Source organism: Canis lupus, chromosome 16, assembly GCF_048164855.1.
Source record: "Canis lupus baileyi chromosome 16, mCanLup2.hap1, whole genome shotgun sequence".
NCBI classification, from domain to species: Eukaryota; Metazoa; Chordata; class Mammalia; order Carnivora; family Canidae; genus Canis; species Canis lupus.
The window spans coordinates 37,858,533-37,966,235 of record NC_132853.1 but is presented as its reverse complement, the minus strand read 5'-3'; the positions used below and the strand labels follow the sequence as shown (position 1 = coordinate 37,966,235).

Below are 107,703 nucleotides of genomic sequence, written 5' to 3'. Positions count from 1 at the left end.
GAATAGGCACCCTGGAAAGGGCCTGCACCCCAATCCTCATGTGATCAGTTCTGACCCTCTCAATGGTGAAGATCCATCAAGCAGCCAGAAACTTTGAAAAGAGACAGGCAGATAAAGGTTTGTTTTATTGAATAACTGATCTGATTCATGCTGAGGCCACTATGTACAGACAAGAGAGAGGGAGTTTTATTTCTTGGTCTCTTCCTCCTTGGACAGAGTCTTGATGATTTCCTCCTTCTTGGCCTGGAGCCGCTCTTCACGGCGCTTGCGGGCCTCCTTGGTCTTAGATCTGCGGGCCTCAGCCTGGTCACTGGGTGATGGAAGAGGAAAGACAGGTCAGTCTGAGAATAAATGAGTTGCTGGGGAGACAGGAGCACATGCCCAGATCTCTCCCTTTGAGCCTAGTCAGCTTGAAGAATGAGTACCAGGGGCCACCAAAAGCTCTTGCTTCACAACTAAGCCACAGTCCCTGCCCCACAATGATGGCAGGTCTGGACAGAACAGGAGCACACATTTCTTACTCAATGGCTGTACTCTGGACACACTGTGTGCAAGTCAAAATTAGGCATTAGCATATTTTAAAGGTCTTAGAAGAACCCACCCCCACGACAGAGGCCAATTCCTAAAAAAACTTACGCCAGAAGCTTCTTGCGAGCCTTGTCTGCCTTCAGCTTGTGGATGTGTTCCATGAGAATCCGCTTGTTCTTGAACACGTTACCCTTCACTTTCAGGTACAGGCTATGATACCTGCAGGGTAGAAAGCAGAGGCTCTGGTCAGCCACGGAATCATCTACACAAAGTCCCTAAGTACACAGGGTTCCTTTCCTCTCTATTCCACAGGGACTGTCTCCCCCAAATCAAAACTTTTTGTGCAATTTCCAGACAGAAGAGCTTGCCTGGAAAGTTAGGTTCAATTCTAGGGCTATCTTGATGTTGTAGGGAGATGGGTACGGACACCAACACAACAGAACGGAAAACCTTTCTTAGAAAGGCCTAAGACATGTGGCTCCCTCTCCAAGGCCAACGAGACAGATTGTGGGCCTGAGCAGAGAGCAGAGAACAAGCTGTCAAAGCACTACATGGTTCTTAGTGGGCCTGAGAGGGCGTGCTTACATGTGGCGGTCAATCTTCTTAGATTCACGGTATCTTCTGAGCAGCCTGCGTAGAATTCTCATCCTCCTCATCCACGTTACCTTCTCAGGCATTCGAGCATTGGCAGTACCTTTTCTCTTACCTGCAGGGAAGGGGAGTTAAACCCACTGCAGTGCTCCTGGGTCTCAAGGCCCTTACTAGAGCCAGCTGCTTGGTCACAGCGATAGCTGCCGATTTCCAAAACACTTCACAATTCACTCAAGTCATCTGCCAAGCACTTCATCTCATTTTCACTTTACAGAAGACGACCCTATGCATTTTTCATTTATCCATGTTTAAGGAAGCACCAACAAGGCAATTACTCCCTTGAGTAATGTGTGCTCTACAGGGCATATGCAAAGGCAGTATGGTTAGCTGGAGGGGGCTTTAAAGGGGGTGTGACCTTCGTCTCCCTAAATCATCCTAACCCTAGAAAATGCTTTTAGGATTTACTGAATAACATTTTCAAGTACCCAGAAGAATCCGTGGCATAGTGTAGTTGATCAATAAATGTGACCTCTTTCTACCAACACCTTCAAATCCAACACTAGTGTCAACTTTCTGATTTGTACAGAGAAAACACAGCAGGTATCATGGAGTTAAGAAAAGGACTCGAGGGGAGACAAAATGGAAGTAAAAAAGATCCTGGATATAACCCAGTCTAGACTCAGGCAACTCTAATTTAAGTCTCAGAGAAAAGGGAAGAACACACTTACCAATGCCCATATGCCTGCCCTTCCGGCGGGCCAGAGTGTTTTTCCGGCACCGAGCTCGGGAATGGACAGTCACAGGCTTCCGGATTATCAGCCCATCTTTGATCAGTTTTCGTATCTGCTGACCTGGGAAAACAATGTAGCTAGTCAGTGAACTGGCCCCCCAAATACCAGTCACAACCCAGAGTCCAAACAGGACAGTGCAGACATCGCTTACATTCCTGGCCCAGTGGTCTCAAAATGATACAAATACTGGAACTTTCTGTTTATTTCTCTTTTGTAAAAAAAACAAAAAAACTGCACTTTTGTTCTATTTTTTTCTAAATGTTTTACAGCACACTCAAATTATATGTATTTGGGGATATGTGATCAACAGTGTACAGATACGGCCTGGTCCTTCAGATCCAGACTCCCCTATTAGCTACTGGGCTAAGACAAGATTAGGATATTCTGAACACATGTCACAATGCCATAAATTCAAACTGGTTAAGAAATTCCCTGGTACTGACCAACATTCTTTGCTTGACCAAACTTTCATCAGGGTCCTGGAACCACTTCCCAGGCCCGCCTGTGCACTTCCTTATAAATTCTGCATTTTGTAAGGTCATTGTTTAAGTCCATTTAAGCAGATAACCTTGAAACAAGATCAGGTTCTTCATCCACCAGCATTGCCCAGGTGAGGTCAGATCCCCCTGGCCTGTCTTTAGCAACAACCACTCCCTTACCATTAGTTTCCTCTTACTAATCTTCCACCCGCTGACACTCGTACCACTCTCCTTGGCCAAAAATTTCTACTTGGCTGTGCTATGTTCAGACTTGATTGCAACTTTCATCCCCCACTGTAAAATCCCACTGCAGCGGTCCCTACACTTGCAGCAATGGTCCTAAATAAAGCCTATCTTTAACGAAGATCACTGAACATATTTTTCTTTAACAGTACTACATGGAAGTAACAGGGCTATGTTGCTATCTGCATGACTGACACCTCTTTATCTCTGGCACCCTCATTTTTGAAGACTCCAGACTATGAGCTTTCCACAGTTTGTCAACAAAACCATGACATCTTGGGACACCTGGGTAGCTCAGTGGTTGAGCCTCTGCTTTTGGTTCTGGTTGTGATCTCAGGGTCCTAGGTCCCTCACTGGGCTCCCTGCAGGGAGCCTGCTTCTCCCTTTGCCTGTCTCTCATGAATAAATAAAATATTTTTAAAAAAATTGTGACAGCTTTCATTTCATGAAGGATGAGAGGAGCAGAGTGAAGATCCCAAGAACTCACGGGAGTTTGCATTGGCGATTTCATTGGTCTCATTGGGGTCCAACCAGACCTTCTTTTTGCCACAGCGGAGGACACTGGAGGCAAGCCTCTTCTGAAGCCTGAGCATACTGTGACAAACAGAAAACCTGATCAAGCCCCTGGAAGCCATTCCCTGGCAAAACCTGCCTTCCAATCTTTTAACGTCCTGAGGATAGGACACGGGAGGTGGATGTGTACAGGCATTCAGTATTTAAGACAACATCCCTCCCTCCACCCCCATATTAAGAAATCTTTCCCACAGCAAGATTTTTGGGCAGTGCATTCCTGCAGGGGCAACTGGCCGCCCTGGAACGAACACATAGACCAAGCTATGCCTTAACTCCTCTGCCTCGGTTTTCTCCTCTGGGAAAGGAAGTTTATGGATAAAAGTGGGATGAAGAGGGGGCTTATGCTCTTTCTGGTAATGAGCTCTGGAACAGGCGTTTAAGAACCCGAGGCTGGAGGGTCTGATTTGCTCGTCTAGCCCTTGGGTTAGTTTCCCTTGGGCCTGTTTCCCTCGTCTTATCACACTAATAAACTTACGTCCCGCTAGCCTAAGAGTTTTCTTATGAATCGCCCACGAGGTGGAAGGCATCGCCTCACTCTTAAGTAGTCTGAGGCCCGAGGCCTGGACGAGACCTGTCCTACGTCACATGGAAGCAGAGCTCGACCCGATCCCGGGCGCCCAACGAGTAAGGGGGCCACAGCCTAGTCCCTGCGGCGGCCCTTCCACTGTCCCGGCAAGCCGCTCGCAACCCACACGGGGTGCGAGGCCCACCCTTCCCGCGGCCTAGCGTTCTCGGGAAGCACCCCCCACCCCCACCCCCCGCCGGCCGAGGCCGGGGCCTAGTGCGCTCGGGCCAGCCCCAAGCTCCGGGACCGGCTGCTTCAGGGCTGTCTCCACTTCATCTCTCCCACCCGGGGCCAGGGGAGCAAACCCCGCCGCCCGCCGACACTTAGGATCAACCAAAATCAGGGCCCCGCGCGCCCTCACCTCATGGCTGCGGCCGCAGCGCCGAAAGGAAAGATCTCCCCCTGGCCGGGCTCCTCCCACTATCTGCGAGGGGGAGAGCCCATCCCCTGTTCCGCTTGAGCCCCTACTCCCCGCCGGTCCTCTCATCCTCTGACACTCTAAACTCAATCCTATCCTCTGTGAAGACCGAGACAGCAGAATCTAGTTTCGGGAGTCGGTTTTAAACTTAAAAACACAGAAAATGTATCCTTTCGGTGAGGCAAAGTGGTATAGTCCGACTTCCTAATAGGCATGCGCAGCAAGGGGGCCGGTCACGTGGGTACTGGAAGCCGGAAGTCACGGCTGGATGCCGCAGGCGGGACGTAGTTCTGCTAGAGCGGCCTATTTGCAGGCGTTCTGGGTTCTTTGGAATGATGTTTTCTTAGCGAAAAAAAAAAAAAAATAGTGGAGTGAGAGAAGATAACGAGGGGAGATATCAGTCAAGAGCAACCTTTTATTCATTCTTCCAGTACATTGGGAAACCCCTGCAGCACAGGATAGATCACCAAAGATATATATATGTACATATGTGTATATATGTATATATGTGTATATATATGTATATATATATATTTTAAAGATTTTACTTGTTCATGAGAGACACAGAAAGAGAGAGAGGCAGAGACACAGGCAGAGGGAGAAGCAGGCTCAGTGTGGAGAGCCCAATGTGGAACTCGATCCCAGGACCATGGGATCACGACCTGAGCCACACAGGCGCCCACCAAAGATATTTGTGTTTTTGCGCCACTCTGGTCCTTAATCTTATGGCGATTCAGTTTGTTCCTTTGTAAAGTGTACCTAATCCTCATATTTCTGTAATCCGTCGTGAAAACCACATGTATTAACTTGCAAAAGAGAGCATTAAGACAAGCTTCTAGGTGACAGGAACCAGTCTCGTTGGGCTCACATGGAGCTTTGCATATATAATAAACACTTGAGAAATAGTGCATTGGCCGAGTAAATGAATAGCTGTCAAAGTTAAACAAAACAAAAAGATGGAATGACAGGGTCATCCATAGTTCTTTTCTCCTACTCTGAAACACCCAATGCAAAAACCCAAAGAGAATATTCTAGGGTTCAAGAGACTTAGATCTGAGTTCTGGGTCTAACTGCTTGGCTCTAGCTGAGCACCCATCTCTATCATCTGAACTTTCTTGGGGGCTAAATGCAGCTGAGGAAAGAGAGGAAGGGAAGCAAAACTTGCCACTTTTTCAAAACTACAGTTAGTGTGATCCTCATTTTATAGCTGAGAGAGGTGGCAGAAGTTGAAATTCCAGGTCTTTCTGACTTCAATATCCATGACTTCTCTGTCGTACCAAGCTTTCTTGTGCCCAAGGGACAGATCAAAACCCCGCTCAGGATTGGATCTGTTCATAGAACAATGCTGATGTGCTTTATTCTTACTCTCCCTCAATGTGATCAGAGAAACAGCTTAAGCTGCCCATCCATTTGTAGAACCCAGGGTGAGGAAAAGGAGTCAGTGTATCCATCCCACAGTCTCTCCTCTAGCAGGAGGAGACAGGAGGCTGGCCTTTATATTAGGGTCACTGAACCTGGGCAAATCTTCATTTTACTTCTCACCTCCCGTTTGAGGAGCAGGGTAAGGGGTAGGGTAGAGAGATAACAATTCCTCCTGCCATGAGAGACCTCTGCTCAGCACCTTGCAGCATCTCCAAACACCTGAGCAGTCCATCATTTGATTTCATTCTCCCTCATCCCCCTAAGAATCCCAGGTGACAAAGACTACAGTATCGGCAACCCCATTTTATAGGAGTGTAGTGACTTGTCCAGGACCACGTGACCAGAAAGAGCCTGAACGAAATTGACACCAGAGTTCCTTTCTTTCTTTTTTTTTTTTTAAAGTTATCTCTGTATCCAGGGTGGGGCTCAAACTCACCACCCTGAGATCAAGAGCCACATGCTCTATGGACTGAGCCAGGCTGCCCCAATACCAGTTTTTTTTTTTTTTTAATTTTTATTTATTTATGATAGTCACAGAGAGAGAGAGAGAGAGGCAGAGACACAGGCAGAGGGAGAAGCAGGCTCCATGCACCGGGAGCCCGACGTGGGATTCGATCCCGGGTCTCCAGGATCGCGCCCTGGGCCAAAGGCAGGCGCCAAACCGCTGCGCCACCCAGGGATCCCCCAATACCAGTTTTTGACAGAATGCCCTACTTTTCTCTCCATAGGTTGTGGTGAGTGGAGTCCAGGCTTTGGATATTTGTCCCCAAATTAAGGATGAAGGGGGGGCAGTTCTAGATCAAAAGTCACTAGATCTGATTTTAGCCACTCTTTCATCTCCCACATTTCTTCTTCTTTCTTCTCTCTTCCAAGAAACAGGGACCTTGCCTTCTGGAAGTGCCTGGGGGGGATATGAGGGACAAAGGCAGAAGGACTCCTGGGTCCCTGGGATTTCTGGTTGCTGTCTGTGTTGGAACTGCCTTTGGACATTCTCATCACCCCAGCATCAGCGTGAGCTTCAGCCTCCGAAGGCAGCGTCCTGCGGGAGGGAGAGGGGCCTTTCTGTTTGGTTCAAGGCAGCCTGGGCCCACACCGGGGAGAAAGGAGTTAAAGCCGGGTCCCAGGATCAACGGGATTGGGAAGTTCCGGCGGCCCAAACTGGAGTGGAATGGGCCGACCTGTGAAGGGAGAGCGGTTTGGGACGGAACGGGGGGGGGGGGGGGGGGGCAATCCGCGCTTCACCTCCATCAGCGCTCAGCATCCACTGGTAAACCGCAGCCCCCGCCCCCAGCCCCAAGGCCGGGCTTCACTCCCCCCCCACGCCCCGCCGCAGGCGCTCTCGCCCGGGGCCAGTCCGAGGCCCGGCTCACCCCCTTCCAGGGCCGGGAGGGGCGTGCCTCCCTCCGGCCGCCCTCCCATTGTCTGCGCCGAGCGGGCGGAGGGGCTGCGAGGGGCGGGGCCACGGCGGCGGCGGGAGGGCGGGCGGAGGGCGGGGCAGGTGGGAGCGGAGGGGGCGGGGGAGATGCTGAGCCCTCAGGGGCGGAGGAGGCGGCGGCGGCAGCGGAGGGAGCCGGAGGAGGGACGGGAGGCAGCGAGAGGGCAGCCGGCCGCCGGGCCAGGTGTCTGGAGCGGGCGCCGGCTGCGCTGCGCGGCTCTCGGTCCCGACGGCCTCTCTCATGCGCTGAGGGCGCCCGGCCGGGCCGGGCCGGCGGCGGGAGGAGAGGCTCCTCTCCATGGTCCAGAAGACCAGCATGTCCCGGAGCCCTTACCCGCCCTCCCAGGAGATCCCCATGGAGGTCTTCGACCCCAGCCCGCAGGTGAGGTGTGGCGGCCGGGCCCGAGGGCAGGGGGCCGCTCCTGCGGACCCCGGGGGTCGGCTCGGGGACGCGGGCGAGAAGGAGTTATGCGCCCGGCGGCGAGGGGCGAGGGGCGCCTGCGCACCCCCGGCCCCTGCCGGTTAATGATTGATGGGCGCCTGGCCGGGAGTTGGGCTGCGGTTTCTCGGAGCGGGAGGGGGCGGTCGGGCCGCCTGTCACCACGCCTCGGCTCCCCCGCGGCAGGGTCCTCGCTGCTCGGGGTACCTGCTGCAGGGATTGAGAGTGGGGAATCCGGGGGCTGACGGAGGCTGGAGAGCGAGCTCGGGCAAAGGGGGCGACGCAGAGCACGCTCGGGGGCGCCAGGCGGGGGTGGGTGGGGCGGGGGTGGCCCTGGGAGCTGGCCGAGGCGGGGGTCAGGGCGGTGCCAGCAGGCCTTCGGAGCCGCAGACGCTGGCCTTCGAGGGTGGGGAAGGGGTCGGCCCCGGGCTAGGCCCCCATCCCGGCACCTCAGCTACATCCTGTTGGACCACCTTCCCTCTCCCAACACCCACGTTATCTTTCCCTCTCTCCCCCCCTCCCCTTCCCAGCCTTAGAAAACGCCTCCAAAGTTTGGAAAGTTGGATGGATGCCAACTCACTGTCTTGGAAGGGAGGAGGCTATGTTACCTGGGGTTTGGGGGGAGAGGGTGTCTGCCGCCCCACCCCCAGTCACACTTTTCCTGGAGTTATCCCCAGGAAGGGGCATTCTTGGGTATGGTGCATACCCACGGAGTGACAAGCAGAGTCTGGGGTGACTGGTCAGGGTCTGGGGTGGTCATGTCAAGGGATTTCTCTGGGACAAGGCCATTCTCCAATCTGGCAGCACCCCAAGGCTGGGATACCATTAACTCTTTTCTTGCTGTGACCAGCCTGGAGCAACTGTAACCACCATGATAATGTGGTTGATGAGCTTGGTGTGTGGGGGGGTCAGGTTAGACCTAAAAATACCTCCTTTCTCCACCCCAGGCCCCTTGGAGCCTGGGAGGCAGCTGACTGGGGCCTTCCTTTCAGCTGTCCCTTGTCTCTCTGGGTGCCACTCCCTTTTCCCATCCTGGGGGTGGTGGTGGTGGTGGTGGAGGATCCTTTTAAGTTTGTAGGGATCCTCAATCCTAGAGGTTGGAGATATGTCTGGTTTGAGAGAAGGGGGTGAGAGGGTGGATTTTTGAAGGGTTCCTGGGTACCTTTCTCTCCCATCTATCCATGCTCCTTGTATTCAGGTCTGAGGAACCAGAGTCCCCAGTCTGATCATGTCTTATCTAGCTTCTCTGGCAAAGAAACTCTAGGATTGAGTCTGGGGACAAGAGCGTGGAGGGCCTGAACCCTCATCTCCCACCCCATCTAGCTTCTCTGGCAGAGAAACTCTGGACTGGCCTGGGCCAAGTGTGTATGTGAGTTAGGGAGGGCGAGGAAGCAGTCCCCTTGATAGGTGGCCTGGGAACACCTGAATGTGTGGCTGCTCCAGAGGTCAGGTAGTGTTCACTCCACCCAAGCCAGGAGCCCAGTGTGACTGAGTGGGCCTACCCCAGGGACTTTGAGGGCTGTGTCCTAAGCTTCTCTTGGGGCAGGGCCAAGGGGTGTTATGACTGTTGCAGCTCGGTAGGTACCATGGGCACCAGGCATGCGCAGTGGCAGCTAAGGGTTAGAGAGTGGAAGCTTGATCCTTCTCCCCCTTTGGGGAGAGGTGTGACCACTGTGAGGATGAAGAGGGGGCTGAGAAACAGTCTTGCCAGGGTTGGGGGGCGGGGTGCTGTTAATTCCACCCCTCCCCCATGACACTAGGCTGGGTTGAGGTTAGATGTTTCCTTTCCAAATACAGTTCCATGCCCCCCCCCCCCCACAATCCCCTCCCCTGAAATGTAGTTTTGGGTCTCCCAAGAACTGAGAGCTGCCACTCCCCTCCCCACTCTGCGGAAAAATGAAGGCAAGATTCAGGCTCAGGGAAAGCCAAGCTGGGCTCGGGTTGGTGATTCCCCTTCACTCTGGGGGCCACAGGCACACTCAACCCCCCTCTGCTCCAGCTGATGGGGAGAAGGAGGGGTCTTTCCCCAGCTCCCTCTGCCGTCCTCACACTGCAGGCAGCCTCTCCCTTCCCCCGAGGCCTCTGCAGCCTGCCCGGCATCTTAATTAGCTTTGCTGCCTAATGAGCTTCCAGCTTCTCAGCGCCTCCCTGTTCCCAGACTCTCTGGCTTGGTTTGGGGGTTTCATGTGTGTTTCCTAAGACTCTCTCCCACTGTCCCCCACCCCAGGGCTGTGGTCTGGGCCCTTCCTCCCCCTCAGGCTGTACCATCTCTAGAAGAAGATGGGGGGTGGGGCTCTTCGGATCAGGGAATGATATTCCCAAAGCCTGGCTGTAGCTTGGGGCCTGATGGGATGAGGGTTGGGAACGGCCCTTTCTGATTCCACTCTTGTCCCTTTCTGGCCTCTCCAGGGCAAATACAGCAAGAGGAAAGGGCGGTTCAAAAGGTCAGATGGGAGCACGTCCTCGGATACGACATCCAACAGTTTTGTCCGCCAGGTAATGGAGAGGCTGGGCTGAGATGAAGGAGGTGGCTGGTTGGTGGAGACCAGCATTGGTAGCTGAGTCTGAGGCTTTCTCCAGGTACCCTCCCCTGTGTCATTTGCCCCCTGCCTGGAACCATCCCATCACCCTTAGCCCGTGACCTCTCCGGCACGTACTGTCAGCCTGCACCCACTCCCTCAGCCCCCGCCCTGCCCCTCCCCCAGCTTCAGGCACCAGCCCCTGCTGCCTGCCTGCCTGCGTCATCTCATTCAGGGACAGCCTGGCCTGCCTCCTCCTAGCTTGCTTCAGGCTGTCACCCACTCCCCCTGCCGGCTGTCTGCTTCCATGTCCTCCCCCAGAACCTGTGACAGCGTGGGGTAGAGGCAGAGCCTAAGAAATAAGGAACCAGGTCCTTTGGGTCCCTGGAGCTTTGGTGAGGTATGGGTCAGGGAAACACCCTCCTCACGTCCAGCTAACTGTTCTTAAATATGCTGAGAGAAGGTACGCTGGTTGGAGGAGGCCAGGGCAGGAGGAGGTTTTAGAGAGTAGCACCCCCGGCTGAAGGAGGCTGAATAGCTTTCTGGGGTCTTCTTTTCCCAGTCAGGAAGATGCCATTCTCCTCTCTGTTCTTAATGTCAACCCCAGGCCATCTCAGGCTCAGGGAGAGGCAGCCAGAGAGGCATGTGGTTGCTATGACTACAGAGCATCTCAACAAAACCTGGTACCCAAAAAAGGCGAGAGAGGCTTGGGATCAGACAAGGAAAGGGCGGATGCTGAAGAGGAAATGGGTAGGGCATATGAGAGCATAGGGCAGTAGGGAGGTCAGCCCCCCTTGGGCTGGAGAATGAGGGTGGTGCCCGGCAGATCCACGGCAGATTGTGGAGTGAGGCCCTTTTTGATTCTTCTATCTCCACAACACTTGGCATATGTGAGCCCAGGCCTGACTTGAGAGGGTCAGACAAGGGCCCTTCATCCCAGCATCTTCTAAGTACATAGACAGGAAGATCTTTCTTCAGTCTTTTCCTCATCCCTCCTGTTGCAGGGCTGGGCCAGGGCCAGTGCTGGGAGGAATGACGCTGTGCTCCGTGTAACTCCTCTTGACAGGAAAGAGCCTTGGTTCCTCCATTGTTTGCCACCCCAGGGGGTCAGACCCCAGCCTCCAGTCCTTCCTCCTCTCAGTTCTGAGTTCTGACCCCCGTAGGTGGCAGGGAGTGGGGGAGCAGGCCTTGCCACATCTCTGAGCTAAATATACCCTAGCAGTTTGCACATGTAGCAACTCTGCTTGTAACCTGAGCCCCCTGGGGGAACAGGCAGTTTGGGCCACCCCCTAGGCCAGCAGGGCCAGGCACTGAGGGCGCTGTGATGGAGGCGCCCAGCCGGACCCTCGTAGTGGTGAGCTAGGGATGGGGTGGGAGTTGGGGTGGGTGGGAGTAGCCCCAGAGGGAAAGCTGATGGGGGGGCCCTTACTCCAGCCTGTTTCTTTGCCTCCTCACTCTTTCCCTGCTCCTGCCATTTCTGATATGTCCATGTCTGTGCATGTCTGTGTGTATGTGCGCACACGCCTGTGAGTGCGTGCGCCCACGGGTCCGTAAGGATCAGTAAATGCCTCTCCGCCATTCTGTCTCTGGGTCTGTTTCTCTGGCTCTCTGGGCATCTGTCTTCCTGATTTTTAGTGTTCTCGTCAGGAGGAGTGGAGAGTAGTGAATTAGCTGGTTTTCACTCTCGTCTCTTTTCCATCTTCCATTAGTGATCCCACCCCTACCCCAGGCTTGCACCTTCACAAGCCTCCCATTTTTGTGATTTGGCTGGGAAAGGAGTGAGCAACCTCGCTAGCTAATGAGCTAGCTAATGACGGGGCCCTCTGGGGGAGGTGGGACTTTGTTTTCCCTCTTTTCCTAGGTCTTCTCCATACCAAGCTAATGGGCATTCCTGGCTAAGTGACCCTTGCAGGGCCTCAGGAAAGAACCCCCACATGTCTGTAGTCGTGCTCCTTCTCCCTATCATCTCCTGCCTTTATAGCAACACCACCACATTTGTGTAGTCACATAATTTCACACCTCCTGGCTTCTGCCCTCATGTGCCGCACATTGTCAGGAACACTGACACCGAGGGTGCCCCCCGTCTGTGCCTGTGTGCACCTTTATGCATGTAGTCATGCAAACCCAACACATACCAGAGAACACACCCTCCTATACTCACTTGAAGTTGCACATCCAAGCACGTCCGTGAATAAGCATGTTCATTGACACTTTGGATCTTACACATATGCCTGCATCCCTGAAGGAGTTCTTGTGCTCCGGGATGGTCAGTGTGGTCAAAGCCAGCTTCCTGGCATAGCCAGACTCCTGGGCCTGCTTAGACCCTCGCAGCCAGCAGCCCTGGTATGGAGAGAGCCCTGCCCCATGTCCTGCTCTTAACTTGCCTCTTTTGCCTGCACTACCCTAGGAATCTTATGTTCTCTTTAGGATCTTGTGAGAGCCTGAGGGTTGGGGCTCCTCTGATTCTGGCCAAGGAAGTAGTATTCTATCTTCCCTCACCTTTGAGCAAAAGATAGCAAAACTTTTGGTGGCCGCATCATGCAGAGCAGGCTGCCCACTGCCAACAGCACAGAGAACTCAGGCCTCTGCTGGTGACTGCCATCCCCGGAAGGACTCTGGGCTTCTTCCGAATCTATCTCAGCTGGTGCTGGGGGCAGGGAGGGAAGGAGGAACAGGGAGTGGAGCCTCGTCCCCTGGCACTCCTCCCCTGCGTTGTGCCCCTATCAGGTTCCCCCCCACACACACCCCTCCCTCGGGCCCCAGGCAGCTGTCCTTGGACCTGCTTTAACCCCCTGCTTGCTGCTGTCACCCTTCCTAGGGCCACAGTTTTCCCAGGGGCCTGCCAATCTCAGTCCCTGGCTCCTCTCATCTCATACCACCTTTTCCTAGCCTGTGTGGCATCACACTAGGCTGGCTGGAGCTCGAGACATCCATGATGGGTGGTACCTCTGTGCCTTCCGAGGCCCAGGAACTGAGAGGCAGTGCAGGCCCTGAGCCAGCCTGGTTCATTTTCAGGGCTCGGCGGAGTCCTACACCAGCCGACCATCGGACTCTGACGTGTCTCTGGAGGAGGACCGGGAAGCCCTAAGGAAAGAGGCAGAGCGCCAAGCATTAGCCCAGCTCGAGAAAGCTAAGGTGAGAAATAGAGAGTCGAGGGGCTGTGCTGGCACTATTTCCCCCCATTCCCAAGCCTTAGAGATGGCCTGGACAGACCCAGGGACTAGTCTTGACCCAGGCACTCCTCAGCTGGTGTACCCCAGGGCCTCGATGCGCCTCTGTCTTATAGCTGTAAAATGCGGGCTATACTATTTGCCTTCTTATATAGTGTAATAAGTACTTAATAGTGTTGCCACACATAATAGGAACTTGAGACTACTTCTTTCTGGAATCAGATGTCCTGGGCTGACCCTCATTAGCCGTCTGATTTCAGGCGAGCCACTTAACCTTTTTGAACTTTAGTCTCGTCATTCATTAAAATGAAGATAGTAATAGTAGTTAAATTTTTTTATTTTTTAAGATTTTAGTTAAAATTTTTTTTAAGTAATTGCTACACTCAACATGGGGCTTGAACTCCCAGCCCTGGGATCAAGAGTCGCATGCTCCACCAACTGATCGCGCCAGATGCCCCTAGTAGTTAACTTCCTAAGATTTTTGTGATAAATAAATGAGGTAATGTTTGTAAAATATGTCACATGGTACTTAGCACAGTAAACCATAGCTGCTGTTATTTTTTTTTTAAGATTATATTTATTTGAGACATAGCAAGAGAGAGAGAGAGCATGAGCAGGGGGAGAGGGAGAAGCAGACTCCCCACTGAGCAGGGAACCCCAAAATGAGGCTTGAACCCAGGACCCTGGGATCATGACCTGAGTCAAAGGCAGCACTTAACTGACTGAGCCACCCAGACGCTCTGCTGTCATTATTATTATTATTATTATTACTAATATTCTTTCTGGGTGTTACTCCAGGCTAATACTTACCATCCTCAGTGGCCCCCTCCATCTTGAGAAGGCTGAATTCTATTGTTTTTTATTTTATTTTATTTTATTTTTATTTTTTTTAATTTTATTTATTTATGATAGTCACAAAGAGAGAGAGAGAGGCAGAGACACAGGCAGAGGGAGAAGCAGGCTCCATGCACCGGGAGCCTGACGTGGGACTCGATCCCGGGTCTCCAGGATCGCGCCCTGGGCCAAAGGCAGGCGCCAAACCGCTGCGCCACCCAGGGATCCCCTCTATTGTTTTTTATTGTAAAATTTAATGCACATACAGGAAAACTACTTAAATCATTCAGTATACTTGTTAATGATCAACAAAACAAACCTTCACATCATCCTTACCCCAGGATGGTACATCTTGACTTAACCCTCTGGTTGTCATTCTCCCTGTTCACCTCTAGACCAAGCCGGTGGCATTTGCTGTGCGGACAAATGTCGGCTACAACCCATCTCCAGGGGATGAAGTGCCAGTGCAGGGAGTGGCCATCACCTTTGAGCCCAAGGACTTTCTGCACATCAAAGAGGTGGAGTGAGCGCTTCATATCTGGAAGGAGGGCAGGGTAGTGGGCATCAGGAGAGGGACAGCCAGAGCTCTAGTGGAAAAAGACTTCTGAACCCAACAGAGCTTGGCTGAATCTGCTGTATGACCTTAGACAAATCTCTACCTCCCTGAGCCTCTCTGATTTGCGTTGGTAAATGCGGTGGCAATGCCTAGGTCACACGGTTGTTGAGAGGGTTTGTGATGAGATGTGTCAGTGGAGCGGCAGTGTGTGGGCATATGTGGGTGTCAGCTTCCTTTCCTCTTGCTATCTTTCCAGAGGAGGGTGGGTGCATGGTGGGACAGGGATGTGCTGGGGCTGGGGTGGTCCATGGCCCAAGAGAACTCAGGTCATGAAGTTGTTCTGAGAACTGGGGGCTGTGCCAGGGGCTGGCTCTTTGAAGGTGCCACCCCCTGGGCAGCTTGGCAGGTCCCTGGTGGTTTCTCCCAAGGGCGGCTGCTGGCTTGCCCCTCCAACCTCTCTCTTGCTCTCTTCCACCTCACCTGCTATTGCTGTTTGCAGAAATATAATAATGACTGGTGGATTGGGCGACTGGTGAAGGAGGGCTGTGAGGTTGGCTTCATCCCCAGCCCTGTCAAGCTGGACAGCCTGCGCCTCCTGCAGGAACAGAAGCTGCGTCAGAATCGCCTCAGCTCCAGGTGTCTAGCTGGGGAACGCCGACAGACCATCTAGTTGGGACTGGGCCTCAAGGATTGACCCGTTCGTTGCCCTGAGGGCCCAGCCTCCTGTGATGTCACCAGTGGGGCTGGAGAATTTCCAGGAGAGTGGGGGGCAGGCAGCAAGTGAGAGAACAGGCTTCCCCCACCTCACGCCCACCCCTCTGCTCACAGCTCCATTTGCCTCTCTGCCCACACAGCAAATCAGGTGACAACTCCAGCTCCAGCCTAGGAGACGTGGTGACTGGCACCCGCCGCCCCACACCCCCTGCCAGTGGTAAGAGCTGCTGCCACCTTAGGGAACCGTGGGGTGGGGGTGGGGGGGTGGCTCCTGGGTGGGGTCGTCTCCCCACTGCCTGTCCCCTCCTTTCCCTGCAGTAGGGGGCACCCCAGTCCTGAGTCCTTCAAACACATCCAGCGGTACCCCCTCCGTGAAGAGTAGGATACCCCACAAGCTGGGCCTGTCAGCGCCCATTCTCTCATGTCTCTCCTTCCCGTTTCTTTGGTAGCTCCATCTCTCTGCCTGACTCCCCTGCCCCACCCCCATTCATTTCTCCTGGCTCTGTTCCATTCACCTCTTCTTCTTTCTTTTTCCCCCATCCCATCCCTGCCTTCTGTACTTGTGTCTCCATGTCCATCCCACTCCTCCCCACCTCGCCTCCCTCCTCTCTCCTGACTGCGGTCCAGGTAATGAGATGACTAACTTAGCCTTTGAACTAGACCCCCTAGAGCTAGACGACGAGGAGGCAGAGCTCGGGGAGCAGAGCGGCTCTGCCAAGACTAGTGTTAGCAGTGTCACCACCCCGCCACCCCATGGCAAACGCATCCCCTTCTTCAAGAAGGTAATTCTTGCTGGGCTCTGGCAAGAGGGCAGAGGGTCAGGGCCCAGCTTTTTGGCAGGGGGAGGGGCTGGAAAGGATTCGGATGCGGTACCGGCCAGATTCCATGGGGAGTAGGGCCTCCTGCCAAGGAGCGGGGAGGGTGGAATGGTAAGAATGGGCACATCCAGCTCCGCACACAGCCGTGCTCTGGCCCACCCCCAGGAAGGGATGTTTCTTGCAATCGAAGCACCCCTTCCCTTGGAAGGTCATACCCCCTTACCCCACCACCCCTGGAAGCAGGGTCTGGTGATGATGAAGCTGAGATAATCCATGTTTGCCCTCCACTCCTGCCTATGATGGGAAGAGTGGAATGGAGACCCTTCTTTGTCCTTCTTGGACTCCATGGGGCTAGGGTGGGCATGGGGTCTACTGGCTGCACTGTAGGACAGTGTAAGGAGCCCTTCAAACCAACAGGTTGGACTGCACTAGGGGCAGGAGATGGGCACCAAATTAGGGGCTGTCACCCTACTCAGATCTTTCTCAAGACCCAGAAAGGGGAAGGGTATGTCCAAATAGTCCCAAGTTCACTGGACTGACAGTCCTTCTCCCAGGCCTGGTCTAGGGCCATCTCTGGCTCCCCCTTGGCATGGGGTCCCGTCCCTTCTCTCTGGCTCTGTCTGTCACTAACACGCATGCCCTGTTATCTCTCCTCGTCCGTCCGCTCTCCCTCCCTCTCTTGTCCTGGCTCCTTCCTTGCCCTCTGCCCCTGCCTGGGTGCCCTTCCCTCTCTCCCCTGCCTCCCCACTCTTGGCAATCTCTGGACCCAGCCAAACAGAAGCAGAAGTCGGTGAGTATCACAGCTTTCTGTGTCCCCCTCTGCACCCCCTGGGATGAGCTAGTGGGACCTTCTAACACCCATTCTTGTGCCCTCCCCACCCATCCCCCACTTCCCTCACCCTTCCTGGTTCTCCTTGGCCATCCCTCCCCACCCTGACCTCGACCCCCACATCTGGGCTCTGGGAACAAGGGAGGAAAGGGTGCATGGGGGAGCCTGGAGGCTGCAGAAGAGGAGCTAATGCCATCTCCACTCTGGGGTTTCCCCTCCCTGCTTCCCCCTCAGACAGAGCATGTGCCCCCCTATGACGTGGTACCTTCCATGAGGCCCATCATCCTGGTGGGACCGTCGCTCAAGGGCTATGAGGTAGGAGCCCCTAGAGGGGAGTGGACCCAGAGGGGCCCAGGCCTCTAGACAGATGCTACGGAAAGTTTCAGACCCCAGGGAGATCTCCTGGAAGGGCCCAGATTCACAGAGTATCTCCCTAGAGGGCTGCAGACCTTCAGAGAAGCCCCCCAGAGGAGCCTGACCCACAGGGAGACTTACTCAGAAGGGTCCAGTCCCCCTCCCCCAAGATACCCCCAGAAGGGTCCTCCCAGAGAATCTATTTTTGGAATCAGAGACCCCATTGGAGGCTCCTCAGACCCAGAAGGAACACTGTACCTCTTCTAGGGGTCCATTTATCTCAGGAATTAAAGAAAATGGAATATAAGGATGTAAATACTTGGCAACCTACTCTTCTTGAGTGGCTTTAAATATCTGACCGTTCCCCCCCACCCCCTCCCCCACCCCTCAACCTCAGGTTACAGACATGATGCAGAAAGCTTTATTTGACTTCCTGAAGCATCGATTTGATGGCAGGTGAGACCTTGGGAGCTGGCTCCCCAATCCAACCGTGATCCTCTGCTGCTAGGGATGGGCTGGGTGGCCTGAATGATGATCCTGGGCCTCCATGGACCGAGGGCTAGGAGGCAGCCCTGGAGCCTGGGGAGTGGACAGAGCATTCAAGCCCACCCTGACCCCTCAATCCCCTTGCCCCATCCCTCAGGATTTCTATCACTCGTGTGACGGCAGACATTTCTCTGGCTAAGCGCTCAGTCCTCAATAACCCCAGCAAACACATCATCATTGAGCGCTCCAACACACGCTCCAGCCTAGGTGAGCCCACCCTTCATCCCCCCCACCCCCACCCCCACTTCTGGGCCCAGAAGTGTGTGTGTGTGTGTGTGTGTGTGTGTGTGTGTGTGTGTGTGTCTGGGGGGGTGGGGGGACGAACTCCAGAAGTGTGTGATTGTCCACTGCCTCTTGGGGAGACTCCCCACGTTCCCCCTTCCCCATGACTCCGTGTCCCCCAGCTGAGGTGCAGAGCGAGATTGAGCGAATCTTCGAGCTGGCCCGAACCCTTCAGTTGGTTGCCCTGGATGCTGACACCATCAACCACCCAGCCCAGCTCTCCAAGACCTCCCTGGCTCCCATCATTGTTTACATCAAGATCACCTCTCCAAAGGTGGGTGCAGGAGCCTGACCCTAGTGGGGACAGGAGTGCTGGAGTTGGGTGGCCTGTATTTAAATCTTAGCAACTGCTTATTAACTGTGTGACCGAATCTCCCTGAGTCTTATTTTCCTTCTCTGTAAAACTCTATCAAATGGACATTGTGAAGATTGAACCTAATGTGAATGCTTAGCACTTAGCCAAAGGTCTGGTATCATGTGCCTCATCATGTCTTAGCTAGTATAAATATCATTATTAGGGTCATGCAGGCCAGCCCCCTGGCTCCGCTCTGCTTGACCCTTGGTCCAGAAAAGAGAAATAATTCTGTGCTTTTTTTGTCGCAGTGTCACCCAACTACTTGGCAGTTGGGAGGTCTTTTCTGTCATTTGATTTTGTCCCTTTTTGCTGCACTGTCCTCGCTTGGACCTTGACAGAGACTAATCGGTAGGAAGACTGATTTACTTCTTTTTTACACACAGCTCTATGAGTTTTCCCTCCTTGACGTTAGTGGAGGTTTGAGGAATATGGAGGGAGAGTTTAGGGGAAGGATTTAAAGTGAGAAGACAGGGATCCCTGGGTGGCTCGGCAGTTTTGCGCCTGCCTTTGGCCCAGGGCGCAATCTTGGAGTCCCGGGATCGAGTCCCAAGTCGGGCTCCCAGCATGGAGCCTGCTTCTCCCTCCTCCTGTGTCTCTGCCTCTCTCTCTCTCTATGTCTATCATAAATAAATAAATCTTAAAAAAAATAAAAATAAAAAAATAAAGTGAGAAGACAGCCCTGGGTTCCAGCGTTTGCTTTGGTTGATTTAGTCATTCATTAAATTTTGTTTGATGGTGGTTTTGTTACTGAGCTTGGGATATTTGCAGGATTTATTTAGCCTCTGAGCCTCAATGTCTTCACCTATAAAATGGGCATCCAGGGGCACCTGTGGGTGGCTCAGAGGTTGAGCGTCTGCCTTTAGCTCAGGTCATGATCCCTGCAGGGAGCCTGCTTCTCCCTCTGCCTATGTCTCTGCCTCTTTCTCTGTGTCTCTCATGAATAAACAAACAAATAAATAAAATGGGCATCCAGATCCCTCCCTTGTTATTGTTGAAAGGATTTGAGGTAATGATGTAAAGAGCCCAGAGTTCTCTCTAATTCATGATGGACAACTGAGGGTGGTAACTGTTACCATTTCGTGGACATACCCTATGAGCGGAGCACCCAGTTACCCTAACGTTTCTGAGTCCTGAGTTTCTAATGAGTGGAAAGAGGATGATAGGATGGAAGTACTTCCTGGGGTGGTTGAAAGGATCAAAGGAGATAATGGATATGAAAACACTTTGTGAGCTGGAAAGTAACAGATACTTCTGTTTCTCCCAGGGGCACTGGCTGAGGTATGGGGTGGGGACTCTGAAGCTAGAGTGTCTGCAGAGTTAATGCAGCAGTCCTGCTACTCCCCAGCTCTGTGCTCCTTTGGCAAGTCACCTAACTCTTCTGTGCCCATTTCCAAACCTGCAAAATAGAGGTCCTCACATGGTGGTTGTGAGGGTTAAATAGATGAATTAATCGTGCAAAGTGCCTAGGACCTACTAAGCAATATAGACTTTTTTTTTTTTTTAAGATTTTTGTTTTGAAATAGTTCCAAATCTAGAGAAGAGTTCCCAGAATGGTACCAAGAACTGCCATTCTTTGAATGCCCTTCACTCAGATTCACTAAAATTTATTTATTTATTTATTTTAGAAGATTTTATTTATTTATTCATGAGAAACAGGAGAGAGAGAGAGGCAGAGACACAGGCAGAAGGAGAAGCAGGCTCCATGTAGGGAGCCTGACGCAGGACTCAATCTTGGGTCTCCAGGATTACATCCTGGGCGAAGGTGGCGTTAAACCGCTGAGCCACCGGGCTGCCCAGATTCACTAATTTTTAGCAGCTTTATTGAGATAATTCACACACCATTCAATACAGCCACTTAAAGTTTATTGTTCAGTTTTCTTCATTCACTAATTTTGAATATTTTGCCACATTTATTTTATCTTCATGTATTATGTATATGTGTATATGTACTTTTTTTTTCTGAATCATTTGAGAATAGGTTGTAGATATCATGTCTTGATTGCTAAATACTTCAACGTCTTAAGAACGAGGACGTTTAGCTATATAATGACCGTAGAGTTGCCAAACTCAGTAGTCCTTCATTTTTCATCAGTTGTCCCAATGATGGCCTTTATGGCAATTTCTCCCTCAATCCAGGATCAGTGTTACATTTAATTGCTTTATCTCTTTAGCATTCTTTTTTTTTTTTTTTAATATTTATTTGAGAGAGTATGTGTGAGCACATGAGTAGGGGGAGGGGCTGAGAGAGAGGGAGAAGCAGACTCCCTGCCGAGCAGGGAGCCTGGGGGGGGGGGGGGGGGGGCTCGTCCCAGGACCCTGAGATCATGACCTGAGCCCAAGGCAGACGCTTAACCGAGTGAGCCTCCCAGGTACCCTTCTTTTTAGGATTTTTATTTCTTTCTTGGATTTTTCTGACACTGATGTTTTTTAAGAGTACAGACCACTGATTTTGTAGACTGTTCCTCAAGCTGGGTTTGCTTGATATTTCCTTGTGTGAGGCTGAGGCTTTTTGTTGGTGGTAGAAATATCACCAAAGCGACGGTATCTTTCTGAGGGTGTTGTATCAGGAGACATGCGGTGTCTGTTGTGTTGTTGGTGATGTTACCTTTGATCACTTAGTTAAGGTCATGGCTTTCTGTTTAGCTATTATTACCATTGTCATTATTGCTATGGAGTTGAAAATAATAATAGTGGCGACCTCATGAGGTTATTGTCAGGACTAAATGATCTGATCATGTGGAAACCACAGAATAGTGGCTGTTGGCAGCAAGTGTCCTATCAAAGATGGCTGTCGCTGTTCATATGGGGCTGCCAGTCTGGAGAGTGAAGCCTTTAAAGAAGGTGAGAGGGATCAGGAAGGCAAATCACTGCTTTTCAAATAGCCACTTCACAGGAAAGGCTGGCATGAGTCTGGGAGAGAGCCTGAGCATTGTGGAAGGATGGACGCAGGACTGGTAGGTCATTTCAGAAGATGTGGCCGGGCCTGAGAGTCATCTGGCTCCAACCAGGCCCTACTTGTCTGACTTGGAACATGGCACAGCCCCTCCAGCTCCTCCCCTCTCCCCCCAAACTAGGTACTTCAGAGGCTCATCAAATCCCGAGGGAAGTCTCAGTCCAAACACCTCAACGTCCAAATAGCGGCCTCAGAGAAGCTGGCGCAGTGTCCCCCCGTGAGTGCTCAGACCCTGGGAAAGGGAGGAATTTTGGGTTCTCCTGTTTCCTCTGACTTGCATGAGAGACAGAGTGGCCAGGAGCACCGGGGTGGGGTCAATGGGTGCCAACTGTTCTTCTGGGAAAAGAGTCCCGGAAGGCCTGCTTCCCGGTGGGGAGTCAAGGCGGCCTCCAGCCCTGGAGACTCAGACTGTCTGGGTGCCAAGACCTTTTGTAGTTCTGCCAATGTACATATCTGAGAGTCCTCCTCTTTCTGGAAGTCTAGAGGTTTCTTTTTAACTTTGTCCTTCAACCCTTTGACTCCACCCACTGCACCCAGGCCACACCCTTACCCCCTTGATCACGCCCAGCTCATCCCAGCCCTGCCCCTAACCCCGCCTCCGCAGGAAATGTTTGACATCATTCTGGACGAGAACCAATTGGAGGATGCCTGCGAGCACTTGGCCGAATACTTGGAAGCCTATTGGAAGGCCACACACCCGCCCAGCAGCACTCCGCCCAATCCGCTGCTGAATCGTACCATGGCTACTGCAGCTTTGGCCTCCAGCCCTGCCCCTGTCTCCAACCTCCAGGTACAGGTGCTCACCTCCCTCAGGAGAAATCTCAGCTTCTGGGGCGGGCTGGAGGCCTCGCAGCGGGCCAGGTCCGTGCCCCAGCAGCAGGAGCACGCCATGTAGGTGTCCTACCTGTTTCCCCTCCTGCCCAAGGCTCGGAACTGGAGCTCAGGGAACACGGGGAAGGAAGGGAAGAGCTTTATTTTGTAAAAAATGTGGTGAGTGGCAGCTTCTGGTGTCTGTGGTTTTTGATGGGATTGGGGCTGGCTGGTGGTGCCTTCCTGGGCCTGGTCTCATAGGACTACACCTGCTGCCTTAGGGGCTTCTGGCTATGAGGCCTGATTCGGGCCTTATAAGACAAATAATTAGGAAGAAAACATAAGGAAGACTGATATTTTCATGCACTGGACTCCACACCCATTAATTTATTTACTTTTTTATGTTCATTTTTTTTTAAAGTAATCTCTATACCTGATGTGGGGCTGGAACTCGTGACCCCAGGATCAAGAGTTGCATGCTCTACCAACTGAGCCAGCCACGTGCCCCCTTACCCAATATTTTAGACTCAACAGAGCAAGGGCCGTCTGACCCAGGCAATCCCACAGAGCAGGGCCATTAAACCCAGAGAGACTGTCCCTTCTCTTAGAGCCCTAATCCTGGGAGTTTCCCTCAGAGGGTACCCAGGATGAAGCATCTTCTATGAATTGATGCCCTACCTTCCATCCCTCTCCCAGTGAAACAGATTCCAGGAAAGGCCCTTCTATGGGTGCCCTGCCCTGGCAGCTGCTTCCCATCTCTGAGTTCACACCATTAAGTATTTGGTTCTAGATAACAGCCGGGAGAAAGCCATGAAGTCATTCTAAGACCGTTGCTTTTCAGGTTTGTTTTCAGTAACAGAGCTCATTTGTTCATTGAAACCTCTAAGGAAGCCCAGTATATAAAGTGTCCTTGCTCTGCTCAGAGGGAGCTGGTGGCTTGGCTTCCATTTCACCTCCATAGGGACCCCTGAAGCACTTTTGTGCCCTTTCCGCGACCTCAGGTCTCCAGGGAACAGCTTGGAAACTGCTGGTTTAATCCTCATCATACCACCACAGAGAAACTGGGCCATAGAGAGGAGAGTCATTTGCTCAGGGTCAGACAGCTTGAAGTGGCAGGGGATGGGACTTGAACTCAGGCCTTCTGGCACCCCACCCAGCCTCCCCATGATGGCAGTGACCATCAGATCAGCTTTATGTGGCATTCGGTGCTGAGAATGTTGGGCCACCTCATTGTCTCTGGGGAGAGGGTGGTGGTGATGGGGGTGGAGACCCATCAGCTTTCCCCAGCCTGCTGCTTTGATTTTTTGCTGGGGGCAGGAGAGGAATCTTATCAACCTGGGGAATGGATGGGGGAAGTATGGGGCTCTGGAAACCTATGATAGGGTCTGGTTTGGGTTGAAGGAGTGGGGGTTAGTGAGCTCTAGGTGAAATCCCCCTAGTATATTTGGAAAACTGGGGCAGTGACTAACCCAATCAACCGCTAATGAAGTGTTAATGATGATAGTGCCCAAGACAGCATTAATGACGTGCATTGAGGAAGCAATGACTAATTATTCATGGGCTCTCTGCCATGATTACTGGAAGAGTTCATGCCTCCTCATGCCTTATGAAGGATGGGTGCCTCCTGTCCCAATAGAGGAGCAAATGCCCTGAGGTCTGTCCTCTGGCTGGGCCATAGAGCCATTTGGCAGGCTGCCCATCCCCTAGAGCCAGCACCCACCTCCTTTAGCCAGACTGGGTGTCTTGGTGCCATCACTAACCTGCCTTGCTTTGTTGTGTCTTTCTCACCCCTGCCTGACCTGCATGGTGTGTGCTGTCCATCTGCTAACCAGGGACCCTACCTTGCTTCCGGGGACCAGTCGCTGGAGCGGGCCACCGGGGAGCACGCCAGCGTGCACGAGTACCCCGGGGAGCTGGGCCAGCCCCCAGGCCTTTACCCCAGCAGCCACCCACCAGGCCGGGTGGGCACCCTGCGGGCACTGTCTCGCCAAGACACGTTTGATGCCGACACCCCTGGCAACCGAAACTCTGCCTACACGGAGCTGGGAGACTCATGTGTGGACATGGAAACTGACCCCTCCGAGGGGCCAGGGCTTGGAGACCCTGCAGGGGGCAGCACCCCACCCGCCCGACAGGGATCCTGGGAGGATGAGGAAGAAGACTACGAAGAAGAGCTGACCGACAACCGGAACCGTGGCCGGAATAAGGCCCGCTACTGCGCAGAGGGCGGGGGTCCAGTTTTGGGGCGCAACAAGAATGAGCTGGAAGGCTGGGGGCGAGGTGTCTATATCCGCTGAGAAGCAGGGTCCACGCAGTGGGGGGAAGGGCTCTGAGCCCTGGGAGGGGAGGGACCAAGGGGCTCACCACCAGGGATGTATCTTTCCTCCAGGGGGCACTGTCTCCCTCTCAGATGCCTTTGCTCGATGTTGGGGGGTTTCTTTGGTGGTAGCATCCCAGCTCTTGGGATTCCCTTAAGCCTCAGCTGTAGGTTTTCACTTAACCTGCTGTGGATGGATCGGGGGATGCCCACCTTTCTGCAGTGTCCCTTTCTCACACGTCAGGGGGCGCTCTCCCCTCACTCCCAGAGAAAAGGTGCACTTCCTTAACTCTTTCTACTTGGGGCTCTAAATAAGGGTCCTAAATGGGGTAGCCCTTTCTTTTCCCCACCTGGAGTATTTGGGAAGGGTGAGGGGGCTTTTCCTGGAGAGGGAGACCACAGACTTTCCCATGAGGGCTCTCTTCCCCAAACCCCAGATCCAGGCTCCTTCACCATGCCTATCCCTCTCCCAGCTTTCTGGCAGCATTGTCTGGTGGGTGAAAGGTGTAGACTGGAAGCCCCATGGGGATTGTCTTGGGGAGCAGTCTGAATGGACAGCGGCAGGCATCAAATGGAGTGCCTGCTCTCTGGAGGTACTGCTACCCACCTCACCACTTTCATGCCTCGGCCTTCGCCTACCCCAGGAATGAGCTTTGCCTATGATGTCCCTTGCCTACTGCCATCAGAAGAGGGGGCCCCTCTGTGTCTGAGCCCCCCACCCCTTTTCACTTGGGTGTGGCACCCATGGAACACTCTCCGCCTCATTTTGAAACCAAAAAACTGCCCCTTCACTGTCACCGGGAGGCCCCGGGGGAGAGGCCCTGCGGGTTGGTGCCCAAGAGGCGATCAACACCCCGGGGGGTTGCCTTGGGACCTCGGATCTCCCCTGGGGGGCTTGGCTGCTGCTGCTGCTCTGTATTTGCCTCTTGTGATCCCATCCTTTACCCCTGTCCACTTCCCCCAGGAGAGGCCTTGGTCCCTCCTCTGCCCACCTCCCTCCTGAGTGTTCCTCTGCCTAGCATCCTTACAGCCCAGCAGCCCTGCCCCTCCCCAGCACCCAGCTGGGCCAGAGAGAGCCGACTGTGCCAACGAGGACTGGGCCCTGCCCAGCTGCCCGCCTCAGGGACGGGCACCTCATGCCCGTCTCGCCACCTCCTGTGCCAATGTTGTCCCACCCCCCGCCGGGGGTGGGGTGCAGCTTCCACTTACCGGTTAGAAGACACCACTGCCCAACCTTTCCCCCTCCCTGTCTGGTGTCCTGTGCCCCTACCTGTCTGTCTGTCCGTCTGTACCCCCCTAGAAGTATTTTGCCACATATAAAACCGCCGTCCTGTCCTTTGCAGCCGCCTCCTGAGCCTGCTTCCTTGTTCCTGCCACCTGGTTGCCAGCCTGGGCATGTGGGAGCTGCCTACGTGTGGGGGAGTGTGAAGGGGTGGGTGCACAGAGAAGCTGGGTTCCAAGTTGTTTATTCAACAGGAGAAATAGTGCTTTGTTTTGCAGCTCTCTGATGCATTACGGTCAAGCTTGATGGGAGCTGTGTGGCCAGTTTCAGCTGCAGCTTCCCATTCAGCCCCAAGTCCTCCCCGTTTCCCCAGAGGTTAAGCCAGAAAAGATAGCCAACGTGGAGAAATGGGGTGTCAGAGGCATTATTCAGTGGGTGAGATCCAGACTCACTGGCACAATGTCTTAAAGACGTGTGCTTGTTTTTTGGCTCCTGTGGCCCCGCTCGTGCCTGATACCTCCTAAGAGAGTGGCTGAGCTCCTTCTGGCTCCTTCCATTGATGCCCCTGATAGCCAGCTTTATGGAACCCAAGAGGTCTACTAGGGGGATGGTCAGAGAATGTGGGATCCCTCAGCCCCAGCCTAAGAACATCAAGAGTGAGAAAGTCAGCCGGTGACTGTCAATTCCTGTCATCACTAGCTGGCAGGATGTGGACCCCTGGCAGTTGTCACTGTTGTCACCTCTATTGTGCCTCACAGGGCACTCAAACCATTACTCTCCTGGTTATTTCTGGGGTGGTGGACCTGGATGACTAGAGCTCCTGGGTCCCTCACCTGAATGCTTCTGCCAAAAAGGGTGTGGGTGTGGTGTGGTGTGTAAAGGGCAACAGACATCTAGACCTTCCAGGTGAGGGGTTAGCGGACCCAAGAAAAGGAACTAGGTAGGCCCAAGGCCTCAGGCATTTGATGGCAAAGACTACTGGAATTGGAGTCCAGTCTCTGCCTCCCAGTCTAGCATTCTTAGCCCACTGCCTTTCAGTAGAATGAACCCTTTAATCCCGTGTTTACTAGTTGAGCATTTATTGAGCACCTACCACGTACTAGGCATAAGTCCAAAAGGCAGCCACAGACAACTTAGGACAGCACAGAGACCTCTCTTGCTGTGAGCAGCCCTGGGTCCTGCAGGAACCTGGAAGAAGGGGAATTCCCTTAACCTGAGGAGGCCAGGAGAGGCTTCTTGGAGGAGGTGAGGTTTGAGTGGAGTCTAGAAGGCTGGTTAGTAGTTAACCTGGGGGGAAGTGTTGAAGACAAAGGAAGCAGGTGACATGCATGGCATGTTCCTGGCACTTCACCAGCAAAGTGTGCTCTCCAGGTGGTGGTCCGAGAAGGGTCGGCAAGAGCAGATCACTGTCGTGTTGAGTTTGGGCTTTGTCCTGAAGCTGGTGTGCAGAGACTGAAGGATTGTAAGCAGCAATGGCAATGTTGCTTCAGTTGCGGTTGGAAGCACAGATTGGGAGGGCTTAGCCTGGACCCAGCTGAAATACTTTGGGTAAAAAATAAGGGGGGCTTCACTAGGCCACAGCTGTGGGATGGGAAAGGAGGCAGTGGCTGCCAGAAACATTGAGCAGTTAGAATCCAGAGCTTTTGGAGAGCAATTGGAGGCGGTCAGTCAGTGAGAGACAGGGAGGTGTCTGGGGGTGGCTGTGGGTGATGGTCTTCCTGGACACAGAGGAAGCAGGTGGAAAAACCAGGTTAGAGGCAGAAACAATGTCTAGCTTTTGGACACGGCGTGTTTATGGTGCCTGTGGGAGGACACCCAAGAGAAGAGCAGAAGACAGCTGGGTGCTTGGTCTGGAGAATCAGGGAACTGCAGAGAGCTCCACTGGGGGTGGAGTCTGATATTTGGAATCAAAGGCAGGGATTATTAACTTCAGATAAAGCTCAGTGAGGCTAAGCAACTTGTCCATAGTTACATGGCTATGGAGCAAGGACCTGAACTCCAGTCTTTGGGGTTCAGGTTCTGTGGTGCCTGTGAGCCTCGGGTCTCGTGCTAATGGCCCTGCTGCAGCATCTGCAAGGGGAGGAGGCTTGGGGAGGAAGAAGCAGGTGTCTGAATATATGTTTGTCTCCTCTTCGTGTGCCTTCTGCCTGAAATTGCATTTGCCCGGAACTCGCAGGCGGGGGCATTTCTAGGTGGTTTGGAGATCTTGAGAGATGAAGCAAGAAGATTCTTGTCTTTTGGTAACCACAAGCCCTCAACTGATGTGCATTTAGCACGTTGGTGGTTGTCAGCATGTGAGGATTTTTTTTTTTTTTTTTTTAGATTTTATTTATTCATGAGAGACACTGAGAGAGGCAGAGGAAGAAGCAGGCTCCCCACGGGGTGCCCAATGTGGGACTTGCTCCTGGGACCCTGGGATCATGCCCTGAGCTGAGGGCAGATGCTCAACCACTGAGCCACCCAAGTGTCCCAGCATGTGAGGATTTCAACAACCTTGAAGTTGACTGGGATTAGGTCTGGAGAGGCTGGTACTACCATCAAAGCCACCTCAGGGAGTTGGGAACTGAGGCACCGGGGACCCCTCTTATCTGGGACCCCTCATCTCCTTCCTTGCCTAGTAGCTTCCGCCCAGCTTCTGAGCTGAGGTCTGAGAGGCCTCAGTCCTGGGTGTGACCTCTATAGCCCAGGAGGAATGGGTGTTCCAGCTGGTACCCTACAGAAAAATCTTGTCTTAGCTCCAATAATCACATCCTCAGAAAAATGTGCCTTGACTCCCTTCTAAATCAGGCCTTCCTACCTACTGTCTCTCAGGGGTTTGTTTTGGTTTTATTTTTTGACGTGTATATTTCTCTCTCCCACTAGACCGTAGGCTCCAAAAGACCCAGACTGGGTCTGTTTTGTCTCCTTGGCCTATTTCCTAACTCCTGACTCATATTTGTTAAATAAATGAATGAGTGCCCCCTAAGACCCAGGCACCAGGCCTGGCAGCAGAGGCAGCTCTTGTCTATTTACTGAATATGTTCCAGAAAGCAGAATGTCACTTTCAATTCTGCAATTGGTGGTGATAGTTCGGGGGAGGGGGGGGCAGGATGCACTAGGGGGTTCCTCCCCCCACCCCGGAAACAGATGGTAAAAGTGCTTAAAATATTGCTGCTTCCCCAGCACCCTTCTGTGCCCCCACACTATCGCACCCGGCACTCCTTCCCTGGGCTGAAATGGGCTCTGGTAGACAATTCTTCTTCCCTCTAACTCCAAGCACCAAGGCGGTTGGGATGAGAATTCCTTATTTAGCCAACTGTTTTCCCTCTTCTCTCCATTCACTTCCCAGCCTTCCTCATTCCTCTTCAACTTGCGCTCACACTTCTTTTTTAATGTTCCAAACACCACTTCTCAGGCTATGGCATAACTCCTTGTACTTCTCCCCAATAGCAACATGTTCCTACTGTGTGCCAGGCACTGGACCAGGCCAGGAGTGTGCAGGGGAGAACACAAGTGAACAAGACATGAACCCCACCCTCCAGGCCTCACAGCTGATTGGCCAAAGCAGGCCAGTCTACAATCTCAGGGTAGAGCGAAGCCCCACCTGTCTGGAGAACCAGGCCAGGGCTTGGGGAAGTGGGTGGCTTTTATGGCAGGCAGTTAAAGGCTTTTAGGAATCCTTTCTGAAAAGGTGAAAGACATTCAGGTGGAGGAAACACGGAAGCAAAAGCACCATTGGAAGGAGCTGGACGTCTGTGGGTAAGGACCAGTAGCTGCAGAATGTGGAAGATCACGTGTAAAGGCAGGTGGGGCTGTTCACCAACTCTTGAATGTCAAGGGTGTGTGTGTGGCTGATCTGAATCCAGTGGGCAATAGGGAACCATTGAAGGTTTGTGAGCTGTGGAGTGACAGACTGTGTTTTACAAAGGTGAATAGGGCTGTGCTGAGTCAGGGAGGCAGAAGCACGGAGATGAGTAGGTGTTGTTCCCTTGGTGGAGAGGAGCGCAGTAGGTGGGCCATGGCAGTGGGGCAGAAGGAGTTGATTGTTCCATGTGATAACTGGCTTCTCCTAAACTGCCCCTTCAGCCTGAGGTTGGTTTGCCTTTTCACTTCTCTTTTCGTTTTCTGTTTTTTTCCTAGTTTAAGCAAAGAAGGAAATTCACAAGAGTCCCCTCCTCCAGCCTGGCTCTCTCTTGGCTCATGTTCTCTTCTGCTGGCTCATGGCATCCGGTACTCCCTCTGTAGGGTCTCTAGTTGAGATCTCTCTTTTGGCTGGATCCCTACCTTCAGTTGCCCGTCCCCGGGGTCTGGGAGCTGTGCCTGAGCAGTCGGTTTGCCAATGAGTCATAGAAGCAGTACTGATTTATTCCTAGGAGTTGCCTGTCACCAAGGGACCTACCAGACGAAGGGAGACCCTGCCCTTCCCTAAGGGAACTCACCTTGAGTGAAGTGGCCTACAAGATCCATACTAGTGAAACCACTAGAGACCTGTTGAGGGTAGGAGCATTCTCTCAGTTCAGAGAGGATCAGTGAGCCGTCTACTCCGCACAGCTGGCAAGTGCAGAAGGTAGAGTTTTGCTTCAGTCTAGTGCCTCAGACATGACACTAGGAGAAGGGAGAGCTGGGCCCTGGGAGTGGGTCGTTGTGCTAGGCCTCCTTGATGGGGGGTAATGGGGTGGGAGCAGTTCACCCAGAGAACCTCTGGAGTTTTCTCCAAGCAAAGAGATGTGGAGTCTGGACCCCATTTTCCATGCACCTCCAGGCCTCTAGACAAATAGCCAGTTCGTTGTCATTGTGACATTCATAGCACTCGCGAGGGGCCAGGGTCCCAGGGGATTCCCAGGTTCCGCAGGTGACTCGCTGAGCTTCTGTGAACTCGCTCGGCCCTCCCCGGGGGCGGGGTTCCAAGCACCCTGGCTCGAGCGGGGTCCCCCCAGGGTCGCTGAGTCTTTCCCTTCTCTGGCCTGAGACGCACCATGGGACAACTGATCGCCAAGTTGATGGGCATCTTCGGGAACCAGGGTAAAGGGCGCACAGTGCGTTCAAGCGACCGCTTTCATCCGGCTGCCACCTGGGGCTCCCCGGATCTGGGGTTGGGGCGGATGCGCTGGGGGACCTCGGGCTCCGAGGGTCCTGCGTGGACATTCCTTGCAGACTCCGCGGTCTCCTCTGCCCCTCGCCTGCCCCCCTCCCCGTCCACTCCTCGCCGGCTCCTCGCGGTGGCGCGCTTCGGGGCACCCCGGGGCGCAGGGCTGGGCGAGCCTCCGTCCTCCTGGCTGCAAGCTGCGGCCGGTTTCCTGCGATTGCGACCTCGTGCTCGGCTCTTCCTCCAGGGCCCCTTCTCTTGGCAAGCCCAGCGCGCCCCGGATCTTTCGGACAGCCGCTTTTCTGGAAATGTGGAGCGAGGGAGGCGGGGCGCAGCTCTCATTTCCACTGTCCGGGAGTAGCGCGGGCGTCCGGGGCCCCCGGGGAAGGAAACCTGTCCTGGTGGAGTTTTGTCGGGGAGGGGTGCAGGGCAGCAGATGTGGTCCAGTGGGCAGAGGTCTCCTAGCTCTCTGGAAACACCCATCTCCTTCCTGGGAAGCCCGGTGGGGCACTCAGTCCCTTGGTCACTGAGTTTGGCCCTGACCCTGCCCTTCCGCCCTGGATGCCTCCAGAACACAAGGTTATCATCGTGGGACTGGACAATGCAGGAAAGACCACCATTCTCTACCAGTTGTAAGTGACTCTGATGGAAGGGGTGGGGTGGGGGGCGTCGGTTGGATGTTCCCACCAGACTGACAGACATTTGGACCAATCACTGGAGCCCTTCCCTGGGCTCCCTGGTTTTCCAGTAGCCAGGAGTAGTGATGGGGGTGGAAAGCTGGTGTGATCTTCCTGGCATAGAGGTCCTTCAGTTCTGTGGCCCCTCGCCTGGCATTCGAATCCTGTTCGGTATGGGCAACCCCAATACTCCCTGTCATCCACCCTACACCACCCCGGACCCTTTCCGACCCGGTTGCAGGCCAAGCTTTCAGAAACGGACTTCTCTTCCTGCCTCCCTGCTCTTGGCTCCCTCTAGCGGCAGGTCCCTCCCTTCTGACTCCTGCACCCCACCTTTGCCTCTTAACTTTCTCCCTTTCTTCAAACCCAAAGGGGAGGGCCAGTTTTGAGTCTGGCTGAGCTCTGTAGCTCCCAATAGCAGAATCTGGCTGAGTAATTATCCATCGGAGTTTTTCTCAATATCCACTCTCTGGATGGCATCTCTCCCCCCTTGGAGCTTCCAGAAAGTGATGACTTAGGAAAATCTTCTCCTGAAAAAGAAATATATGTAAATGTTTATTTTAAACCAGAAAAGCAGAGAACATTGGACATTACAGGCACATACAGTGAAAAGTTTCCCGCCCACCCCCTGACGCCCAGGTCTCCCAGAGGCACTCCCTACATATAAATATGTGAGTGCTTTCCCTTTTAAAGAAAGCACCTCTCCAATAACCTTCGCTTGTATCCGCCTTCTTTTCCCAATCTTTTGCTACTCAAGCATGGTCCACAGACCAACAGCACTTGGCATCATCCAGAAGCTTGTAGGAAAGGCAGGACACTGGGCCCCAGCCTAGACTCACTAGATCCAAATCTGCATTTTAACAAGACTCCCAGGGGATTCAACTGCATTTGAAAGTTTGAGGACACTTGCTCTAATGTGACTCCCCTCTGGGGGGTGGGTTTCCACACCAGGCTAGGACTTGGTCTCACTCCTGCCTGCATTTCCCTGTGCCCAGAGCCTTGGCCAACCTTGGCCGAGTTGTTCTGAGTTAGAGGCAGCCTGAATCTCAAGAGCATAGGGGTGAGGGGCCAGAGCTGGGAGCTGGGTGGGCTGAGCGTTTGGTGTCTTCTCCCCCATCCCAGCCTGATGAATGAAGTGATCCATACATCTCCCACCATCGGTAGCAACGTGGAGGAGATTGTTCTGCAAAAGACACACTTCCTCATGTGGGACATAGGGGGACAGGAGGCTCTGCGCTCTACCTGGAACTCATACTACTCCAACACGGAGGTGAGTGCAGCACTGGGGCCAGAGGGGCCTCAAGGGTAGCTGTGTGGCATGAGCCAATCACTTAACCTCTCTGAGCCTTGGTTCTCCCACTATGTGAGGTAGAGACTCTAAGAGTGACTTCCCTGAACTGTTGTGAATATTAAATAATAAAACAATAGCTAATGCATATGTTTCAAGTACTTAACGCAGCACAATGTTTTGTTAAAATTTTTGAATACCTCTTGGCAGCGTTGTCTGCTTGCTGGCAGCTTTCTGTGTGATGTGCTGCATGGAGTAGGTCCTGGGTCTCCAGGGCAGCAGTAGATTGCAGTGGTTTTCTTCCTAGAGTGAGATGGAGATTGAGTGTGAATTCCAGCACTGCCACTCACCACCTGTGTGTCCTAGAGCGAGATCTATCATCTTGCTGAATCCATCTCCTTATAGGTGTTTTATTTTTATTTTTTTTAAGATTTTATTTATTTGAGAGAGAGATCACTAGCAGGAGGAAGGTTGGAAGGAGAACAGACTTCCCACTAAGCAGGGAGCCTGACACACGGGACTTGATCCCAGGACCCTGGTCTTATGGTGATGCCAGGACCCTGGTCTCATAACCTGAGCTGAAGGCAGACACTTAACTGAGGGAGCCACACAGCCCCGCACCCCTGTCTCCTTATTTATAAATGGGGTTAACACTGGTCCCAGTTGCACAAGGTTGTGGTGGGACCTGAATGCAGTCATGAACACCCAGGGCTTAGCGTACATGATCTGAGTTGTTCTATGTTCCCCCACTGTCTGGATGGAAGAAGTAATTAACATGAGAGGTCAGGGATCACAGTGAGCTGGAGACCCTTTCATCTGAGAGAAAGCCCACCACTCACTCACAGTTCCCTTCTGCTGGCTAGTTCATCATCCTTGTGATTGACAGCACGGACCGGGACCGGCTGCTGACCACTCGAGAGGAGCTGCATAAGATGCTGGCCCATGAGGTAAGGCCCCTGAGGTTGGGAGAGAGCCTGGTGACTAGCCGTGTGACCTCAGCCTACTCACTTGGCCTCTCTGAGGTTCCTTCCTGATCCCCCAGTGTCTGTGAGCTGCTACCCCAGCTAGTTTATCCTAGATGAAGGGCCATAATGCCCTCAGCACAGTTGATTGCAGAAGCCAGAACTGCTGGTTCAGGTGTGATCCCACTTCTCACCCACCCTGGGGCCCCCAGACAAGTCCCTTCACTTCTCTCAGTTTCCCCAAGTATAACATGGGGAGGATCACCAAATTCCTGCCTCATAGGACTGTTGTAAGGATCACATGAGCTGGTGGGGAGGCATTCCATGAGGTGTTGATGTTGGTGGATGTGGTTGCCCCATCCCGCTCCCACCTGGACATGGGCCTCTCTTGCAGAGACAGCAGAGGAGCTAGGGAGGACTCATGGGGGGAGGCGGAGGGAGGCTAGGCCTGGCAGGCTGACCAGGGCTGGGCTCCTCTGTCCACAGGCTCTGCGAGACGCTTCCGTCCTGATCTTTGCCAACAAGCAGGATATGAAGAACTCCATGACCACCGTGGAGATCTCTCAATTCCTCACTCTTAGCGCCATCAAAGACCACCCATGGCACATACAGGGCTGCTGTGCCCTCACCGGGGAAGGGTTAGTGGCTGCCCCACCTGGACCTCCAGGGTCTGGCCCAACCAATGAACAGCTGACCATCAGAACCTTCTCCTGTTTCTCTCCTGTCAGAATCTGGCTCACTGTTAGCTCCTGGGCCAAGTCAGTTGAGCACTCACTTAACAGCTGAGGTGCTGTGGGTAAGCGGTGAGCGAGATAGCGTGGCTGCTCTCAGGAGGCTTATTCTAGTAGGGGGAGAGTCACCTCTCTCTAAGCACAAACATTTTAGGTACTGAGAGGTGCCATGAAGGAAGTGAGATTGGATTAAAAGTGATAGATGGGGCAGGATTGGGTCTGATTTAGCCCTGGTGGTCAAGGACAACCTCTATTAGGAGGTGACCTTTGGGCCAAGACCAGAATGGAGAGGAGCGGTCATGGGAAGACCTGAAGGACAAGTCTTCCAGACAGAAGTCACTGATTCTTTCCAACCTTGAGTTTTCTCATCTGTAAGGAGGAAGATGATTATCCTACTCCCTCTTCGAGTTTCTGTAGAGAGCAAATGGTATCATTTATTCAACATGTATCAAGCACCAAATTTGTGCTAAGAACTTTTCTAGGCACTGGAGAAACAGCAGCAAACAAAACACAAACCTCCCTGCCCTCATGGAGCTTACTCGCCAGTGGGAGGGAGCAGACAATAAACAATTAAGAAGAATTGATAGCAAGTTAAAAAGTGGTGAGGCTTGGAAAAGATCCAGTAGGAAAGGGAGATTGAAAGTATGTGGACAAATGTTGCAATTTTAGATAAGGTACCAGGAAGGGGCCACCAAGAAAGTAGCTGCTGAAGGACGTGATGGAATGAGGTCACGAGGTCACGATCACGTAGAAAGAGCTTCGAATCAGGCCTGGAAAAAAAAAAAAAAATCTCTTTCCTCTTCTCTCTCAAGTGGGATCACAGCAGGCTGGGGACCTAGGTGTCTGGAGACTTTAGGCAGGTCTGCCCAAGGACCCACACATTTCTTGTAGTGTCCTTGCCATTCCCTGCCCCAACCCATATCCATCTCCTCTGCTAGACTGTAAGCCCCAGAGGGTATGTCTGTGTTTTCACCAGTAACCCCAGCTCCTAGCATAGGACCTGATGCATAGTGGGTACTCAGTCGGTTTATATTTGTTGATTGGGAGATTGGGTGAAACTTTGGTGGTCCCCTCGATCAGCTCTGAGTTGGGGCTGGGGCCTTGGAGGCTGTCATCCTCACAGGATATATTGATCCTTGCCGTGTTCCCTCCTCTCTGCAGGCTGCCTGCGGGGCTCCAGTGGATGCACTCTCAGGCCACCGCCAACTGATGTCCTGACCTGAGGCTAACCAAAAACTTTGGGGGTTTTGCTTGGCCTTCATGGGTGGAAAACCCAAGTGACTATTATTTTTCTACGATTCTCTGATGGCCACTGGGACAGCAATGGATAGTGAGATTGCCACAGTCCAACCAACCCTGCCACTGAGTGGCTAGGCTGCCCACCCTGAATTGCTGCAGATGGGACAGCAGAAGAGCTGCCCTTCACTCAGTGGAAGCAGGTGTCCTTGGAGGCACAGGCAAGCTGTTGGGCACATCAAGGGATCGGGAAGTGGAGCCCCATCCCCTCAGCCCACAACCCCAAGGAAAAAAATGGGTGACAGAGTTAAGAGACCCCTGGAATTGGTCTTTATTTCCTAGGACCACCCCCTGCCATCCCTTGATTCCTGCCCCAGCTTTCTGGCCCCTTAGCCATCTTTGAGCAAAGGAGATTCCAGAAAGGTGAAAGGACAGGCTCAGGGGAAGGAGGGGAGAGCCAAACACTGGTGGGAAGGGAGAAGGAGAAGAATGGGACATCCCAGGCGGAATAGTCCCTTGCACTGTGGGGAGTTCCACTCTTCCTTGCCTTTCTGTTCCCTCTGAGGTGCTGGCTCTGACCACAGCTTTTGAGTGGTGAGCCGTCCCATCCTAGGCCCTCCAGTCCTTCCAGTGTGAATCTCACGCCTCCCAAATGTCTTCAATTTCCACAGTGTGCCTGTCTCGATGGTCTTTTGTAATGATTTTTTCATTGTTTTAGAGTTTTTTTAATACAAGTGTAATAAATGCCATTGAAAACTGTTCACTTCTTATTTCTGCCTGCTTCTTCTATCTGTGCTTCAAACTGGCTTTTGGTTTTTGTACAGGGCTCTCAGGTAAGGGGAAATCCTCCTTGGAAATGGAGGGGGTAGGGCCTCAAGAGTCCATCTGGCCAGGGGATTGGCTGGCTCTTCGGTCCTGGGCTTTACCACCCTCTGCCAGGTAATTGACTCCTGGTTTGCCAGGGCTGGGATCTTTTGGCTCCACCTGGGTCCAAGGGTGCGAGTGGTTTGATGAGGACTCCTGGAGGAGGGGAGGAGGAGCCCTTAGGGATTAGAGACCCAGGAGTCCAATCTAGGTAGAGCTGGAGACAGGATGGAAACCCAGGCTGTCCATCTGTACACACGGAGCAGTGCTGTTACCCCATTAGACCTGAGATGGTCCTGGAGTCCGTGGGTTTCTCTCTTTCCCAAGTCAGGCAGTAGATATCTTGGGGACAGTCTGGACACGGTTGTAGAAGGCCCAGGATTTCTCAATCCTGTGGTTTTCCTGAAGCATCAGGGTGGAGAAAAAACTCTGCGATTCTAGCCATTTCTATTCAGATTCTTGGTTCTTTTCATTAGGTCGCTTTGATACTGACCTCAGATAAAAATGCAATTTAATATTCCCTTACACTACAGAAATTCATTGTAATAAGGAGCAGCTGGCGTGCTGGGGGTATAGCTCAGTGGTAGAGCATTTGACTGCAGATCAAGAGGTCCCCGGTTCAAATCCGGGTGCCCCCTCTCGTCGTCAGCCTTTTCCTGTTTTTCTTTGTCCTTCGGTCCATCTCTCAAAGTGCCCTGGCAGGGACGAGGGGGTGTCACCTAGGGCCCTGCTACCCCCTTTTGCAGACAGGCGAGGATGGAGTCTTGGCCCCGCAGAACCACGCGCTCAGCCCGCGTGTGGGTTTACAGGTGGGAAGCAGCGCGAGAGCGAGGAGCTCCGGGTTAAGCCCAGGTGGACTCCGGCAGCGCTGGGGCCGAGGGCCGGGGAAGGAAGGCGCAGAGAAGCCTGCCTGAGAGTGCAGGACGGAGAGAGGGGCGCCAAGAAGCAATACAGGGGCTCCGACGGGGCAGGGGAGGGGGACCTCGGCACAGGGAATGTCCCCGAGACCAGGGATCGCGAAGGATCTCGAGGGATTTCCCCTCCCACATTTCCAAACTGCATTTTGCTCACACCGTCAGTAGAGATCTGTAGTCCAGAGCTTCGGGAAACAAGTTCTGTGTCCCGGCGAGTAATGTTTTGAGATTCATGTAATTTCCAGCTTTTGTAAACATCGGACCCTACTTTTGAGAAGCTCGGCACGGCGCCTGCGCGCTATAGCACTAAGAAGCTACTACAGCCCAACGTCAGCGGAGGGGGTATAGCTCAGTGGTAGAGCATTTGACTGCAGATCAAGAGGTCCCCGGTTCAAATCCGGGTGCCCCCTTGGCAAGAATTTTTCGGTTTTCCCTGGGCTACACGTTCTTTGTCTCCGTGTTATTTCCCTCCCTCCAATACTTTATGTAGACGCTGCCATCGCCACCTCTCTTTTGGGCAGACGACAACTGGTGCACGAAAGACGAGAGTGCAAGAAGCAGGAATTCTCAAGCAATGGCTCTTGAAAAGTGATCCCAGGACGAGCACCACCACCTGGGAACGTGTTAGAAATGCAGATTCTCGGCTTCTTCCTAGAAGTACTGAATCAGAGACTCGGGGGGCGACGCCTAGAAATGTGTATAAGCCATCCAGGTGATTCTGATGTACACTCAAGTTCTAGAGGCTCACATAAAAAAAAAAAAATTTACACGTCACTCTTCGAATTATTTCCAAGCTGTTGTTTTCGATCTGAGCCCTTAAAGAGACCTTGCACACCAGCCCGCGGCTCGCCACGTGGCCGCTAGAGGGCAGCAAGAAGCCGCAGCTGGAGGCGGAGGCCTCTTCCCAGTAGAGAGTCGGCAAAATCGGGATTTGAATTAGACACCAGGAAGAACTTACAGACCGGCCTTGCCTTGTCCCGTTGTAAAGGACTTAGCGTTTAGGGCTGGAGGATGTCGTTTCTGGGACCCTGGATCTAGAGGAAGGAGGAACTGGGATTCTGAGAGATTGAGGAGTCTTCTCAGGTCCTGTCTTTGTCCCCAGTGTCAGGGAACTCCCCCCACCCCACCCCACCCAGCCCACACTGTTCCTTCTTCTGTACCCTCCCGGGTCCTTCTTCCTGGGGAATTCCCTCAAGGGCTCTCAGCGTTCATCCGCTACCTGCCTGCAACTGTCCAGTCCTTAGGCCCCAGCCCCTGAGAAACCAAGTGCCCCTCACCCCTCACACTCCCACCCTCCAGGGCTCCCAGCTCCTTGTCATCGCACGAAGTAGGTCGGGGGCGGGAGGGGGGGGGGTGGTGGGGAGCGGCGGGGAACAGGCACCTCTGTGTCCTGACCTGATTCCCTGCCGTCTATTAAATCTAAATTGCGGGTATTTTTATTCTGTCCTGGAAGAAAAGGGAAAAAAAAAAAAAAAAAAGGTGATCTCTCCCCAGAGTCTGTCATAAGGTGGTGGCAGGTGGGGGTGAGACGGCTTCTTGTTCTGCAGCTGGTTTTGAGGATTGATTGGGACCCTGAGCAGGCCTGGGGTCCCCAGAGAGAAGGGTGGTCTCCGTTACCTTCTGGGGGTGAGGGGAGGTCCGGGCTGTTTTAAAGTAGGGGTAAGCCCCCCCCGCCCCCCCCGTTAGGCTGGTGGGCAAGATGGTGCTGGAAACGGGGGGTGGGGGGCTGGGGGGGCGTGACGGGGAAAAAGGGAGAAGAGTCCTGGGGAGGAGAGTGGAATTCGGGCCTCTGTCGGCGAGAGAAGCTGGGCGGTGGTGGGGTGTCTCTGCTGCTAGGGGACGTTCCTGGGGTGAGGATGGGCATCACAAGCCCCCGGAACTCTGAGGAACAGCCCAGGAAGGCGGGAAGCCCGGGAGACCCGGGGGGCAGGGGGGCAGGGGGCAGGGGGCGGGAGTCCAGCGCCCGGGCAAGGGCGCCTGCCTGGACCGGGGGAGGCTCTCCCCTCCCACCCGCGTCTCGAGTCCGCGGTCTCCCGGGGGGTGGGGGAGGGGAAGGGAGGCAGGAGCTGAGGTGCGGGGTGGGGGGTGGGGGCCACCCGCCCGCTGCCCTACTCCGCCCCCAGCCCCCCCGCACCACTCCCGCCGGGGGGAGCGCTCCGGGAGGGCTGGGAGGGCCGGGGAAGACTCGGGGAGCGCTCGGGAGGCGCCGCGCCCCCCGCCCCGCCCCCTCCCGGTCCCCGTCCCCGTCCCCGTCCCCGTCCCCGTCCCCGTCCGCGCTCCGGGAGGCCGCCGCTCCGCTCGCTCGCCGCCTCCTCGCCGCCCAGCCCTCGGCGCGCCAGCCCCGGGGACCGCGCCGCCCGAGCCGGGCGCCTGCCTGGCGGGGGCCGGGGCCGGGGCCGGGGCCGGGCCGGGGCCGCAGCGGCCGGGGCGTCCTGGCGCCCACCATGCGGGCAGAGCTGTGGCTCGCGGTGCTGGTGCTCAGGGAGGCGGCCCGGGCGCTGAGCCCCCCGCCCGGAGCAGGTAGGACCGGCCGGGTGGGTCGGGGCGGGCGGGGGCGGGCGTGGGCACGGGGCGAGTCCCCGCGGGCTGGCGATGTCCGGCCGGGTGGGTGGCCGCGGGGACTCCGCCGAGGGCCAGGAGCTCCGTGGGCTGTGGCAGGTGGACAGGGACCCACTTTCTTAAACACATGGGGTGTGCGAGTGAGGCTGGAGGCATGGGTCCCTGACGCCCCCCACTCCTCCTTTCCTCCTGGAAGGACACTGGAGGGACCCCAGTAGAGGGGGCTACATATGGCAGTGGGCTCTGGCTCCCAACAGGACGGTGGGGGAGTCATAGGGACCCTTGGCCGCACTGAGGGAGGCTGAATTCTGATGAGATGGGGAATCTGGGGTGCCCCCTGCCCCAGCTTTGCCTCCTCTTCCCTTCCATCCGGCTCTCCACCCCTGCCCCAAGCTGACCCAGGTTGGATCTGAGTCCCTTTCTGATCTGAGGGTTGGTGGAGATCCAGCATCCAGCATCTCTCCCAGAGCAGCCGTCCTACTGCCTTCCTCTCCCTGTTTGGAGCCTGGAGAATAGTCCTGGGCTCAGGAAGAAGCAACTTGCCGCTCCCCCATTCCCCAGTCTCCAGGATCCTCCTGTCACTCCTGCTCTGCTCTCCTGGTGGACTTTGGCCGTTAGCTGCTCTGGTTCTGGAAAGCGGAGGGCTCCTATTTGCACACTCCTCTCCCCTATACCTGTTCACAGTCATCTCTCCTGCCTGGAAGTCCTTTCTTAGGTCTACCTTGAGTCTCTCATAAAAGAACCATTTTTCAGCATGCAATTTTGCATTCCCTTCCTTTCTCCTCAAACACCCAGACCTTCTCGGGTTGGAGAGGTGGGTAATTTGCAGTCTAGCCTCTTGACAGAATTGGGAAGATAGAGCATTATGCCTCACTGACATAAGTGTCCTTTAAATGGGATAGAGCAGGGGCACGGGGTTGTTCAGGGAGATGCTGTAGTTGGGCTGCTGTGTCTCTGGGGTGTGCTAGCATCAGACACAGCATCAGTGACAGCGTTCTTGACTTTAATGGTCCATGGATGCAGCTGAGACAGGCCTGAGTCCCTGTCGAGGAGAGGGTAGGGAAGAGTGCGGAGGGTGGAAATGTGGACAGAGAGCAATGGAAGTTGGTGTGGCAAGAGGCTGCTGGTACAGAAGCACCAGTTTTCAGGTAGACCACACAGAGAAGGGTCGGAGACTTAGCTTCCTGTCCCGGCATCTCACTTGCTGTGTGACCTTGAGCAAGTTACTTTCCTTCTCTGGGCCTATTTCTCTACTTAGAAAGTGAGGCTGTGAGCAAAATCTTTGACTCTTGGTGGTGAGATTATGAGAGATTTTTTTGTTGTCTTTCCTTTTCAGATTTGTGTTAATATATGTGGGTAACTGGTCATTCAAAAAAATATATATATATAAAGGAAGAGGTGGGACAGGTCAGTTTTTGAGGTCCTTTGCAGCCCCAAACCTGGTGAGATCTTTTGAACTCACAATGTGACTGGGATGATGAGGGAGGGCTCTGGGCCCCAGACTGAATTGGAAGAACCACGGAGAGGTTTGGGGAAGGGGAATTGGGAGGTCAGGAGCCTGTGTCCATGGGGGTGGGTGGGTGGCCAGCCTGGGGCCTGGCTTAGGACTGCCTCTTCAGAATTAGGTTGGGGTAGTAGACACCTGGTGAGGCCAGAAAGTGAAGGGGCAGGCAGAGACTTGAATCAAATCTCTAAGTAGAGGACACCGTGTCTTCTCAGCTTTGCCAGAGACTCAGCCAGGAAAAAAAGGACTTTCTCTGCAGCAGGAGAGATGGGTTGGACTTAGGGAAGCTCTAGGAAGCCGGGGGTGGGGGGTGGAGGGGGCAGCTGCTAACTCTCAGTCCAGTGGTGTTTTTCACCAGGCCTGGCTGGTTTGGAGGAAGAGTGTGTGTGGAGGGGGGAGGTGGGGGGGGGACGGAGGCAGGGGTGGGGTGGGGGGGGCAAGGGGGTGTCTTCTGGGAAGAGATGGGGGAGTAGGACATTCTGGGGGAGGCCATTAAGGAGGGACAGCCTGGCTCAGATCAGTGGTGGAGCCCTTGAGCCTGGTGGTGAAAGCGCAGCGGGGAGCAGGATGTGACGGGGTGCCATCCAACCCCAAGGCTCCAAGCTCTCTGGGCTGCAGGGCCTCAGGATCCGAACTGAGGCCTCCCCTCCCCCTTGATGGGTTGGTTGGTTTGGTGGAGCCTTGTAACTTCATCCATCTTTAGAATGGAAGCAGGAGAAAGATGAATGACCCAAAGATACCATCGAGAGGTGAGGACAGGCCACTGAGAGGCTGACAAGTAGACACACAGGAAGTTGGCCTTAGGATGCACAGGGTATGGCAGGGGCAGCAGGGTCTGGCCCGAGAGGAACCAGGGCTGCCTGGAACAGACAGAAAGAGGCAGCTGGAGGCCATGTCTTTGGTCTGGGAGGCAGGAGATCAGGCCCACCACTAATCCCTGGTGACCCTGGCAGCTTCTTCCTTTCTCGGTATCTTGGTTTCCTCCTCTATAAAATGGAGTTTGGACCAGCTCGTGTCCAGGGCCCCTCTAGTCACGATTCTGCTTTCAGCCTCCTTCTTGCCCACCAGGCACTTCCAAGCAAACGGAGACAAAAATCTGAACTCTTTACAGTGGCCATCAGATGTCTCCCGCCATCCCTGCACCTGCTCTCACTCTCCTCAGGCCCAGCCCTCAACACTCCCAGGCTTCAAGTCCTGGCTTCTCTTCCTCCAGGTCTCGGTTAGCTCAAGGGCCACCTCCTCTGAGAGGCCCACCCTGATGGCTCTGCCCAGCGTAGCCACAAAGCCCAACCCTTTGGTTTGCCTTAGAGCACTCATCACTGTGTCACCTTGTCTTATTTGCCACATTCTTCATTCATTCAATCGCTTCTCGGACTTTTGGCTAAGATCAAGTGCATTCATTCACTCATTCATTCACATGTCTTTTCCAATTAGAATCTTCATGGGCACAGGGGTTGTGTCTGCCTGTTCACTGTTGTTACCTCAGCACCCAGCACAATGCCTGGCACACAGTAGGGTCTCAGTGAATGTGTTGAATAAATGAGTGAATCCAAGGTGGTCACGAACCTCTCCCTTGAAGGGAAACTCAGAGAGAGCCAAGCTCTTCTCTCCTCTCCTCTTCTCCTCTGACTGCTTGGTGTCCCTTCCTGCCATTTCCCTGTGACTCCCTCGCTCTCCCCAGGGAAGTGTCCTTGGTGGGAACCTCTGTGGGTTTCCCCAGCAAGAGGATGCCACTGGGGGCTTTGTAACTGGGATGCAGGGTTTCAGCTGAGGCTCTGGAGACTCTCAAGCCCCTAGGGAAGTCAGTCCTCACGTAAATCCTGGGGAAGGAAGGGGGGCTTTGCTGGGTGCTTTGCATATGTTATTTTATTAAAGACCCCCCATTTTACAGGTAAGGAAACTGAGGCTTAGAGATATTACATAATTTGTCCAATGTCACAGTCAGTAAGTAGTAGATTCAGGGTTCATCCTCGAGCTTGTATGATTCCAAACCTCTGTTCTTTAATTGCTGTGGTATTGCAGTGCAGTTTCTAGCGGGCCTGTGCTCCAGGGGAAGGGTTTTCTCAGCCTGTGGATCTCAAGTACTCTGAGCTTTTGAAGATTCCCCCCTCCCTCCCTACATCCCTCTCTGTCTTTCTTTCCTCCTTTCCTCCCTCCCTCTCTCCCTCCCTCCCTCTCTCCCTCCCTCCCTCCCTCCCTCCCTCCCTTCCTCCCTCCCTTCCTTCTTTCTCTCTGTCCTCCATATGTGCTGACTGAGCATTTGTGCTGTGTCAGGTACCTGGAGCCTACAGATTTGCAGGCAGCAACTACATGTTGGGATCAGGGCTGGGATGGTGCACGTAGCATTTGGGGTGACAGGGGAGAGATGTCAGGGGATGCTTTGGGAAGAGGTACCATCTCATGGGACTTGAAGGATGAGCAAAAACTCATCAGAAGGGTTCATTTTGGAGCAGAGTGGTCCTGGCTGGAAAAGCCCTATGTGTGAGGCCCTGTGGCCAGAGGGAGCAGGACTAGGTCCCGGGGAGGACTTTAGGGAGACAGGAGGCTGGAGGAGAGGGCAGGAATCCAGTCTCGAGGGCTGTGGTGAGCTGGAAGCACTGGAGAGATGGAATCAAGTTCGTCCTCTAAAAGGATGCCCTGGCAGGTATGTGGGAGACTAGCTCAAGGGCTAGTCTCAAGGTCGTTAAGAGTGGAGGCCACAGTAGCTACTGGACTGAGTGGTGGCTGTGGGGCAGGAATGACAAGCTTGGGTGGTGGGTAGGATGAGGCTGGTTTGGCCAGGCACGACATGACCTCCTGAAGGCAACCTGTGGCTTCTTGCACTAGAGCAGGGCAGTGGCACAAGGAGGGGTCTGGGCTGTACTGCTGGGATGCCCCTCCACGTGCCTAGTCTCCTAGTACAGCTCCCAAGATTGGCCCAGTGGTCCCATCTTATATTCCAGTCCCTCCCTGGGCTTTCCCTGCTCCTTAGGAAACAACCTAGGACCGCCGGTCACCTCGTGTTGCATTTGCCGTGGCCTGAGCAGACTCTGAAGTCAGCGTGCCCTGTGCACATCTTGCCATGGCCTAGTTCCATGACCTTGGGAGATTCCTTAACACCTTCACGCCTCAGTTCCCAATTTGTACAATAGATCTAAACCCAACCCCGATCCCATGGGGTTCCTGTGGGGAGTAAATGAGTTAATGGATTTCAAGCATTTGGAAGAGTGCTAGCACCAAGCAAGCATTCTTGAAAAGTTAGCTGTAATTTTTTATTCTCCCTATTGCTATTGTGATGGCCCACTAGACGGCAGGCGACGTGGGGCCATGAGTGAATGAACAAGCAGACACATGAGCAAGAGAGCGCTTTGGGCACTTCTGGCCATCACTCACAGGCAGGTGTACTCACCTGCGGGGACGGGAAATGGGTGCTGAGCAAGTGAAGCTCTCTAACCCAGGACAGAAGGTAGAGCAGAGAGTGGCCGCGGGTTGGATGGCTTTGCGACACAAGTGTGAGCGCTTGCGCACATGGAGAGGAGGGCCGGGACCTTTTAGGCAAGTCCGTGTGCACAGGCACGTGGGCTGCTACACACACATGTGAGCAAGCAGCTGTGTTGGCTCCTGCCACAGGCTGAGGGGGTGATGTCCTGTAGCCAAATGGGAGGGGGAAGGGTGGCAGGAAGACAGATGTGGTGGGGCTTGAGAGGGTCAGACTCAGGGCTAGGGCAGGGCAGGGCAGATTCCCGGGCAGCCTCCCATCCTCTCCATCCCCTTCCCTGCCTGCCTTCATGGACCTAGGCCCTGAGCTCTCTGATTATAAAGCCTTCTCATTTTGAGTTTTGTACTGCATGGTCATGGCAGCCTGTGCGATAGGCATGACTGGCATCCCCATTTTAGTGATGAGGAAATGGAGGCTCAGAGAGGTAAATGGATGGGTCCAAGGTCACACAGCCTGTGGGTGTAGGTGGACCTTCCCTGACCCCACATCTGGTTGCCCCCCACCCCCTTCCCAGCCCTCTTCTCAGACCTAGGACTCCCACTTTGCAAGTAGCCTGCTGTCTCAGCTGCAGGATCATGATGCCTGCCAATCCCCAGCATCCCTTTGCAGACCAGTTAAGCTCCTCCACTTGCTCTGCACACGTTCCTTTCCTGTTCTGGCTCTGGCCCAGGCCCGAGGGCTGCTTGCGGCCCAGCACAAACAGTTCAATCTCCAGAGGTAGCTGTGGGCCCCACCCGAGAGGGGCAGGACAGCCCTGGCTTGGGGTCTGAGCCGTGGGCAGACTGCCTTCCCAGTTCTGGGATCAGGCCCATCTCAGCCAGTGGGCAACTAGGGATAGGGGCCCCAGGACCGCCCCTCTCCCCACCTTCTCCAGAGCATCTGGTTGCGATTAGGGGCAGAGAAGGGAGAGGGGGCCGGCAAGGGTCCAGTAGGCACCAGCAGCCAAGAATGACTTAATTGGATAAAATGTCTAATGACAAACCAGGGCCCCACAGCAGAGTCCTGGCCCCAGCCCCAGGCCTGGTGCTGGCCAAGCCTTGTCTCAACCTCTGTCCTTGCTGGCTCCCAAGAGTTACCTCCAGTATTATGTCCTCAACTGTACAGTGATTGAGCATCTACTGTTTGCTAGACACTGAGGATACACCTTTGCAGAAGGTGGGGAGGGTCCTGGGGGAACTGGTCTACCAGGGAGACAGGCATGTAGTTACACCATTGGGGGATCTAGGAGAGAGGGTTACATCCAGGAGCTCTGGGGAGGGGTTGGGGCAGGCAGAAGTGGAGAAGGACATGTGACCCAGGGTGGGCCTGAAGCTGATGAATATCACAGGAAATCTCAGATCCATATCTCTGGTGATCTATGTCCCATATACATGTCCATCATAGTGGTGACAATTGCAGTGACGATATAAGACACATCTTTTGAGACACAAATCTTTCTCAAAAGGAAAAGCCTGGTTCTCTGACATTTAGAATATATTTAATGACCTAGAGGAGACAGAAGAGAACAGTGAATCTAGGAATGGCTGCTAAATGGCCTGTGTGCGGCCGTTTTCCAATCCCCTGCCCTGGCAGACATTGTTAATTGATCATGACAATCCTTCCTGCTGCACACAGATGGAGCTTCCGAGTTTGTCTCTATTAGAGTGCTCCTAGCTGTCACTAATCGATTGGAGATGACTTTTGAGATGAAACCTATTTGCCATCCTTGATGGTGGCTAAGTTCCATGTTTTATGGAGAAAGGGACTCACCCAAGGGGCTTGCAGGTAGTCACAGGGCTAAACAGTGGTCCCCATCAATGGAGACATCTTCGACTGTCACAATCTGGGAAGAGATGCTACTAACATCTAGTGGGCAGAGGCCAGGGTGCTGCTGGACATGGCTGTGATGCTCAGAATAGCCCCCACAACAAAGAACTCTCCAGTCCAGAATGTTGATAGTGCTAATGTTGGGAAGCCCTGAACTAAAAAGAACTGTACTTTCTGGCTTCTAGTCCCCGGAGTCCCCTGGAAGGTGAGATTATGTGCCATTTCTGGTTAAGAAATAAGGAACTGGTTAGGAATGTTCCAGAGCAAGTGGTTCTCACCCTTGTCTACAGAGTTTGGTTCAGGGCTTCTCAAAAGCTCCCCTGGGGATCATTTAAGCCTCCTAATGCCCAGGCCACACCACAGAACAATTATATCAGAACCTTTGGGGTGGGACCCAGACAAGGAATTTTTACAGTTCCGCCAGTGATTCTAGTGTGCAGCAGAGGTTGAGAAGAATCACCCCTTTGGAGGTTCAGAAGTTATCTCCATCCTTAACGTGTGTGAGGTTCTGTAACCTCTGTGAGCCCCTGATTCCCGTCTGCAAAATGGAAGTATCATATCTGCTGCGAAGGGTGGGGTGAGGGACGAGAGGTGTGCTGTGTGCAGAGTGTGTGGCATGGAGCTAGCCGTGGCTCTCAATGCAGGCGGGGTATCTCCTGCCCGTGCAGGTATTCAGTGATGGCACAGTGTTGGGGCCTCTGCTGAGTAAGTGGGCCGGTCCTCTCCTTGGACCTCTGGTCTGACTGCTGGCACTCAGTTTTCTGTCTCCTTTTCCCAGGTCAGGATGCAGGCCGAGGCTCTGGATGGGCTGCCAAGGGGTCCACACAGGGCTGGAGTCGGAGAGCCCGGGAGAGCCCTGGGCAGGTGTCGGAGTTGGACAGGACCCAGCTGAGCCAAGACCCGGGTGGGGGCACCCTGGCCATTGACACACTGCCAGATAACAGGACCAGAGTGGTGGTGAGTGCTGGGGGAACATGGAAGGGGAGGGAAGTGGTGGTGGGGGACCCCCAAGGTGCCCTATGTGTACTTGCCAGAGGCACAAGTCACATATCCTTTGGGACAGTCCTTGGATGTCAGCATGGAGAGGTGGATCCCAGGGGAGGGGATGAGAGCAGGGCCCAGCCTTGGAGCATAAAATCTTTGCATCTCTGAGCTTCATAGATCGCCTACCCTTTTGTGAACCCAGAGAGGTAAAGTGACTTGCCCGAGGATGCACAGCATGTGCACAGGGTTCCTGACACTGCCTGAGGCCTCTGCTAAAATGAAGGTGGCCTATGAGTCACATCCAGCTGCCAGCTCAGACCCTTCTCCCCTTCCCATTTCTTTTTCGTTTTTAAAGATTTTATTAAAAAAAAAAGATTTTATTTATTTATTCATGACACACACACACACAGAGGCAGAGACACGGGCAGAGGGAGAAGCAGGCTCCATGCAACATGGGACCCGATCCTGGGTCTCCAGGATCACACCCTGCGCCAAAGGCAGCGCTAAACCGCTGGGCCACCAGGGCTTCCCCCCCTTCCCATTTCTGCATCATTTACAAACTGCATAGCCCCAAAGGGTTAACAGCTGCAGAGGCTCAGGCTGCTTAGCCTCCAGGCAGGGCACAGAATAGAGAAGGCAATTAGGGACAGTCTCCTCTGCCTGGGGCAGTAGTGAGGTGGTGGTGAAGGGAGGCCAGCAGGGTCAAGGCTCAGAGGAGCGTCGTCTACCCCCACTCTCTCCAGGAGGCTTTCTTTAGAGGAGGCTGATGGGGGCCTCTGTGTCTGTAGGTGCATCTGTCACCATGTGTGCGTGTGTTTGCACGTGTGTCTGAGAATTTTTGTGCATTATGTACGCTTGCCTGTGTGTCACCGTGGGCTGTCTCTGAGTATGTGTGATGAATGCACGTGACCGTACAAGTGTGAGCGTGCCCCTGGCCACACGTGTAGGCATCTATAGCTGAGATTGAATTCCCAGGATGCAGAAAAATTATGACATAAGAAGCAACAACAGGGTGTGCTTCTTGGCATACATTTCTTTATTTTATGTTCAAGAACGATCTTTTTACATCAAGGAAGTGCATGCAGATAGTCAAAAAGGTCAAATCGTGCTGAGGACGGAGAACAAAGCGCAGCAGAAAGCCCGGCCCCTCGCCCCGCCCGCCGCTCTGCACCTGCCCGCCCCTTGCTCTGGAGGCGCCCCTGGGGGCTGCCTCTCCTGGTGGTTACCACCATATTTCTAAGTAATTTACTTATGCTGTTGCCTTTTGATTAACTCATTTAGACATTATCTGTTGACTACCTGTTGTGTAGATGAAGATTTGTCTTTTATATACTCCCTCGAGTGTCATCCTACTCTCAATATTTTTGTTAAATCCATATGCTCTGCTTTATATCATGATAATCATGTAAATATTGTTCGCCACTCATCCAAGCAGGAAAATATCATTGTTTACTTTCTTGTATAATTTTTGGTTTTCCAAAAGTTGGATCTTTGCCCCAACCCCCGTTTGCTTAATTTTCTGTACTTACCTTGGCTATATATTTTCATATATCCACTGGCCTCAAATAGAATTTTTAGCGTGGTCCAACCTGTCTGCTTCCCTCCCCCACCCTTGGAAACCTCTCTCCTGTGGCCCTGCCCAGACCTGGGCTGGCTGCTGGCTCACTCGCCCACCTGTCCACCATGGGACCCCTCTCTCTTCTGAGGTTGGAACCCCCTTATCTGTCTCCTGTTGGGTGCCCTATTTTCTCTCCGGTTGGAACTCTGTGCCTTCTCTTTCCTGCTTCTCCCCCTTGTTTGTTTAGCTTCTTGAAAAAGGTTACATGGAAAATTCTTTAGAGAGCTCGCATGTCTGAAGATGCCTTTATTCTGTTCACACTGATTGATGGTCTGGCTGAATAGAGAATTCTAGATTAAAAATAATTTTCCTTCAGAAGTTTGCAGGCATTATCTTCTGGCTTCCAGTGTCACTGTTGAGAGATTTGATGTCATTCCTACTCTTGTTCTTTGTTTATAACTGCTTTCCCCCCATTCTGGAAGCTTTTGAGGGTAGAACCCCAGCATTCTGAAGATGCAGTGATTTGTCCTGCCTCTAGCTCTTTTTTTCTCCTGCTGTGCTGGACGTATGATGCAGTATTGCAACCTAGGACTTGCATTTACCAGTTCTGGAAAGTCCTCTTGTTTTATTTCTTTGAAATTCTTCTCTCTGACTATCCTTCTTTTTCTATAATTCCCTTTGATTAAATGTCCATCTGAGGGATTGACCCTTCAACTTCCTTCTGTCTTCTATTGTCTTTCCCTTTGCCTTTGTGGTGGTGGTCCATTTTCTGGGAGATTTTCTCAACCTTTTTTTTTTTTAAGATTTTATTTATTTATTTATTTATTTATTTATTTATTTGAGACACAGAGAGAGGCAGAGACATAGGCAGAGGGAGAAGCAGGCTCCCTATGGGGAGTCCAATGTGGGACTCCATCCCAGGACCCCAGGATCATGACCTGAGCCAAAGGCAGACGCTCAACCACTGAGCCACTCAGGTGTCCCCCTCAACCTTATTTTCTTAATGTTACTGATCTTTTTTCCTACTTTCATATTTTTAATCTCCAAGAGCTCTTTATTATTTTCTGATTTCTTCTCATTTTAAGGGAAAAAAAGCATTGTGTTCTTGTATCACGGATGTGATATCTTTTCTGTCCTAAGATATTTTTTTCAAAGAGTTTATTTATTTAGCTGACAGAAATCTAGAGTTAGAGAACCACAAGCAGGAGTGGGGGAGGAGGAGGAATAGCAGAGGGAGAGGGAGAAGCAGCCTTTCCACTGAGCAAGGAGTCAGACACCCGGCTGGATCCCAGGACCCTGGGATCATGCCCTGAGCCAAGGCAGATGCTGAAATGACTGAGTCGCCCAGGTGCCCCTGTCTTAGGATATTTTATTTATTTAGTTAGTTATTTTAAAAAGATTTTATTTATTTTTATTTATTCATGAGACACACACACACACACAGAGGCAGAGACATAGGCATAGGGAGGGAGCAGGGTCATAAATGCTTTGAACTCTCCCTCTGTCTGCTTCATTTCCATGACTTCTTTTTCCTTTTACCTCAGGCTCTGACATGGCTTGGCACTATTACTGATCCTGTCTTTATTTAGAATTTTGATATTTGGTTCATTATGGATTTTCTTGCATTCATTTCTATTATATTTTAAAATATTGCATTTAGGACACCAGGGTGGCTCAGTGGTTGACACTCTGCCTGTGTCTCTGTTTCTGTGTGTCTCTCATGAATAAATAAATAAATAAAACCTTTAAAAAAAGAATGTGGGCAGCCTGGTGGCTCAGCGGTTTAGTGCCGCCTTCAGCCCAGGGCATGATCCTGGAGACCTGGGATCGAGTCCCACGTTGGGCTCCTTGCATGGAGCCTGCTTCTCCCTCTGCCTGTGTCTCTGCCTCTCTCTCTCTCTCTGTCTCTAATGAATGAATAAATAAAGTCTTAAAAAAAAAAAGAATGCATTTAAATATTCTCTGGCTTGATGGCTGAGTTTGTTGGTGCCAGTTTAAATGTTGTACCTGAGGTCAGAGCCCCCCTGCCTCACCTAATCTCTCTCTGAGATGGAACCTGGTAGCACCTCAGAGAATGAAACCCCAACTCTCTTCCCATTCTGCCCTGTTTTCTCCATCCTGGAGAACCAGGGAGCCATAGAAGGCCTGGGCAGGAGAGGAATCCTGGGTAAGGGAGCCGCCAGACACGCTTCCCTCCCCTCAGCTTTATTGGGCCATCAGTTAAAGAATTGATACTTGCTCTGGGCCAGATGCCATGGTCAAAGGGCCATGTCCCAGTCAGTCCATGCAAAGAGGATCTTGCAGAAGAGAGCCACAGAAATGTGGACTTCTGGAAGCAATTGTCTGTGGACATCCAGAAAGGGCAATGGGGATCATTAAGAGCCAGTATAGACTTAATAATTCTCCCAGAACTTAAAAAACAATACAGGGGCGCCTGAGTGGTTTGGTTGGTTAAGTGTCTGCCTTTGCTCAGGTCATGATCCTGGGGTCCTAGGATGGAGCCCCGCACTGGGCTCCTTGCTTTTTCTCCCTCTCCCTCTGCCCCTCCCCATCCTTGTGCTCCCTCTCTAATAAATGAAATAAAATAAAATAAAGGAACACATAAATTCTTGGGCTCCACCCTGGGATGACTAGTTCAGAAATGTTGGAGATGGAGCATGGGAGTTAATTTCTTTAAAAATTCCCATGTGAGCTCCTAGCTGGCTTAGTGGTTGAGCGTCTGCCTTTGGCTCAGGTCGTGATCCTGGGGTCCTGGGATCAAGTCCCACATTGAGCTCCCTGCAGGGAGCCTGCCTCTCCCTCTGCCTGAGTCTCTGTCTCTCTCATGAATAAACAAAATCTTTAAAAATAAATAAAAAAATAAAAGTTCCTGTGTGATTCTGATGGTCATCTAAGTGTGGGAACTTCTGATCTGTATTATTTCAAACCAATTTTAAAATCAGTTACTAGAATGATCAGCAGAACATGAAGTTTTCTCAGGTGCCACGTGGCTGTACTTGACTACATGACTTCTGCCATCCCTGGAGCATCGTGGCCCCCTCCACAGCCACACATCTAGAGTCCACGTGAGGGAGCAAGCCCCCACCTGGCAGGACACACCTCTGTGCCCAGCTCTGCCTGTGAGACAGGAGGATCAGATGTCTACCTTAGCTGAAAGAGAGTTCAGATGTCAGATTGGGATCCAGAAGACTGCCTTGGCAGGCTGAGTGATAGTCGGCTTCGTGCCAGATGAAACTACCAGGATAAATATAAATCCTGGCACTTAAGTTTAAAATAAGGTGGGAGAGATGTGGCTTAGCGACAGTTCATGAGGAAAAGATGTGGGGCTCCTCACCGCTCGTAGGCTGGAGATGAGTCAGGAGTGTGAAGTGGCTGCCAAGGACGGAGGTGGGAAAGCTGACTGCGTTAATGGAAACTGATGGAAACCCACAGAAACCTGGGAACCAGTGCTAGGGCGCTAGAGACCATATGGGGTATTTCTTGGCCTGACCATAAGCTGAAGCTCTTTTAGATGGTTTTAGATGGTTATCTAGATGGTTATCTGAAAATCAGAGGAGTCCAGAATGGTTGAAGGAGCTTGCGGGCATTTAGCCTGATATAGAGAAGGCTCTAGATACAGCTGTTTTCTCGTAGCTGCAGGGCTGTGACTGCTGCAGAGGGAATAGACTTTTTCTCCATAGAACTTACCACTTCCTGCACCAAATTATCTATTTCTGTGTTTATATTGCCTGTCCTCCTCCCTGGAATGGAAGCCCCGTGAGACCCAAGATTTTTATGACTGCCCCCAGGGCCTGGTACACAGTAGGAGCACCTCCTTTGAAGGAGCATAGGAAGCAGGGATTTCCTCATCCCCAGAAGCCTCAGAAGACGGGGTTGTTGAAGAGAAGACGTAGTGCTGGGGTTTATCCTTCGACTCAGTGCCTCCAAGGACTCCAACTCAACTGACTCTTGGGTTCCCACACACATAAGAGAACGGCAGGGATCCCTGGGTGGCTCAGCAGTTTAGTGCTGCCTTCAGCCCAGGGCGTGATCCTGGAGTCCCAGGATCGAATTCCATATCGGGCTCCCTGCAAGGAGCCTCCTTCTCCCTCTGCCTGTGTCTCTGCCTCTCTCTGTGTCTCTCATGAATACATAAATAAGATCGTAAAAAAAAAAAAAAGAGAGAGAGAGAGAACAGCAGTGCTTACACATGCCACATGTGTGTGCTTGTCTGTGACCCAAGTGGTCTCATGTCCAGGGCCTCAGGGAGGCCTGTGCTCCATTCCTTCCTGGAACCCCCTAGACCTTGCACTGAGCAGTGTTCAGTGGGGGACACTGATGATCACCTCACAGCTGGGCCTCAAGCCCCACCCCCTGCCCAATTGACATCCAGGCTGTGTGCCCACTCTGCCCAGGACAGTAGGTAGCCTCAGCCACTCAGGAGCCCAGTAAAGGGCCCTGGAGACACCTGCTTCTCCTGGGTCTGCTCAGTGTCTCTGAGAGCTGGGGTCTATTTGAGCAGAGGAAAGATGATCTAGACCAAGACTTGGTGGCATTGGACTAGGCAGGAGGGGAGTGATGGGAAGAGGATATTTCAGCGTATTTGGTTTGGTCTGTTTCAGAAGGTTTTTTTGAGCCTCACCAGGAAAACGTTTCTGCTACTTACCTATCACAGCCTGATTCACGCCTCTGCTCTAGGGCCGTACTGAGGGGCTGAGGGCCTGGCAGCTGGGGTTCCATTCCTTTTGCTGCCCCACACACCTACCCAGAGTCCTCTCATCTTCCTTTTTGTCCTTCAGTACACCCTCCTGGCTGTGGGCTTCCCTTCTGTCTCGGGCCCTCTGCCCAGCCCCGATCCTAGACCTTCCCTGCCCAGTCCCTCTGACCATCTTCCTGTCTTGCCCCCTCTGGCCCAACCCTTTCTTCACGGTCTCTTCTTCCCAGATCCCTGCCCAGACTCCCTACCCAGCCCTCCCACCTGGCCCCTCTGCCCAGCCGCCCTGACCAGCATCCTCTGCTCAGCCCCTTCTGCCCAGCACCCTAGGCTGGCCACCTTGCCACGATGCTCTGTCCAACTCAGATCTTGTTTTGAGACCTTGAGGCATCCAGCCCACACTCCCAGGGTGAGCTGACAGCTCCGAGGCCCTGGCCAGAGCTTTCTCTTTAGATTTTAATCTCATGCCCGCTCTACCACCATGCCCCAGTGGAAATAAGACTCTTGTCTGGACCAGGCTTTCTAGAGATTTTTCCACCAAGACCAGTTCTGAGGCCCTGGAACACTGGGAACTTTTTTGAGGGGGTGGGTTAGGGCTTGGGGGGAACTACAGTGCTAGGTCAGAGACCCTGGGTTGTGGCTCAGTTTATTCCGAGAAGATGGAAAGGGGAAGGAAGCCTTGGAGAAAGTTCTTTCATCCTTCCATCCTGGATTGCCAATCATAGTCCAAGGTTTTCTTGGTTCTGTGTTTCAGATCTAGGCCAGAGTTTGGGAGGAACCAAGCTTGAGAATGTTCACATTTGGAGGTTCCCCTTTAGTAGAATATTTTCTCCATGGTAAGAAAGACTCCCTCCTCCCACCTCCAGTCTTCCCTAGGGTCCCGCTTCCCTAAGTTCCTCTCCTCTCTGGCCAAGCAAAACTTACCCACTCTTTCCCCCCATGGTGGGCCGAGGAATCCTGAGGGACCATGGTCCCATGGGGTCTAAGATGATGGACAGCGAGAGGGACAAATGAGTGCAATACCTGCCTGGTTTCTACAACCTCCCAAAGGATGCAGTTCCTAAAAAGGAGACTTCTAGAAGGTCTCCTCCCCAGATGGAGGGGCCTGGGCAAGATGGCACAGACAGACTAATAGCACAGATAGCCAAAGAGCAAGCAGTGCTCATGGAAGGACCATGCCAGTGGGCTCAGGGGAAGGGATGAGGTGGGGAGGCCGCACCTGGAGAATCCTGTGTGTGGTGTGTGAGGTGGATGGAGGGAGGGGAAGGCCAGGAAGAGAGAAGAGAGAAGAGAGAAGATAAGAGATTTTGTAAGAAGAAGAGGTGTTTGGGGGACACCTGGGTGGCTCAGCGGTTGAGCATCTGTCTTTGGCTTAGGTCGTGATCCTGGGGTTCAGGATCGAGTCCCACATTGGGCTCCCTGTGAGGAGCTTGCTTCTCCCTCTGCCTGTGTCTTTGCCTCTGCCTCTCTCTCGGTATATCTCATGAATAAATAAATAAAATCTTTTAAAAAAAGAAGAAGAAGGGGTGTTTGGGGAGGTGGGAGGTGGAGTGCAGGTATCCAGTCTCCAGCACTGTGGAAACAGCCCAGCAGCCCTGGTCTTGGCCCTGGTATGACCCTGAGCTGGATGCTTAGCCCCTCAATTAATGAACCCAGCATTGGGAATCCCTGCAAGCCCCTGGTAGCTTCGAATTTCCCAAATGGAGTGGGAAATACTGATCTCACGGGGTTGATATTCAAAAGCAAAATGCGAGGCATGTGATGAGTTCTCTGATCCTATCTTTTCCCCATTTGCCCCCTCCGGGCTCAGTAAGGGTGCCAAAGACCCCCCCCACCCTGGCTGCTCAGCCCTAGGACGTCCACCTCCTACGACAGTTCTTGTTGATCCTTTTCCTTTCCCTTGGGCAGGTTCATTGGTTGGTTGGTTGGCTTCTTTCTTTCTTTCTTTCTTTCTTTCTTTCTTTCTTTCTTTCTTTCTTTTTTTTTGTGTTGAAGTGAGATTTACATAACATAAAGTTAACCATTTTATTTTTTAAAGATTTATTTATTTGAGAGAGAGAGAGACAGAGAGAGAGAGAGAGAGAACGCACAATGGGGGTAGGGCCAGAGGGAGACGGAAAGAGAGAACCCCAAGCAGACTCCCTGCTGAGTATGGGGCCCGAAGCAGGCTCAATCCCACAACCCATGGAGTCATGACCTGAGCCAAAATCATAAGTTGGATACTTAACTGACGGTGCCACCGTAGTGCCCACATAAAGTTAACCATTTTAAAGTGAAGTATATTTAATACATTCACAATGTTGTGCAACCATCACCTCTATCTAGTTCTAGAACGTTTTTTAAAAGATTTTATTTTTATTTATTTGAGTGATCAAGAGAGAGCACAAGTGAAGGGAGGGGCAGAGGGAGAAGCAGACTCCTCACTGAGCAGGAGCCCGATGTGGGGCTCCATCCCAGGACCCTGGGATCATGACCTGAGCTGAAGGCAGATGCTTAACTGGCTGAGCCATGGAGGTGCCCCTAGTTCCAGAACATTTTCATCACCCCAGAAGGAAATGCTGTACCTTTAAACAGTTGTTCCCTACCTACCCCTCTTCATCTCCTAGCACCCACCAATCTGTGTTCTATTTCGTTACCTATTCTGGATGTCTCACATATAAATGAAATCACATGATATATGATCTTTTGTGGCTGGTTTCTTCCACCTAACATGATGTTTTCAAGTCTCATCAGCTATTTATGGCTGAATACTATTCCATCGTACAGATATACCACAATTTGCTGATTCATTCATTTGTTGATGGGGTATTTCTGCCTTTTGGCTATTGTGAATAGTGCTGCGGTGAATGTATGTCCGTGTATTTGTTTGAGGACCTGTTTTCAACTATTTGGGCCATATACCTAGGAGTGGAATTGCTGTGTCATATGGCTACTCTATGTTTAACATTTTGAGGAATTTCCAAACTGTTTTCCATGATAGCCAAACCACCTTACACTCTTATCAGCAACATATTGAAGATTTAGAATTCTCCACATCCTTGCCAACACTTGTTATTGTCTTTCTTTTTATAAATCATAACATCCCAGTAGATCTAATATGGTATTCATTGTGGTTTTGCTTTGCATTTCCTGAAAGACTAATGATGTTAAGCATCTTTTCATGGGCTTGTTGGCCATTTGTATATCTTCAGAGAAATGTCTACTTAAGTCCTTTGCTGCTTTGCCCATTTTTTAATTGGGTCATTTGTCTTTTTTGTGTTGGGCAAATTTTTTAACCTCTCTTCATTGTCAAATGGGGATGCTATTGTCTAAATGTAATTGGAAAGATGTCCTATAGGAGTCTATAACAAAGGCCTGGCACAGGGTCAGGAATGATAAACATTAGCTGACTCTGAATTAGGCTCTGGTCTAATTAGGTGGCCAGTCATCTTGGTTTTCCCAGAATGGTCTTGGGTTTCACAGTGAACATCCAGCATCCTGGGAAATTGCAGTAGCAGGCAAACTAGGACAGCTGGTCACCCTACTGTGGTCCCAGGTACAGTAGATACTAGGTGTCCTTGCCACATCTTTGCTCCAAACCTCACATTCCTCATCTGAGGTAAGATGGAACTGAGAATGGCTCGTGGAGTTGTTCTAAAAATCAGGTGAGGGACGCCTGGGTGGCTCAGGGGTTGTGTGTCTGCCTTCAACTCAGGGCATGATCTCGGGTCTGGGGATCAATTCCTGCATGGGGCTCCCTGCGGGGAGCCTGCTTCTCCCTCTGCCTATGTCTCTGCTTCTCTGTGTCTCTCATGAATAAATAAGTAAAATCTTAAAAAGAAATCAGATGAATTAATTGGTTGAAAGTTAACCAGAAAGGCAGGCAGGGGAAGGTAGTACTTTTCCCCTAGATCTTACCTGGAAGTGTAAAAAGAGTATGCTAGCAGCCACAGATGTCTTCCTGGCCTTGGCACTTCAGGTGCTGTGCTTCATAGCCTCACTACTCGAAGTTTGGTGGGGGAACAGCAGGCTTGGCAACAGCTGGGAATCTATTAGAAATGCAGAACCTCGGGGTGCCTGGGTGGCTAAGCATCTGCCTTCAGTTCAGGTCATGATCCCAGAATCCTGGGATTGAGCCCCGTGTTGGTCTCCCTGCTGAGCAGGGAGCCTGCTTCTCCCTCTCCTCTTGTGCTCTCTCTCTTTAATAAATAAATACAATCTTAAATAAATAAATAAATAAATAAATAAATAGAAATGCAGATGCTCAGGGGCACCTCACTGGCTCAGTCCACAGAACGTGCGGCTCTTGATCTCAAGGTTGTGAGTTCCAGCCCTACAATGGATGTAGAGATAACTTAAAAAAATAAAAAAATAAAAAATAAAGAAATGCAGAAACCCAGGCTTTGCTGAATCAGAATCTGATTCTCAGGTGATTTGGATGCTCAGTAAGGTTTGAGAAGCATTATAACTAAAGTTTTAAAGCAGTGGAAACCATCCTGGAGGTGGAAAGTACATCAATAAATTCATTACAGGAATATTTATGAGAGCATAAAAATTAGAAGCTATCTGAATGCCCAAAAATAGGGAATTAGTTAAGAAAATTGTGGGATTCCTTCTGAGTGGATGGCCAGGAAGCCATTAGAAATGATGGGTTTTTTAAAAATTGTATTTATTTATGTATTCATGAGAGACACAGATAGGCAGAGGCAGAGGGAGAAGCAGGCTCCACGCAGGGAGCCCAATGTGGGACTCGACCCCAAGACTCCAGGATCATGCCCTGAGCCGAAGGCAGATGCTCAACCACTGAGCCACCCAGGCATCCTAGAAGTGATGGTTAAAAGACCATGTTTAGATATCATGAAACCTGACAGAAGTAGTCCACACAACTGGATGATCAGCAGTATTATAACCATGTGAAGTTCTACACATATGGAAAAGGCTAGAAGGAAATATGCCATCATGGGACTGGATGAGGGATGGGGGAGGTCCGTTTTTGTTTTTGGTTTGCCTGGTCCTGATTCTGTGTGGTGATATGATATATATATTTATGCTGTTAAAAATCCCTGTTGGCTGATATTCCTCCTCATGTTGAATCAGTGTCAGGATAAGATGATTCTTCCGTTTCCTGTTGAGGACATTGAGAAATGCTTTGTCTAGAAAGCTGCTCTTCACTCTCTTCCTGAGCCTGGTCCAACCCCCCACTTCCAGGGCTTTCGTAGGTCAGTCCCATCCATCCTGACACCTCTCTATGCTAGGCCCTCAGCACTGATGCCAATACCCCTTTCTCTGGCCTGGGTCCCTCCCTTTCCACGATAGACCTGCTTTCTGTACTTCGTGATGACAGGTATTCTGTGTGGGTTTATTTTAACCTGAGGCTTGAATACTCCCAGAGGGCAGATGGAGGTTATTATGTGGATATATGAGGTAAGGGAAAATAATAATAAAAGGCAGTGTTACAGGAGCCCTTCCTGAGTGCAGACCTCATCCTATGGCCTTACATTTAATTCACCCACCTACCTGAGGGGGTAAATATTTCTAACACTGTCTTGGAACAGAGAGGTGAAGTACTTGCCTCAAGTTGCACAGCTAGTGAATGGCAGAGGCAGGACAAGAGCCCAGGTCTTTTCTGCCTTTGGAGTCCAAGGGTTGGAGCACTGTCTCATCGTGGATGAGAATGCCTGGCACATTGGTCCAGACAGGGGGTGTTTCTAGACCAGTGCTTTCCAAAGCTTATTGTGCAAAAGAATCCCTTGGGGAGCCTGTTCAAATTTGGATTTTGATCCAGCAGGTTTGGGATTGGGCTCGGGATTCTGCATGTCCAGTGAGCTCCCAGGTAATGCAGATGCTGCTGGTCCCTGGGACACATTTTGGGGAACAGGGATCTGAGAACATTCCTATGGGTCTTGTAAGGCTTCATGGCTTGGTGGAGTCAGGGAATGGGATGCCCCCTCCCCCAGCAATCCCATCAGCACCTCCTGGGTCGGGCCCAGCTGCCTGGAACACTGTCCCGAAAAGCCTGGCTGGCCAGATCTCTCCAGCAGGCCCTGCAGAGTGCCCTTGGTTGCCTGCCCCAGCATTTTCACCTGCCAGTTGGCTGGCAGTTGATGGGTCGATGGTGACAGCTTAGCCTGAGTTCCTGTCCAGAAACGTCTTGAGCTCAGCCAAGGTAAATGCTGCCCCGCTGTCAGAAATGAAGTGCCTGGCGGGCTCCAGGCATGAATAATTGAGGCAGAAGAGACATTGTAACAGCAGACGTTTAGGACGGAGCTGGGGTTGGTTTGGAGGAGACAGCCTCCACAATCAAAACCTTTTTTGGAAAGGTCCAACAAAATCATTGTAATAGCTCCTACTTAGCGAACACCTACTGTGGACCAGGCACTGGGCTAAGAGCTTTACATTGCTCTGTTTTGTCTAATCCTTTCAAGAACTCTGTGCAGGAGGTTACTGACGAGGGACTGAAGCTGAGAGGAGAGTAATGTTTGGCACTAACTACTATGTAGCGGAGCCAGTGTTTGAACTTGGGTCTGACTCCACAGCCCTTGCCCTTGATCCTAGAGCAGTGGTTTTCAAAGTGCACCCCATGGAACCCTAAGGGTTCACAGAGGCGCTTCTTACACAAGCTGCTGTGGGTTGGAGGGTGGTGGAGAAGGAAGTAACAGCAGGCTGGGCTCCAGGCCCTTCTTTCCTTCCCCCGGAATGGCCATACTTGGATATGATTTATGTCCTGAGCTTCCACAGAAGATTAATTGGAAGAAAGGATTCCATGAGCAAAAATGTTTGAAATCCACATCGTGCTGCCTCCCAGAACGAATATGGATTATTGACCAGGGCTTCTTGCACGCATTTCAAGGAAACACAGTTCCCTTTGGTGGACTTGCCAAATAGTCTGGCTCAGGATATGCCCCCTGACCCTCTGTAATGTTAGGCTACCCCTGTCGTAGCTTCTGGCCTCCAGGTCCGCAGGGTCTGGAGGGCCACCCTCAGGGGTAACAGGACTGCCCCAAAGACAGCAGGTGTGATGCAGTGATGGTGAATTCCTGGGATGAGTTCACAGCCCAGGCACGGCCCCTAAATCCCTTTAGGAGTCGCATGTATATGGATTACAGTGAAGAAGCCCTCAGATTGACAGGCCTAAGGAGGTCTCCTCTTGGGACTTTGCTTGTATTAGTTAGGATACAGATTCAGTTCTTGTAACAAATGTTAAATTGATGAGGGACAGGGGTGTGAGAGTTTATTCTCCTACATGTAATAGTGTGAGTATAAGTAAGCAGGGATCGATGTAGTGTCTCCATGGTGTTGGGAACTCAGCTTCCCTCTATCTTGCTACCTGCTGCTCTGCAACATGTGCCTTCTCAGTTGTGGTCCACGATGGCAGCCCATTCCTACTGAGGACAACTGTTTTGCTGGTCTTCCATTGGCTGGCCATAGTCTCGTAGCCCCACTTAGCTGTAGGAGGGCTGGGACACGTAGTCTTAGCTGGGTGGCCATGTGCCTAATGGAAACTAAAGGAAGAAAGAAAGAGTGGTTAGGGGGAAGCATTTATCCATCTCTGTCACGGGTGGACTTCGTATATCAAAATTGATGATGTTGGCAGCAGCGGGAGCAGGACCTGTAGTAACAAATGGGAAGTGCCCCCACAGTCAGTCAAGAAGCTGGCGGTGGGGGCATCTGGGTGGCTCAGTGGGTTAAGTTTCTGCCTTTGGCTCAGGTCATGATCCTGAGGTCCTGGGATCGAGCCCAACATCCAACTCCCCATGTAGTAGGGAGCCTGCTTCTCCTTCTCCCCCTCCTGTTTGTGCTCACTCACTCTCTGTCTACTAAACAAATAAAATCTTAAAAAAAAAAAAAGAAAAAGAAGAAGCTGGCAGTGATTGACTTTATAGAAGAAAACCATGGCAGCCTGGGTGTTGTCAGGGAAAATTCTCCCAGAAATTGGTTTTCCCACTTCTCTCTTCCCATTCAGATTCTCACCGTCTATGCTGGTAAAGAACTGCCTAGGGTCTCCCTGGAAGGCGCTCAGATCACCCCATGAACAAGACTCCTCTAGTTAGTGTCCTTTTGGTTCTGAGGAGCTGTTTGAATTGTGTCACGAGAAAGGTTTATAATGAGGAGTTAGAGACCTACCATGGGATGGAGATGACAGGTGGCCTGCCCTCAGGGACCTGGCAGTCAGAAACCAGGGCTGCTTTCCTTCTCTCCACGCCCACTTCCATTCTTGTCTCCTTTTCACCCATCCAGTGTATATTTATTGAAGCCAGATGCATGTAAGGCCTTCCTTCTCCTCTCTGTGGACAAGCAGTCACATTTAGGACTCTGGTGACCCAGAGTCACCCATGTCCTACACTTGCTGCCAGGGGGAGCCAGGGTTTCTCTTCCTTGCTTGGAAAGAGTCTCCCTAGCTAGCTTCAATTCCTCAGGGAAGAGCTTGAGGAGTCAGGGGACTTCCTCCTGTGTGCAGGACGTGACAGCTTTGGAATGCTTTCCGTAGGCTTGGATTCCCAGAGGAGGCAGCTGGTCCCTTCCTAAGTGGCTTATGTATCACCTTCTGTCAGTACTGAGGGAAGATGTCCTGGTCACCACCCCACATGTTCTCAGCACAGCCTCGGGCCCCCTCAGCCGCAGGATCCTTGTGACTGAACTAATTCAGCAGGCAGATCCTAACACTTACCATATGCCAGGTGCCAAGCCTTACACTAGGTAGGTTCTGCAGGTGAGAAGATGAACATGACACAGTCCCCTTAGCCCTGTGCCCCAAAAAAGACCCACGCTGGTTCTTCTGATGCAAGAGATTTTAACCAATGACTAAAGAGTGGCCCACGTCACCTTCCAGTGGGGGCAGCTACTTAAAAACCCAAGAAACAACAGAGGGAGGAGAGGCCATTGCCTTTGAGTGAGACTGGCCTGGTTTCAGCTGGGGCCAGTGAGATGCGTCCCCAGTCACCCCCACCCTTTGCCATCTTAGCTGAGGCAGCAGACACATGTTAGCATCTGTTTGGGCTTCCCAACTGCAGAGCGTGGCTTCTGCCCAGGGCCCTCATTTCTCATGCCTAGAGGTTTGGCGAAAGCTCTCACCAGGTGAGTCCCAGGAACCAGGTGATAGAAACCAGACCCTTCTCCAAGCTTCCAAGCAGCTGTTTTAAACACAGGTCTGCTCAGGTTCCTAGGAGGGAGCTGCATTTGGTTGACTCCCAACATACCTGCCAGGGTCTGTTCTTGGCTGCTGTCCTGCTTTGTTTGGTAACACGATCCCATTCTGGTCACCAGGATGTGTGGTGGTAGCAGTAAAACAGAGAGAGGATAAGCAGGCATTTGATGGACTAGGCTTTGTGACCATTCATTCATAGCAGATCCTCCAAATGAGCATATATTCTGTGCTTAACCATCATAGGTAAAGGCAAATCTCGCCTGTGGAGAATGTATGGTCTCACAAGAAAGGCAGGGGTGGAGGTAATAAGTCTAAACAACTAAACCATCACAAGTATGCAACATATTGAGAGGGAGAAACCCAGGGTGTGATGAGGGGAGGTTCTCCTGAGCTAGTGAGTGCTGAACTGAAAGGATGAGAAGGAGTCAGCTCCTGAATGGAGTGGGAAAGAGGTTTTGAGGTGCAGAAGGTACAAGGCCCTGAGGCAGACCAGTCTTGGTAATTTCAGAAGCTGAAGAAGCCCAGCAGGGCTGGAGCACAGAGAGCAGGGGCACAAGAGGTGGTAGGTGGAAGCCAGACTACCACGTGTCAGGAGGATTTGTGTTTTTGTGTAATAGACAGCTGAATCCAAGGACTTACTGAGCATCTCTCCAACATATCCTCAGGAACCCAGGTTCTGTCTTGTTCTTGTGGCTCTTGTTCTTATCCTCACAAGATGGCTGTTGAAGTTCCAGCCATCGTATCTGCATTCCAGGCAGGAATAAGGAGAAGAGCAAAGGTAAGAGGGACAAAGAGTCAAACGTGACCTGCAGGAGAGTCTTCATTTTATCTTGTTAGCCAGCCTATATCACATGGTAACCCTTAAGACATCCAGGGAATGAGGATTTTTAGCTGGTTACTTTGCTGCTTGCTATAGGTCCAATGTTCTGTTAACAAAGAAGTCGGGGTGGTGGTGGTGGATATAGGATAGGTATGTCAAGAGTCTGCCGCACAGAGCTTTGTAGGTCATGGTAAGGAGTGTGGTCTTCGTTCTGAGGCAGCTGGGGAACCATAGAATGTTCTATGCAGGGTGATGATATGGAAGGGGGAGACAATTCAGGGGTGCCCTCCTTAAGCCACAGCAACACGTAGATTTGGGCCTATATGTTAGTTTCCTAGAGATCCTATAATACATCACCACAAACTTGGTGTTTTAAAACAATAGAAATTTATTCTCACAGTTTTGGGTGCTGGGAGTCTGAAATCAAAGTGTCAGCAAAGCCATACTCCCTCGGAAGGCTCAAGGGGAGAATCCTGCCTTGCCTATTCTGGTGGCTCCTGGCTTTCCTTGGTGTTCCTTGGCTTGTAAGCTACATCACTCCAATCTCTGCCTCTGTCATCACATGGCCTTCTTCCCCGTGACCCCTTTGTGTCTGTATCCAAATCTCTCTTTCTCTTATAAGGTGGCATAGTTGGTTAAGCATCCAACTCTTGGTTTCAGCTCAGGTCCTGATCTTAGGGTCATGAGATTGAGCCACACGTGGGGCTCTGCAGTCAGCAGGGAGTCTGCTTAGGACTCTTTCTCCCTTTCCCTCTGCCCCTCTCCGCCTCTCTCTCTCAAATAAATAAAATCTTAAACAAACAAACAAACAAACAAACAAACAAACAAAAAAACAATGTGAGCACCCACCATTGGATTTAGGGCCCACCCTAATCCAATTTGACCTCACCTTGACTATACTTGCAAAGATTCTACTTCCAAATAATGTCTTATTCATAGACATTAGGACTTGAGCATATCTTTTTTTTTTTTGTAGATTTTATTTATTTGAGAGAGAGAGAGAGAGAGAGAATGCGTACAAGCGGGGAGAAGGGGCAGAGAGAGGGGGAGAAGCAGGTTCCTTGTTGAGCAGATGTGGGGCTGGATCCCAGGACCCTGGGATCATGACCTGAGCAGAAGGCAGACCCTTAACTGACTGAACCACCCAGGTGCCCTTTGAACATACTTTTTTGTGGACACAAACCTGCAGGGCATGCATAAGGACTAAAGAACCGGCTAGAGACCCTGCTCTGCTCTGTGGGGCCATTCATTTACCCCTCACCCATAGAGACAGCCCAGGAATTTGGGACGGCCATACTCACAATCTCAGGATTGTGAATTCAAGTCCTGCATCAGGCCCCACCTGGACTTGGAGCCTACATTTAAAAAGAGAGAGAGAGAGAGGTTGAGAACTCCCATCTCCCACAGATGGTGGGGGCTATTTGCAAAGGATAGACGTCCTCCCAGGGCAAGTAGTGGGAGAAGATCAATAAGAAGGTGATGTTTAGGGCAGCCCCAGTGGCTCAGCGGTTTGGCGCTGCCTTCAGTCCAGGGCATGATCCTGGAGACCTGGGATCGAGTCCCGTGTCGGGCTCTCTGCATGGAGTCTGCTTCTCCCTCTGCCTGTGTCTTTGCCTCTGTGTGTGTGTGTGTGTCTCATGAATAAATAAATAAAATCTTAAAAAAAAAAAAAAGAAGGTGATGTTTAAGTGGAGCATCGACAAAGTGGGGATATGCCTGGGGAGGAAGGCAAGGAGGTCATTCCAGGCAGGAGGATCAGCATGTGTGACCACTGGTGGCCTGAGGGGAGTCTGGGCTGATGAGTGGGTGCACAAGGATGTACAGGGTAATGAGAGAAGGCAAGAGCAGTGAAGCTGGAGAAATTGGAGCTGACTCCTGATGAGACTACGGTTTGGGTTTTGTCTGGAGGACAGTGGGAGCCCCAGATGGCTTGTGAGCACAGTGATGTGGCCTTGCACGTGCTTTAGATTTGTTTGACAGCTGCACCGAGGGTAGGTGGAGGGGTGGGCCGTCTGGAGGCTGGAGGGGAGGAACCAGGCAGTGGCGGTGGGGAGATCCCCCTCCCCCGCCACACCATCCTTCTTCTGCTCATCTTCTCCCTACCCTGCCCCGACCCCAGGTCCCCAGAGCGTGTCACTTGTCAGAAGAGCAGAGTCTGCCTCTTGGCGGGTGCAGGGAACAGGCATCCCTCGTCCCTGCTCATGCTGGGCCCAGGGCAAGGGCCGGCTGGGCAGCTGGCAGGTTGGCAGGAAGAACATGGTCCGCTCTGCTGTGTCTGCAGCCACTGTCACTGGACAGCCTGATTAATGACCCACTGCGCCCGGGCCTCCTCACGGGTCAGCAGCCCCATCTCTGCAGCCGCGGCCAAGTGAACCGGCCTTCTCTGCCTCCTGCCCCCTTATGGCTGGTGCTCCCAGATGGGCAAAATGCTATGACATCGCCTCCTCCCTGGCTCTGCCACCCTTTCTGCTAACTAGTTCCTGTCCTCTTTTAAGTCCTGGCCCTAAATGCCTCCTGTGCAGGAGAGACTTTACAGAATTAACTCCCAGCCTGCTGTGTTCAGCTTGTTCTTTATTTTATCCATGTCGAGCTCATGGTAGAGGTTAAAAATGTCTTGAAGGAACCATGCTGCTTCTCTTCCTTTTCTCAGCCCTCTGGTGACTGTCGCGTGGGCCCCGAATTCTCCCTCTGCTTAAGGGCCTGTGTCTGTGTGTTCTACTTGCATAAGGCCTGCTTCCTCCATCAGACTAACAAGATGACCCCAAGATCAAGGATCTGCCTCCATCTTTATTTTTCATTTATCTATTTGGTTATTTTTAGGGAGGGTAGGTAGGGACAAAGGGAGGGAGGTTGGGAGAGAAAGAGAGAGAGAGAGAGAATCTTTTTTTTAATTTTTTTATTTTTATTTATGATAGTCACAGAGAGAGAGAGAGAGAAGAGAGAGAGAGGCAGAGACATAGGCAGAGGGAGAAGCAGGCTCCATGCACCCGGAGCCCGACGTGGGATTGGATCCCGGGTCTCCAGGATCGTGCCCTGGGCCAAAGGCAGGCGCCAAACCGCTGCGCCACCCAGGGATCTCGAGAGAGAGAATCTTAAGCAGGCTCCGTGCTCAGCACAGAGCCCGACTTGGGGCTCAATCTTGCAACCCTGAGATCCTGACCTGAGCTGAAACCAAGTATTGGATGCTTAACCGACTGACTGTCCCAGACACCCCTCTGCCTCCATCTTTATACTGGTGGCTTCTAAGATCCAGGTTTTGTTTTTTGTTTTTTTCCCTTAAGCAGGGTAACCTCAGGGCAGTGACTGTGTCTCCCCTTCAGTCTGGGAGCTCCCTGAAGATGAGAGCTCTGTTTGGGGTTGCCCTGTCTGTTTCTTGCTGGTGCTCCAAGCTCAACTCTGCCTTGGGCATGCTCTGTGCATACTCAGGGGCTGCAGGAAAAGCCCCCTGGCGTATCTGGGAATGGCAGGGCTGAGCATGGGTATAGCAGGTGTGAATTTGGCTGGAGCCAGAGCTGTTGGGGCCTGACTATGGGCCTGGTACTGAGCTATGGTCTGGGGCCAAGGGGAGCCCAGGACATCCAGGCCTAAAGGAGTCCTGGAGGCCCCAGATCCAGGGAGGGCTGGGACTTCAAATCAGAAGTCCATGCAGGGGAGGGGCAGAGGATGGCTCCTGGCTAGCCTGAGTCTTCATAGCTGCTGTGGTCTCTGTCTTGGGTGGTGGCAGGAGGACAACCATAACTACTATGTGTCCCGTCTATATGGCCCCAGCGAGCCCCGAAGCCGGGAGCTGTGGGTGGACGTGGCCAAGGCCAACCAGAGCCAAGTGAAGGTCCACAGAATCCTCTCCAACACCCACCGGCAGGCTTCGGTGAGTATGCCAGTCCCTGGCAGTGCTGCCTTGGGCCGGGAGGCTGGGGGCCAGGGCCCTGTGCCCAATAGTGGGCGTGACTGTGGCCTAAGGTCCATGATCTGGGAAGTGCCTTTCAGGGGCCCCTGGGGGGCCTGGCCAGAGTTAAGGTGCCAACCTGTGGTCCTGGGGGCCTGTCTGGGACCTGCCTGTCCCTGGTCCTGTGCAGACAAGCGTGCAGCAGTGTGGGTGTCCAACTTCCTGGCCTACAGCTTGCCCATGCTGATTCTCTCTTATGCCTGCAGAGAGTGGTCTTGTCTTTTGATTTTCCTTTCTATGGGCATCCTCTGCGACAGATCACCATAGCAACTGGAGGTAAGGCTGTGTCTGTCGGTGGGACTGGGGGAGGTTTGGAGATCTCAGCCAGAACCCCAGGGGCCTACCTGGGAAGATTCATTGGAGGCAGGGGTACACAGACAGTAGAGGGTCCCACATCCCACACTGAGCTCTGTTGGGGCCCCTATCTCAGGAGGGAGATCAGTGTGTGTGTTGGGCCACCTCCCTGATGTTGGCTGACTTGCTTGTGTGTGTGCGTGTGTGTCCCAGGGCTAACTCAGGCCAGCGTGGGCAATCCCTGTGGTCTCTATGCTTCTGAGCCTATGAATGAGAGAGAGGAGGAGACTTCCCTGAGAGCCTGATTCTTGGGACCAGGCTCTTTGCTGCTATGAGGAGCCCATCTTTGATTCCCGTGTACTTTCCCAGGGACTGGGAGAGGTGGGAGTCTGTGGCCCCCTAGAGGGGCAGGGAGAGCCTTCTCTGCTTGGGAGCCCCTTTGCTGCATACACACCAGACCCAGAGCCTAGCAGGTGGAAATGGGGAACAGAGGAGACTCGCTTCCAGTTCCCTCTGTGCTCTCCCTCCTTGCACAAGAATGCAAGTTGCTCTCTAGGCCTTCTCTAGTGACCTCTCCGCATTTATCCCCACCCCAGGCTTCATCTTCATGGGCGACACAATCCATCGGATGCTCACAGCTACTCAGTATGTGGCGCCTCTGATGGCCAATTTCAACCCTGGCTACTCCGATAATTCGACAGTCGCTTACTTTGACAATGGTGAGACCAGATCTCAGAGTTTAAGTCACCTGGCTCCAGGGCTCGCTTGTCCCCCTGCCTTTAGAGGAGCCCAAAGTCTAGAGAGGACAAGGTATTTGCCCACAGTCACACAGCCGGGCAGGCACCCCACCTCCCTGCATTCGGTTCTTCTGTATGTTGGGAACAAGAGGCCTGCGACCTAGCAGGGTCTGATGAGATAACAAAAGAAAAGTGCTTGGCTCTTAGCAGAGGTGACAAACATGATAGGCTTGTATTGTCTCACTCTCACCAGATTGTCCCTTGAGCACCCAACCCTCACCCATACCATCCGGATTCTGCAGGCCCTCCTCCCTGCACTGCCTCCCTGTCCAGCCAGGTCTCTGCCTTCTCCCCAGGGACAGTCTTTATTGTTCAGTGGGACCACGTGTACCTCCAAGGCCGGGAAGACAAGGGTGGCTTCACTTTCCAAGCAGCTCTGCACCATGACGGCCGCATTGTATTTGGCTACAAAGAGGTGAGTGAGCGTAGCCGCAGAGATGGCTGGGTCTTGGGGTCTTCATTCAGCAACTATCTGTGGAGAACCTGCAATGTGCCAGCCACTGGCCTCAGTGTGGGGAATACTGCAGTTAATGAGAGGGCCATAGGCCTGACCCTTGTGGAGATATAGGCCTGGTTGGGGAGATAGATAGTAATTGCATGGACAAATGTAGAATCACCTCTAAGACAAGTGTTCCTAAGTAGAGCCAGGAGAGCCTTTCATGAAGCTTTTTTTTTTTTTTTCATGAGGCCTTTTATCTCAGCAGAGATCAAGGAGGCTTCCCTAAGGAAAAGAGTTGAGACCTGCAGGATTCATGGGAGTTAAGGAAGCAAAGAGGAGAGAGGGGAAAATCATGTTCAAAGGTCCTGTAGCAGAACAGAGGATGGCTGGTACAAAGCATTGAAAAAAGATAGCAAGGCTGGAGGGGAGAGAGTAGGGGGCAAGATAGGGCCCTTTGCCTATGGGAAAGGTCACTCTGGCTTCAGAGTGGAGAACAGATTGTTGGGGGCCCGGAGGGAAGGCTGGGAGATATTTTGGAGAGAGAGATGTTGCCAGCTTGGAGTAGGATGGGGTGAGACGGAGACAACTAGATAGATTTAAGAGCCAGGGAGCAAGTGAATTAATAGGCTTTGGAGATGTGTTAGGAGGAGGGGGGCATGGATGGAAGAAAGGGAGTGACTCCCAGGTTTCTGGCCTGCATGGAGATGCCATCCACTAAAAGCAAAGAAGAAAAGGAAATCTACTGGAGACGGTATGGGGGAGACTTGCAATTTGGATGGGGGCCCATTGGATTTGGGATGTCTCTGAGTCCTCTGAGAGGTGCCGTGAGCAGGCGGATGCATCTGGAGCTCAGAGGGGAGGTATAGGCTGGCTCAGGGATGTTTGGCAGGGATAGATAGAGCCTCTTCCACCCCGCCTCCCCCCCTACAGATTCCTATGTCCGTCTTGGAAATCAGCTCCTCCCAGCACCCCGTCAAAGCAGGACTATCAGACGCCTTCATGATTCTCAACCCATCCCCGGATGTACCAGGTGAGTCCCCAGGGATCCAGCAGAGCTCTCAAAGGGCTTGGACTGAGCTCCAACTGACCCAGGCTGTGGGTGGGTGGGGATTGGCAATGGAGGGGGTGGATGGAGGGCAGAGAGCTGAGCAGGAACCAAGGGAAGATGGAGCATAATGAGTTCTAATAGTTTTTCATTAAAGCCGAGGAACCATTTTCCCCCCAATGAAATCACCAGTGGAAAGTGCTGCTCTGTTGGATGGGGAGGGGAGCCACTCAGCACCCAGTCCATTTAGAAAGTCTCCAAAGACACCAAATTAGGATTTTTTAAATTAAATTTTTATTTATTTATGATAGTCACACACACACAGAGAGAGAGAGAGAGGCAGAGACACAGGCAGAGGGAGAAGCAGGCTCCATGCACCGGGAGCCCGACGTGGGATTCGATCCCGGGTCTCCAGGATCGTGCCCTGGGCCAAAGGCAGGCGCTAAACTGCTGTGCCACCCAGGGATCCCCCAAATTAGGATTTTTGAGGGCTCCCAGAACACAACCATAATTGCATCCCCATCCCAGGTGATAGGAGCATCACAGGGGGCTTCAGGGAGAGGAAGCCAGTCTGAGCCACATAGTTAACTGTCCTTCAGCAGATCAAATCTCTCTAGCCTCAGTTGCTTCTTCTGTAAAGTGGAGGTATAGCTGGAATGGTGCTTTTTCCTTCCTGATCCTTCTCCAGTTCTGATATTTTGGAGGGTCACAGCTCTTTCTCTCCTGCTTCCAACCTGCTGCTCACCCCCACCAGAGTCTTGGCTTCACATTTCTGGGGAAGGCCCTGCAGGCATGCCATCCACTGTTTTTAGAGCCCTGGCTCAGATACTTTTGAACCTGACCTCTTCTGCTGTGCTGTGTATGCAGTAGTCCTCTGTCTACTGGGGGATGGGACTGGGGGATATTCTGAACTCCACTCTGGCCATGCCAGGCTGGATGAGAGGATGTGTGCGGAGTCACCAAGTACTTTCCTATAGAGAGGCAAGGCCCCACCATTCTGGGAACTCTAGGGCTTCCAGGCAAAGGAACTTTCTTACATCTGTTGGTTGAATTCAATCAGCACATGTGTTCTGAGTTCCTACTTTGTACTATGCTTTCTTTTCTTTTTTAAGATTTTATTTATTTGAGAGAGAGAGCAAGTGCACGTGCGTGAGTGGGGTGAGCGACAGAGGGAGAAGCAGACTCCCTGCTGAGCAGGGAGCCAGATGCCGGGCTTGATCGTGGGACTGCGGGATCATGACCTAAGCTGAAGGCGATGCGTAATGGACTGAGCCACTCAGGAGCCCCTATACACTATATTCTGGGTGCTACTGAGATACAATGAAGAAGTCATGGAGGGATTTATCATCTGAGCGGAGCCTCTGTCCTTAACAGAACTCTGAGAGAAAGGACCAGGGCTCACGTTATAAGCCTTTATCCAGCACACTTCGATCAGTACAGTGTTAGGGGCTTGGCTCTGGAATCGGAAGCGTGGAGTGGAGTCCAAACTCTCCATAAGCATCTTCTGGCAAGTCACTTATCCTCTTTAAGTTCATTTCTTCATTTGTAGTTGGAGATATAAGTGGTCCTTGCCTTCTACAGTTACTGTGAAGATGAACTCAATGATGTGCATGAAGTGTTTGGTCCAATGTCTGGCACATCGAGTCTGAGTCCTGTACTAGAATCTTACTATGTTAGTCTTCAGCACACGACGATGCAGTGTTTTATAATCCAGCAAGACATCTGGTACAGTAGCAAACAGTGTAGAAATAGGGCACATGATATCCTGATACTGGAGTGTCATAGGTCAGATGCCAGGACCACAAACTTTCATGTGATTTTTGTAGCTAGTGAGGAAGAAATCACATGCTGTAGTAGCAGTTTCCCAAACTTCACCCATGTGCACATCATCTTTGAGATTTTTGCCATTAACATGAATTACTCTCCTGCTACATATGAATGCTCTTCTTTATCCTAATCTATAAAATGATATTTTTACACAAATAAATGTATCTGGCCTAAAACTCAAAAGATACAAAAGTTTGTATTGAAATAGTTAGGTTTGGGGGGGCAATGGGTAAAAAAAAGAAAAGAAAAGAAAAATTAGGCTTCTCTCCCATACCTGACCCCTGTCCTCAGTTTCCCTTCTTGGAGGCAACCTGGCTACCAGGTTATTTCTAGAGCTATAAGCATATGTTTGGATATTTAACACAAATGCTAGCATAGGATGCCACTATTCTGCACTTGAACGAAGTATATCCTGCCCATCTTTCCATATCAGCCCATACTTGATTCTTTTTAATGGCTACTAGATAGTCTGTTGCACAGATGTACCTTAATTTTTTTTTTTTTTTTTTTTAGATTTTGTTTATTTGTTCATAGAGACAGACCGAGAGAGGCAGAGACACAGGCAGAGAGAGAAGCAGGCTCCATACAGGGAGCCCAATGCGGGACTCGATCCCGGGTCTCCAGGATCATGCCCTGAACTGAAGGCGGCACCAAACCTCTAAGCCACCAGGGCTGCCCCAGATGTACCTTAATTTAACCAAACCCCTGAACATAGGCTTTACAGCTGTTTTCCATTTTACTGCAACAAATAATGCTGCAGTGACTCTTCTTGCAAGGAGCTATTTTTATGCACGGTTGTATTTCCGCAAGATAAATTCCCACCACTCCACCTGCCCCTCCCTGACCTTCATGAACACTTTGTGCTCTGGCAAGACCCTGATCCATTGCTCTACAGACAGCATCTGCTCTTAACTGGCTGGTTAAGGTCTGTACTGAGCCGGCTGCTACATAGTCTCAATCTCTCTGATTGTATTAGTTAGCTATTGCTACATAACAAAGTATCCTGAAATTTAGCAGCTTAAAACAGCAAACATAGGGGCACCTGGGTGGCTCAGTCAGTTAAACAACTGCCTGCAGCTCAGGTCATGATTTCAGGGTCCTGGGATCGCACCGGCATCGGGCTCCCTGCTCAGTGGGGAGTCTGCTTCTCCCTCTGCCCCTCCCCTCACTCATGCTTGCACGTGCACAAGCGCTCTCTTTTTCTGAAATAAATAAATAAAACCTTTAAAAAAACAAAACAGCAAACATATTATCAGCCCAGAGTTTCGCCCAGAGTTTCTGTGGATCAGGAAGCAAAGCATAGGTCCCCTGGTTCAGGATCTTGCCCAGGCTGCTCTCAAGGTGCTTGCCAGGTTATGGTCATCTCAACCACTGATTGGGGTGGGGATGTGCTCCCAAGAGCTCTCACGTGGGTGTTGGCAGGAGTCACTTCCTTGCGGAGGCCCCACCTCGGTTCCTTCCCTGTGGACCTCCTCATAAGGACAGCTCATAACACTGCCCCTGGCTCCCACCAGAGCAGGCAAGCAGGACAGCAGTAGAGGGTGGGCAAGACAGAGGTCAGTCGTTTTGTAACCTAATTTTAGAAGTGCCATCCCATCGTGTTTGTCATATTCTACTGGTTAGAGCGAATCACTAGGTCCAGCCCACACTCAAGACTGGATTCCACAGGGTGTCAATACCTTGGAGGTGGGTTCACTGGGGACCATTTTAGAGGCTTGATTACCACACTGATTATGATCCCATCCCCAGGCTCTGAGCTTTACAGTATCTTCCTTGGTCATCCTCCCAACACTGCAAGTGAAGTCTTTACTTTCTAAATGAGGACACAGAGGCTCAGAGGCTTGTGAAGTGTGACTTACTTGTGGTCACACAGCTCCAAGACAGAACTGAAACCCAGATCTTCTGGTTTTTTTAAACCTGGGGTTAACCATTGAGATTTTCTAAATCTAACCTGCCCCATTCCAGTTGGAGGGGTGAATCCTTTCCCCTTCAGCTCCCCAAACACCCACAGCCCTGTGTGACACATCCCAGGCTGTTCTGAGTGGCCAAGTCACCCCACCCAGGTGGATTATTGAGCCCTGTGGCGGTCTCATTGGTGCCTCTCTCACAGGGTTTTGCAGCCTGGCGGAGTTTCAGGAAATGTGTGTTGGATCCAGCTGCGGTACAAGGGTGAATTAGAGGAAGCCAGATCCCCCAGGGGCTGTCTGCATATGAGGTTTCTCTATGATTCTGGAATAAAAGGCTGTTTTAGAGCCAGCCAGGGAGATGTGGGGAGGCAGGAAGAAGGGCAGGGGAGGAAGCAAAGCCCACCTGCAATAACAGGAGGGCAGTCCCTCCTGCTCCGTAAAGCAGGGCTCTGTTGTGGGAGCTGCTGGATTCAGGACTCCAGGTGCTGTTTGCTGAGGTGTTGGCTCTGCCTGCCAGGGAACTGATGCCAGCATCTGACCCCCAGACACAGCCCCGCAGCTCCCAGTCTCTCACTCCTTCCTTCTACCCCCATGTCTTCTTGTCACTGTAAGATCTGATCATGTCATTCTCTGGCTCCTTGTTGCCTGCAGCATGAAGTCAAAATCCTTTGTGTGGCTTTCAAGGTCCTGTGCAGCTGGCACAGCATATCCACTCTCTGTCCACCACTCTCTATCCGGGCATCGCTGGTCTGCATGCCCAGTTCCCCAGACCATGCCAAGGGCTGTCCACATCTCTATGACATGGTTCTTGTATAAAATGGCACCCATTTCAGCCCTTTTGACACTTGGCAAAATTTTAATCCATTAGTCTAGCTCAGATGTTGTCTCCTCTATGCAGCAGAACTCATGGTTTCCTTGGGCACTCCCTCCCCAGCTGGTCGTGAGAGCTCCTTGGGGGCTCACCATGGCCCCAGCGCTGAGCTCAGTGCCTGAAAAAGAGCAGGTGGTCAAAAAATGAGGAATAGTGCAAGAGTGGGTGCCACTGGACCTTGACTTCTGCTCTCTGGTGATCACCAAGTGAGAATAGGGGCCTGATGCTGCTTGAGGTGGAGGGAATACTTTGGTAATTAATTGCATCTCTCTTTGTCAGAGGTTTTTAAGCCTGGCTCCTGGCATAGACTTTAAGAAGAGTATTGGAGTGTGGGTGGAGCATATTCATATGCATGCATTTTTCTGGGACAGCATCCATGGCCTTCATTGGGTTTTTAAATGGGCCACCACCTCTGCTTTGGGTAGTGATGGATTTTATGTGGCTGGGAGGTCAGATTCCTCTGGGTCTGCTATTCAACCCACAAGTAGGGTATTGGTTTGGATTAGATTGAGCTGCAAATAACAGGAAATCCCAAATAACTATGGCTTAAATGAGACACAAATTCAGAGGCAGCTCTTTGGTCTGCAGCTCCTATTATTACCAAGATATTCCCATTGTCCAAGCCTCTCTGGGACACTGCCACCAGAATGGATGGTATCATTGTCTCTGTACCCAAGCTCCTCTCTGCCTGGAATGCTAGGAGAAGTGCAGGTTGGTTTCCCACTATTCCAGAATCCCTGAGCTACTGAACCTAGTCTGGTCTGCAGGACTGTGTCCTTCCCCAGGCTCCAAACATTTTCTTCCCACCCTTATCGAAAGGTAGGGGGAATTCATCGCAGTCTCTCTCTTGGGATTGAGAGAAGGAGATGCTGCAAACAGCCAGAGTTTTCCTTGCTATTATTTCCTTACATAAACTGTTACACCAGCTTTGCAGCAGAGCGTCTGCAGAGCATGCCTGATGCAGAGAAAAGATCTATGTGCAATTAGCAGCAGCTTTTTGCAGAGGCAGGCAAAACACACAAGGGTAGCTTATACACTCTTTATTTGTCCATAGGGCCCCCAAAAGTCAATATAATTTCCTTTATTCATTTGTTTAAGAAACCCTTTCTTGGGGACACCTGGGTGGCTCAGCAGTTGAGCATCTGCCTTCAGCTCAGGGTGTGATCCTGGGATCCCAGAATTGAGTCCCACATCAGGCTCCTCACAGGGAACCTGCTTCTCCCTCTATATCTCTGCCTCTCTTTCTGTATCTCTCATGAATAAATAAAATCTTAAAACAAAAACAAAAACAAAAATGAAGTCTTTCTTGGGATACCTGGATGGCTCAGTTGATTAAGCATTTGCCTTTGGCTCAAGTCATGATCCTGGGCTCCTGGAAAGGAGCCCCATGTTGCTCCCTACTTAGTAGGGAGCCTGCTTCTCCTTCTCTTCTGCTTGTGCTCTCTCTTGCTATCTCTCTCTCTCTCTCTCTCTCTCTCTCTCTCTAATAAATAAATCAAATCTCATCTTTTAAAAACCTCCTTCTTTCATGGACAGTATACAAGCAATTTTAGTGTGGCCAATGTCAAAACTGACAGAGGTTCTGAATCAGTGAAACCAGTTAATGAGTATTTAATTTCTCAGGGCTTCAGACTGTGGCCTGCCCCTTGGGGTACAGGACCCTCATTGTGTCCACCTCTGAGGTCCCCTGCTGGGGCTCAACTTATGATTATTGAATGAATAGTCAAATGAGCAAAGAAAGACATGAACGAGAAAATTGAAAACTTATCCTGAAACTACTATCTTATATATTTTTTATACCGTAACCACCCATTTTGGAGGGCAGTTCGTGGTAGAGCTTGTCAGTTTGATTTCTTCTGACCAATCCAACTCTTCCCCACTGATGTCTGGTTTTGAAACAAAATGGGACATGCAAACCTCTCTTTTGAGCTGTTAACATTTCTTGTTTGGGCATCAGGGCTTTCTGTGTCTGGACCTTAGTATTTTTGAATCTTTGACAAATGGAGGCAGAGAGCAAAACAGAATGTCTCAAGATGCCAGAAATGTGGCTTTGGGGCGGCCTCTGTCTTGGTTCCGGAGGGATCTGTTGGTCATGCAGATGGACGTCATCATCCTTGGGTGAGCCCCAGATGTTGGCGAGATAATCCAAAAGCAAATAACTCCGGCAGGGATATGAAGAGTTCTGTTTATAGAGAAATAAAAATATTGCCAAAGCTGTACACTTAAACAAGTACAAGTTGGCAGTTGAAGTGAGCAAATATTTTAAATCAGAGGTCTATTTCCGTACACCCACCCTCATCCCCCTTCCAACTATAGTCTTCTCCTCTGCCCTGAGGTAGGGAGATGATGGTCTTTGGAGTGCATCTGGCCCTGTCAGGCTGCATTCTCACTTGAATTACACCCCCAACTCCAGTTCCCCAGCCCAGGTGGTGGGGAGGCCCATCACTAGATTCTGGTGTGAGGTTTGCTGGGAGTCTCGCCTTCTCTGGCTGCTCCTCATGTTTCTCCATCCCTGAAATCAGCCTCCTTGACAAATTCATGTCTCCATTCATGCCCAACCCTGACTCCACTTGTCCCTCGCATTTCACCTTCCTTCCGATCCCAGGAGTAAGCTCTTCTCTACCTCCTTGCAGGTGGAGAAATCTGGAAAGCCGGTTCTCCCCTACTTTGAGCTCTAAGGTAGAAAAGGGCATGTCTGGCTGCAGAGCCCATTGGGGGCTGACCTTTTGAGAAAGACCATAGTCTGGTGGGCTGAGGCAGAAGGGTGTTCTAGCTTTAGGCTGTAGGCTAAAGCTGTAATAAGTTGCTGAGGTTTTGTGACTATCTACAAAACACTCCTTCATTCAGTCATTCCTTGAGGTCCTGTTATATGCAGGGCCAGGTGCTAGGGGCTGGGAGATGGACACAGATAACTTGCAGGCTCCACCCTGGAGGAGCTCACAGCCTGGTAGGGTAGGTGGCCAGCAAAGTCAATATTGATGGAGTGGTGTAACAGGTGACGCTAGACATCCTGCAGGAGGCTGTGAAGCTCAGAGGAAAGGCCACTAACTGAGCCCAAGGAGGGTGGAGAAGCCTTTAACGAGGGTGTGTCCCTTGAGCAGGGTCTTGAAGGAGGAAGCAGAGAAAGGAAGAAAGGTTTACATAGACTCTAGACCCCATGGTCTTAGGCCCCTTGGAAGACCTGGAATTTCACTTTGTTTTCTTATTCTTACATTCTTACTCATACATTACTCTTACATTGTAGTGCTAAAATGTAGTGTAATTTTTCAGAAAGAGGGATGGCCCTTGAGGGTGGTGGGTGGGACAGAGCTGTTGAAGGCTGCCCAGGTATCCTCTATCTACATGTCCCACATTCCCTAGGCTCACTCAAAGCCCAGGCCACCTTCCCATAGCAGTTGGTGTCACATAGGGAGGGGCCTGCAGTGCATATGGGCCTTTGTTTGGATTAGAAATGGAGCAGATGAATTGCAGAAGGGTGACCTTCCTCACCCCAATCTCTTCCAGACCCCACTCCTGCTTGGCCACAGGCCTTTCTTACACCAAAAAAAAAAAAAAAAAAAAAAAAAAAAAAGGTGTGTGTGTGTGTGTGTGTGTGTACAGGGCTCTGTGAACCTCATTCCTTCAGCTTTTGTTAGAGGAGTCTCTCCTCCCTAGGACCTTGGTAATCCTGTAGACATTGGGCAGTGACTGTCTGATATTTATGAGGCTTGCCTCTCAGCCCCTTCCTTTTCAGACTTAGGATTGCTTAGGAAAAAAATAAGCACACAATTACTCGGCATTTGGCTTAATTATTTGTTTTTACAGAAACATTGTAAATATTTCTCTTCTACCCTTTTAGAACACAAATACAGTAGTCCCCCGCCCCCACTCTGATCCGTGGGGACACGTTCCATGACCCCCAATGGATGCCTGAAACCATGGGTAGTACTGAAGCTTATATATACTATGTTTCTTCCCATACAGACATACCTATGATAAAATTTAATTTATAAAGTAGGCACAGTAAGAGATTAACAATAACTAGCAATAAAACAAAGCAATAATAAAATCATAACAACATAATATAATAAAAGTTAAGTGACTGCAGTCTCTCTCTCTCAAAATATCTTATTGTACCATACTCACCCTTCTTTTGTGCTGATGTGAGATGATAAAATGCCTACATGAGGAGATGGAGGGAGGTGAGTGGCGTGGTTGACCATGGGTCACAAACCAGGAAAGTGAAGTCGCGGATATGGAGTACTACTGTAAGGAAACCAGGAAGAAATACGGTGTGCCAGGGACCCTTGTGCAGTCACAAGAGTAGAGTGACCACGTCTCTTCCCAATGCTGTGTTCAGTGACTCCAAATTGGTAGCTTGAGATCAGCGCAGGAAGTATTTACAGCATGGAAATCAGCAAATTCCACAGTCAGGACTCATTCACTGCATAGAATGTTTCCAGGACATTCTGTGTTTGAGAATGTTTCAGGGGCTGACACTTCCATCATGCAGCACAGGAACTTTTTAACACCAGACCAACTGGGGTTCAATCTTGGGTTAATAGGAGGCATTGATTCCAAGACTGGGGATAAATAAATGATAGAAATGTAGATGAGATGTTCTTTTTTTTTTTTTTTTTTTTTTGATGAGATGTTCTTTTAAGCAGATTCTTCATTCAGGAGGAGGGCTGGGGGATGGGGCACCCAGCTATTGCACACGATGCCTTCCCTTTCACAACTGGGCCTGAAGAGTTCTGCTGGCACCCTGGGGAAGCTTCTTCCAAACCATCTTCAGCTGAGAGAGAGTTATGTCCTTACTACTCTGGGCTTCCTGTAACAAAAACCCAACTAAAACTAGCTTAAGTGGAAAAAGTGATACGAAGTAGCCCAAAGAATCAAAGGAAGAACTGATAGCTAGGGAGACAGGGACCAGGGCAGGTCCTGGGACACCAGAGCCTGCAAAGCCACCAGTATGTCCTACTTCATGAGGCTCGCGTGTGAGCTTGGACCTATGGCCATAATTTTTTCTCAGCTTCATTACTAGGAAGCAAAGGACTTTTTGGTTACAGCTGAAAAGTCCCAGGGAAGGTCTCTGATTGGTCCAGCTTACATCAATGCACGGCCCTGGAACAATCACTGGGTAGCCAGGGAGGCAAGGTCATGGAGGAAGATGGTAGCTCCAGTGCAGATCACTTGTAGGAGTGGGCTAGGGGCGGTTCGCCCAAAGGGAATGCTGTTTCCAAAAGGAAGATGGGGTACTGGGCAGGCCAAGCACTACATGACCCCTTCTCCTTGTAGGGAAATTCATTCACAAAGCTCAACGGCTGGCTGCCAGCCTTCCAGAGCCTAAAGAAACCAACCCTAAGTCCTGGTTCTTGGGTGGGTGTGGGGGTGCAGTGGGAAATATCAAAGCATCTCAGACTGTCATTTTAGAAGTCTTCTCATCGATAATACACTTTTTTCCTCCCAAGTGTGTTGGAACAGGGGTTTCTGTCTTTCCACATCACAGAAGAGAAACTGGGGCCCTAAGATTGGGAGCAGAACTCAAATCAGAACTCAGATCTCTTGAAACTGATGTCCTGTAGGGAGTTCCTGCAGGGACTGAGGAAGAACAGAAGCCCAGCCCCAGGCTCTGAACCTTGTTCTGGCTTCCACCTAGGAAGGAAAAGGTTCTCCAAGTTCAGCCTGTGCATCTGCAGACATTTGCAGAGCATTTGCTGTGGGTCAGGTTCAAGACCAGATGCTCACAGCCTAATGGCCCCACCACCCAGATAGACCCTCACGACCACACATATGGGGAGTGCAGTGGGAGCAGGGTTCCCGGCCTAAGTAAAGAAGAGGAAGGAGCTGACTAAGGAAGGCTGCTCAGAGGAAGTGGCCCTGAGCTGGATCAGGAAGCATAAGCTAGACAAGGAGAGAAGGGGTAGAAGAACATTATGGGCCAAGGGAACAGCATCTGCAAAGGCAGAAAGCCACGCAGAAGCATGAGAGCTCCTACGCCCTGACCCAGGAGTAACCAGGCCTCTGTGTTGAGTAGTTTAACCTGTTTACAATACAGAGCTCTCTCTCAGGGTCAACTCGTGTCCTCTTGACTCCCTTCAGCTTCAAGATCATTGTCCCAGGTTGATGAGTTTACTTCCCACCCTCAGTACTGCATATTGACTCCCCCATCCATTCGTTGCAATCTCTTGCCCACCTGTCAGGCTCCAGGTACAAGCCTCAGAGGCCTCTGGCTGTGAGATGCTCCTGATGACAGGCTCTGCCTCTGTTTCAGAATCTCGGCGAAGGACCATCTTCGAATACCACCGTGTGGAGCTGGACCCCAGCAAGGTCACCAGCACATCAGCCGTGGAGTTCACCCCACTGCCAAGTGAGTAGAGTGTGCTCCCACCGAGGGAGGGCATTCCACTGTCCTGGAACGAGCTTCATAGTCAAACAATCTGGATTCCATTCCCTGGCCCACAACTAACCCCCGTGTGGGTATGGCCACCTAATTTCTCTGGGCTGCCATTTCTTATTTGTCACATGAGCCTTACACCACTTCCCTCCCAGAGCTGTGGTAAGAGTCAGAACCACAGTAGGTAGAGTTGAGGACATTAATGGCAACTCTGCCACTAACTGGCATGTCCAGAGGTGTGGTTTATACTTGACATGTGACAGCTATTGTTATTAACACACAATTAAAACCCAAGATAAATGTACCTCTGAAAATTTTTAGACTGAGCCCCCAGGAAAGATAATCCAGGAACTGAATGAACTGGTCCTTACATTTTTTTGGTTACATTTTCCTTAGATGAGGAGTAATGCCAAAGTCCAGAGGCAGGAGGGAATAAGGCAATTTAGCCAGCAGTCCTCCAAGAACCATGACTCTGGCCCTCTGCCCCACGTCTCCCCCCCGACTCACCTATAGTTTAGGGCACACCATGGCCGAGGCCCCAGCTGCTGCCCTGGACCCCACAGGATCCGATTTGGATGCTATTCAAGATGTGGTCAGGGTAGCTGGGGAGAGCGAGGGAAAGGAGAACAACACTCCTGTTCTTGCATTTTTATTTTCTTATTATTTTTTAAAGTTTATTTATTTATTTAAGTAATCTCTACGCCCAACTTGGGACTCAGACTCATGACCCTGAGATCAAGAGCCACATGCTGTCCAGACTGAGCCAGCCAGGTGTCCCCTGTTCTTGCATTTTTATTTTTTTAAAAGATTTTATGCATTTATTCATGAGAAACAGAGAGAGGCAGAGACATAGGCAGAGGGAGAGGCAGGCTCCCTTCAGGTATTTTCCCAGGGCACTCCATGCGGCACTCCATTCCAGGGACCCTTCTCCTTGCCCTCTGGGGCATTTCTTGCCTTGCCTTCCCTTCTTCTTCCCTGGAGGTTCTGGAAGCAGGGTGGGTGGAGAAAGAAGAAGGGGAGGAGGAAAGTTCTTGAACACTAGGTCTGTCTCAGCAGAACTCAGCAGGTGTCTTCCCCTGGGAAAGAGGAAGGACACACACACCATGGGGGTCACACAACTAGGACCCCCTGCTGGTCACAGCCCCATCCCTACCCCAGCTGTCCTCTTTCTATGCAGAGGAGACCCGGGCCTGAGAAGCAGGGGTTCCTCAAGGACTGCTAAGGGCAAACCTCAAGTTCTAGAACTTGAATAAACTGCACTTAGGAGCAAGGACATCCAAGGGCAGGGTAGCTGCCTGGGCGGAAGTGAAGCGTCTTGGGAATCATTTCTGGGACACTGTCTGTACATTTCAGCCACTTCCCACCCCTCCAGTGAATTTTGTGAGCATTTAATAGCACTCAGGACATCTGAAATTCAGATGAGAAATAAAGGTCAGTGGGTTGTACTCATACCCCACCGAGGCTCCCAGGCTTTTTTCTCAGGGCCAGTTTGCCTAGAGCCTTTTAAGGAGCCTCCAGAGCCACTGGGAATGAGCAGGCTGTGGGCTCCCATGTGGTTGCCTATGTGGGTACAGTAGATGGGGCAGGGTCAGCGCTATGGGACCTATGCAGCTATGATTTGAACCCCTGGAAGGCCGGTTAACTTGGGCCTGAGAAAACTCTGCATCTCCCCCACCCCCATGCAGGATTTCTCCCTTACCTTTGGGTAGGGCAGGACTTAGCCAGATTCTTCCAGAGATATGGATGGTCTTTCTCCAAGCCATTGCACTCTGTGGCTGATTCCTCCTGGTCACTCTTCTGGAAGACACATGAAAAGGTGGCACAGGCTCAGGGTGGGCGCTGGGGCAGGGAAGCCCCCACTGGGACCTCAAGGCTAAGAGCTCAGGGTTTTGGCTCCCGCAGACCTCAGTTCAAACCCAGACCTGCCGCCCCTAGCTCCCTGACTCTCTAAGTCTTCTCAGTTCCGTCTCCTGTAAAACAGGGCTATCAAAACTGCCAATCCATCAATTCTATAAACATTTGTAAACTGCCTACCACACGCCAGGTGCTGTTCTAGGTGCCCTGGATACAGCAGCACACAGAACAGCTGGAGAGCTCTTCTACTGAAAGGACACAGTGCCACCTACAGCCAGTCCCTCCCACAGTGACTGAAGGTGACTCTGTGCCCACAGCAGCTTTTCTCCCACTCACCCAGGGCTGGTTCCCAGCTGCCATCTTGTTGGGGGTCCATGGAATGCAAACTGGCTCCCTAATCAATGGATTGCAGTCATAGCCCAGAAACACTCACACAGTGAAGAAATGGGTGTGACAAGTATTGAAAGTGGTTATTTTTTCTGAGTTAGTTGTCACTTCTTGCTGTTGTCATTGTGTTCTATTCTGTTCAGCTGCTCATCACATGAGCCCTTGTGCTGCACACAGTTCCTCCGGGTGAGGGCCTGGCTCTCCTTGTAATAAAACACACAGGCTCTGTGGCAGCTGCTGCCACCCAGAGATCACGCTGGTTCTCTTCAGTGGGTGGCGCTCAATTGCAAGTGAACAAGGTTTAAAATCCAGCCCCCCTACCTCCTGCCCCCTTGGCCCTCTCTGCTCCTGTGCTTGGCTGGTGCCAGAGGAGTCCGTGCACCCTCTAGCAGCCCGCTCCCACTAACTCCTCTGCTCTCCAGCCCTGCTCCAGGCCAGGCCCCAGCTGTGGCTCCTCCTCATGCCTATGCTCCACAGCTTGTCCACTCTGCCCAGGCCATTAGCATTATGGCTGCTGTTGGGAACATGGCTAGAACATGCTCCTCCTGAACCTCTACACTCAACGTCTTTTCTGCTTGGAATTCTCCTCTTCCAGGCTTGCTTCTTCCCTTTTCTCAATCTCTGCCCAAATGATTTCTCCTCAGTCGCCTTCGCCAACCTCCCCAAATAGAACATACCTCCATGGCCATCCTGCCTCCCCATCCTGTGCCACTTTTTCACAGCCCACTGCCAGAAACCCTAGTCTAGATTCTGTTGTCTGTGTGTTGTTGGCCATCTCCTGTGCTAGACTGCAGAATCCATGCAGACAGCTGGTCTGTCTGTCTTTCCCTGTTCATCCGTGCATCTCCAGCAGCTGGGACAGTGTCTGCCTGTGGCAGGCACTCAATAAATATTTCTTGAAAGAATGAATCGGCGGATGCCTGGGTGGCTCAACTGGATAAGGGTCCCACTCTTCATTTCAGCTCAGGTCATGATCTCGGGGGTCTAGGGATTGAGCCCCTGTCGGGCTCTGCACTCAGCAGGGAGTCTGCTTGAGGATTCTTTCTCTCCTTCTCCCTCTGCCCCTCCCTAAGCTCGCACTCTCTTTCTCTCTCTCTCTCTCTGATATAAATAAATCTTTTTTAAAAAAGAGGAAGAATGAATGAATGCATGCATGAATGAATGAGTGGATGAATACCTGGTAGGTACACTGCAGAGAACGAGTAAGATCACACAATCACTAGCAGCACTTACTGGGCTCAGCATATGGCCCGCACTGTCACAGACCCTCTCCAGTGTTACCTCATTTCATCCTCACTGCACGTGTACCAAGCAGAGAGCATCAGGATCCCTGTTTTATAAATGAGGAACTGAGGCACAGTGAGGTTCGGGAACTCCCCAAGTAGGACATGTGAACCCAAGTGAGCAGAGAGATCCACATGGTCCCCCACCCCCCATCCCAGGGTAGGTCAATTCCAAGAGGAGAGGGAGAAGAAAGGAATGGAATTATGAATGCCTGGTTTACCCTCACAAACAGCAGTGCTCAGGCTTCCCTGGGAGCAGGTGAGTGAGGAGGAGAGTGAGGAGGAAGAGACAGGCCCGGGGAGGATTTCTGGTGCCAATCCCCCCAACATGGGCCAAATGTGAGGGAATGGGGGTGCTCCCAGCTAGCACTGGTTGGGGCGGGGGCAAACCAGAACATCTTAAACATCCTTTTCTGTGATTATAGCCAACAAAAGCATATTATAAACATTAAACTTGCTAGAAGACTAGCTCTTACTTGTTCCTACCACAAGAGGAAATAATACTCATGTGAGGTAGCAGCCTGGTAGCTAACCCTACAATGGCAATCATGTTGCAATATAAAGGTATCAAATCAGTGTGTCATACATCCTTAATGCACACGATGTTTATGTCACACGTATCTCAAGAGAAAGAATCCTTTCACTCCTGTAATTGCGGGCAACAGCCCAGCAGAATAACTTCCCAAAGTAGGTGAGATCCCTTGGTCCATGCTTCGAGGCCCCTGTAAGTTTTCTTCACAAGCCTCATCACAATGATAATTATGTAGTTCTGTCTGTTTGATGATCTGTTTGGTGTCTGTCTGCCCCTAGGACTGTAAGGCCCAAGAAGGCAGGTACCGGGACTCACTGTGCAATCCTCAGCACCAGCTCGGGGCCCGACCCCCCGGTTATGGAAGGAGGAAGGAGGACAGGGGAGGAGGGAGAAAAAGATGGAAGAATCAGGGCTGGACTCAAGTGAGGGTGGCATTAATGACCACGAGGGTCCCTGCTACACAAAGACTTCGTAGCTCTGTAAGGGCCCAGCATTTGGGAGAGTTGTGCCTTTCAGAGGTCCATGGAGGTCCATGGGGGAGGGTGTGCTGTTGAGGGACAACCGCCTTCTCTCTTGCAGCCTGCCTGCAGCATCGGAGCTGTGACGCCTGTGTGTCCTCGGACCTGACCTTCAACTGCAGCTGGTGCCATGTCCTGCAGAGGTGTGTGCCCAGGCTGAGCCTTTGGTTCCCACGAGTGGGCTGTGGGGGAGGGACAGAGGGAGGCCCCGCCCCCTCCCTGTGCCTCAGACCTGGCTGCCAACATGAGAGTCTCTCTAGCTAGTCTGCTGTGCCCCCGAGGACTAGAATGTCACAGGAGTGAATTTTTCCCTGAGGCCTGTGACCAATCAAGGGGACTATGCTACAGGGTCCCAGTTTCTAAGTTTCTGGAAGACCATTCAGAGATCCCATCTACTGCAGCTTGTCCTCACATGCTGGAAGGGTTGGTTCATCCCTCGGCACCACTTCTAGAAGAATGGTCCATAGCTGGGAGGATCCCAGGATCAGCTGGGTCTCGTGTTAAATATGCAGATTCCTGGGGCCCACCCCAGACCCCCGTATCAGGATCTCTGGGAGGCGAGCCCAGGAGCCTGCATTTCAACATGGCGCCTCATCTGCAAACAAATGTGAGGCCTGCCAGCTCCAGAGTCCCATTGCCATTGGAGGAGAGCCCCGTGACCCTCATACATCACCTTAAGATCTTTGTCAGGCTGTAATGGGATTTCCTGAAAACTGGGGGTATGGAAATTGTGGGCATCTGTGGAAGGTTAGGGCAGGCCACAAAGCTGTGTTAGCTTGGTTCTGGAAACAGGGAAAATTCTGGATGAGATTTGGGTTCAAGGATAAAGTTCTTAAATCCAACTCATCTTTCACTCCTTGTTCTGAAATCATTTCCTTACAGATTAGACTCACAATTTGAGCCCTGTTCATCCATCCAAGATAAATAGCAGGAGGGGGAAAAAAAACATTTCTGTGGGGACTCGAGCTCTCATGAGAGTGGGAAGCCCTATGAACTCCGAGAGCCTACCAGGGCAATCTTGCAAATTGCAAATTATAGAGTCTCCGCATTCCTTGCAGCTGTGGTGCATCTGTCAGCGTTTCCTTCGCTGCTTTCAAATATCCCGGTGCAGAAATAGAAGCTTCTGCCTTCACAGGCGGCCTGCCCAGCACAGGACACAGCCCAGGCCAGGAGGAGAGGGGCTCCTGAGTGTTCTTCCCACCAGCTGTGCTCTTATTCACTCTCCTGGGGCCTTAGTTTATTTTCCCTGTAAAATGGGCTGTGGGTATGTGACCTGGGGAAAGATGGGTGAGGAATATGCCATCATTTTAATTTCTCAACCTACCAAAGAGTATTTTTGCAAAGTGTCCAAGGCCCTGTGCACAAAAGGCATGGAGCCTCAGAGAGAATACCTAGGGTAGAACCCACGTTGTTTCTTCCTGGAGCGCAGCTTTGCAGCGTGGTCCTTCTAATACACTCTCAAGTTTCCGAGCCACTGTCTCAGCATGGAGAGATAGCCCAGATGACCTCAGATGAGCCCTGGGATCCTGGGGCTGGCTGCCACCACATGACTCAGCGTACAACCAGAGCTGAGCCATGAGAACTTTAAAATGGGTCAGATGAAAGCAGAACCCTCACACTGACACATCCCCATTTAAAACATACGCCCAAAGCCAGAGACCATGACAGTTTAATGAGGGAGGGAGAGGGCAAGGGGTGGGGTAGGGCAAGGCCTTGAGTGTGGACATTGCCTTTGCTGTGGTCATGTCAGCTCTGGGACAGAGAAGCTCCAGCAGGGAGCAAGTGAGGTTGATGTGGGGCTGAAATCCTGTTCCCCAATGCCCATGGGCCTGGGCTCACCCTAGCACGGCCCTCTCTTTGCCAGCTCTCTGGAGCCTCGGCACCAACTGAGAGCTGACCCCAGGTCCCTAAAGAGCCAGTGGGCAGGGCTGATGCTGAGGGACTGGCCATTGGGGTGTCTCCCACCAACAGCTGCTTGCAATCACCCTGTGGGTTCTCAGCTTCCCCTTCCTCGCCACCCACTCTGCCTTCCGCAGCCTCCCAGAGCTTCCCCTCCTTACCCAGGGGCTGGATCTGGTTTAGACAATTTCACTTCGGTAATGGTATCTTCCTTTCATCCCACATTGCACCCCCAGCCCCAACCCCAAGGGCCCACTCCGGAGTCTCAGCATGGCCTTAACTCCAGGATTTGGCCAAGGGAATGAAGGCCTTAGTCTGCTTTACAGCATCACCGTGAGGGTCCCATGATATAGTACAGGAGTAGCATATGGCTGGGGCAGCACCTGGCATTCAGGAGGCACTCAATAGAGGCCATGTCTCATGCCTTTCTCTGCATCTGGGTTGGTTGGCTCAGGGCTTAGAATGTGATGCTCTTAGACCTATATCAAAGACTCAGTCCTTGAAAGAAGCAGTTAGTTTGGCTTGCAAAAAAACTTTAGTTTCCAGCCCCCAATAGACCCCCTAATCCTCTGTGCTCCAAAGTAGTGGGCACAAAGGACCGGGGGGTGTCAGGGGAGGAGGATGGCTTAGTTCGGCTGTCCCAGCTGTAGGAGAAGCATCCCAGACCCTGAGGAGGCATCTTCAGAAGAAAACACTGACAGTGCTCAGAAATCCTCCGCCTCACCAGGTCTCCGGCAGATGGGTGGGCGGTTGCTGGTGAAGAAAATTAACTAGCCATGAATCCTTTCTCAGCACTGGTGGCTCATGATATTATCCTTCCCATGCAGATGTCCCAGAGCTTAAGTAGGGCTTAGTGGATTCCCTTGGCACCAGAGTGAAGAATGGAAATTCGAGCATGGAGAACATTCTCTGGTTCATTCTCATACCCCCACCCCTTCCCTAGGGAAGTTCTTGGCATCTTCCAGCCAGTGGAGCTGCACAGTGTCCTTTCCTGGGATGCTGGCCAGGCAGGTTTTCATCTCTCCTAGCCTCTGGCAAGACCCTCATTTCTGCCCTTTAATGATCACACAAGGAGATATGGGCTAAATCTGCAGATGTCCACCTTCAGCCTAGCCTCTGCTTGTCAAGTTTAGGTCTCTCCCCCAAGAAAGACGAGGATTATCTGTGAATAAGCGAGACTTTCCCCAGAAGACATTTGTGTGAATTCCCTGGATTCTCAGCAGTTTCATAGCAGCCTAGAGCCAAGAGGATCTTAAAGTTCATTTGAGGTTGTGCAGTCCTTCTAGCTCCCTATACACTCATCTGGACAGATGTGGCCCTGGTCCTGGGGAGGTGGGTGTGGGGGAGAGTGGAGATGCCACAGACAGCCTCCCTTCCTTCTGAGGAAGGAGTATTTGGGGAAGGGGGCTGGGCTTGCGATCCCAGAGCTGTCTGGTGCTGAGGAGGGCACCTGCCCAGTGGTCTTGATCACTGCAGCCCTGGGAGATCGGCCCCCTCCTTGCCATCATCATCGGAGAGCTGTTAATGAACTGGGGGGGGCGCAGAGTGGAATGAAGGGGAGGGCTTCTCTGTCAATCCATCACACTTCTTACCTTTTGGTCCCCTTGCAGATGCTCCAGTGGTTTTGACCGCTACCGCCAGGAGTGGCTGGCCTACGGCTGTGCCCAGGAGGTAAGAAGCTTCAGTGAGTCCAGCTGTGGGGAACAGATAGGGCTGCCAGCAGGCCCCTCCCCCAGTAGCTCTTCCCAAGGCATCTTTGGCTCTTGGCGAAATTCTCCTCTCCATCTGGGACTTGTTTCTCAGACTGCTCTGAGCCAGTTAGATCAGACTTGGGAGATTTTAGAGGGTTCTCTGGGTTCCTAAGAAAAGCACTTCTGGTGACTTGGTCTTGGGCAGACAGCTCTCTGGGAGCGCTTTTGGTGCTTGCAGAGGTACGTTGGGCATGGTGTTGGCCACAGCTGGATCCTCTGGGAGGCTGGTGACATCCTCGGAGCAGCTGCCCTGGCTCCAGCCCTCAGGATTTTCAGGGAGGCAGATTTTCCTGGGAGTGAGGAGGATTGTTCCAGGCACCTCCTCCCATTTAGAATCCCATACAGGTTCCTTCTCATTGATGGAGTCTTCTAGAATGCTCAATATTTTGATTCTGGGTGGGGAGCATCCTATTCTTACACCTTGTACCAGCAAAGGGTACAGGAGGCAAAGGGGGCAAAGGGGGCAGGAGGTCCATTCACCCATGCGTCCTTTCCCCCTCCCTCCCTTCTTGCCATTGGAGCACATTGGTATGCCCAGCACTTCACTGCATGCTGCCCTACACCTGCTCTGATTTAATCCAAACAGCCCCAGGAGTTAGGGGCCAGTGCCCTCCCCACCTCCCACCCCACCCCCTGCACCCCTGCTCAGAACAGGAAAACTGGAGCAGAGAAAGATTTAATGACTTGACCTGCCTCTCACAACTGGTGGGATATGAAAGTTTCAAAACATAAGCCCCCAGACCCCACACTGTGCGCTCAGCACTGCCGTTATTAGTAAGGCTGGATGAGCTTTCTCTGGCCCGAATAGAAATCCTGTCTAGCAGCCCACTTCTGACATTGGCTGTGGCGGATGTACGGATTTGCTTTATTTGTTTAAGATTGGCATCTCGGCTCCTTCCTCGAGGAAGGATTCGAAGCAGCTGACAGATAAATTGCCTTGGAAGATAAGACGTTTTCAGGATAAAGTGGAAAGCTCAAATGCACTCAGGGCCTCGCCCCGGTTCATTTGCCACACTTGAACCATGCACTGGAATCTTAAGTTTTCTGGCACCTGAGGGATGGAGGTGCTCCTTCCATCCTCCTGTTTGAGGGCTATTTTGTGTGTAGCCTGCCTGCCGGTGAGGGACTGCAGGGCTGGGTCTCTCTTGCAGGCGGAGGGAAAGACATGTGAGGACTTCCAGGACGAGGGCCACGACTCAGCCTCCCCCAACAGCTCCTTCAGTCCATTTGACGGCGACCTCACCACCACCTCCTCCTCCCTCTTCATCGATAGCCTCACCACTGAAGGTGAGGCCAGAGCCTGGGTGGGGAGCAGCAAGGGAGAGTAGCCATGGGGCAGGGCTACCACCCTGGAGCATCACAGCTGCCGGACAGGGATTCTATCAGGGAACAGGAATTGCCTCGACTTTCACAGATGAGGGACCAGGGGCCTGGAGAGCTGGAGTCACTTGCTAGGGAGAGGCAGGGCCGGGTTTGAAGCAAGTGGACTTCATACCCAGACTCCAGCCAGAGTGCTGGCCTACGGCAGGACTGTGGGATGGGATTCACCGTGGCAAGGAGAAAGCTAACATCCCAGCCCAGGGCCAGCTGTTCTTTGTAGGCCACCTCAGGTAATCCTAATAGCAGTCCTCACAGAGCCTGTGAGGTCTTATCAGCCCTGTAGCAGGTATGAACTGAGTCCACACTCAGATGTGAGCCAAAGCTTGCCTGGTCTGTCTGTCCGTCTTTCTTTCTTTCTCTTTCTTTTTAAAAAAGATTTTATTTATTTATTCATGAGAGATAGCGAGAGAGAGGCAGAGGCAGAAGCAGGCTCTCCATGGGAACCTGATGTGGGACTCGATCCCAGGACCCCGGGATCACAACCTGAGCCAAAGGCAGATGCTCAACCACTGAGCCACTCAGGTATCCCAAGGCAAATGTTTTAAAATATTCAGCCCATCAGAGAAATATGGAAATGGGCCCATAGGGGCAAAGTCAGTTATTCGGGGTTACCTGAAAAATAAGTGGTGGAATATTCTTTCCACGGTGCCTCCTACCTTTCTCACTGCAGCCTAGAGAACCGGAGAACCAGACCCATGGGTCTGGCCAGGGGGAAGTCCTAGAGGAGGGAGCAAATGATAGGCGAGCTGACATTTTGAGGGTCCTGACCATGTGCCAGGTAGGGTGCTAACATTATGCAGGCATCAGCACTCACTTGGTCCTTCTAACAATCCTCATGCTGATGCTGTCATACCTCATTTTATAGAGGAGCCATTATGGTTCAGGGAGGTCAGTGACTTGCCCAGGGTCACACTGCCAGGAAAAGGTGGAATCAGGTCTCACCTGGCTTAAAAGCAGCGATCTTGCCCCTTGACTGCTTTTCTTGGTGCTGAAAAAAATTTTTAAAGGTCTTTGTGGATCCGGGGGATTGGAAAAAATAGTGAAGGGGTGAAATGCAAGGCAGATGGGGTAGCTTCCATTATTCTGATATTGTCCAGGATTAGCAAGGAGCAGGATACGGTGCAGGTATTGAGAGCATATATTCTCAAATGAATTAAATGAAAAAGGAAAAAGAAGAGACAGGAAGTTGGTAATCCAGCCCAGGAGTTAAAGGTTATCTCACATGGTCTATCTTGGGGTACAGGGAGATGTGAACGAAAGGGATACAGCCAAAAGTGACCCGCCTTGCCAGGGCAGAGCCAGAGAGCAGAGGAGTTAGTGGGAGCGGGCTGCTAGAGGGTGCACGGACTCCTCTGGCACCAGCCAAGCACAGGAGCAGAGAGGGCCAAGGGGGCAGGAGGTAGGGGGGCTGGATTTTAAACCTTGTTCACTTGCAATTGAGCGCCACCCACTGAAGAGAACCAGCGTGATCTCTGGGTGGCAGCAGCTGCCACAGAGCCTGTGTGTTTTATTACAAGGAGAGCCAGGCCCTCACCCGGAGGAACTGTGTGCAGCACAAGGGCTCATGTGATGAGCAGCTGAACAGAATAGAACACAATGACAACAGCAAGAAGTGACAACTAACTCAGAAAAAATAGCCACTCTTTCAGTACCTGTCACACTCATTTCTTCACTGTGTGAGTCTTTCTGGGCTATGACTGCAATCCATTGATTAGGGAGCCAGTTTGCATTCCATGGACCCCCAACAAGATGGCAGCTGGGAACCAGCCCTGGGTGAGTGGGAGAAAAGCTGCTGTGGGCACAGCGTCACCTTCAGTCACTGTGGGAGGGACTGGCTGTAGGTGGCACTAAGTCTTTTTGTCTGCCAGTGGTAGATGTGGACTGGGGCTATGGTGGATTTTCAGTGGTCTAGATTTGGAACAGATGGATTTGAATCAAGTTAATTTTCCCAATGATGCTGAGGGTGATGTTGGCCAGTTTGATTAGCCAGTTCATTATTTTCATCTTGCAGTAACAAAATAGACTCAGAGTTGTTTTTAGTCCCTGTTTGTTGAAATTCCAAAAGAAAACGTCTTTCTGTTAGAAGTCTACAACTTCGTTTCATTTTACTTTGACTTTTTAGAGGTGCTTTTTACATTGGATTTTAAAATAATTATTTAGTAATTAAATTTTGCTTTACATGGTTCCAAAGTCAAATCTATAGAAGCAGATATATTCAAAGAAGTCTACTTTCTAATTTTCTTCCCTCCACCTGGTTCTCTTTCCTCTAGAGAGGGATTTTTTTTTTTTTTTTTTTTTTTTTTTTTTAGTTCCAATGGGCTTTTACTGAGGTAAATTAACAAAAACCAAGATTTTATCAGCCATCTTTTCTGAGCCTTATAAACTCAGCAGAGACTCTGGTCCACACACATGTACATACAATACAGCTCATTACAATGAAAACAGAGTCCCCCTGGAACATTTGCCAATTAGCAGAAAGCCAATTTTCCCCTTTCCCCAAATGTTTTCAAATTTTTGAATCCCCACTGTTCACTTCTCAGGGGGAATTGGTCCTTTGTGGCTAGGAACACTGGAATTCTATCCTGTTTTTACTGAACAAAAAATATATTTCTTCGAGGTCTTTTTTTTTTTTTTTTTAAGATTTTATCTATTTACTTGAGAGACAGAGAGAGCACAGTGGAGGGAGGGGCAGAGGCAGAAGGAGAAGCAGACTCCCCACTGAGCAAGGAACACACAGGGCTCCATCTCAAGATCTCAGACCTGAGCGGAAACCAAGAGTTAGACATTTAACAGACTGAGCCACCCAGGCTCCCTCCCCTCAGGGGTGGGACTTTTGAAGAAGGAATAGTGAAGGAGAGGAAAGGCATCCCCTCCAGGAGGAACAGTTTATTCAATGGCTCAGAGGTCTGAGAGTTCTCCAAGTTCTGGGGAGCCTTGGGCAGCTTCGTTATGGCCACTGCCATGGTGTTGAGTCATGGAGAAGAACAAGAGGAAAGAAGACTGGGAACAAATTGTGAAGAGCTTTGAACATCTGTGAGCAAAAGGGAAGCCAGAAAAAAGCCTTTTTTTAAAAAAATTATTTTAATTTATTTGAAAGTGAGAGAGAGCATGAGAAGGGTGAGGGGGCAAAGGGAGAAGCATAAGGAATCATGCTTCCAGAACCCTGGAATCATGATCTGAGCCAAAGGCCAAAGCCAAAGCCACCCAGGTGCCCCCAGTAAAGGCCTTTAAAATGGGTGGTGGAGGTGCAGGAGGGGAAGAGGCACAAAATGTACAAGCTATAAATTGTGGATTGTTCCATTTGTTTCATGTTTTGGGGCTTTGAAGCAGTAAGCCTCAGTCCTTTAGAGCATTTTCCTGACATAGAACTCTTGCTTGCTGTTCCCCACAAGAATCTGTGGGGGAAGACTCACAGGAAGGGTCAGCCAGTGGAACTTCTTGAGGAAGCCACAGGACACACACCTGGTGGTGTAGAAAGAGTTACAGGCATGAAATCTTTTCTCCAAGTTGTGCACCAGAGGAGGTCTTCAAGCGGATTTGCATTTGTGGTACCACCCTACCCCACCCAGTCCTTCCTCAGCTTCCTGGTTCCCCTTAGGAAAACGGGCAAGGTCCTCACCTTGGCTTTGGAGGCACCCACCCCACCCCCAGCCTCATCTGTCACCGTGCTCCACTCACACCCTCTCTGCCTTCCAACTACACTGTAGTGCTTTTTATTCCCAACTACTGACTTGGGGCCTTTGCTCATGCTTTTTCCTCTGTTTGGAACACTTTACCCCAGCCCCATATTTCACCCCTCTATCCTGACACCCATTGTCTGGGTGAGGCCCCCAATCAGAGCTTCATTATGCTGAGTTTTAATTTTCACTCCATCTCCCTCCTTTGTTAATTCGCTGAGGGCAGAAACCATGTCTCCCCCCAGTGCCTACTCCCGGTGCTCAACTCAGTAGTAAACATCCAATAAATATTGCTTGAATGAAAGAACAGGAGACTAGGAAAAGTTGGCTTGTTTGGAGACTTCTACAATTACACTGCTGTGTGACTTCAAGCAAGTCACCTTCCCCTCTCTGTGCTTCCCTTTCTTTGCCTCTAAAATGAAGGATTAAGGGTGCCTGGGTGGTTCAGCTGATAGAGCGTGAGACTCTTGATCTCAAGGTTATGGGCTTGAGCCCCACATTGGGTGTACAGATGACTTAAACATAAAATCTTTAAAAAGTAAAAAAGAACAAACATAAAATTCAAGGTTGGACTAAATCTCCCTCAAGTCCTGTCTGTACCTACAGCGACCAAAGCCATAATGATTCCACTAATCTTACACCTTCTCTTTCTCTTTGAAGATGACACCAAGTTGAATCCCTATGCAGGAGGAGACGACGGTGAGTACAGAGCTACCTGCCACTCCGCATCAGACCCACTGCCTCTTGGAAGCCCCCTGCCGCCCCCAGAAGAGGGTGCAGCAGTCACCTGGCCTCTTTATTACTGTTCTGAGGTGGGGAGGACTGCAACGACAGCAACCTGAGCTTCCAGACCCTGGGCTGGGCTCCTGGGCCCATGAGATTGAGGGAACAGTCTGCCTCTAGACAGTTTTTATCAGCCAGGAACCTCCAGAGATCTGTCTGGACTGGTCACTGCCCTGAAAGGAGTGAGAGGAGGAAGGAAGGGCTTAGTAGGCACGGCAGCGTGGGGCTTGTCACCATTGGCCTCAACTCTTGTCCCCATGGGCCTCCCAGTCAATGAGGACTAGAGACCAGTTTCTCCCACATCCAGTTTCCTTTGATTCCCTGTCTGGGTTGGCAAAACGTACGCAAAAGTTGTCCATCCACCCCACTTTTTATAGGGTACCAGAAGTTGGGGTCCTTTGCTCCCAAGATTAACTGTGAGGAACAATCTCCTCTCTGATGATGTGACATGGCCCCGTGCTCCTGCCCCTCATCCAGAGCCAGCTCGGGCCTTTGCTACAACCGCTGCACAGTGGAGATGAAAATACCTTCCAACTCTAGGGACTGGGGTTTGTTATCTTGGGTTCCCGCAGCGGAGAAGAGGCCATTGAGACAGCAGGGTTTGATGCAGTCTTCCACCAGAGATGAAGCCATTACCGCTCTGTGGGCAGCAGGTGTGAGTGTGCATTGTGTCTAGGGCGGCAGTGAGGAGTAGGGGCTGGGCCACATTCCTCTCGCTCTGTACCATGCACTCAGCCCAAATCCTGATCATCAGATCTCCAGGGTCACTGTGGGCTGACTACCAGGTCAGAGGAGGCTAGCTTGGGGCGTGTCACCTCACCTGTCCCACCTGTTGGTAGATGGTGGCACTAACCATGTGCTGGAGTGCCCCAGCAGTTTCTCTCTTGGGTTTCTTCTGCTTGCAGAGAAGAAGGGAAGGGGAGAACATTGACTGGGATGCATGCAATGTCCTATTAAAAGTCCCCACTTCCTGTTGATTACCATTCTACCTGTTAGCCATGTAAAAAAGTATTTGATATTTCGTTTACTTATATGCTCCTCTATCTTTTCTGCTTTATTGTCTCCACATCCCTTTAGGGTAGGGAGAAAAAGCAAGTAGCCACTCAAGGTAATATGGCAATATAGTTTCTTAGTGACTGGCCGACTCTGTCCTTGGAGCAAATCAATTCAACTCTCTGTATTTCTGGTCATACAAGAAAGGGGTAGTACTGGATGACCTTCCAGCTTGATAGTCTATGGCAATACTCAGTGTCCTCTGTGGGATATATTTCAAATGCTCAGGATGTTCTCAGAGATTGCCTGCTGGTTTATTAGCCCTCAGAGGACCTGGTTCACTCTTTTATTGAGCTCCTACCATGGGGCCTGCCATTTTTTCTATGAGCTAAGGACAGAGAGGTGAGTAAGACACTGCCCTTGCCTTCCAGGAGGCCACAGTCTGATAGGAGACAGTGACAGGTGAAAATATTGTCACTTTGTTATCAAAATAGCTAATACTTATTGAGGTCATCTGAGATACCAGCCCTGGTCTTCAGCAGTTGAATGATCTGGTTTTAACCCTTAGGGTTTTAACACTAATCCTATTAGGTGGTCATTATTATCCTTGTTTTACAGAAGTGAAAGCAGAGGCACAGGGAGGTTATGTAATTTGTCCAAGGTCACACAGCTAGTAAGTACCAGAGCCTAGATTTGAACCAGGTAGCCATACTCCAGATCCAAAACTCTTCACCATCACATAACCTTTGAGAACTCCCCAGAAGCACTTAAGTGGCATGGGTATTGGATAGAACTTCTCTTATGATCCTTAGTAAACATTTGGGCAACTTTTAAGTGATCTTGGAAAACCACCGGAACCTTGCCAAGTCCAACATTAATGCCATACTCATGATTCTACTCACTCCCACTCTACCTATGTACATGTTTCATAAGCAGACCCAAAGGTTCTGCTGGTCTTCTCCTCAGAGATTTTGTCACAACCTGGGACTTTGTGTTCCCACCTCCCCTGCTCCCCTGTAGCCACCCCCAACCCTGCCGGTCTCTCCACAGGCCTTCAGAACAACCTGTCCCCCAAGACAAAGGGCCCTCCTGTGCATCTGGGCACCATCGTAGGCATCGTGCTGGCGGTCCTCCTGGTGGCAGCCATCATCCTAGCTGGGATTTACATCAACGGCCACCCCACCTCCAATGCTGCGCTCTTCTTCATCGAGGTCAGTGTAGCATTTGGCCATAGCTCTGCCATTTGCCTCCCCATCAGCATTCCCCTGGCCACGGGGTGCCTGCCTGGCCCCACCTCATCCCTCATGCCCACATGCCTGACTCCTCTTCCTTCCTGAGGGACCTTCATTGACTCTACCCTGGCACACTGTGCACTGGCCGGTGTCCTTGTAGCCCCCAGGACTCCCCCAGGAGGGTGCACCCCTTCCATCCTGTTGAACAGCCCATCCATCTGCCTTTTGCCCCCCACCCCCATTTGTGAAAATCAGAAGATTCTCCAGAGGAAAGAAAGAAATCACTAGGAATCGTGCAGCCAATCTTTAATGCTTGGTGATCTCTCAACCCCCAAATTCCAGGCCTGGTGCTCATTCAAAGCCATAGTGGAACTCAGATCTCTGCTTCTTTGACTGCTGTGTGGGTTTTTAGGTTAGAACTGATGAGACTTGGTAAGTTCATAAGAGTTGCTCTCTGGGAGCTTTCATTGAGGATGCTATGGTTTGGAATGTCTCAGAATTTGGAAGAACCAGTTCAAGTATAGCCTGGGGAGTAAAAGCCAGCCCCTTTCTCTTTAAATTTTATTTTGTTATTTTATTTATTTTATTTTTTAAAGATTTTATTTATTTATTCATGAGAGACACAGAGAGAGGCAGAGACACAGGCAGAGGGAGAAGCAGGCTCCCTGTGGGGAGCCCAATGTGGGACTCGATTCCAGGACCGTAGGGTCACAACCTGAGCCAAAGGCAAACTCTCAGCCACTGAGCTACAAAGGCATCCCATCAGCCCCTTTCTCTCTGGGCCACGCTTCTGGCCACATTTCTTTCAAGCACCTGCTCCCGTCCCCTGCTCTGAGCCCATGATCCAGCTTGGCTTGTGGTCCAGTGCTGCTGCCTCTGTGCCTGCAGCCTCCCGCACGAGGATCACAGGCCCACTGAGTGCCTCACTCAGGCACAGGTATCCTCCTCCTCTTTGGTTAGAAACCCCTGTTTTGGGATCCCTGGGTGGCGCAGCGGTTTGGCACCTGCCTCTGGCCCAGGGCGCGATCCTGGAGACCCGGGATCGAGTCCCACATTGGGCTCCCGGTGCATGGAGCCTGCTTCTCCCTCTGCCTGTGTCTCTGCCTCTCTCTCTCTCTCCCTCTCTCTCTGTGACTATCATAAATAAATAAAAATTTAAAAAGAAGAAAAGAAACCCCTGTTTCTTGTAAGGCCTCACCCGTCAGCCTTGAGTTTTAGCCCCACTGGGTATCACCCAGGGGACTGCAGATCCCCAGCCACAGAGATGCTGATGGAGCAGGTCTGAAATGGGCCCAGGAATGTGCATGTTCATCAGCTCCCCAGCCAACTCAGCTCCTCAGCTGACTCTGCTGCAGGGCCTGCACTGTCTGGAGGGTTATCTTGGCATTTCCAGAACCTCCCAGATCATTCCTTCTCTTACCCACTGCCTCACTTTTCACAGTCTCAGGGTTCTACTCAGGATGTTGCTAAGGCTCTTATTACCTGTGTCCTACAGTCCATGCCGTGAGGGGTAAAATGATCTCCTCCCAAACTCCTTGGGCACCCAGCAAGGCTCCCAGCAGTTGAGGGATCACAGTAGGAGGGAGGCTTCTGCAGAGTGGGGTTGAACTCCACTGGCTCATAGTACCCCCTCACCCCAGACCTTGTAAAGAGAGTCTTGGTGCTCAGCACTGTCCCTGGGGTGGGGGTGGGGGGTCCCAGGTGGGTGAGGCCATGCCTGCTGACTCTGTGTCATGCCCCCCACAGCGGAGACCTCACCGCTGGCCAGCAGTGAAATTCCGCAACCACCCCAACCACTCCACCTACACGGAGGTCGAGCCCTCCGGCCATGAGAAGGAGGGCTTTGTGGAGGCTGAGCAGTGCTGAGAGCACCAGGTGTCTCCATGGAAGGATAGGAAAGAAGATCCCAGGACCCCCAAAAAAGACCAGTCAAAGCAAAGAAGTGACTTTTCTTGGCTTCCTCTGAACATCCCCTGTGAAGATGGAGATGAGACCGTGGCTTATGGTACCAGAGCCATAGTGTGGCCATCACATACCACGTCCTGGAGCAAGGGGCAAAAAAGCAACCACAAGAGGTTTTTAAGGGACAACAACTAATTTCATCCCATTTTGATGGGAGCAGTCTCCCCTTCTGGGTCTCTCAATGGTCTCCTCCGTGGATCCCAGAGGCCCCTCCCACCTGGAGATGGCCAGATGCCCTATTCCAGTCACCTAAGGCCTTTCCCTATGACACAGAGAACAAGACTCTAGATTGGGGCCACAGTCTTTCAGGGTCCATAGACTCCAGAGCTGGTCCTCATGGCTATGGATGCAGTATATTTTGCCCCAGCTTTGGTGGCTCTGGAAGTCTGAAGAAGTTCTGGCCATCTGTGAAACACAGCCATGGCTTTGGCTGGTGTGTCGTCATCGAGGAAAGCCAAATGGGAGGAGAGGAAAGAACTGGTGTGGGGAGGAGTTGCATTTTTAGGCTTTACTCCCTAGAATTACCCTTTCTGCTGAGAACCAGTCCGTCTGCATTGAACGTGTGTGCAGCCTGCATCATGGGCTTCACCCCAACTGCGGCCCAGCCTTGGCCTGGCAAGCTGTGCTGGCCACGGCTGCATCCACGGCCGTGGGGGCTCTAGATTCTGAGGCACATTTGGTGTCCATCATGTTCCCTGGCTCGTCCTGCTGTCAGCACCAGGAAGTACCTTCAAAGGCAGGGCCTGCCAGACTTGTACTTTTCCTCCTCTGAGCTAGATTTTTATAGCCATTAAAGAGAAGAAGCCGGGTACCAGGAGGGCTTCTGGAGACAAACTCAGCAGGGGACTTCAGCTGGATTCTGTTGAGGAGCAAAGCTGCTGGAATGGATGGGACAGCGGAAGCTGGCGTGGGAAGGAGGGGCTTTCTATGGAAAACCTTGACCTAGAAGGTGGCTTCCATCTCCCCAGCTCTGCCGGAAGCTTTTGGAAAAAAGTGTTTTAGGCTCCCAAACTTAACCTTGGTTTTAAGGGAATTCTGTCCCAGGGATGAGTTGGGGCTGCTTCTGAAGAGCATTTAAAATTAAAATCTATAGCTCAACCTCATTCAAAGTAAAGAATATCAGCAGCAAATAAATGTTAAATCCGTCTCTACGTCGTAGTCACGTCCTTTTATGTACGTCGCCGGGTGACATTGCAAAAAAAGAAGTTGGTTTCAGTACAAGGCCTCCTGAGGTGGGGAGTTGGGAGTCTGCGAATAACCAGACACTTCCAAACACTTGATATATATATATATATATTACATAAACCAGACAAGGAAGAGCTATGGGGAGGGTCAGAATGTGAGAAAGAAAAAAGACAGTGCAGCCAAGAGAATAGGGTTCTTTCCAAGCTTCTAAAGGACAGAAAGGTCTGTAACTGAACTGTCTTAATGAGAGAAGAGCAGCCAGGCGCTAAAATGATCTGGGCTCCCAGCACTCCCAGCCGGCAGGAGGGTGATTTTTGCCCTTGCCTGATGAGCAAAGCATCTATGACCTTTATGTGTCTAAAAGGGCCAGCGGGGCAGTTCCTATCATGGCCAAATGTAGGGCACAGCACCATTTATTTGCTCTGCTCCCAAACTCCAGCAAGCTTCTTCCCAGTGGGAGCTCTGCCCACTGTTCTGGATTCCTAAAAGGAAAAAGCACTGAGAGTGAAGAAAGGTATAGGGATTTGGTGAGGCTTCTGCCGTAACCACTCTAGCTGGAGAAAGTTCAAGATGCCTCTGGCCAGGTCAGAGCAAGCCTGACTGACCCCAGTGATGACAGTGGTAAAGGCAGCAGGTGGCCTGGTTTGTTTACAGCAAAAAGAGCTAAGGATGTGTCACTGGATATTAAGAGTCTTTGGACTTCTCAAGCCAAAACACATAGTCCAGTGCTCCCAAGATACAGAGCCAGGCATCTCACAGAGTTAATGCTGGTTCCCAGCTACCCTTAGGATCTGTGATAAAATAAGCGTCTCATGGATGCAGGACTTTTACTCCAAGGTTTAGAGCAGGTTAGCTGGATAGCCAGAGAAAGGGGCTTACTTAGAGAATGAGTGACCAGAAGGAGACACAGAGGTCTTGTGATCAACCTTCCACTGTTTGGCTGACAGTCCAGCAAGGCCAACTCTTAAGAGAGTCAGCGTGAGAGAAAGAAGAGGAACACAGAGGCCAGGGATGAGGAGGGCCTGAGGTCAGGCTGAGAGCACCACCTTTAATCCGCTGCCCTCAGATGCATGGACCTGTCCAGTGAAGTCCCAGGGTTTCTGATTCTAGAACATGAGTGCATATGAGCCCAGCCATCAACCCCTACAGGCCTGTGATGCTAGAGGCCACTTCTTCAGGTCTCAGCCGGGAGCACAAGGTTGAAAATGTCCTTTGGTCACTATTCAAAGTTCTATATGGCCCACTGGAGGCAAGCTTTTAAATTTGTGTACAGGGCTCCCCTGTGTACAGTATCCCTGTGTGTGTATATAAACATTTAGGCATGCATCCATGTATGTGCACACATGTGTGCATTTTATTGCTAAGAACATCAGATAAAGCTGTTGCTGTGCTCAGGCTTAAGGCAGTGGCAAAAGCTGCCAGCCAACCACACTGAAAAGCAGAGTGTTCAACACTTGAGTTGATCACTTCTCTGGTTGTGGGCAGACTCCTTGGCATTGGGAACCCACACCAGGTAGAGTCACAGAGAAAATGTAGCCAACTTCTCTCTGTCTCTCTCTACCTCTGCCTCCACCTCCTTTATCCCCCATTCCACCTCTCAACAAAAACCCACCTGAACTCCCACACTCAGTGTTAATAATAAAAAGCAACTTTCTTCTACGATTTCCGCAGTGTGCAAAATAAAGTGCCAAGAATTTTTAGTACATTCTGCAAATCGCCACTCCTGCCTTGGTCCGATGACTAGTATTTCCTTTAAGGACCTGCATTAAAGAGTACAGGAGCAGCCTGTCCATCAGGGGTCCATCTCCCAACCTCCCGTCCTACTTCCAGGAGAAAGTCTGGAAAGAGATCCCAGCTATTTGTTTATTTGGGATTTGTAAATCCCTGGAAGTAAACTTCGTGGGTTTCCAATCTAGTATCTAGAGATACAAAATAAATCTGCATATGATGAGGCTGCCGCATTGATGCGTTGCAAACCACGTTAGCGGCCTCATTGTGCTTTTATTACTTGGCATTTTTCGTTCACAAAACACAGTTAAAAAAAAAAATTAAAAAAAAAAAAAAAAAAAAAAAAAACACAGTTAAGCACACCAAAACAAAGAGAGGAAAGATTTGAACTCTTCACAGCTAAATCAGCTCTGCCAGATTTTAGGCTCCAAACAAACTTATTTATAAATAAACATGCTGTGTTCACCAAATAAGAAGGAATGTGCTGGAGAAAGCAGCAAGGACTGCTGGACAAAGCACTACGGAGCTGGTTGGAAGGTGGGAGCTGTAATCCCAGCCTTGTGTCCCCAAGAAGCTTTGTGATGTGGGCCAAGTCATCCAACTTCCCTGGATGAATAGGGAATATGCTCCTCTCCTTAGCAAACAGCCTTACCTACCCCCCTCTCCCCTCCAGTTCACATAAGCAGCTCAGACGAAAGCAACCCTTCCTTTCCATTATCCTGCTAGGGTTACCATCTTGCTCTAGTCTGTCTGGGACTTTCTTGGTTCTAACACAGAGCATCCCATGTCTCAGGACACGCCTCCAGGATGGGCACACTGGATCAATTGGTTAGTCTAGCCTTAGAGTCTGTCCAGGCTCTATGGGCTGAGAAGGTAAGGTTAATAACTTCAAGGACTTTAAAATCTTGGGCCTAGCTACTCTAAGTGTGGTCTATATAGGCATCCCCTAAGGATTAGCTAGAAATGCAGACGTCAGGCCCACCCAACCGAGACTTACTGAGTCAGAATCTGCACTCGGAGTAGTTCCTCAGGTGATTCGTGTGAAGCCCAAGGAAGTCTGGAAAAACACTTCTAGGAAGCAATTTTACCTCCATGATCATAGCCTATGGGGAAGCATTATTACCCCATTTCCCAGATAAGGAAACTGAGGTTCAAACAGGTGGTTTACTGGTTTGTTTATTTTTTTTTTAAGATTTTATTTATTCATGAGAGACACAGAGAGAGGCAGGAACATAGGCAGAGGGAGAAGCAGACTCCCTGCGGGAAGCCTGATGCAGGATTCCATCCCAGGATCACGACCTGAGCCAAAGGCAGACACTTAACCACTGAGCCACCCAGGTGTCCCTATTGTTTATTAATTAATTGAATCCATACTCATTGAGCACCTACCATGTGCCAGGGACCATTAAGTGCCTTGCCTAAGGTCACATAGCTAAGAAGTTGCCTAGATGATCCCCAAAACCAGGGCTTTGGATTTCCATCTGAGGCTGTTCTCTGTGGAGCACAGAGCAGCACCAGAACCACATGACCATAGCTAACTATGGAAGCTGACCATGGGGTAAACAGAGTCCTCCCTAGGCCTGTAGAGAGCCTCAAAAAGAGGGAGAACAAGGATTTCAGATCCTCATCCTTGGATCCTGAAACTGTGAGCATCTCAGGTGTTTATTTACATAGTCCCAAGAGCTTGCAAATGTCCTCACTGCTCCTGCCTCCCCCTCATTGGCTCCCCGCCCCGCCACTGGGGGACCCCCTCAGCGGGATTTGGAAGTGATCTCCATAAGGCTTTACAGAACCCAAGGCCCTGCCTCTGTGCTATTTTTCTTCTTGAATGGAGGACAACCAATGACTTCATTTGCCACAATGAGGCTTGACAGAAGGAAAGGTGGAAGGCCGAATCCTCGCTTGAACGGCTGACACCAAAGAGAAAGTCTTTGGGGGATGGTGTTTCGGATGTTTGGAGGACACTTTAACATTTGGTCCCTAAAGATAGCTAAAATCATACCCACAGTTTTCCAACAAGTTAAAAGCACTGAAAAAGAAATACCTAAATGCAGGCCAATCGTGTTTCATCATACACTCCCAGTCATACAATACAATCTTCCCTTCCAGCTTTAGTCTGTTCTCTTCAAAGATTTTTATTCAGAGATTGACTCACCACCATGGAATAATATCAGGCTCACTGTGTCCAGCTGAGGAAAGTCTGAAAATCCTCAGAAGTAACAAATCCTGTCTCTTCCACTGACCCTGCCCTACGGTCTTCTCAGTTTATTTATTTATTTTTAAAAATATTTTATTTATTTATTCATGAGAGACATAGGTAGAGGGAAAAGCAGACTCCTTGTGAGAAGCCTGATGTGGGACTCGATCCTAAGACCCCGGGATCACAGGATCACCACCTGAGCTGAAGGCAGACGTTCAACTACTGAGCCACCCAGGTGTCCCAGTCCCCTCATTTAGATCCTATTTTGAATTCACAGAGGGGCAGCTCTCAACAAACTCCAATATGGTCAGTCAAGTGCCTCATGGAGAGGCCCTTTACCTTGACTCCCTCTCCCAAGGAACAGAAAGTCATTCCATGAGTCTCTCCTCAAGGCCGAAAGGGCACCTTGCCTCCAGGCACCTTGTCCCTTCTCTAGAGCTGCCCACACCCCTATCTGTTCCTTGGGGCTCTTCTCTCCCAAATCCCCTATGGACTGAGCAAAATCTCCCCAGGTCATTTTGCTTTTCTTTCTGCTTCCAGAGACAAGGACTCAACCCTCTTCGTTGTGAAGAAGGAACCCAAACCAATGAAATGGGGCATTAGCAAAGCTTTCTTACAAAAGCCCCAATCTATTGACCTTAGTCCTCTGAGATGACAAAGGGTTCACGTTTACTAAGTAGCAGTTCACATTGACTAAGTGGTATGTTCCAGGCAACGTGTTACGAGTTTTATCTGGATCATCCACCTACAAGGCAGGTCTGTTGTTAGCTCTAACCTTTAAGGAAACCACAGTGGTGCACAGTACATGAGGGAATTCACTCAGGGTCATTAGCTAGGTCACTCAGGTAAGGTCATTAAAACTTGGCAGAGGTCAGTAGAAGTCAGTTGGCCTTTTGTTGGGTTCCTCAGCGTGGGTTCCTCCTGCAGCCAGGGCTGGCCCACTCTCCTACCTTCCACATCTTGACCTGCCCTCTATCAAAGACCCTATGGAGCCTGTCCTCCATGGAAACTTCACTGCCCAGGCAAGAAGTGGAATTGGGTCAGAAGAGGCAATACTGCCTTGGTTTCAAGTGGAAGTTTTAAATCTCTGAGGCCCCACAGATGGAGTGACTGACCCCAGTTCACTAGCTAATAGCCCTTTAGAAATGAACCCTCTTGGGTTGCTTCTCCCCAAGTTGGGCCACACAACTTAGAGACAGTACCTGATGTCTTCTTGTGTATAGGAGCCCAGGCTACAAGAATGGCTTTGTCCACTTCCCCAATCGCTTAGTTTCACAGAGGGAAAAACCGAGGCCTGTGAAGGCCACGAAGGCCAAGAATGACTCACCCACCCACAACCACACAGAAAGCAGGAGAGCCCAGGCTGCTGGTTCTCAGAGCTAGCACCTGTGGTGGGTAAGCACAGAGCTCTGATGCCACTGAGCCCGAGTTGAATGCTGGTGATGCTACATGCCTCTTCTGTGACCTTACTCCATGTCTCTGCTCTCTTACAGCATCAGTTAAATAAAGTGGGGAAAATAGTAGCACCTGACAGCACTTGGGCAGCTCAGTTGGTTGAGCATCTGACTCTTGGTTTCGGCTCAGGTCGTGATCTCAGGGTTGTGGGATCAACCCCTATATCAGCCTCCCCCATCAGTGAGAGTCTGCTTGAGATTCTCTCCCTCTGTCTCTCCCTCTGCCCCTCCCCCTACTTGTACATGTGCAAGTGCTCTCTCACTCAAATAAATAAATCTTTAGAAAAGAAAGAAAGAAAGAAAAAATAGTAGCACCTGCCTCATCAGGCTTTGTGAGGGTTAAACATTCCAGCACTTGGAGACAAATAGTGAGTGCTCTGAAGACCTTTGCTTCTTTTTTCCTTGTTAATTACTAACTTTAGTGGGACATACTATGGGAGGGGCTGGGAGAAGGTGGGGGATTGGGGATTTTCTGGTGCTTTCTGCTACCTTTATGTTTGGGTATGGTTTCCACCAGAAGGAGGTGCTCTGCTGGGTGGCCTCTTCAGAAGGCAGCGTCTTCCTCTAAGGAAGACTCCCACTTACCCCAGGATGGGGACAGGCATTGACAGGCATCCTTGCAACAGAGGCTCTCGTGACTATGACCAAAACAGGCACTGAAACTTCTCATCACTCTTCATTCTTAGTTTTCTATATTTATTTTCAACACTAACTTATTTTCATGTTCTTTATGGGGTTGGGGAAGGAATATGAGAAAGGGATATTCAGCCTGCAGAAACCAACCCCTAAAAACTTCCTTGAGTGGTTAGTTTTGAAAGTTTCAATACCCAAGGCTGACTGTTTTGTAAGAGATTAGCTGACACACTGAGTTTATTGCTCTAGCTCCCTTTAAACCTAAATTGAAAACAGATTACACTAAACAAACGTGGAGGTATCACAATCCCAGATATCAAGATCTACTATAAAGTTGTAGTAATCAAAACAGCACGGTACTAGCACAAAAATAGACACATATATCAATAGAACAGAATAGAGAACCCAGAAATAAATCCATGATTATATGGCCAATTAATCTTCAACAAAGGAGGTAAGAATATGTAATTGGAAAAAGATAGTCTCTTCAACAAACGGTGTTGAGAAAACTGGACAGTTACATGCAAAATTATGAAACTAGACGTACTTTCTTACACAATATAAAAAAAATAAACTCAAAATGGATTAAAGACCTAAATGTGAGGCCTAAAACCATAAAAATCCTTGAAGAGGGCATAGGTAGTAATGTCCCTGACATTGGCCATAGCAACATTTTTCTAGATATTTCCTTGCTTTTGCAAGGAAAACAAAAGCAAAAATAAAC

The 107,703-nt window shown here is 51.2% G+C and overlaps 4 protein-coding genes, 1 long non-coding RNA gene and 2 other non-coding genes across 13 annotated transcripts; 5 read left to right on the top strand and 2 right to left on the bottom strand.

Annotated features, from left to right (window-relative positions):
* Positions 1–106: 106 nt before the first annotated feature.
* On the bottom strand, positions 107–4,193 carry RPL19 (ribosomal protein L19). 2 transcript variants are annotated; one of them, XM_072780372.1, is made up of 6 exons: positions 4,132–4,193; positions 3,120–3,226; positions 1,848–1,970; positions 1,114–1,234; positions 637–747; positions 107–310 (listed from the first exon to the last, which is right to left on the bottom strand). In XM_072780372.1, the coding sequence occupies exons 1-6, from the start codon at positions 4,134–4,136 to the stop codon at positions 187–189; spliced, it is 591 nt and encodes a 196-aa protein (XP_072636473.1). In that variant the 5' UTR covers positions 4,137–4,193; the 3' UTR covers positions 107–186. The 2 variants fall into 2 exon arrangements, with proteins under 2 accessions (XP_072636473.1, XP_072636474.1); XM_072780373.1 differs by having other exon boundaries at positions 3,681–4,136.
* A 2,967-nt stretch (positions 4,194–7,160) lies between these two features.
* On the top strand, positions 7,161–25,883 carry CACNB1 (calcium voltage-gated channel auxiliary subunit beta 1). 5 transcript variants are annotated; one of them, XM_072780362.1, is made up of 14 exons: positions 7,162–7,427; positions 9,894–9,980; positions 13,019–13,138; positions 14,403–14,525; positions 15,063–15,199; positions 15,418–15,494; positions 15,905–16,059; positions 17,159–17,239; positions 17,676–17,734; positions 17,922–18,031; positions 18,229–18,380; positions 21,536–21,631; positions 22,019–22,204; positions 24,057–25,883. In XM_072780362.1, the coding sequence occupies exons 1-14, from the start codon at positions 7,344–7,346 to the stop codon at positions 24,519–24,521; spliced, it is 1,932 nt and encodes a 643-aa protein (XP_072636463.1). In that variant the 5' UTR covers positions 7,162–7,343; the 3' UTR covers positions 24,522–25,883. The 5 variants fall into 5 exon arrangements, with proteins under 5 accessions (XP_072636468.1, XP_072636463.1, XP_072636466.1 ...); XM_072780363.1 differs by lacking the exon at positions 15,905–16,059 and adding an exon at positions 16,866–16,885 and having other exon boundaries at positions 7,164–7,427; XM_072780367.1 differs by lacking the exon at positions 24,057–25,883 and having other exon boundaries at positions 7,161–7,427; positions 22,019–22,414.
* Positions 25,884–30,315: 4,432 nt separating this feature from the next.
* Positions 30,316–36,481, top strand: ARL5C (ARF like GTPase 5C). The gene is made up of 6 exons (XM_072780368.1): positions 30,316–30,764; positions 31,400–31,460; positions 32,628–32,775; positions 33,657–33,740; positions 34,242–34,393; positions 35,648–36,481. Exons 1-6 carry the CDS (start codon positions 30,719–30,721, stop codon positions 35,694–35,696), a joined length of 540 nt encoding a protein of 179 aa, XP_072636469.1. The 5' UTR covers positions 30,316–30,718; the 3' UTR covers positions 35,697–36,481.
* A 671-nt stretch (positions 36,482–37,152) lies between these two features.
* On the top strand, positions 37,153–37,224 carry TRNAC-GCA (transfer RNA cysteine (anticodon GCA)). The gene has a single exon. It is a non-coding gene; the product is annotated as a tRNA-Cys (tRNA).
* Positions 37,225–37,838: 614 nt separating this feature from the next.
* TRNAC-GCA (transfer RNA cysteine (anticodon GCA)) lies at positions 37,839–37,910 on the top strand. The gene has a single exon. It is a non-coding gene; the product is annotated as a tRNA-Cys (tRNA).
* A 1,956-nt stretch (positions 37,911–39,866) lies between these two features.
* On the top strand, positions 39,867–100,930 carry PLXDC1 (plexin domain containing 1). Its single transcript, XM_072780361.1, has 14 exons — positions 39,867–40,020; positions 47,626–47,804; positions 67,751–67,894; positions 68,179–68,248; positions 68,863–68,985; positions 69,360–69,478; positions 70,433–70,532; positions 81,406–81,501; positions 86,164–86,245; positions 89,612–89,672; positions 90,904–91,039; positions 95,470–95,508; positions 97,636–97,796; positions 99,564–100,930. The coding sequence occupies exons 1-14, from the start codon at positions 39,945–39,947 to the stop codon at positions 99,681–99,683; spliced, it is 1,506 nt and encodes a 501-aa protein (XP_072636462.1). The 5' UTR covers positions 39,867–39,944; the 3' UTR covers positions 99,684–100,930.
* On the bottom strand, positions 76,238–90,103 carry LOC140606650 (uncharacterized). Of its 2 annotated transcripts, none has more exons than XR_012008955.1 (5): positions 89,594–90,103; positions 83,228–83,325; positions 81,328–82,604; positions 79,278–79,714; positions 76,238–77,334 (listed from the first exon to the last, which is right to left on the bottom strand). It is a non-coding gene; the product is annotated as an uncharacterized lncRNA (long non-coding RNA). The 2 variants fall into 2 exon arrangements; XR_012008954.1 differs by having other exon boundaries at positions 76,240–77,334; positions 81,328–82,512.
* Positions 100,931–107,703: the final 6,773 nt, after the last annotated feature.

What these genes read in the sequence shown, in the direction of transcription:
- RPL19 (XM_072780372.1), bottom strand. An exon ending in AAGAAGATTGACCGCCACAT is followed by an intron (nt 748 to 1,113) that starts GTAAGCACGCCC and finishes TCTACCCTGCAG; the next exon opens with GTATCATAGCCTGTACCTGA. An exon ending in GCTCGCAAGAAGCTTCTGGC is followed by an intron (nt 311 to 636) that starts GTAAGTTTTTTT and finishes TCCATCACCCAG; the next exon opens with TGACCAGGCTGAGGCCCGCA.
- CACNB1 (XM_072780362.1), top strand. Translation starts at nt 7,344, where the DNA reads ATGGTCCAGAAGACCAGCATGTCCCGGAGCCCTTACCCGCCCTCCCAG. An exon ending in CCCAGCTCGAGAAAGCTAAG is followed by an intron (nt 13,139 to 14,402) that starts GTGAGAAATAGA and finishes GTTCACCTCTAG; the next exon opens with ACCAAGCCGGTGGCATTTGC. An exon ending in CCCCTGTCTCCAACCTCCAG is followed by an intron (nt 22,205 to 24,056) that starts GTACAGGTGCTC and finishes TCTGCTAACCAG; the next exon opens with GGACCCTACCTTGCTTCCGG.
- ARL5C (XM_072780368.1), top strand. Translation starts at nt 30,719, where the DNA reads ATGGGACAACTGATCGCCAAGTTGATGGGCATCTTCGGGAACCAGG. An exon ending in GGGCATCTTCGGGAACCAGG is followed by an intron (nt 30,765 to 31,399) that starts GTAAAGGGCGCA and finishes GGATGCCTCCAG; the next exon opens with AACACAAGGTTATCATCGTG. An exon ending in ACCACCATTCTCTACCAGTT is followed by an intron (nt 31,461 to 32,627) that starts GTAAGTGACTCT and finishes CCCCCATCCCAG; the next exon opens with CCTGATGAATGAAGTGATCC.
- PLXDC1 (XM_072780361.1), top strand. Translation starts at nt 39,945, where the DNA reads ATGCGGGCAGAGCTGTGGCTCGCGGTGCTGGTGCTCAGGGAGGCGGCC. An exon ending in ATAACAGGACCAGAGTGGTG is followed by an intron (nt 47,805 to 67,750) that starts GTGAGTGCTGGG and finishes GGGTGGTGGCAG; the next exon opens with GAGGACAACCATAACTACTA. An exon ending in CCTACGGCTGTGCCCAGGAG is followed by an intron (nt 89,673 to 90,903) that starts GTAAGAAGCTTC and finishes TCTCTCTTGCAG; the next exon opens with GCGGAGGGAAAGACATGTGA.